At 44.6% G+C, this 144,179-nt stretch overlaps 1 protein-coding gene across 1 annotated transcript; it reads left to right on the plus strand.

Moving 5' to 3' along the window:
• Positions 1–23,440: 23,440 nt before the first annotated feature.
• Positions 23,441–62,706, plus strand: NFU1 (NFU1 iron-sulfur cluster scaffold). The gene is made up of 8 exons (XM_040414450.1): positions 23,441–23,560; positions 37,567–37,673; positions 39,894–40,029; positions 42,308–42,374; positions 42,967–43,081; positions 50,888–50,951; positions 54,660–54,834; positions 62,284–62,706. The coding sequence occupies exons 1-8, from the start codon at positions 23,508–23,510 to the stop codon at positions 62,332–62,334; spliced, it is 768 nt and encodes a 255-aa protein (XP_040270384.1). The 5' UTR covers positions 23,441–23,507; the 3' UTR covers positions 62,335–62,706.
• Positions 62,707–144,179: the final 81,473 nt, after the last annotated feature.

Genomic DNA, 144,179 nt, shown 5'->3' on the forward strand with positions numbered 1-144,179 from the left:
GAGATAGTTTTTTCGTCACATATTGTACTTCATGACACTGCTAAAATTGGGTCAAAAAAGTTAAAAAAAAATTGTAAAAAAAAATTCACCAAAAATTCTCTAATTACAAAGTTTCAGTTTCTCTACTTCTGTAATGCATAGTAATACCCCCAAAAATGATGATGACTTTACATTCCCCATATGTCTATTTCATGTTTGAATCATTTTGGGAATGATATTTTATTTTTTGGGGATGTTACATAGCTTAGAAGTTTAGAAGCAAATTTTGAAATTTTTCTGAAATTTTCCAAATCCCACTTTTTCTGGACCAGTTCAGGCCTGAAGTCACTTTGTGAGGCTTACGTAATAGAAACCATGCAAAAATGACCCCATTTTAGAAACTACACCCCTCAAGGTATTCAAAACTGATTTTACAAACTTTGTTAACCCTTTAGGTGTTCCACAAGAGTTAATGGCAGATGGAGAAACAATTTTGGAATTTCAATTATTTTTAATTTTTTTTTTTAAATTTTCCATTTTAACCCATTTTTCCCAGTAATAAAGTAAGAGATAACTGCCAAACAAAACTCAATATGGGTTGCCCTGATTCTGTAGTTTGCAAAAACACCCCATATGTGGTTGTAAACTACTGTTTGGCCAAACAGGAGGACATAGAAGGAGGGGAACACCATATGGGTTTTGCGAGGCAGATTTTGCAGGACTCGTTTTGTTTATACTAGGGATCGACCGATTATCGGTTTGGCCGATATTATCGGCCGATATTGAGGATTTTGAACGTTATCGGTATCGGCATCTATTTTGCCGATATACCGATAACGTATTGGGAACACAGAACGCGCTGCTCTCAGCGCATTCTGTGTTCCCTCCGCAGCACAGGGGAGAAGGAAGCAGTGTCTCCTCCCCCTGTGATGCTGCTGCCGCTGCCTCCAATGACAGGACGGAAGACAAGAGGAGGGGAGGGGCTGTGGCCGCTGCGCCACCAATGAAGATGAGTCTTTCATTAATTCAAATACAGGAGGCGGGAGCTGGCTGCAGAATCACATAGCCGGCTCCCGACCTCTATGAACGGCAGCTGCGGTCCGCGGTAGTTAACCTCTTAGGTGCCGCGGATCGCAGCTACCGCTCATAGAGGTCGGGAGCCGGCTATGTGATTCTGCAGCCAGCTCCCGCCTCCTGTATGTGAAAGAGAGGTATCTTCATTGGTGGCGCAGTGCGCCCCCCCCCCCCCTCAAGCCCCCTAGTATTAATCATTGGTGGCGCAGTGCGCCCCCCCCCCCCAAGCCCCCCAGCATTAAAGGGAATCTGTCACTAGCAATGTTTAAAAAAAAATTTTTCATGGATCCATGTTTAATAAAGTACCTTTTTTCCATCTGTGTTCTTCTTTTCCATGTCAGTCTTGTCCTTTCTTCTAAAAATCGATTCTTAGGATATGCAAATGACGCTGTAAGGAGCCCAGAGGGGCGTTTTTCTTTCTCCACGGTGCCCAGGAACGCCCCTCTGAAGTGCCGTGCCCGCCTAAATATGAAAACTACTAACTCCTCCATGTTTAGCTGAATCGCCTCCCAGAGGCGCGGCTAAGTCCTCAACATTCACCCCCCCTCCTCCTCCTCCCTCCCCCTCCTCAGCGCCGCGCTCTGCGAACACCCGATCCTCCTCTCGTCGGCGTCCCAAATCCTGCGCAGGCGCAGTGCCGGTGATTGCCTGCGCTCTGATAATACGGCTGAGGGCAACAGCTTCAACATCGTCACTGGGCTCGGCGCATGCCCAGTGACGATGTTGAAGCTGTTGCCCTCAGCCGTATTATCAGAGCGCAGGCAATCGCCGGCACTGCGCCTGCGCAGGATTTGGGACGCCGACGAGAGGAGGATCGGGTGTTCGCAGAGCGCGGCACTGAGGAGGGGGGGGTGTTGAGGACTTAGCCGCGCCTCTGGGAGGCGATTCAGCTAAACATGGAGGCGTTAGTAGTTTTCATATTTAGGCGGGCACGGCACTTCAGAGGGGCGTTCCTGGGCACCGTGGAGAAAGAAAAACGCCCTTCTGGGCTCCTTACAGCGTCATTTGCATATCCTAAGAATCGATTTTTAGAAGAAAGGACAAGACTGACATGGAAAAGAAGAACACAGATGGAAAAAAGGTACTTTATTAAACATGGATCCATGAAAAAAAATTTTTTAAACATTGCTAGTGACAGATTCCCTTTAATCATTGGTGGCGCAGTGCGCCCCCCACCCCAATAGTAAAAACATTGGTGGCGCAGTGCGCCCCCCCCCCCCTCAAGCCCCCTAGTATTAGTCATTGGTGGGGCAGTGCGCCCCCCACCCCCATCCCAATAGTAAAAACATTGGTGGCGCAGTGCGCCCCCCCCCCCCCCAGTTCTAATCATTGGTGGCAGTGGCCACAGGATCCCCTGCTCCTCCGATCGGAGCCCCAGCAGTGTAAGCCTGGGGCTCCGATCGGTTACCATGGCAGCCAGGACGCTATTGAAGCCCTGGCTGCCATAGTCAGCTCCATGCTGCTGTGTGCACAGGGCAGCAGGGAGAGTGCGAGATCCTATTCACTCTGATAGAGATCTATCAGGGTGAATAGGACAAGGGTTCTAGTCCCTAAGGGGGCTAAAAGTTAGTATAAAAAAAAAAAATATTAAGTATAAATGAAAAAGATTTACAAAAAAAATAAAATAATAATACACGTTAACAATAAACATTAATTTTCAGCAGATTTGTGTAGGAAATTTTTTTTTTTCCTCAAAAATAAAAATACCCAGAATATCGGTATAAATTATCGGCCTGAAAGTTGACAAATTATCGGTATCGGCCCTAAAAAATCAATATCGGTCGATCCCTAGTTTATACCATGTCCCATTTGAAGCCCCCCGTTGCACCCCTAGAATAGAAATTCCAAAAAAGTGACTCCACCTAAGAAAGTACACCCCTCAAGGTATTCAAAACTGGGTTTACAAACTTTGTTAACCCTTTAGGTGTTCCACAAGAGTTAATGGCAGATGGAGAAAAAAAATTGGAATTAAAATTTTGGGAAAATCTTTTATTTTAACCCTTACTTTATTACTGCAAAAAATGGGTTAACAGCCAAACAAAACTCAATATGAGTTGCCCTGATTCTGTAGTTTGCAGAAACACCCCATATGTGGTTGTAAACTACTATTTGGCTAAACGGCAGGACATAGAAGAAGGGGAACGCCATATGGTTTTTGGAAGGCAGATTTTGCTGGACTCGTTTACACCATGTACCCTTTCAAGCCCCCTGATGCACCCCTAGAGTAGAAACTCCATAAAAGTGACCCCATCTAGGAAACTACGGGATAAGGTGGTTGTTGTTTTGGGACTATTTTAGGGTAAATATCATTTTTGGTTACTCTATTACACTTTTTGAGGCAAGGTAACAAAAAATTTAAATTCTAAAATTGTTTCTACATTCGCTATTTAGTTTTGTGGAACACCTTAAGGGTTAAAGTTTGTAAAGTAACTTTTGAATACCTTGAGGGGTGTAGTTTCTTAGATGGGGTTCACTTTTTTGGAGTTTCTGGTCTAGGCTACATTGGGGGGGGGGGGGCTTGTAATGGGACATGGTGTAAATAAACCAGTCCATGAAAAAATGCCGCCTAGAAACCATATGGCGTTCCCTTCGTTCTATGCCCAGCCGTGTGCCTATATAGCAATTTACGACCACATATGTGGTGTTTCTGCAAACTACAGAATCAGGGCAATAAATATTTAGTTTTGTTTGGCTGTTAACCCTTGCCGGAAAAAAAGGATTCAATTGGAAATTTTGTCAAAAAATTTGTGTTTTGGTACAGTTTTTATTTTATATTTTTAACGCTGTTCACCTGAGGGGTTTGGTCAAATGTTATTTTTATAGGACAGATTCTTACGGACGCGGCGATACCTAATATGTCTACATTTTAAAATTTATTTAGATTTTACACTATATCATCATTTTAGGAACCCAAAATAATTATTTTAGTATCTCCATAGCCTGGGAGCTACAGTTTTTTTTTGTTTTGTTGGGCGACTATCTAATGTAGGGACTCATTTTTTGCGGGATGAGATGGCGGTTTTATTGGCACTAATTGGGGGGGGGGTGCATATGACATTTTGATCGATCGCTATTACACTTTTTGTGATGTTAGGTGACAAAAAATGGCTAATTTTTTTAGAGAAGATTTTTACGGACACGGCGATGCCCAATATGTATGGCTCTCAGACTTTGGAGACACTAAGCAGGGATCCTCAAACTGCGGCCCTCCAGATGTTGTAAAACTACAATTCCCACCATGCCCTGCTGATGGCTGTGTGGTTGTCTGGGCATGCTGGGAGTTATAGTTTTACAACATCTGGAGGGCCACAGTTTGAGGATGCCTGCACTAAAACTAATATTTTTTGGGGGAAAAATTGTTTCCGTGTCTCCAAAGCCTGAGAGTCATAGTTTTTTATGTTCTCTAGAGGACTGTTGGGGATTATAAAAATGTAGTACTCCATGGAAGTTTTATACTCTCTGAAGCAATCGATAACGCAGAGACCCGGATGATCGGGGCAAGTGTCACATTGAGTGGTGGTGTCCTTCTGTATCCCCCTCTTGTGACACACTCTGCATCTTTTTTGGGTTCACCCTTCTTTCCAGTATGGGGGACCACACCTGGAAAATGTTGGCCAGGGACGATCTGGGCACCTCCAATTCCCGAGGTACTCCGGCCTGCTCTTTCCCGGTCTGAAAAAATCAGGTCCTTGAGGACTGCCTCATAGAATTGGATAAATGTCCCTGTGCTGCCAGCGCTTCGGGATAGTACAAAAGCGTTATACAAGGCAACCTGCACCAAGTAGACCGCAACTTTTTTGTACCATGCCCGGATTTTGCGCATGGCATTATATGGCTTGAGGACTTGATCAGAGAGATCAACTCCTCCCATATACCAATTGTAGTCGACGATACAATCGGGCTTCAGGACCGTTGCCGCGGTACCTCGGACAGGGGTGATGCCATTATTGTGGATTGTAGACAGTACAAGGACATCCCTCTTGTCCTTATACCTGACCAGCAACAGGTTTCCACTGGTAAGGGCATGGGTCTCACCCCTGGGGATAGGTACCTGGAGGGGGTGGGCAGGGAGGCCGCGCTGATTTTTCCGCACGGTCCCACAAGCGAACGTGGATCTGGCGGCAAGGGACCTGAACAAGGGAATGCTAGTATAAAAGTTATCCACGTACAAGTGGTAACCCTTATCTAGCAGTGGGTACATAAGGTCCCACACGAGTTTCCCGCTAACACCCAGAGTGGGGGGACATTCTGGGGGTTGAATACGGGAATCTCGCCCCTCGTACACACAAAATTTGTAAGTGTACCCTGAGGTACTCTCACAAATTTTGTACAGCTTCACGCCATACCTCGCCCGCTTAGTGGGAATGTATTGGCGGAAACTGAGTCTCCCCTTGAACACAACAAGAGACTCCTCAACCGCGACCTCCCTTCCAGGTACGTAGGCCTGCGCAAATTTGGCCCCGAAGTGATCGATAACCGGCCGTATCTTATACAGACGGTCATAAGCAGCATCACCTCGTGGGTGACATGCTGCATTATCTGAATAATGCAGACATTTCCGGATGGCCTCAAACCGGCGACGTGTCATGGCCATACTGTAGAGTGGGGTCTGGTAGAGGACGTCCCCACTCCAGTATTGCCTGACACTGGGTTTTTGCACTAGACCCATGTGCAGCACGAGGCCCCAAAATGTCCTCATCTCGGCTGCACTGACCGGCATCCAGCCACCGAGTCTAGCCAAAAAAGAGCCCGGGTGCTGAGCAACGAACTGTTGGGCGTACAGGTTCGTCTGCTCCACCATCAGATTCACAAATGGGTCACTGAAAAAAAAAAAAAAGTCCATTTCAGTGAACCCCACTGTGGGAATCTGGATTCCTGGATTGCCAACAAAATCCGGAATCTCGGGCTCAAAATCCACTGGGGAACACCAGCTAAGTTCACCGGCAGGGGGCTCCGGTAGGCTTATTTGGTGGGCCGGGAAACCAGTACGAGCCCCAGGGCGGCTCGTACTAGGGTGGGCCACAGGGTTCCTAGCATGTGGGGCCCCTGGCTCCGCCTGGTGGCGCCTCCGCCGCCTTGGGGGCTCATCGTCATCAGATGATGATGCGGATGTCAAGAGGAACGTGGGGTCATCCTCACTGGGGCTCTCTGAGTCGGAGGCAAGCTGGGCGTATGCCTCCTCCACCGAGAACATCCAACGGGCCATGGGTATGTGTTTGTGTATGTGCGTGCGTGCGTGTAAAACTTTATTGTATGTGCGTGTGTGTGGGGGCACGGGTGTTCGTGTACTAAAAAGTAAAAAAAAAAAATGGACAAGTGTTAGGGAAGAAAAAAAAAAAAGTTCAAACTTGCTGATCAGCGGTACAACGCTGAGCGGCGGTGGGGCGGGCGATGCGCTAACAGTGGCCGGACGCTAAGCGTGCCGGCCAGTCAGCGCACACAAATTTTTTAAAAAAAGTGGTGCTGGGGGGCCAGTGGCGGGGGGGATCTAGGGTCTCAAAGCTAAAAAACAATAAGTTTAGATAAAGTGGTTCCCTTCTATCTCTGCCTAACGGTGCCTCTCCCTCACTGACCCTAACCTACCTGGAGGGTGATGGGTGCCGACGGGGGGATCGCAGGAGCCTGGTGAGGACGGTGCAGGTGCTGAAACAGGGAGAGGAGGGGAGAGAGGAGCGCCGGGAGTTTGAATCTCCCGCCTCTCATCAGCACACTGGACAGCAGCCATCAGCACCACGGCCAGCACCGCCTCTCCCAAATGCTCGGACTGTGATTGGTGGTGTGTAATCACACCACCGATCACAGTCTTTTTCCAGTTCATCGGGTCACCGGAGACCCGAATGGACCGGAAATGCAGCAAAACGCAGCAAACCGCAGGTCTGAATTGACCTGCGGTTTTCTGCGATCACCGATAGGGCGTTGTGACAGGATGCCCGCTGAAGGATTTCAGCGGACATCCTGTTCCAATTAACCCCCGCCGCACCGCAATCGCGTTTTAAACCCATGACATACCGGTACGTCATGGGTTCTTAAGGACTCGGGAAACATGCCGTACCGGTACGTCATGCGTTCCTAAGGGGTTAAAGGCTATGGATGCATTTGAGGGCTTATTATTATTGCATCGTACCTATTTTTAGCTAAAAAAAAAAAATCCAATGGGTCTTATTTTAAAAAAATACAGGTGAAACTCGAAACATTAGAATATTGTGCAAAGTTCATTTATTTCAGTAATGCAACTTAAAAGGTGAAACTAACATATGAGATAGACTCATTACATGCAAAGCGAGATATTTCAAGCCTTTATTGGTTATAATTTGGATGATTATGGCTTATAGCTTATGAAACCCCAAAGTCACAATCTCAGGTCCCCTTTGCTCAGGGGGTATGGATTAATTAGCTGACTAGAGTGTGACACTTTGAGCCTAGAATATTGAACCTTTTCACAAAATTTTAATTTTAAGCTGCATTAATGCAATTCCTTTTTATTTGCATTACTGAAATAACTTCTACACAATATTCTAATTTTTTGAGTTTCACCTGTATAGTGTTTGCTGCTCTGTCCCCTTCACAATGAAATCTGTCAGAGGCGTTTACACACTTTTAACCCCTCAAATGCTGCAGTCAATTACCAGAGTTGCTGTGCTCCTAGTGACTCCTAGAGAAGTTCAAGCACTGATTCTCCGATGGACTGCAATGGTAAATCAGTAAGGCCCCTTTCACACGGGCGCAATGCGTGAGGTGAACGCATTGCACCCGTACTGAATCCGGACCCATTCATTTCTATGGGGCTGTGCACATGAGCAGTGATTTTCACTCATCACTTGTGCGTTGCGTGAAAATCGAAGCATGCTCTATATTGTGCCTTTTTTTACGCAACACAGGCCCCATAGAAGTGAATGGGGCTGCGTGAAAATCGCAAGCAAGTGCGGATGCGGTGCGATTTCACACACGGTTGCTATTAGACGATCGGAATGGGGACCCGATCATTATTATTTTCCCTTATAACATGGCTATAAGGGAAAATAATAGCATTCCTAATACAGAATGTATAGTACAATAGGGCTGGAGGGGTTAAAAAAATAATAATAATTGAACTCACCTTAACCTCTTCAGGACATCAGGTACGCCCTGATATCCTGGTAATTCAGGACCTGTACGCCCTGTGTATTTCTGATCACCGGCGGGCGGTGATCGGAAGCCGGTGCCTGCTCAAATCATTGAGCAGGCACCTCGGCTAAATGCGAGGGGGGGGGGGGGGGTCCCGTGACCCCCCCATGTTGGCGATCGCCGCAAACCGCAGGTCAATTCAGACCTGCGGTTTGTGGCTTTTTATGGTGCGGGCAGCGGTGCTATCGGGACCCCATGGGGCTGTAGGGGGGACCCGATGGCATGGAAGGCAGCGCGATGCCTTCCTTTGACGTGCCTGTGAGATCCAGCCCCCTGGATCTCACTGGCCGGAATCTGTATGAGTAATACTCACTGTATTACTCATACAGCCAATGCATTCCAATACAGAAGTATTGGAATGCATTGTAAAGGATTAGACCCCCAAAAGTTCAAGTCCCAAAGTGGGACAAAAAATAAAGTGAAAAAAAAGTTGAAAAAATAAAGTTTTCCCCCCAAAAATTAAGTTTCAAGTAAAAATAAACAAAAACGTCATTTTCCCCAAATAAAGTAAAAAAAAATTGGTAAAAAATAGGGGGGGGGGGGGGAATATATTAGGTATCGCCGCGTGCGTATCGACCGGCTCTATAAACATATCACATGACATTTTGATCGCTTGGTGTTGCACTTTTTATGATGTAAGGTGACAAAAATGGCTTTTTGGCACCGTTTAAATTTTTTTTTTTACGGTGTTTATCTGACGGGGTATATTATGGGATATATTTATACAGCTGGTCGCTACAGATGTGATGATACCTAATGTGTTTTTTCTATATTATTTTTTTTTTTTATACTTGAAATTGAAATACATACTGTATTACTCATACAGCCAATGAATTCCAATACAGAAGTATTGGAATGCATTATAAAGGGGATCAGACCCCCAAAAGTTAAAGTCCCAAAGTGGGACAAAAAATAAAGTAAAAAATATTGACATATTAGGTATCGCCACGTCCATATCGACCGGCTCTGTAAACATATCACATGACCTAATCCCTCAGATGAACACCATAAAAAATTAAAACTGTGCTAAATAAACCATTTTTTTGTCACCTTACATCACAAAAAGTACAACAACAAGCGATCAAAAGGCGTACGCCCACCAAAATAGTACCAATCTAACCGTCAACTCATCCCGCAAAAAATTGTCTCAGGTAGGGGCTCATCGCCCAAAAAAAAAAAAAAACTATGGCTCAGAATATGGAGACACTAAAACATAATTTTTTTTGTTTTAAAAAAAGCTGTTATTGTGTAAAACTTACATAAATAAATAAAGTATACATATTAGGTATCGCCACGTCCGTATCGACCGGCTCTATAAAAATATCACATGACCTAACCCCTCAGATGAACACCGCAAAAAATAAAAACTGTGCTAAATAAACAATTTTTTGTCACCTTACATCACAAAAAGTGTAATAGCAAGCGATCAAAAAGTCATAAGCACCCCAAAATAATGCCAATCAAATCGTCATTTCATCCCGCAAAATCATACCCTACCCAAGATAATCGCCCAAAAACTGAAAAAACTATGGATCTCAGACTATGGAACACTAAAACATGATTATTTTTTTGTTTCAAAAATTTTATCATTGTTTAAAACTTACATAAATAAAAAAAGTATACATCTTAGGTATCGCCGCATCCGTAATAAGTTACTCTAAAAATACCACATGATCTAACCTGTCAGATGAATGTTGTAAATAACAAAAAAAAACGGTGCCAAAACAGCTATTTCTTGTTACCTTGCCTAACAAAAAGTGTAATATAGAGCATTCAAAAATCATATGTACCCTAAACTAGTACCAACAAAACTTCCACCCTATCCCATAATTTCTCAAATGGGATCACTTTTTTGGATTTTCTACTCTAGGGGTGCATCAGGGGCGCTTCAAATGGGACATGGTGTAAAAAAAAAGTCCAGCAAAATCTGCCTTCCAAAAACCGTATGGCATTCCTTTCCTGCTGCGCCCTGCCGTGTGCCCGTACAGCAGTTTACGACCACATATGGGGTGTTTCTGTAAACTACAGAATCAGGGCCATAAATATTGAGTTTTGTTTGGCTGTTAACCCTTGCTTTGTAACTGGAAAAAAAAAAATTAAAGGGAAAATCTGCCAAAAAGTGAAATTTGGAAATTGTATCTCTATTTTCCATTAATTCTTGTGGAACACCTAAAGGGTTAACAACGTTTGTAAAATCAGTTTTGAATACCTTGAGGGGTGTAGTTTCTAGAATGGGGTAATTTTTGGGTGGTTTCTATTATGTAAGCCTCACAAAGTGACTTCAGACCTGAACTGGTCCTTTTAAAAAGTTGGTTTTTGAAAATTTCTGAGAAATTTCAAGATTTACTTCTAAATTTCTAAGCCTTGTAACGTCCCCAAAAAATAAAATGTCATTCCCAAAATAATCCTAACATGAAGTAGACATATGGGGAATGTAAAGTAATAACTATTTTTGTAGGTATTACTATATATTATAGAAGTAGAGAAATTGAAACTTGGAGATTTGTAAATTTTTCCAAATTTTTGGCAAATTTGGTATTTTTTTTATAAATAAAAATGTGTTTTTTTTTTACTCCATTTTACCAGTGTCATGAAGTACAGTATGTGACGAAAAAACAATCTCAGAATGGCCTGGATAAGTCAAAGCGTTTTAAAGTTATCACCACTTAAAGTGACACTGGTCAGATTTGCAAAAAATGGCCTGGTCCTTAAGGTGAAATAAGGCTTTTTTTCTCTCTCAGGCTATGAGCTGAGCGCTGCGATTGGCCAGCGCTACAGCCTGGGAGAAGGAGACGCTGGCAGGCTCCACCCAGTTGAGCCGAACATCTGAAGATACCGGAGCCTATACCGGGAGAACAGAGCGGCGCCCAGGGATAATAGTAAGTGCAGGGAGATCCCTGGGTGCCGCTCTCCATGTCTGTATGCTTAGTTTAGATTTTTTATTCTAGAGAAAGGTCCTCTTTATGGAGTTAATCCACTTGTTCGCGCAGCCCGATTTCTCTTCTGTCTTCATCTTTGCTGTGCACAGGAAAAGGACCTGTGGTGACGTCACTGCGCTAATCACATGGTCCATCACCATGGTGATGGATCATGTGATGGAACATGTGATGAGCGCAGTGACGTTATCAAAGGTCCTATTTCAACTGCACAGCAAAGATGAAGACAGAAGAGAAGCCGGGCTACGCGAACAAGTGGATTAAGGTGAGTTAAATAATTTTTTATTAATTTTTTTAACCCCTCCAGCCCTATTGTACTATGCATTCTATATTAAGAATGCTATTATTTTCCCGTATAACCATGTTATAAGGGAAAATAATAAAATCTGCACAACACCTAATCCAAACCTGAACTTCTGTGAAGAAGTCCGGGTTCGGGTACCAAACATGCAGATTTTTCTCACACGCATGAAAAAAACGCATTACAATGTTTTGCACTCTTGCGGAAAAATCGCGCATGTTCCCACAACGCCCGTGTGAAACCAGCCTTAATATGGGAGAAGCGATCAGATGATCACATTAAAGTTCCCTAGGGGGACTAAAAGAAAATATATTTTAACATTTTTAATATATATACTATGTGTATGTGTGTGTGTATATATACACTGCTCAAAAAAATAAAGGGAACACAAAAATAACACATTCTAGATCTGAGTTAATTAAATATTCTTCTGAAATACTTTGTTCTTTACATAGTTGAATGTGCTGACAACAAAATCACACAAAAATTAAAAAATGGAAATCAAATTTTTCAACCCATGGAGGTCTGGATTTGGAGTCACACTCAAAATTAAAGTGGAAAAACACACTACAGGCTGATCCAACTTTGATGTAATGTCCTTAAAACAAGTCAAAATGAGGCTCAGTAGTGTGTGTGTCCTCCACGTGCCTGTATGACCTCCCTACAACCCCTATGCATGCTCCTGATGAGGTGGTGGACGGTCTCCATAGCATCAATGCCTTCGTCTTGCAGGAACTGCTGACACACTCCAGCCACATGAGGTCTAGCATTGTCTTGCATTAGGAGGAACCCAGGGCCAACCGCACCAGCATATGGTCTCACAAGGGGTCTGAGGATCTCATCTCGGTACCTAATGGCAGTCAGGCTACCTCTGGCGAGCACATGGAGGGCTGTGCGGCCCTCCAAAGAAATGCCACCCCACACCATTACTGACCCAATGCCAAACCGGTCATGCTGGAGGATGTTGCAGGCAGCAGAACGTTCTCCACGGCGTCTCCAGACTCTGTCACGTCTGTCACATGTGCTCAGTGTTAACCTGCTTTCATCTGTGAAGAGCACAGGGCGCCAGTGGCGAATTTGCCAATCTTGGTGTTCTCTGGCAAATGCCAAACGTCCTGCAGGTGTTGGGCTGTAAGCACAACCCCCACCTGTGGACGTCAGGCCCTCATATCACCCTCATGGAGTCTGTTTATGACCATTTGAGCAGACACATGCACACTTGTGGCCTGCTGAAGGTCATTTTGCAGGGCTCCGGCAGTGCTCCTCCTGTTCCTCCTTGCACAAAGGCAGAGGTAGCGGTCCTGCTGCTGGGTTGTTGCCCTCCTACGGCCTCCTCCACGTCTCCTGATGTACTGGCCTGTCTCCTGGTAGCGCCTCCATGCTCTGGACACTACGCTGACAGACACAGCAAACCTTCTTGCGATAGCTCGCATTGATGTACCATCCTGGATAAGCTGCACTACCACTTGTGTGGGTTGTAGACTCCGTCTCATGCTCCCACTAGAGTGAAAGCACCGCCAGCATTCAAAAGTGACCAAAACATCAGCCAGGAAGCATAGGAACTGATAAGTGATCTGTGGTCCCCACCTGCAGAACCACTCCTTTATTGGGGGTGTCTTGCTAATTGCCTATAATTTACACCTGTTGTCTATCCCATTTGCACAACAGCATGTGAAATTGATTGTCACTCAGTGTTGCTTCCTAAGTGGATAGTTTGATTTCACAGAAGTGTGATTGACTTGGAGTTACATTGTGTTGTTTAAGTGTTCCCTTTATTTTTTTGAGCAGTGTATATATATATATACATTTTTTTTTCAGGTTACTCTTTTCTCTATTTAAAAAATAAACATCGCCATGGTCTAAAGTGCCTGAACAATTAAAATATATAAGTATTTATTCCATATGGTGAACAGCTTAATAGAAACAAAATGGCCGAAAGCACCTTTTTTTTTTTTCCTTCAAACTTCAGGTGGACTTTCATGTGTCTTTTACTGAGGAAAGGCTTCTTTCTGGCCACTCTGCCATAAAGCCCAGATTGGTGAAGTGCCGCAGTGATGGTTGACCTTCTGGAAGATTCTCCCATCTGCACACAGGATCTTTAGAGCTCAGCCAGAGTGACCATTGGGCTCTTGGTCACCTCTCTCACCAAGGCCCGCCCTAGGATGAGTCCTGGTTGTTCCAAACTTCTTTAATTTAAGAATTATGGAGGATACTAGTGGCAAAAATACGCCGTAGTGGCTGGTACGGGGCCTGGACAGCAGGAGCAATAAGACGACAAGTTATTTACTTTCAGGGCCCACCACCCACAGTAGCAGGGCGCCCAGCTTGTATACCCTCCAGTGGCACTGGCACAGTAGACAGACTCTATCCTGTGTCCAGTGCTGAGCACAGGGGAGGTGCAATTTTATTTGCAAAGTAGCTCAGCAATGGAGAGAGATAAGTGGTGATGAAGGGCCTGAGTGATATGACATTCTCATATTAGCTATGTGAATGGAAAAATAAAAAAAGTTATGGCTATTAATCTCTGGGATGAAAAATCAAATATGCAAAAATGAAAATAGTAAAAAGGGATAGTCACACCTCTTACTGGAAAAGTCTAGATGCATGTAACAGTATATTCCAAAATTTAACTATGTAACTATATTAGTAGTTCATATAAGGCCCTAATTCAGTACATATAATAACTACGGTATATATTGAAATAATAATCATACAGCACTATAGCTATTCTCTGTGGCAGGATGCTGCAGACATGTGCTTAGCGATATGGCCCTATTAATAGAACACCAAAGTCATTATACACGGCAGAACGCCAGAAGCACTGGAATGCAATTCACGTGCACAGTATATGTTTACAACGTTTACTTTGATTCATCAAAAGATTAAAAATAATTAATTACATCAGGATCTTATTCCCACAACAAACTAGTATCACTAATAGCAATACCATATGAATATTCAACAGCATCAGCGGACTCCTAACGTCTTGTTTAAAGGGGTTCTGCACTTTGTTTAAACTGATGATCTATCCTCTGGATAGATCATCAGCATCTGATCAGTACATTAGGGTCACCTTAGGCTCTACAAAAAACGCAGTGTTTGCCCGATCAGGCCTGATCTTGTGCGCACACTTGCGTTCAGTCCGCCCCACCGCAGTGAGAGAATAATTTTTTCCTGATCACTGCAAAACACGGTAAAATCGCTGCGCCGCTATAAAGATCACTTTTGAGCTTTCTGGATCTTTATTAGCAATCGCAGCTTTACTTCGCAAGCACTCCTTTTTACTAGGCAGGTTTGCTCTTTTTCCCGGGTAGTCTCAGAGGAATACCCCCTAAATTTAGTGAGCCCAAAATGTCAAACAAGGGGTATTCCGCTGAAGAGGCCTACAGGATTCTGGCCGTGATGGATGAAAGCGATGGGGACGCCTCACCCGCTGAATCCAGTGGTTCAGAATATGAACCTGTAGACAGCAGTGGCACTCTAACCGCTAGCGAAGATGACGAGGTTGAGGTCCCTGCTACGGTCAGGTGTACCCGATCCCATGTCAGTGTTCTGCATACCCCGCATGATGAGCCTCATTTGCAGCAGAGTGGTGCTAGCGCTGATCTTGTTTATGGTGCGGCATACACCAGCAGCGCAGCACATCCTGGACCTTCTACCAGCACTGCCGTATTCCCTGGTGAAGTGGCGAGCACCAGAAGGGCAGTTCAAGCTGGTTCGGTGGCACATGCAGTAACTCCCCCGTCGCAGCCACCACGTTCACAGGCCCGTAGAGCCCTTAGTCTCCCAGAGGTGCTGGCAAATCCTAATTGGCACTCCCCTGCTTCCCCGCACCCGTATTGCCCCCTTTCACCACCCAGTCTGGCTTTTGCGTGGAGACAGCTCATTTAGGATCAGCCCTCGAGTTTTTTTAGCTGTTCTTCACCGCGGATCTCTATGACTTAGTTGTGGCAGAAACCAACCACTACGCCACAGACTATATAACCGCCAATCCGGAAAGATACTATGCCCAGCCTTACCGGTGGAAACCAGTCACTGTTTCCTAATTTAAATTTTTCTTGGGCCTTATCCTCAGCATGGGTCTAACAAAAAAAAATGTATTGCGGTCCTATTGGTCTGAAGACCCAATACATTACATGCCCATGTTCTCTGCTGCAATGTCCAGGGCACGTTTTGAGGTCATCATGTGCTTTTATGCATTTCGCTGACAATAGAACCTGTCATCCAAGAGGCCACCCTGCTTATGACCGGCTCCACAAAATTCGGCCCCTCATAGACCATTTGTCATCCAGATTTGCAGATGCGTATACGCCCAATCAGAACATCTGGATAGACGAGTCCCTAGTACATTTTACCGGGCGCCTTGGCATCAAACAGTACATCCCCAGCAAGCGCGCCTGGTATGGGGTCAAACTGTATAAGCTCTGTGAAAGGGCCACAGGCTATACATATCGTTTTAGGGTCTATGAGGGAAAAGACTCAAAACTGGAGCCGGTCGGATGTCCTGACTACCTGGGGAGCAGTGGCAAGATTGTCTGGGACTTGGTGTCACCCTTACTCCACAAGGGGTACCACTTATACGTGGACAATTTTTACTCAAGCGTGGCCCTCATTCGGCACTTACATCTAGTCGGAATTCAATGCTGTGGCACCGTGCGACCTAGTCACCGGGGCTTCCCCCAACGGCTCATTAATACCCAAATTGCACGGGGGGAGAGGGCTGCCTTGTGTGACCAAGAACTGCTCGCGGTGAAGTGGAGGGACAAGAGGGACGTTTACCTTCTGTCCACCATTCACGCAGACACGACTGTCCAAATTGAAAGGGCAACTGGAGTCATTGTGAAACCCCTCTCTGTCTACGACTATAACCTTCACATGGGAGGGGTGGACTTCAATGACCAGATGTTGGCTCCCTATTTAGTGTCCCGCCGCACCAGACGCTGGTATAAGAAGGTGTCTGTATATTTAATTCAATTGGCTGCCTATAATAGTTTTGTTCTCTACAGTAAGGCTGGGAGAACGGGATCCTTGCTAAAATTCCAGGAAGAGATCATTTCGGAAATCCTGTATCCAGGAGGGTCCGTGCCCCAAGTCACTGCTGTAGTGAGCCGGCTACATGGCAGACACTTCCCGAGTGTCTATCCTGGTACCCCAACTTAACGTTCCCCAAGAAAAAGATGTTGTGTCTGTAGCAGGGGTGGAATAAGGCGTGACACCACCTTTTTTTGTCCTGACTGTCCTGACCAGCCTGCCCTATGCATAGGAGAGTGTTTCCGCAAGTACCACACACAGGTACACTATTAGTGTAGGGATTACGTGACACAGGACAGGCACACAGGGCTATTAGGGCCCTTTCACACAGAGCTGCCACAAACTTCTCCTTTCACCTGAGACAAAGTGCATAATGTACTTCGCCACATCTCTGGGCGATTTGCGCTTTGCACATTGTCCCATGGGGAAGGAGAGGTTTATCCTCTAAAGGTAAAAGAAAAAAAAAATCACAGGTAAGCAAAAAAGTAAATTTTCTGTTTCAAAAGTTCAATAAAGTTTATAAAAGTTAATGTTCTGTTCAAATGTTATATAAAGTTAATGTTAATAAATTTATTGCGTTGCGGCCTGTTTTTTTTTTTAACCTTCTAGGTGGACCAAGCGATCAACCAGCTGCAGCACTGATGTGCATTGCGCTGCTGTCAGATTACACAAAAGTCGGTGTATGCGGCGCTGCAAGACGAGATTTCTCCTCTGCAGTAAAAAAGATACGTTTGCCGAGGCTTATGAGCTGAGGGGCAATGTTCATATGCTTTGGCAAACACTTTGTATAAAAATAAAAAAATAAAAAAAATTCTGGCAATGATTTATTCATCCACATCGATTGATGTGAATGGAGAAATCGGGTTTGCCAGGGCATACGAGCTGAGTGGGTTTGGATGTTGGGCGGAGCTCCTATGTCCTGGCAGACGCCTTTCCCCTCCTTTTTTTTTTTGCACATTTTTTGGAAGAGATTTTTTCATCCACATTGATCGATGCGAATGAAGAAATCTGTGCCGTTAATTTTTTCTTTCAGCCCAGAGGCTGAACGGAAAAAAAAATCTCATTACCCGTATGCTCAATATAAGGAGAATAGCAGAAACTCCTAATGCTGGCCATACATGTAATGATTGTGGAGACCCTCAAATGCCAGGGCAGTACAAACACCCCACAAATGACCCCATTTTGGAAAGAAGACACCCCAAGGTATTCGCTGAGGGGCATATTGAGTTCATGAAAGATTTAACTTTTTGTCCCAAGTTAGCGGAAAGGGAGACTTTGTGAGAAAAAAAATATATATCAATTTCCGCTAACTTGTGCCAAAAAAGTCTTCTATGAACTCGCCATGCCCCTCACGGAATACCTTGGGGTGTCTTCCTTCCAAAATGGGGTCACATGTATTTATACTGCCCTGGCATTTTAGGGCCCTAAAGCGTGAGAAGAAGTCTGGAATCCAAATGTCTAAAAATGCCCTCCTAAAAGGTACTCATTGGAATTTGGGCCCCTTTGCGCACCTAGGCTGCAAAAAAGTGTCACACATGTGGTGTACTCAGGAGAAGTAGGGCAATGTGTTTTGGGGCGTCTTTTTACATATACCCATGCTGGGTGAGAGGAATATCTCTGTAAAAGACAACTTTATATAAAAAAAATGGGGAAAGTTGTCATTTACAGAGATATTTCTCACACACAGTATGGGTATATGTAAAAATACACCTCAAAACACATTGCCCTACTTCTCCTGAGTACGGCGATACCACATGTGTGACACTTTTTTGCAGCCTAGGTGCGCAAAGGGGCCCAAATTCCAATGAGTACCTTTAGGATTTCACAGGGCATTTTTTACGCATTTGGATTCCAAACTACTTCTCACGCTTTAGGTCCCCTAAAATGCCAGGGCAGTATAAATACCCCACAAGTGACCCCATTTTGGAAAGAAGACACCCCAAGGTATTTCGTGAGGGGCATGGCGAGTTCATGTAAAATTTTATTTTTTTGTCACAAGTTAGTGGAATATGAGACTTTGTAAGAAAAAAAAAAAATATCAATTTCCGCTAACTTGTGCCAAAAAAGTCTTCTATGAACTCACCATGCCCCCCACGGAATACCTTGGGGTGTCCTCTTTCCAAAATGGGGTTATTTGTAGGGTATTTATACTGCCCTGGCATTTTAGGGGCCCTAGGCTGCAAAAAAGTGTCACACATGTGGTATCGCCGTACTCAGGAGAAGTAGGGCAATGTGTTTTGGGGTGTCTTTTTACATATACCTATGCTGGGTGAGAGAAAAATCTCTGGAAATTGACAACTTTGTATAAAAAAAATGGGAAAAGTTGTCATTTACAGAGATATTTCTCTCACCCAGCATGGGTATATGTAAAAATACACCCCAAAACACATTGCCCTACTTCTCCTAAGTACAGCGATACCACGTGTGACACTTTTTTGCAGCCTAGGTGCGCAAAGGGGCCCAAATTCCAATGAGTACTTTTAGGATTTCACAGGGCATTTTTTTTACGCATTTGGATTCCAAACTACTTCTCACGCTTTAGGGCCCCTAAAATGCCAGGGCAGTATAAATACCCCACAAGTGACCCCATTTTGGAAAGAAGACACCCCAAGGTATTTCGTGTTATATGCATCTAGACTTTTCCAGTAAGAGGTGTGCCAATCACTTTTCAGAATTATATTACCATATCAACATGGGGCTGGGTGTGCCAGTGGATAGTGCACCTTTTTTATTTTTTTTATCCATTGCAAGAGCTAGGTGAGCCACTTCACTAGTGTGCCTAAAAATGAAAATAGACCCAGTCTTTAAAGGGTTCAATTCACACCTTGTAATATACTCTCATAGCCCATAATGTCTGGTCATGCTGGGAGTTATACAGTAGTTCTCTCCTGTTATATCCCTCAATATGTGATGTCAACTGATGCCCCATAACAGTCTGGACTTGCTGGGATTTTTTAGTTCCCTCCTCTTACACCTCTGTTCTTGTAATGTCCTATAATAGCCCATAATAACCATCCTAGAATGCTGGGAGTCACCCCTTTGGCAGATGACCTGTCACTGCCGTGGCCAGTCATTGGCTGCAGCAGTTACGTCTCCAACATCAAAATGGATGTGGATGCGGGGAGACCTGGAAGCTACAGAGCCAGTGGTGCAGATCAGGTAAGAATGATCACCACAGCAGGCCTGTACGCAAGATGATCCCTCGCCATATGTGGCAGGTGCCTGCTGGGGGGCCCATTAAAAAATTTGCAATGAGCCCCAGTCATTTCTAGTTACGTCCCTGGAGGCCACTGTGCCTTTGAGAACTTTCAGCATAGCAGAAATCTTTTGTACCTTTCTCCAAATCCGAGGCTCCACACAATCCTGTCTCCTCATGGCTGGTATTTGCTCTGATATGCATTGTCAGCAGTAATACCTTATATAGACAGGGCTGTGTCTTTCCAAATCATGTCCAATCAACTGAAACTGCAATTGAGGTGTAGAAACATCGTAAAGATGATCAAGAGAAATGGGAGGCTCCCAGAACTAAATTTCAAATGTGATATCAAAGGGTTTGAATACTTATGTCTGTGTGGAATTGTAATTTTTTTTTGCATTTTTTTGTTTTTAATAAATTACCAAAAATTTCTAAAATTCTTTTTTAGGTTTGTCATTATGAGGAATGGAGGGCAGATTGATGGGGAAAACTTGATTTTTTTTTTTTTCTTTTATTTTAGCACAGGGCCGCAGCATAACATGTGACAAAAGTCAAAGAGTCTGAAGACTTTTTTTTTATTTTTTTCCAATACCACCACATTTAGGGTACTTTCACACTAGCGCTTTTCTCTTCCGGCACTGAGTTCCGTCATAGGGGCTCTATACTGGAAAAGAACTGATCAGTTTCATCCCGATGCAATCTGAATGGAAAGAAATCAGTTTCGGATGCATCAGGATGTCTTCAGTTCAGTCACTGAACTGCGTTTTGGATGGAGGAAATACCGCAGCATGCTGCGGTATTATCTCCGTCCAAAATTCCGGATCAGTTGCCGGAATGGCGATCTGGCATTAATTTTCATTGAAATGTATTCGCATTAAAAAATAGTGCAATGCCGGATCCGTCCTTCCGGTCTAGGCATGCGCAGACCCGTAAAAATTTGAAAAAAAATATAGAAACTGATCCGTTTGTCCGTATGACAAACAGAGAGACTGATCCGTTCTTGCAATGATAGACAATTGGCAGACTCCTATGGCTCTCCTGAGGGAAAAAGTAAAAATGTATCCAAGTGACCTAAAACTACATGGAAACCATAGAGAGGGAAGAAAATGAACATAGTATGTTACATATGACTCTGTGGATGAGACCTCAATATATGTTTTTCCTTTGGGTTTTTCAAGAGAAATGTCTTGCAAAAAGCCTCAGGCGAAACTTATGTTGAGGTCCCATCCACACTGCATCTCCATATTCGATCCATGTTACTGAGTGACATACACTGAAATTGGTTTGCATGTTTCAGTTTAAGTTTCTCAGTCTATATAGCGCTATCGTTCAGCTGTGAGCCAGTAGAGATATTTTAGAGGAATATGAAGTGATTTAATATTAATGTGATTAAAAGTTAAGTTTTATTCCTAGCTTTCTGTGACTCCCTTTCGTAATGATATAGTTTTATTTGCTAATAACCTGCTTAACCCAGTTTGCAATTACATAACTTTTTACTGCATAAAAAAGCCTAGAAAAGATGCGATACCTTACAACAGGCATGCTCAACCTGCGGCTGTTGCAAAACTACAACTCCCATCATTCCCAGACAGCCTACAGCTATCAACCTACAGAAGGGCACGGTGGGACTTGTAGTTTTACAACAGCTGGAGGGCCCCGCAGGTTGAGCATCCCTGCCTTACAACAATGCCTAGTTGCTTAAACAAACCCAAAAATATCAGCGGTATGCAGTGGGGCGGTGGCATGAACAACAGTTATCCTATATCCACAAGATAAACACCGATCAGTAAGGGTCTGACCACTGGGACTCCCGCTGATCCAGATAACAGGGGCCTCATTCCCCTGTCTTGATGGAGTGGCAGGTTGAACACAGGCCCTGCCGCTGCATACATTCTCTGTGGAACCGCCAGAGATAGTTGAGTATAGCGCCTAGCTACCTCTGGCACTCCCGTAGAGAATAAATGGAGCAGCAGGGAGCATGCTCTAGCTACCGCTCCATCAGGACAGGGTGAACAGGACCCTCATTTTCAGGATTGGTAGGGGATCCGGCAGTCCAACCCCCACTGATCAGCTAGGCTAGTTTCATACCTGCGGGAAAGGTGTCCGGCAGGCTGTTTCAGCAGAGGAATAGCCTGCCGGAGTTCACCGGAACGGCTTAGCTGGATACTGCTAACTATAATGGGATCCGGTGGGGATCTGGCCGGTTTCCAGCATGTGGGCCGGGTTTCGGCCAGAAAAAAAACGTTGTGTGCATCGTTTTTTTGTGCGGTGCTCATGCCAGAAACAGAGTGGATCCCATTATAGTCAATGGGGTCTGACGGTGCACAACCCTATCCAGCTATACTGGATACAGTGAACTCCGGCAGACTGTTCCTTTGCTGACACAGCCTGAAATGTGCAAGTAGCCTTCGTTATCCTGTAGGGTGTTATAGGTAGGGTTGCCACTTGGCCGGTATCTCGCCAGCAAGGCCGGTGTTTTAGTGGCCCTGCAGCTGCGGGTAACTTTTTTTTTCTACCTATTAATTGCCGGTATTTTTCTACAAGGCCTGTTACTAATGAGTACTTCCATTGTAGAGCACTCATTAGTACAGCCTTTACCTCCCCCACACACACACACACCTGTGTTCATATTATTATTTTTTTTTAACTCACCCCCTCCATTTGCTCGCGCTGCTGGGAACACTCGCTGCTGACTGGACCTGCGAGACGTCATCACGCTGGAGCCCAGGTCCTGTCCTGAGCTTCCAGTCAGCAGCGAGTGCTCCCCGCAGCGCGAGCAAATGGAGGGGGTGAGTTTTTTTTTTTTTTGCAGAAGCAGAAAAGGGGGCACTAATGGGGGGCATTGCTATTATTGGAGGGCACTAATGGGGGCATTACTTTTACTGGGGGCACTAATGAAGGCATTAATATTATTGGGAGCCACAGTATGACAGCGACTTAACAGGCTCGGACTGGCCCACTGGGGTACAGGGGAATCCCCCGGTGGGCCACTGAGGAAGGTGGGCCCCTAGCCCCCCACCCCCTGCACACTTGGCACATAACATTAGACTTGCTGCACTACATACACATATTCAGGATCCAGCTCCTCCACCAACCGATGTTCACATAAAAATCTTGTTAGATTATTTATTATATTCGAATGTATCCGTACGGTGGGCCCCAGGTACCCCAGTCCGACACTGCCTTTAATCATGGCACAGCCCCATTAACAAACGTGGTCAGGGCAACCAGTGACCAGCACCAGTGTTATAGGTGTCCATGGAGCCTCCACCTCACAACTGAAGGAGCTCAGGCTGGGGCTACACGGGATCCGCAGTGACACCCAAACATCGCTGTGCAGTCACTGAACTGAATGGCGTCAAAGCATGACTTGCAAATTACTGTGACCCCATGACCCCTTGCGATTCTGTGGTCATGGCAACCTGCCAGTCACGTAGTGACCCCATTCAGCGATCAACAGATAAACAACTTCATAAATATAATAATCCTATGCACAAGAAATGGAATGGATTTCTACTGGTCTGTCCACACTGGCATTACTGGTGTGAATCTAAAACCTTGCTTTTTAGAGACACAAAGCATATAACCAAGTGCTGTCCTGCAAAGGAATCGAGTATGGAAATACTGCAGTGCCCTGGGGTAGCCTCATTTACTAACACATGCCATTGTCTTCATATACACAGTGGGTGTTGAACTATAACTCCCAGCAGGTCTGCCAACCACACATCGAGCTGTAGTTTCAAACCAATCTGTATAACATCTCGCAGGCATTACTGCGGGCAGCCCTTCTGTGACCTGCCGGGGTCCTGACCGAGCGACAACAAAGATGGCGGCGCCCATAGGCAGGTGGATGTGTTGCGCAGCGCAGTTTGGAGGGCGGTAGGTGATTTTTTAGTAAAGGCTATGTTGTACAGGAGGTTTATATGCTCCATGTTTGGGTTAGATGTGGTCCGTCTCTGTGAGTGGCCGCAGACAGGACGGCTCTGGATGTGCTATGACTATACAGGTTGTCGTGCATCTCCCTAGCTGTGCAGCCATGAATCCCGTCCCCCTGTGACTAGGTGGAGAGGCATTGCTGGGAGACATTCTGTGGTCGGCAGCCACTTCACCTGGCCACATGCCTGTCTGCTGGAGGAAGCTGGCACAGTGGGGGAGATTTATAAAAACTGGAAAAAACTCCCAATCCGATTCCAACTTTTATTTTATAGAGCTCCTTTGGAAAACGAAAGGTTGAATCTGATTGGCTGTTGCCCATAGCAACCAGTTTCCCCTTGCACCAGTTTTGGTAAATCTCCCCCACATGGCGGTCATGGATGATGGCGCTGGCTGGGGGGACACTTCATCTTTACATTGTTTGGAAAAAGATCTGTTACACAATACACATCTTAAAGTTTTCTTGAACAGTTTTGTAATTTGTATACATACAGAAGAAAATAATATATTGTTATATCGCACATGCTTCAAATTATATAGCGATATAGATTTTAGGCCATATCGCTGAGCCCTACCTTCTACCCCCGGCCAGTTTTCGCCCTTCTGCCCAGGCCGTTTTTTTTAAATCTGATGTGTCACTTTAGGCTACTTTCACACCTGCGTTAGGTGCGGATCCGTCTGGTATCTGCACAGACGGATCCGCACCTATAATACAAACGCTGGTATCCGTTCAGAATTTTTTATTTTTATTTTTTGTTCATGATAATGCAAACGGATCTGTTTTGACTTACATTGAAAGTGAATGGGAGACGGATCCGTTTTCAATTGCACCATATTGTGTCAGTGAAAACTGATCCGTCCCCATTGACCTACATTGTAAGTCAGGACGAATCTGTTTGGCTCCACATCGTCAGACGGACATCAAAACGCTGCAAGCTGCCTCCAGAACGGAATGGAGGCTGAACGGAGGCAAACTGATCCATTCTGAGCGGATCCTTTTCCATTCAGAATGCATTGGGGCTAAACTGATCCGTTTTGGGGCCGCTTGTGAGAGCCCTGAAACGGATCTCGCAGGTGGTCCCAGAAACGCCAGTGTGAAAGTAGCCTTATGTGGTAATAACTTTGGAACACTTTCACTTATAAAAGCCATTCTGAGATTGTTTTCTCATGACACATTGTACTCATAAATTTGAGTCAATATATTTCACATTTATTTATGAAAAAATCCAAAATTTACAAAAAAATTGGAAAAATTAGCAATTTTCAAAATTTCAATTTCTCTGCTTTTAAAACAAATTGATACTTCATAAAATATTTATTACTTAGCATTCCCCATATGTATACTTTATGCTGGCATCATTTTGTAAATGTCATAAAAATTTTTAGGATGTTAGAAGTTTAGAAACAATTCTTAAAATTTTTAAGAGAATTTCCAAAAGCCACTTTTTAACGACCTGTTCAGGTCTGAAGTCACTTTGTGAGGCTTACATAATAGAAACCACTCATAAATGACCCCATTTAGAAACTACGCCCCTCAAGCTATTCAAAACTGATTTTACAAACTTTTTTTTAGGTGTTCCACGAAAATTAAAGGAAAATTTAGATAAAATTTTAAAATGTTTTTGGCAGATTTTCCATTTTAATAAATTTTTTCCTGTAACACATCAAGGGTTAACAGCCAAACAAAACTCAATAATATTTATTACCCTGATTCTGCAGTCTACAGAAACACCCCACATGTGGTGGTAAACTGATGTAAGGGCACACGGCAAGGCGCAGAAGAAAAGGAGTGCCGCATGGTTTTTGGAAATCAGATTTTGGTTGACAGTTTTTTTTTTATGCTTTTATGTTTTTCTATTACAGTAGAAACACCCAAAAAGTGACCCCATTTTGAAAACTACAGGATAAGGGATAAGGTCACAGTTTTATTGGTATTATTTTAGGGTACATATGATTTTTGATTGCTCTATATTGCGATTTATCCATACATAATGTGATTAATCATTTTGGTTCAGTAGATTCTGCTAAAAACGTACTTTTATAATATGTAAATTACCTGTCTACCAGCAAGTAGGGCGGCTACTTGCTGGTAGCAGCCGCATCCTCCTATCATAATGACGCCCCCTCCGCATGTTGATTGACAGGGCCAGCGGACGCGCTCGTTCTCTGCTGGCCCTGTCTGCATTCAAAATCTGGTGCCTGCGCCGTAACGGTATTCAATCGGCGCAGGCTCACTGAGAGGCGGAAACTCGCTCGGCCGCTCCATCCTCAATGCGCCTGCGCCGATGACGTCACATCTACACGCGGCGCAGGCGCATTGAGGAAGGAGCGAGCGTCCTCCTCTCAGTGTGCCTGCGCCGACTGAAGACAGGTACGGCGCAGGCGCCAGATTTTGAATGCAAGCAGGGCCAGCAGAGAAAGATCCCGTTCGCTGGCTCTGTCAATCAACATGCGGAGGGGGCGTCATTATGATAGGAGGATACGGCTGCTACCAGCAAGTAGCCGCCCTACTTGCTGGTAGACAGGTAATTTACATATTATAAAAGTACGTTTTTAGCAGAATCTACTGGACCAAAATGATTAATCACATTATGTATGGATAAATCGCAGTATAGGGATTATAAGTACAAAAAAAAAAAAAAAAACTGTTTAGTGGGGTGACAGAAGCCCTTTAATATGATGTCATCTATATAGCGTTTCCAGAGCACCAGACTTCTTCCCATTGGGACATGAAGATGTTGGCATAACCTCTTCAGGACACATGACGTACCGGTATGTCATGTGTTGTTCCGATCACTGCCGCCGGCGGTGATCGGAACAAGGTGGCTGCTCAAATCATTGAGCAGGCACCTCGGCTAAATGCGCGGGGGGTCACGTGCCCCCCCCCCCCCCATGTCGGCGATCGCAGCAAACCGCAGGTCAATTCAGACCTGCGGTTTGCTGTGCTTTCAGCAGTTTCTGATCCCCCGCAGTCCCTGACCGCGGGGATCAGAAACTTTAGTATGCCGAAAATATATATTTTTCACCCCCCCTGCACCCCTGAATGATTTTATGCCGGCAGGAGGTGCAGGGGGGGGTTCCAGGCGGTGCGGGAGGCGGGCGGTGCGGCAGGCGGGATCGCGATCCCCCGCCCGCCTCCTCTTGAATAATCATTGGTGGCCAGTAGCACATTGCTGAAACTCTGGTATAAACGGCTGACATCTGTGATGCGATGTCAGCCGTTTAACCCTGTCCATACCGTGGTCCTTACGGACCGTGGTATGGAAAAGGTTAACAGTCAGGGAGCTCCCTCCCTCTCCCATCGGGGGGCTGCTGTGCCTTTGCAGCTCCCAGACAGGATGGGGTCACAGAGGGAGGGAGCCCCCAGACAGCCATAAAAATAAAAAAATAAAAACTATGATGAAATTGAAATTTTGCCCACCTTACTTCCCAAAAATGGTAATAAAAGTGATCAAAAAAGTCGTATATACGCCAAAATAGTACCAATCAAACCGTCACCTCATCTCGCAAAAAATCAGACCCTACCTAAGATAATCGCCCAAAAACTGAAAAAACTATGGCTCTCAGAATATGGAGACACTAAAACTTGATTTTTTTTGTTTTTGTTTCAAAAATGAAATAATTGTGTAAAACTTACATAAATAAAAAAAAAGTATACATATTAGGCATCGCCGCGTCCGTAATAACCTGCTCTATAAAAATATCACATGACCTAATCCCTCAGATGAATACCGTAAAAAAAGCTATTTTTTGTCACCTTACTTCACAAAAAGTGTAATAGCAAGCGATCAAAAAGTCATACGCACCCCAAAATAGTGCCAATCAAACCGTCATCTCATCCCGTAAAAATGATACCTTACCCAAGATATTTGCCCAAAAACTGAAAAAACTATGGCTCTCAGACTATGGAGACACTGAAACATGATTTTTTTTTTTTAATCATTGTGTAAAACTTACATAAATAAAAAAAATTGAATACATATTAGGTATCGCCGCGTCCGTGACAACCTGCTCTATAAAAATATTACATGATCTAACCTGTCAGATGAATGTTGAAAATAACAAAAAATAAAAACGGTGCCAAAACAGCTATTTCTTGTTACCTTGCCTCACAAAAAGCGTAATATAGAGCAACCAAAAGTCATATGTACCCTAAAATAGTACCAACAATACTGCCACCCTATCCCGTAGTTTCTAAAACGGGGTAAATTTTTTGGAGTTTCTACTCTAGGGGTGCATCAGGGGGGCTTCAAATGGGACATTGTGTAAAAAAAAAACAATCCAGCAAAATCTGCCTTCCAAAACCGTATGGCATTCCTTTCCTTCTGCACCCTGCCGTGTGCCCGTACAGCGGTTTACGACCACATATGGGGTGTTTCTGTAAACTAAAGAATCAGAGCCATAAATATTGAGTTTTGTTTGGCTGTTAACCCTTGCTTTGTAACTGGAAAAAAATTATTAAAATGGAAAATCTGCCAAAAAAGTGAAATTTTGAAATTGAATCTCTATTTTCCATTAAATCTTGTGGAACACCTAAAGAGTTAACAAAGTTTGTAAAATCAGTTTTGAATACCTTGAGGGGTGTAGTTTCTTAGATGGGGTCACTTTTATGGAGTTTATACTCTAGAGTTGCATCAGGGGGGCTTCATATTGGACATGGTGTCAAAAAAACCAGTCCAGCAAAATCTGCCTTCCAAAAACCATACGGCGCACCTTTCCCTCTACGCCCTTGCTTTGTTACTGGAAAAAATGGATTAAAATGGAAAATTTGCAGAAAAGTCTAAATTCTGAAATGTTATCACCATTTGCCATTAACTCTTGTGGAACACCTAAAGAGTTAACAACGTTTGTAAAATCAGTTTTGAATACCTTGAGGGGTGTAGTTTCTAGAATGGGGTCATTTTTGGGTGGTTTCTATTATGTAAGCCTCACAAAGTGACTTCAGACCTGAACTGTTAAACTTCTAAGCCTTCCCTCAAAAGCCTTCTAAACATCCCCCAAAAATAAAATATCATTCCCAAATTGATCCTAACATGTAGTCATATGGGGAATGTAAAGTAATAACTATTTTTGTAGGTATTACTATGTATTATAGAAGTAGAGAAATTGAAACTTGGAAATTTGCAATTTTGTCACGGCTGTATGTGAGCAACAAGAGCATGCACAGAAAATAGAGCTACTGACCGGACCCAAACTAGGGAGGATAAAGGGTGACCCCTGTCAGACCCTCAAAAGCTCTCCCTATGCTGCTAAGCCCATGCCCGGATCCAAATGGTGGAAGGAGGCATGCCCGCGTACCTAAGACTGAAGACCACTGTAACCCCTACAATAGTGGAAGGGGCACGGCCACCGGTGCCCTGCTCAGTATATGGAGGGAACCGTGGTCGCCTCAGATCCAGTCAGAAAACACACAGATACACAGCAATGTCTGCACACTTAGCTGAAGGGCTGCAGCCGCAGTGAAGACGGATCCAAAGACAGGCTGGCAATATCCGGAGTACTTGCTGCAGCAGAACACAGGTCCAGTGAAAGGATAGCATACAAGGGAAGATACTCAAGCAAGAGCTACAACCCAAATGAGAAATATAATCCACACCTACAATAGGAGGAGGGGGAATATAAAGGCAGGGAAATCAAATGGAGGAGGAACAGCTGGGAGGAAGGAAACAGAAAACTCCTCCCAGCTCTAGTAGTGACATCATCACAGGGGTGGAGAAACAGAGCTGTGAGAACGTCCCAAAGCTCTGGTAGTGACAGTACCCCCCCCCTCTACGGGTGGACTCCGGACACCCAGGACCCACCTTCTCAGGATGAGCCCTATGAAATGCCCTGATGAGGCGAGTGGCTTTAATGTCCGACACCGGAACCCACATCCTCTCCTCAGGACCATAACCCTTCCAATGAACGAGGTACTGGAGAGAACTGCGGACAATGCGAGAGTCCACAATTCTGGAAACCTCAAACTCCAGATTGCCATCAACCAAAATCGGAGGAGGAGGCAAAGAGGAGGGTACCGTGGGCTGGACATATGGTTTTAAGAGAGATCTGTGAAATACATTATGTATCTTCCAAACCCGTGGAAGATCAAGACGGAAGGCAACAGGATTGATGACTAACAAGATTTTATAAGGCCCAATAAACTTGGGACCCAATTTCCAGGAGGGAACCTTCAGTTTAATATTTCTTGTAGACAACCACACCAGATCACCCACACTCAGGTCCGGACCAGGCACACGTCTCTTATCAGCCACACGCTTATACTTCTCACTCATCTTTCTAAGATTACTCTGAATCTTTTGCCAAATGGTAGACAAAGACGAGAAAAATCTCTCCTCCTCAGGCAAACCAGAAAGAGCCCCTCCCGAGAATGTCCCAAACTGCGGATGGAACCCATATGCACCAAAGAATGGCGACTTATCAGAAGATTCCTGACGGCGGTTGTTCAGAGCAAACTCAGCAAGAGGGAGAAATGAACACCAATCCTCCTGGTTTTCTGCCACGAAACAGCGCAAATATGTCTCCAGATTCTAAATGAGGCGCTCAGTCTGACCATTCGACTGCGGGTGAAAAGCAGAAGAGAAGGACAGCCGAACCCCCAGGCGAGAACAGAAAGCCTTCCAGAACCTGGACACAAACTGCGTGCCTCTATCGGAAGCAATATCAGAGGGAATGCCGTGCAATTTAACAATATGGTCGACAAAAGCTTGCGCCAACGTTTTAGCATTGGGTAAACCAGGGAAAGGTACGAAATGAGCCATCTTGCTAAAACGGTCCACCACCACCAGGATCACCGACTTCCCTGAGGAACGAGGAAGATCCGTGATAAAGTCCATGGACAGGTGTGTCCAAGGACGGGAAGGTATGGGTAACGGGAACCTGAAGGCCGTGAACGAGGGACCTTAGCGCGAGCGCACGTCTCACAAGCAGCCACAAAACCCTCCACCGACTTACGAAGAGCCGGCCACCAAAATCTCCGAGCAATGAGATCTACCGTGGCTCTACTCCCGGGGTGACCAGCAAGAACAGTATCATGATGCTCCTTGAAGAGTTTGTGACGTAGCTCAGGAGGCACAAACAACTTCCCAGAAGGACAACGGGCAGGTGCCTCAGTCTGGGCAGCCTGGACCTCGGCCTCCAAATCGGAATATAGAGCAGAAACAACTACCCCCTCCGCCAAAATGGGACCCGGGTCCTCTGAGTTTCCTCCTCCCGGAAAACAGCGAGAGAGAGCATCAGCCTTCACATTTTTGATCCCAGGGCGGAATGTGACGACAATATTGAATCTGGAGAAGAACAGAGACCATCTGGCCTGTCTCGGATTCATACGCCTGGCCGACTCCAAGTATGCCAGATTCTTATGGTCGGTAAAAACGGTGATAGGGTGCCTGGCCCCCTCCAACCAATGGCGCCATTCCTCGAAAGCCAACTCGATGGCCAACAACTCCCTATCTCCCACATCATAGTTTTTCTCTGCCGGGGAGAGTTTTTTTTAGAGAAAAAGGCACAAGGTCGCCATTTGGCAGGAGAAGGGCCCTGGGACAAAACCGCACCCACACCCACCTCGGAAGCATCCACCTCAACAATAAAAGGTAAGGAAACATCGGGATGCACCAAGACGGGAGCAGATGCAAAACTCTCTTTAATCTTAGAAAAAGCTGCAAGCGCCTCCTCCGACCAAGAGGAAAAATCCGCCCCCTTTTTTGTCATGTCAGTGAGGGGTTTGACCACAGAGGAATAATTCAAAATGAACTTTCTGTAATAGTTCGCAAAACCCAAAAAGCGCATCAATGCCTTCTGATTCTCAGGAAGCTCCCACTCAAGTACAGCACGGACCTTCTCCGGATCCATGCGAAAACCAGAAGCAGAGAGGAGAAAACCCAGAAATTTAATCTCCGATACCATAAAAACACATTTCTCCAGCTTGGCGTACAATTTATTTTCCCGCAGAATCTGCAGAACCTAAAAAAGATGATCCTGATGGGTCTGAACATCAGGGGAAAAAATCTAAATATCATCAAGATACACCAATACAAATTTCCCCATTAAATGGTAGAAAATACTATTAACAAAATGCTGAAAGACGGCCGGAGCATTCATCAGGCCGAAAGGCATAACGAGATTCTCGAAATGCCCGTTAGGGGTATTAAAGGCCGTTTTCCATTCATTCCCCTCTCTGACCCTGACCAGGTTGTACGCGCCTCTCAAATCCAATTTGGAAAAAACCTTGGCCCCAACAATTTGGTTGAAGAGGTCCGGGATCAGGGGAAGGGGATAGGGATCGCGAATCGTGATACGGTTCAGCTCCCTAAAATCTAGGCAAGGTCTCAGAGAGCCATCTTTTTTTTTAACAAAAAAAAACCCAGCGGCAACAGGTGATTTTGAGGGACGAATATGCCCCTTATCGAGACTCTCGGAGATATAGGTTTGCATTGCGATTCTTTCCGGTTGTGAGAGATTGTAGAGGCGAGCTTTTGGCAGCTTGGCGCCAGGAATGAGGTTAATGGGACAGTCAAACTCCCGGTGAGGAGGTAGCTCCTGAACACCGCTCTCGGAAAACACGTCCGAGAAATCAGAGAGAAATGATGGCACAGTTTTAGTAGACACCTCTGCAAAAGTCGCTGTAAGACAATTCTCTCTACAAAAGTCACTCATTTATTTGCCTTCCTTGCCAATCAATAGTGGGGTTATGTCTAGTGAGCCAGGGTAACCCCAAAACTAGAGGAGAAGGCAATCCGTTAAGGACAAAACAAGATATATCCTCCACATGAGTGTCACCTACAGCTAACCGGATATTGTGAACAATGCCCTTCAGAGATCTCTGTGAGAGTGGAGCAGAGTCAATAGCAAAAACAGGTATATCCTTTTCAATGTGCAAACCTGAAAACCATGCATGGCTACAAATTGAGTGTCAATAAGATTGACGGCCGCTCCACTATCAACAAAAATCTCACAAGAAATGACTTTGCTCTCTAGCGCCACCCTGGCAGACGGGAGAAAACGGGAACTGCAGGTCAGAGGAAAAGCATCAATTCCTACATCAACTTTGCCCAAAGTAGCAGATGAAGCAGAGTGTGATGATTTACCTTTTGAGATTTTTCTCTTATCGCTCTTAGTACAGTTCAAGAATCTCCTAGACGGACAAACATTTGCCAAATGAGCTATGCCCCCACAACAAAAACGCACCATACTCTGAGGACTAAATCCTCTTTATCAGGGGCAAGTCGACCTAGCTGCATGGGCTCCTCCTCAGAGGGGAGCGAGACAGGATGAGTCCCCTGCACACTGAATGAGTCCGCACCACTGCCCCTAGACTGACAATGGCTGGACAGAGAGGTCTCGTTTCTTTCTCTTAGACGCCTGTCAAGGCGTACCGCCAGTGACATGGCAGACTCTAAGGACGTTGGTCTCTCATGGAAAGCAAACGCATCTTTCAATCTCTCTGAGAGACCATGACAGAACTGACTCCGGAGTTCAGCATCATTCCAACCTGAATCAGCTGCCCATCTCCGAAATTCAGAACAATAAAGCTCCGCAGACAGTTTGCTCTGGCATAAAAAACGTAAGTTAGATTCGGCCAGAGCAACACGATCCGGGTCATCATATATCTGCCCCAGGGCCACAAAAAATCCTTCCACGGATCGAAGGGAGGGATCCCCTGATGGCAGCGAAAAAGCCCAAGTCTGAGCATTACCCCTGAGCAAGGAGATGACAATCCTCTCCCTCTGCTCCTGATTACCAGAGGAATGTGGACACAAGCAAAAATGGAGTTTGCATGCCTCTCTGAAGCGAACAAAACTCTCACTGCCCCCGGAGAACGTTTCCGGAAGTGAGACCTTTGGCTCGCAACAGACTCCATGGGCCGGAGCAGAGCCCAATGCTTGAAGCTGAGTCATAGATTGACGGAGATCCGCTACCTCCAAAGAAAGACCCTGCATGCGGTCAACCAGGCCAGAAAGCGGATCCATGTCAAAAAAAGACGGTTTTGGTGGATTATAATGTCACGGCTGTATGTGATCAACAAGAGCATGCACAGAAAATAGAGCTACTGACCGGACCCAAATTAGGGAGGATAAAGGGTGACCCCTGTCAGACCCTCAAAAGCTCTCCCTATGCTGCTAAGCCCATGCCCGGATCCAAATGGTGGAAGGAGGCATGCCCGCGTACTTAAGACTGAAGACCACTGTAACCCCTACAATAGTGGAAGGGGCACGGCCACCGGTGCCCTGCTCAGTATATGGAGGGAACCGTGGTCTCCTCGGATCCAGTCAGAAAACCCACAGATACACAGCAATGTCTGCACACTTAGCTGAAGGGCTGCAGCCGCTGTGAAGACGGATCCAAAGACAGGCTGGCAATATCCGGAGTACTTGCTGCAGCAGAACACAGGTCCAGTGACAGGATAGCATACAAGGGAAGATACTCAAGCAAGAGCTACAACCCAAATGAGAAATATAATCCACACCTACAATAGGAGGAGGGGGAATATAAAGGCAGGGAAATCAAACGGAGGAGGAACAGCTGGGAGGAAGGAAACAGAAAACTCCTCCCAGCTCTAGTAGTGACATCATCACAGGGGTGGAGAAACAGAGCTGTGAGAACGTCCCAAAGCTCTGGTAGTGACAAATTTTTAAAAAAACTTTTATAAATAAAAATTTATTTTTTTGACAATCTCAGAAAGGCCTGGATAAGTCAAAGCGTTTTAAAGTTATCAGCACTTAAAGTGACCCTGGTCAGATTTGCAAAAAATGGCCAAGTCCTTTAAAAGGGAACCTGTCATTTGGATATTTGATTATAATCTAACTAATTATATACAATCATTAACTACTAAAAAGTGCCTTAGATGTATTCACTTACTGGTGTGACAGATGGTTATCTCATAATATACACACAAAGATGCCTCATGCTAATGAACTGATTGGAGTCTGGCGTGATGTCATTGAGTCCAGCATATATATTTAGTTCAGAGCTATAGCCACTCCCCTGCCCACCTGCTGCTGATTCCTATGGAAAAAAACTGTCAATCAGCAGCAGGTGGGCGGGGAGAGTCAGGAGCTCATGAATATTCATGACTCATCATTATCAGCTGGAGCTTTTCAATACAAGAAAGAAGACACCCCAAGGTATTCCGTGAGGGGCATGGCGAGTTCCTAGAATTTTTTGTCACAAGTTAGTGGAAAATGATGATTTTTTTTCTTTTTTTTTTTCTTACAAAGTCTCATATTCCACTAACTTGTGACAAAAAATAAAAAATTCTAGGAACTCGCCATGCCCCTCACGGAATACCTTGGGGTGTCTTCTTTCCAAAATGGGGTCACTTGTGGGGTAGTTATACTGCCCTGGCATTTTCCAGGGGCCCTAATGTGTGGTAAGTAGGTAAATGACCTGTGAAATCCTAAAGGTGCTCTTTGGAATATGGGCCCCTTTGCCCACCTAGGCTGCAAAAAAGTGTCACACATGTGGTATCTCCGTATTCAGGAGAAGTTGGGGAATGTGTTTTGGGGTGTCATTTTACATATACCCATGCTGGGTGAGAGAAATATCTTGGCAAAAGACAACTTTTCCCATTTTTTTTATACAAAGTTGGCATTTGACCAAGATATTTCTCTCACCCAGCATGGGTATATGTAAAATGACACCCCAAAACACATTCCCCAACTTCTCCTGAGTACGGCGATACCAGATGTGTGACACTTTTTTGCAGCCTAGATGCGCAAAGGTGCCCAAATTCCTTTTAGGGGGGCATTTTTAGACATTTGGATACCAGACTTCTTCTCACGCTTTGGGGCCCCTAGAATGCCAGGGCAGTATAAATACCCCACATGTGACCCCATTTTGGAAAGAAGACACCCCAAGGTATTCAATGAGGGGCATGGCGAGTTCATAGAAATTTTTTTTTTTTGGCACAAGTTAGCGGAAATTGATATTTTTATTTTTTTCTCACAAAGTCTCCCTTTCCGCTAACTTGGGACAAAAATTTCAATCTTTCATGGACTCAATATGCCCCTCACGGAATACCTGGGGGTGTCTTCTTTCCGAAATGGGGTCACATGTGGGGTATTTATACTGCCCTGGCATTCTAGGGGCCCTAAAGCGTGAGAAGAAGTCTGGAATATAAATGTCTAAAAAATTTTACGCATTTGGATTCCGTGAGGGGTATGGTGAGTTGATGTGAGATTTAATTTTTTGACACAAGTTAGTGGAATATGAGACTTTGTAAGAAAAAAAAATAATAATTCCGCTAACTTGGGCCAAAAAAATGTCTGAATGGAGCCTTACAGAGGGGTGATCAATGACAGGGGGGGTGATCAATGACAGGGGGGGTGATCAATGACAGGGGGGGTGATCAATGACAGGGGGGTGATCAGGGAGTCTATATGGGGTGATCACCCCCCTGTCATTGATCACCCCCCTGTAAGGCTCCATTCAGATGTCCGTATGTGTTTTGCGGATCCGATCCATGTATCCGTGGATCCGTAAAAATCATACGGACATCTGAATGCAGCCTGACAGGGGGGTGATCAATGACAGGGGGGTAATCAATGACAGGGGGGTGATCAGGGAGTCTATATGGGGTGATCACCCCCCCTGGAAGGCTCCAGGGAGACGCCTGTATGTGTTTTGCGGATCCGATCCATCTATCAGTGGATCCGTAAAAATCATGCGGACGTCTGAATGGAGCTTTACAGGGGTGTGATCAATGACAGGGGGGTGATGAGGGAGTCTATATGGGGTGATCACCACAGTCATTGATCACGCCCCTGTAAGGCTCCATTGAGACGTCGGTATGCGTTTTGCGGATCCGATCCATCTATCAGTGGATCCGTAAAATTCATACGGACCTCCTGAATGCAGCCTTACAGGGGGTTATCAATGACAGGGGGGTGATCAGGGAGTCTATATGGGGTGATCAGGGGTGATCAAGGGTGAATAAGGGGTTAATAAGTGACAGGGGGGGGTTGTAGTGTAGTGGTGCTTGGTGCAACATATTACTGAGCTACCTGTGTCCTCTGGTGGTCGATCCAAACAAAGGGGACCACCAGAGGACCAGGTAGCAGGTATATTAGACGCTGTTATCAAAACAGCGTCTAATATACCTGTTAGGGGTTAAAAAAAACACATCTCCAGCCTGCCAGCGAACGATCGCCGCTGGCAGGCTGGTGATCAACTCTCTTACTATCCGTTCCTGTGAGCGCGCGCGTTCACAGGAAATCTCGCGTCTCGCGAGATGACGCGTATATGCGTGATTGTGCGCAGCGCTGCCACCTCCGGAACGCGAATCTGCGTTAGGCGGTCCGGAGGTGGTTAAAGGGTTCCTGTCACCCCAATTTTCGCTATTAAATAGGCTGACATTATAGATGTGAAAATGTCACCTGAATTTAACTCTGCATTCCTTTTATTTAAGTATGCCCCCGTTTTGGTGTAATTTTAACTTTTATTATATGCAAATGAGCCTCTAGGAGCAGAGGGGGCGTTGCAGCTGCTCCTAGAGGCTCAGTTCGCCCACCTCATTTCCATGCCCTTCTGTCTTGATTGACAGGGCCAAGCCAGCGTTGGTTCTCTTGCTGGCCCCGTCTGCCGTGTAAATCTCGCGCCTGCGCCGTCCCGTTCAATATTCCGCGCAGGCTACCGGCTTTCTCACTGCGCCTGCGCCGAATACTGTGCCAGTAGAGGGCATACATCACATATAGAAAAGTAAATATAGTTTATGTAGTAAATTCCATAGGTCATGACAGGGGACCATTCTTTTCTCAAGAATGAAATGACATGAACGTTGCTCCAGTGTAAATGGGAGTGGAGTGTTTACGCACTTTACCATGGCCTTTTACACTATTTTAGGTGTACTGGCCCTTTAAATGACATTGAGTCATAGATCTATATCTTGTGTCTGGCTTTATATCTTGAATATCTGTACAAAGGTCTTTCATTGAAAACCTGTTTTTCTTGTATTTCAGCTTTTACCGCCATACAAGGACTTCATTTTATTCCACGACAGCCCCGACACTTTATCAGTTTGCTGCAAGGAAACCTCAGCTGTCTCTCAAGGTTATTCAGAATCCAGGTATTTTATACGTGTCAAGTATGTTTTGTGCTAACTGTAAATCTGGGTCTGCGGTCTAAAGCCTGGACTACTTGATGACGTCTGCCCCGTGTCTGTTCCCATGTCCGGTGCTGGGATCCTGCTCTTGGGGCCCTGTAAGAATCTATTCATATCACATTAGTTGTCCAGTTTAAGAAGTAACCTGACAAAACATTTGTCCGCCTGCAATAAAGAACTGATTGTTACTTACCTGATGGATCCCATGCTGCTCCAGTTTACTTGGCTGCAGCAGTGACATCACGTGACCGCTGCAGTCAATCACTGCCCTCTATAGTGATTGGCCACATGTTGTCACCACTGCAGCCAGTTAAACAGAGCCTTGCCAGGTCATTTCTCAAGGCCTATTTAAAGGGTCAAACATTGACTTACAGGACGGCTGGCTTACATGTGGTGGCATTAGAGGCAGAGCTCATTTGCATCCCTTTCTTCCCAGAATTCCAGAGGAGCTTGTATGGCCTATAAGTCTGACGCCGATTAAGGTGCTCTCTCCCCAAGGAGAGAGAGTACCTCCTAAATATATGTAAGACCTATAACTTTTTTTTTTCTTTTGATAGAGCTATGTGAGGGTTTGATTTTTGAGCGACGACCTTTTAGTTTTCATTGATACTATTTTGGGGTGCATAAGACATTTTAATCACTTTAAATCCATTGTTTGAGCAGAGGATAAGCAAAAATAGGGACTGTGGCATCTAAGTGGTTTCCGAGGGAGCTCCTGCTGTTGCCCATCGCACCCTTATGAATGCGATCAGGGTGCTGATGTCTTTACATGGCAGCCGAGGTCTATTGAAGGCCAGAGCACTGCCTAGTAGATAGCCTGTCAGTTACGTAAGCAAAACCTACACAAATAAAACATTAAAAGAACGGCGGCTCTACCTAAATCCCAGATAATGGACTGGTGCACACCTCATGGTACCCCCAATACCGTATAAAAGCCGTAAATAGTCAAATAGAAAACCGAGGGGCACTCTGTAACTAGAAATTCATGGACCTTTGTAGAAATTGACAATATAAAACCCTTTATTTTAGGAATAATAGCAGAAAATAAAATAGGAGTATCAATATCAGAACATTATACCATATCGAACAATAATAAAAACCATACTAAAGACGTGGTTCTGTAGACTATATTTTCTCAGATTTTTGCAGATATTCTATTACTACATAGTATAATTAAACCCCTATTTAATGGAATAGTTTTCCCTTAGTTCACATAAATTTCCAGGATATTGTGCTATGCGGTCTTTGCTGGGAATATATAGTCTCAATTGTATCAATGTCCCTATTATTTGTGGGGTATAATACTCCAATGAGGTTATTCAATATGTCACGATTTGTAGCAATATATCACAGAAACCCTTCTATATAGAAGTATATAATATGCAGACTTTTGTTCCTTTAAGACTTTAAGTCCATACTTGTTTTTTAGAAGGTCCCAGAGGCTGTAGTTACATAAAGTTTAGGCAGTACGCTGTTTTCACACAAAGTTAAATTATATAAACGCTGCAGGTTCGGTACTTTACCGCTCCACAATTGTTGCAGCCGTCCGCGCTGTATGCTGTTCCTGTGCGCTTCCAGGACCTACGCGGTGTCCCACGTGGTCCGCAAGCCTCCACTTGACAGAGGTAGTGGAATTATTCTGGGTCCTAGCGTCCGGACCGAAGATGCAGCAGCTTTTATGCGTTATTCCTGGCCAAGAAAAGAACTTCAAATATCCACAAGATACTGGCCCCCATGGGTCTCTCACTGTTCTGTACCAGATGCGTTTTGGGACTAAACGTGCCCCTTCCTCAGTGGTTGGGAAAACTATTCCATTAAATAGGGGTTTAATTATACTATGTAGTAATAGAATATCTGCAAATAGGGGGACATCTGTCTGAGAAAATATAGTCTACTGACCCACGTCTTTAGTATGGTTTTTATTATTGTTCGATATGGTATAATGTTCTGATATTGATACTCCTATTTTATTTTCTGCTATTATTCCTAAAATAAGGGGTTTTATATTGTCCATTTCTGCAAAGGTCCATGTATTTCTAGTTACAGAGTGCCCCTCGGTTTTCTATTTTACGATTTAAACCCTACACAAAATTGTCTGTTTCAGCAGAACTGACTGCCGGTGTCTCTATGGGAGAAAAGTGCCATTGAATGTCATGTTTACAGCTCTTCTTTTCCTTCCAGCAGCACGATGTATGTTCGTCCAGACACAGGACACCCCAAATCCCAACAGCGTCAAGTTCATCCCAGGAAGAGCCGTTTTGGATGCAAGGACCATGGATTTCCCAAACCCTGCTGCTGCATTCTGCTCCCCTTTGGCCAGGTAATGGAGAATGGGGGGAGTGCCGCCTTCCATCCTTCATAAAGTCAAAGCAGTGGGTGCCCATAATCGCGTCTCTCTCTTTGTTAAAGTCTATCGGAAAAGGGGGGAAAAAAAACAAAAACGTACCTGTTCTATCCCCTGCTGCTCCAGCGCAAACACTTTATGGTCCCTGTTGATTTTAATTTACTTTCCTGCAGCGGTGATTGTACGTGTATCCACGTGAGAACCTCAGCTAGCCATTGGTCTCAATAGTCTTGTGCTGCACTTGACATCATCTCCAGTGATTGGCTGCACGTGTCTAGCGGTGATTAATCTAGATTATCAAGACTTCACGCATCGCCCAATTTCACCCATTTTTGTGTGGCTTTACTCCGGTTTCCATCAACACTCCAAAGACCTACCGATAGTGAATTTAGATTGTGGGCCCCATTGTGGACAGTGAGTGATGACCGTGTCTGCAAAGCGCTGCGGAATGTGTTGGCGCTATATAAGCAAGTAAAATCAATGAGTAAATAAAATGATACTGCCATTTAGAGCTTCTCCTGTTAGGATGCATTCACACAACCGTATATATTTTGCTGTCTGCAAAACGCGGATCCACAAACAATACGGGTGACTTCCATGCTACATCTGTTTTTTTTGAAGACCTATTGTAATGATGCATATTCTTGTCCGCGTAACGACATGCTCTTTTTTTGCGGAACGGACATATGGATCCTGACGGCACACAGTGTGCTGTCCGCATTTTTTTGCGGTCCCATTGAAATGTATGGGTCCGTATGCAATCCGCAAAAAATGTGGACTGGATGCAGATGAAAAATAGTCATGTGAATGGGGCTTTAAGCTGTGACGATCTGACACAGTCTTAGGTGGCAGCTCTCTATCAGCCATGACAGAGGAGGGGGCTGGTTTAGCTAAAGAAGTGAACCAGACACAGCCAGCCCCATCATACATGTTACCAATGCAAATGGAGAAAGAGGAAGCCCCCTGCCACTTGGCGCTGTGTCCAAGCATGAAAGATTACAGCAGATGCTCCAAATTTCCGAGACCACACAACACTGAGTGAAATCAGATGATCTGGGAAGTTTTACAAATGAGAGTTTATTTTAATTACCGTATGTTTCTTTATTTTACATCACACCTAATGATTGTGCCCATCACAGACCATGATATTTTGGTGTTGGACATCCCCTTTTAGTTCATTGTATAACCATTTGCAGTAAATCTCCCGAGATCTGTCTCTATCACATTGTCCACTGGTCGTTTCCATGGTTACGACCACCCTGCAATCCATCAGCGTGGCTGTGCTTGCACACTATAGGAAAAAGCACCAGCCTATGTGCGCTCCCACAGTTCCAGTCACCAGAGGGGCCCGGCATTTTTTCTTAGTGTGTAAGCATGCGCACCACTGCTGGATTGCAGGGTGGTCGTAACCATGGAAACGAGCAGTGTATAATGTGATGGAAAAATGAATCCAGCCAGCAAAGGAGGCGATATGGATAATAACAATACATTAGTAAGTACAAACCGTGTATTAACTTTCTCCACATGATAAATGCCACTTACTAAAGTGAGACAACCCTTTAAGGCTAGTTTCAGACGAGCGAGTTCCACACATTGGACTTGCAGCTTAAGTATGCGGCAGCTCCTGTCCTGACCTCCCAGGACTGATGGGGTCGTATAGCATTATATTGATTCATGATGCTATGTAACCCCTACGTTTCTGGAATGTATTGCATAAGAGTGACAGCATTATGTCAGTATTATACAATACATTCCAGACCTCTAAGGGTTACATAGCATCATAAATCAATATAATGCTATGCGACCCCGTCAGTGCTGGGAGGTCAGGGCGGGAGCTGCTGCATAGTCACGCTGTGAGTCCAATGCGTTGGACTCTCTCGTCTGAAAAGTGGCTGGGAGGTGGCGGGCCGTGAGCAGGAGTTCTGTGGCCCAACTCCTTTATCAGCATCCAGCTCCTGGCTGGAGTAGATTTCATTTCTTGCACATGGACAGCGGAAGATGAGAGAAATTTATTAAGAGGCTTGCATCTTCCACTAGAGCAGACACAACGCGAGTCTCAATAACTCTCCTAAAATGTTTTCTTTTACCTTTTGGCTATGCAGGGGATTTGGAGCTGAGCAATATAAATAAGAAATGAATCAAATTTAAATAAATTAAGTTTGAACCCATTTATTTGAAAAAGTATATCATGGTGGATATCCACTTTTAGGTTCTATCACAGCCTAACAGTTTGGTATTTTTCCTTTCATTGCAGACATCTCTTTAGAGTTAATGGCGTTAAAAGCGTTTTCCTTGGGCCCGATTTCATTACAGTTACAAAGGTAATGTCAGTGATAAGTTTGTGAGGGGGGAGAGGGGAAGCATATAAAGAGATCTAAGGGTACTTTCACACTAGCGTTTTTCTTTTCCGGTATAGAGTTCCATCCTAGGGGCTCAATACCGGAAAAAAAGTGATCAGTTTTATCCTAATGCATTCTGAATGGAGAGCAATCCGTTCAGGATGCATCAGTTCATTCCCTCTTACGTCTTTTCGCCAGAGAAAATGCCGCAGTTTTCTCTCCAGCCAAAAATCCTGAACACTTGCCAGAATGCCTGATCCGGCATTCATTTACATTGAAATGTATTCAGTGCTGGATCCGGCATTACAATTTCTGCATTGACGGGTCCGTTCTTCCGGTCCGCGCATGCGCAGACCTTTTAAGTCTGTGAAAAAAATTAAATACTGGATCCGTTTTTCCGGATGACAACCAGAAAGACGTATCGGGTATTGCAATGCATTTGTCAGACGGATACGCGTCCGTCTGACAAATGCATCCGTTTGCGTCCGGATTAGTTCCAGCGATGGAACTGACTGCTGGAATCCTCTGCTGCAAGTGTGAAAGTACCCTAAGATTGAACTGGTTTTATTAATAGGAGAGTGAAGAGATAGACTGGAACTTGATCAAGCCCGATATCTACGCCACCATCATGGACTTCTTTTCTTCAGGCTTGCCCATAATAACAGATGATGCGCCTCGCAGTGAGACTGGTAGGAATGATTGTATTACATATTTATTCATCCATGTTTGTTTTAGTGTTCAAATTTAAACCAAATGTGGGATAATACATTGGAGAGGCCTCTATTTTTGTGCCCTTCTTGGTCATGTTGTTCTAGGCCACAGACAGGACAGGGAGAATCTTCCAGTAATTGCTATGTTCTGCCCATCCCCCAAACTAGTATTTGGGGTGTCGCATCATATTAGTGATGCTCCCAATTTATATTGGGCTATTCTGTGGAGGGAGCAGGTAGCTTCACTGTAGCTCTGTACAATATGAACCCTCGGAAACATTATTAAAGGGGTTGTCTGCTCTCAGGCATTGGGGACATATCGCGGGTACTGCTGGGACCCGCACCTATATCTGGAACAGAGCTCCGTAAAGTGGTGGGGCTCTGTTCTCGATATGCCCCCATTGAGATGAGACAACCCTTTTAAGTATATTCTCATATTTGGTCTCTGCAGTGTGTATTGTGTCCTAGCTGCCGCAGAACATTATAAAAAGCTGCTGCAGACTTTCTTTAAGGAAAGGATTAGGATATCATTGATATCATCAGTTAATACATAGTAATCTTCTTTTACTATTGAAAAAGTAGTTCTTGAGCAGTGGAAACTTGTACTATGTAATAGGAGAATATACCCCTACTATAAATGATAAAGCATAAAAGAAGTCTCTATGGAGTTACACGACCTGTAGACAGGCACTGGGCTGCCTTGTGCCTATAGCCACAAAGCTCTGGTGACCTCTAGTGTGCTTATAATTTATTGTAGAGAGTATGTAGTTCCATATATAAATGACATAAAAGGTTTGTATATGCTTCATTACATATCTTACGTCTTAGTTTCTGCTGGTTGTCACTGGAAGCTTTATTTCCTTAAAGGGGTTATCCCATGACTAATGTAAAAACTGATAATCAGAAATCATATAGTACATGACAATACCTTTCTAATAAAGCTAGAACCAGCCCTGTACCACACATGGACCCAGAGATCTCCCCATTCATTGCTCTGCTAGATTTATATCAAGCTGAAAGCTGAAGGGGAGTGTCTGTTCTGCTGCAGCTCAGGGGGCGTGTCTGAGCTCTCCCCATCACAGCTCAGGGGGCGTGTCTGAGCTCTCCCTATCTCAGCTCAGGGGGCGTGTCTGAGCTCTCCCCATCACAGCTCAGGGGGCGTGTCTGAGCTCTCCCTATCTCGGCTCAGGGGGCGTGTCTGAGCTCTCCCTATCTCGGCTCAGGGGGCGTGTCTGAGCTCTCCCTATCTCGGCTCAGGGGGCGTGTCTGAGCTCTCCCTATCTCGGCTCAGGGGGCGTGTCTGAGCTCTCCCTATCTCGGCTCAGGGGGCATGTCTGAGCTCTCCCTATCTCGGCTCAGGGGGCGTGTCTGAGCTCTCCCCATCACAGCTCAGGGGGCGTGTCTGAGCTCTACCCATCACAGCTCAGGGGGCGTGTCTGAGCTCTCCCTATCTCGGCTCAGGGGGCGGTTGAAGGAGAGCGTCACAGCCAGGGAGAAGGAGATGCCCCTTGAGAGACCTGGCTGTCTCCTCCTCCCTGAACCAATGCTGCTGGGAAAAGTGAACGGGTGGAACGGAGCAGCCGAGCTGAAAAAGAAAAAGCTCCCTGACATCTCCTAATAAAGCCCTACACTGCCAGGTAATAACATTGGAATGTTAGGACCAGTGAAAGAAAGGTTCTCTTTAATTCTGGCTCTAGGGCCAGCATAGAGTAGCTGGACCCAGTCAGTGAAGGATGGCCTAAACCCTATTTTCTTCAGGACAGCCCATTCTACACTATCGAACGCCTTAGGGTACTTTCACACTTGCGTTGTTGGATTCTTGCAGGCAGTTCCGTCGCCGGAACTGCCTGACAGATCTGGAAATCTGTATGCAAAAGCATTTGTTTGCGGATCCGGCTGACAAATGCATTGAAACACCGGATACGTCTCTCCGGTGTCATCCGGAACACGGATCCGGTATTTATTTTTTTCACATTTTTAAAGGTCTGCGCATGCACAGATCGGGAAACCGGGTCCAGTTTTCCGGAACACTTGGTACCGGATACGGCATTAATACATTTCAATAGAAATTAATGCCAGATCCGGAATTCCGGCAAGTGTTCCGGAATTTTGGCATTTGGCATGCTGCAGTATTTTCTATGGCCAAATACCGTAAGAGTGACTGAACTGAAGACATCCTGATGCATACTGAACGGCATGCTCTCTATTCAGAATGCATTAGGATAAAACTGAATTGTTCTTTCCAGGTATTGAGCCCCTAGGACGGAACTCAATACCGGAAAACTTTAACGCAAGTGTGAAGATTGGCCAATACGACTCGGGTAACGTTTGATCCTTCTCCGGCTTAGGTAGGACCACCACCTTGGCTTCATATATAGACGGAAGCAACCTGCCTATGAAATGGGTATGATGGTAAACCTCTAATAGTTTAGAAAACAGATCTTCCCCAAACTCCTTATACGTTTGCATAGGTATCCCATCAGGTCCAGGAGCTTTCTCTATGGACATTGTACTCACCGCCATTGTACTAGCCTCCAGGTAATCTCTCTTCTCTTCAGAAAGGGTCGGAAATCTCACCGAATCCAAATACTCTCCCAATTCCTGTTCCACATATGAGACCTTAGTTTAGTATAGGGCAGTGATGGCTAACCTCCGGCACTCCAGCTGTGGTGAAACTACGACTCCCAGTATGCTCCATTCATTTCTATGGAGTTCTGAGAACAGCCAAGAAAGTGTATCTCTTGGGAGTTGTAGTTTGACCACAGCTGGAGTGCCGGAGGTTAGCCTTCAGAGGTATAGGGTATCGTAAAACTGCCTGAAAACACCTAGAATACCAGGCTGCACATACGTAGATCCTTGTTGGGCCTTTGCTACTGTCGCTAATAAGTGCCTGGCTCTCTCTCTCCCGCCTCGAAATATTGCTGTTAAAAATAAATAATAATAATCTCTTATTAGAAGCCTGTTCCAAAGTATAGAAATTTAGTGCCACCTGAGCTGCTTTCCACGCTCTCAGCATGTCCCCTGATGGATCAGCAATATATGCTGCCTCCTTGGTAGTTAATAGAGTCTGCAGTTTTTCTCCCATGGCTCGACTACAAGTTTAAACAGCGTTAATATTCTTACTCTCGCAAATGCCTTCATTGAGTCCCAAACCATTCCTACAGAGGCTGAACCCTCATTGAAATGATAAAACTGCCTTATTTGCCTCCTGACCTCATTTAAATCTATTATCTTCAGCCAGAATGGATTCATGCGCCACAGGCTCCTACAATTGGCACTTCTCATTTGTAAGGTGACATGCAATAGGGAGTGATCTGACAGCATCCTAGGAGCGAAGCTAGAGCCGGAGCCCTGGGGCCATAGACTGTCATTACCAAGTGCGAGATCTATCCTGGACAAGGAAGTATATGTGGTGAACGCACAAGAGTACTCCCGAGCGCCATATATCCGTAAGACCCAATTCCCCTATCCTCCTACCAAATGGCGTGACTGTAGATAAAGGGAGTGGGGATCTGATAGGGAATTTATCTAGTGCTTTATCGAAGTAGCTATTGAAATCTCCCACAATAAATAAAGTTAGGAATGGGCAGCCCACCGCTGAGTTCAGTGTAGAGCTAGAGAAAGGTGGCGGTATATACACCTCTATAATAATACACTCCACATTGAATAATAAGCACTATACCGCCACATAGCATCCCTCCTTAGCTATCTTAATTCTTACTGGAGAAAAAGGCTCATTTTTATGTATAAGCAGAATATACAGAGTGATACTCCTAGCCCATCCACGACTTATGACAGTATCAGGTGTCATATGAGTTTCTTGCAGGCCAATGAGCGACGGTGGAAGCTTCCTAAAGTAGTCAAAAACAGCAAAGCGTTTAGTGACATTGCGCACCCCTCGGACATTTCAAGAAAATAACTCTACGGTCCCCATAATAGTTTTTAAAAAAAAATAGTTAGCTCCCCCATACTTGGTAACACAGAGTAGATCCTATCCACCGAGTTCTCCCCAAGACTAATTGAGGACACTGCACAGAGGTAACCCTCCCCCTACTATACAACACCTTGTATATCCTTCAGTTCTCCAAAGAGAGCTGGGGCTGTTAAAAGGCCCCCAGCCCGACAATGCAGCAAACATGAACAGAAACTGAAAACCGTTTAGTGCCATAATGACACCTAAGTAAACACGACTCTGGCAAGTAATGGAAAACAGGCGACAAAGAAGTAACCCTTGGACCTGAGATATTCACAGACTTTACAGCATCCATCCCACTCTCCACCCAAACTTTTCTTGTATAGACAAAAATAAAGCTAAATACAACAACCCCCCACCACCATGATAATTCTAGATAACATTCGTGCAGCGTCCCGGAGTAAGGCTAAGCTCACACTTCACTTATATGGTCAGTTATTTCCATCAGTTATTGTGAGCCAAAACCAGTAGTGAAGCCTTCACAGAGATCCGGTACAATGGAAAGATTTATGGCTGACAATAACTGATGGAAATAACCTGAAGTGTGAACTTAGCCTTACTAGTACAACTCTAAACTGCAGACCCAGTCCCTCTAGTATACTTCTCACTAGGGGTAATGGCACATAAGGCAACTTGAATAGTCCCAGGTATCTTCGCGCTTTCATGGGTCTCTTCCAGAAGAGGTCGCAGTATCTGACGTCGGATGCGCTGTCTCCAACCAGTGCACAGCCGCAGCAGGTGTATCAAACGTATGGACCTCGCCTTCCGCCACCACCCTCAGCCTAAATGGGTATAGCACAGAATACGGCAGCTGACACTCCCTCAAATGACATTTCACTTTCACAAACTTTGCTCTTTTCCTCTGCGGAAAAATCTGGGAAAATAGGCACTTTCCTGTCGTTTAATAAGCAAATCAGTGTGATCCCTTGCGTTTCGTAGAAACTGGTCTTGGAGAGTGGAGAATGGAAGGGCACCCTATAGGCTCTCTCAATAGCAAACAGACCTTTCTAAACTCAGCCATTACTCAAAAAAGTCCACTGCGTTACAGCCTTCGGCTTTCTCTGGTATGCCCACCAGTCGTAGGTTGTTTCTGTGCAGCCTGTTCCCCAAATCGTCAGCTTTGCTAAGTAAATAGGATACATCATGAGCCACCTTGCCGAGATCTTTCCTTAAAGGAGGTACTTGATCTTCCAAGCAGCTAACTCTCCTCCTCTTTAATTCTCTAAGAGACCTTCCTTGGGTCTTGTCTAATAAAAGGCATATTCTCTTCCCCATTTGAGTATTGAGGGACAGCAACGCACTGCTGCAGTTGGTAACCGCTGCATAAACCTCATTAATAGTAGGCTCACCCTGTGGCTGTATTTGATCGGAGCTCCCTTCACTGCACGTGGCCTCCATGATGAGATCAGCTTCTCCTGCAGCACCCTGACCTTCTCTGATTGGGCGATCCATACATTGTTCAGTGTCCCCACTGAAGGTGAAGCAGTCAGAGGGGCCACACGCGTCAGAGATCCGGCACCATGTTGTTTTAACTGCACCGCAGGCCCGACCTCCTTCCCCTCCCTCTCCTTATTCTGGCGCGTCATAGCGGCTTTTTCCATTGTGCCTTGGACCCGGACCGCAATATCTCCCTCCAGGGGACAAAAGTTAGCCGCTGTATGGCAGTGCAGGATGAACAGGAGGGTGAGATTCAACATCTTCTCACATTCCCAGCCAGGCCACGCCCCCTGGAATACCTTTTTAAGTAACCTTTTTACCCCTCTGTTCTAGCAGTCATAACTTTTTTATTTTTTCATAAATTTAGGTGTGAGAGGCATTTTTCTAATATGCTTTATTTTATTTTTTTACTTTTTACCAGTTAAATAGGAACCTGCACTTCAGACACCTATAGTGCTTTATACTGCCATATAGCGCTGTGTTTGGGTATACGGACTCACTGAGCGCTGTACTGGCCAAAGCATGGCTGCTCCTGCCTACACCAGTGTTGCTTCGCTAAAGCCTGGCATAGATTGGCTATGTCAGGGCGGGCACAGGCAGAGGAGAGATGTCTTATGTGAGCTATTAGCAGAGAGAGCGGGCACAGGCAGGAGCTCACATAAGACATTGCTCTTCTGCCTGTGCCTGCCCTGCTAAAGACTGACAGCCAATCTATGGCAGGCTTTAGCAAATCAATGCTGTTACAGGCAGAAGAAGCCATACTCTGGCCTGTACATAGTCTGTATTTCAATACATTACACTATATTGGAGTATGGAGCCTAAAGCACTATAGGCTCCTGCAACTTCAGGTGCCTATTTCACTGATAAAACCTTAAAAAAAAATAAAGAATATTACAAAAATGTATTTAATCGCATTTACAACACTTTTTTTAATAAAGTGTGTGTATATATAAAGTATTAGGTATACTTTAAATAACTTACTTTTAGGGGGAAAGATAAAAAAAAAACAATTTTAATTAAATTATTTTGTGGGCTTTATTTTTACAACATTCACTGTGTGGTATAAATAACATGATATTTTTCTTCTGTGGGTCACTGGGATTATGATGTTGCCAAATGTATTATTTTTTTTTTCTTTCCTCCTTTCTCTCCTTGCAGGCTGTTAGTTCCCCCACTGCCCCTTCCCCCCTTCCTCCAGGCTGGCTGAGATCACAGCCAGCTGAAGTGGGAGGTCTGCTTTAACTCTTCATATCTCAGGCTGGGTTAGAGATATGAGCATGGTCTTGTTTGAAAAAATATATGCTTTAAAACAAGACCAGAATCATAGCATTATCCCCACTACATAGGAAGATATATATGTTAGAAATCGGGTCGGGGGTGAAAGCATCTGAAACCTGCTTTCACTTTCAGCTGCTATCACTACCAACCCGATTTTTAACAGCTATATCTCCTGAAGTAGAGTAGATAATGCTGTGATTCTGGTCTTCTTTTCACGCTTAGATTGTCAGCCCTCACCCTGCTGTCTGATCTCTGCTCGGGCTGAACTGTTAAGTCCTTTTCTTAAAGCAGAGCTGGGACAAAAGTGTTAAGTGGTTAAATGGGGTCTCCAGGATTTAACAATTGATGAACTGTTACTAAAATCATATCAGTGGGGTCTGGCATCCTGTACATAGGTCATCACTTGTTAAATCCTGGAGAACCCCTTAAAGAGAACCTGTCTAAAGGATCAAGCATATTGAACCAGTCATGCTGTCTGGTAGGGTTTATCCAGCTGATTCAAATGATACATGGGTGGCAATAATCTGTTTCGCCATTCCAGTAAATACTGTTTTCTGTTGTATGTAAATTAGGGCTTCAGTGCACCTAAGGGTTGGTCCTAGCACCTCAGCTCCTCCATTTTCCACACCCCTTCACTTACAAGTCCAAGCATCAGGGTCCTCTCATCTAGCCATGAAGTAATGCGTTGGAGCCATGCGCCTCGGTTTCGGCACGTGTGCAGTGCATCAACTGCTGCTGAACAATTGCTTACCGCGCTTGCACCTATTTGTTTCTACATGGCCCGGTGAGAAGATGCAGTCGCCTGGCAGTGTCAGTCCTTGGGAGGGATGCATGGGAAACAGAGGGCCTGAACTGCACCGAACCGCCACCAAGTATAGCGAACGTCGCAAAGTATATGGTCTCCAGGAAGCAAGGTCCCAGCTCTTCCTGACGATCATTTCTCTAGATTATTTAAACATTTGTTAATAAAAGGGAAATGAGAACAAGGAATACTCCCTGAATTACATACATCCTCCGCTCCTTGAGTCATGTCCTTGTATAAGCACGAGGAATCCCAAGTATGTTTGGCTAACTCTCACCTGTGTTTCCTGTAAAAGCTGCTTCTGAAGATGACGACGAAGTTGTGGCCATGATCAAAGAACTTCTGGATACCAGAATCAGGTAAGTAGGTCAGCAGCCATGATATTTCTGCAGTCTGCTCTGCTGTATGTAGTAATGCTAGCCATAGGCATGGAGAGAACCTGGCCGTAGGCTCACTCTGATGAATAATCTGTGGGTCACTCAGAATTGATACAAAACATTTCTCTGTAGAAGATTGATATGTTGGTCATTTAAACTAGAGGTTCTATTTTGGGGTCCATAGAACCTAGTTGGGACTTCTATGGAGAAATTCAGTCTGGGCAGGAGAGTCATCTCCAAGCGTCCTGGCCATTCCACAGATCTGTCTGCGTCCCTGCACCAAATGTCTGTTGGAAATGTCAGCCATCCAATGGATCCTTCGCTATGGTATCCTATAATGGACACTGTGTTTACAGCTCTTGGCTGTTTCTGTATTTCCCATAGAATTCCGTGTAGAGCAGGACACCCCTATTGTAAGATTCTCAGCATCTGTGGGGGTCCTAGTTATCAGACTCCCACCATTAAAAGGATATTCCCATCTTGACATTTATGGCATATCCTTGGGATATACTGTAAATGTATGATAGGTGCAGGCCCCACCTCTGGGACTCGCTCCTATCTTGAGAACGGGGACATGTCTCCTGCTGCTGGGAATTTATTGGTGGCGTTCATTTCTATGGGACTGCTGGAAATGGCTGATCGCACTTTCTTTTGTTTTCGGAAATCCCATAGAATGGAGGGTGTCTTGCATGCATCGCCATCTCTGCTTTCCTAATAGTGTGAGACCTGGGCCCCGCTCTCAAGGTTGGGAACGCTCGTGTTAGTTTCCGTATTGGTGCCATCATATATAGCAGGCAGGTAGGGATGAGCAAACTTGTGTTTTCAAGTTCGACGTACATTGTTCGCGTTATCTAAGAATTTCGTTATGGATTCCGCTACCACGATAACCCGAACCTTGTACGCCGAACTTGAAAACACAAGTTCGCTCATCCCTAGAGGCAAGGAAGGCTAGGTTCACATCTGCCGCAAAATTCTGTTTTTCTAACCCAGTATAGGAACAGTAGCTGCATGTGCAGGACCCCAGTGGCCCCCTACTGATCCCATTGACTGTAACATCGTCGACTGGGTTTCCTTCATAAATTCAGGTGGTCTGCCCTGCATGCATTTTTTGTGATGATAATCTGCAGTGGAGTTGTGAACCTAGCCGACACCTCTGCACCTCTCGCTTGTCAGGCATGTACCGCGTGTTTGTTTAGATGTCATTCCCCCCATCCTGTCACATGGTTGTTTCAGTCACCTGTGATGACGCATTTGGTCGACTTGAGCATTGGAAGTCATAACGCTGCACCCAGAGGCACGGATTCGGTATAATAGCAGAGGACACGGTATTAGGTCGGGTTCATGACACACTAAGCAGGGAGCTCTCCCAGTAATAGGCGCGGCAGTTCATCAGTGGGAAATGCATCTGGAGTAAAAATAAATGACATCTCTGCTGCACCTTTTTATCACTAATTGTGTAAAACCCCGGACTGGTCGGACGGCATGCCATTCTGTTTAATCTCACGGAGCTTGGAGTGGGAAAGGAAAGCTGCAAACTCCCTGCAAGTGTTCCCCGAGACAGCAGTCCTAGTAATGTGTCTCTGCAGAGCTCTACACAGTGAGTTTAATGAGCTTAAAGGGGCGTCCCTGTTATATTATTATTCCCTATCCACAGGATAGAGGATAGCTATTATAATGCAGGGACCCCCACCAATCACAGGAATGGGAACCCTGTACCCTGTGGAGCCCCCTGAAATGAACACCGTGGCCGCACACATGCCCAACTTCTATCCAAGTTCCTGAGATAGAATATAACCGGAATTCCCCTTTAAATGGACAGCAGCACCCCGTCCATTGGTTTTGTCTGGTATTACCCAACATTGTTCACTTGAACAGTGATGTTTATAGAAAAAAAAAGAAGCAGACCCCCTTCCATAATCCTGGACAACACCTTAAGGGTCCATTCACACGTCCGCAACTGTTTTGCGGTCCGCAAATTGCGGATCCGCAAAACATGGACACCGGCCATGTGCGTTCCGCATTTTGCGGACCGCACATGGCCGGCACAATAATAGAAATGCCTTTTCTTGTCCGTGGATGCAGACAAGACATGTTCTATTTTTTTTTTTTTGCGGGGCTACGGAACGGAAGTGAGGATGCGGACAGCACACGGTGTGCTGCCCCATTGAAAATGAAGCGCTGGAACTCCACTGCTCCATCAGTTGTGCAGTGGGCGGAGGTTGTAGCTGCAGCGCTGCTCCCATTTACCTCAGTGGGAACAGCTCTGCAGTCATCAGCTCTACACAATGGACGGAGCAGTGTAGTTTCAGCATCTGAGCTATTATGAAACAGCTGATTGGCTATTGATGGGTAGATTCAAATGCAGGGTTTTGCATTTTTTTTTTTTTTTTTTTTGCGGATCCATGTTTTGCGGACAGCAAAATACATACGGTTGTGTGCATGAGCCCTAAGGGAGAGAGTATTATGCATGACATTTTTTTACAGGTGTTTTTTCTATAGACCTTGAATAGGGCAGAATATTTAAAATGTCTCAAAATAAAAACCGTTGCCAAAAACCCAGAAAATGCTAAAAAAAAATATTGTGACTTGTGAGGTCAGAGATCATTAAAGAGGGCCTGACATGTCTGGTTACTAAATAAATGTATTCCCCATAATATAACATTTCTTGAGCATCTTTTCTTTTCAGACTCTGTGTTGTGCTGTTCCTCTGTGTACTTCACCTGGAAATGTATGAATCTGTGACCTGTTACCAGTTGAGGGTGTCTGATATTGTCCAATCAGGGCAGACCTGGTAGGGATATACACCTTTCACAAGGGGAACTGTAACACCACATTGTCAACTTATGTAAAAATATCTAGGAGGAACAACAGAGGAACACCAACATACAGAGTTATAAGCTGCTGTGATGTTAATTCATGGGTAATGCAAGTATTTGCAATCAAGAGACCCAACCGATCCTCTTTAAAGGGGTTGCCATTGGCAGCATATTGCAAGGATGTGCCACCAATGTCCGATGGAGGCTGGTCCGACCTCTGTAACCTCCAGTCGCTTGAACAAAGTGGTAGCGATGCTAGGTAAGCACTGTGTCCCCTGGTGGCTTCTCCGCTTTTTCTGGGTGGTACGGGTGGCTGTGCATAAGATCCCATTCCAAGGTTGGGTGGCTTTTCAGTAGGTGCAGATAGTTGGCAGATTCACCCACAAGCTTTAGGCCTCTTTCACATGTCTGTGCCTGTGACGACATCCGTGACCAGATGGTTCAGTGGTTCATCTGTGACGATGTCTGTGAAGAATCCATGTTTGGTCTTCATGTGTCATCCGAATCCCACAGTGTCTGCTAGGCTGAAAATTAATTTCCAGAGCAATTCTAACAACGATCCGTGAAAACCATGGACCAAACATGGATGCCATCTGTCCCGTGTCCGTGGCTTTCTCAAACCCATAGACTATAATGTGCGTGAGGGATCCATAATCGCAGACAAAAATAGCGCACGCTTCCGCGGCCCATGGAAAACTACTGATGTGCGAGTACACACATTAAAGCCAATGGGTACGTGATCGGTCCATGGAGACCACTGACATGTGGAAGAGGCTTTTGTGTGAAGGGCCTGTCAGATGGCTGTGCATGGATTAGGTTTTAGATTTTACAGGTGAAATTATGATCAGTTCTCCTAATCTCGCCTTCTCTATAGGCCAACGGTACAAGAAGACGGTGGTGACGTACTCTACCGAGGCTTTCAGGATGGTATTGTTCAGCTGAAGCTCCAGGGATCCTGCACCAGTTGTCCAAGCTCCATTATCACACTAAAGAGTGGCATTCAGAATATGCTGCAGTTCTATATCCCGGAGGTGGAAGGCGTGGAGCAGGTACATTAGCTATTGGTCTTTCTGTGTAATCATACGTACAATCGCTGGGGCTGATATCAGGGAAGGGGTTGAGCTGATCCTTCTGTTGTCTTTTTTGCCGAACTAGGCCATTTTCATTTTATAAATTTTTTTACTCTCTGCCTTCCTAGAGCCATGACTTTTTTTTTTATTTTTCCAGTCCCATAGCCGTTTGAGGGCTTAATTCTTGTGGGACAAGTTGTACTTGTCTAAAGGCTCCATTTACTGTTGCATACAACTTTGGGGAAATTTTTTTTTTTCATTGCATCACCATATTATAGCCCCCATAACTTTTTTATTTTTGTGTCTACAGAGCTGTGTGAGGGCTTTTTTTTTTTTTTTTGCGGGATGATCTGTATCTCTGTTGATACAATTTTGGAGTGTGCATGACATTTTGTTCAATTTTTGGAGGGAGGTGAAGTGACAAAAAATTTTGAATCTGCCATTTTGATGTTTTCTCCCATTACGCCATTCACCGTATGGGATAACTATTTTAATAGTATGCATTTTCGCACATGACAATGCCGATGATGTTTTTTATTTTTTTTATATTGTTTATTTAAATTTTGGGGAAAGGGGGTAATTGGAATATATATATATATATATATATATATATAAAAAAAGAAAAAAAGGGATGGCAGCACCGTCACAATGAAATATAGAAGAAAGGGTGCACAGGCCCAATGTGGATAAAAGCCAATCCAACGAATTGTATAAGATGAAAAAGGGCAGCACTCCACTGGATAAAAATAAAACAAACTTTATTTACCCATAAGGCTGTAGCGACGTTTCGGCTCTTACACAGGAGCCTTCCTCAAGCAAAAAGGCCTTTTTGCTTGAGGAAGGCTCCTGTGTAAGAGCCGAAACGTCGCTACAGCCTTATGGGTAAATAAAGTTTGTTTTATTTTTATCCAGTGGAGTGCTGCCCTTTTTCATCATAATATATATATATATATATATATATATATATATATATATATATATATATATATATATATATATATATATATATATATATATATATAATATACATATACACATATACATACATATACATTTTTCTCATTTTTTTTTTTTACACTGTTTCAAAGTTCCCCTGAAGATGTAGTCATTTGGTTGCTTCTCTCATTCTCATTAGCATTGGAGTCTATGAGCATTTCACTGGCAACAATGCTGTGGCAGCCTCAGATCCTTCAGGGTGATCGAGACCGCTGCAGGGAATGATCAGCTACCCTGATGGCCACTAGGGGTTGTCGGGTATATAAAGCAAATGCTTTATATATAAATATAAAAAATATATATTAACGGATCATAAGAAAAATTATGCAAATGATATTGATCCGCAAGATGGACATAAACATCTCAGAAAGAGTTCAATCGAGAACCTGATTATTTTGTGCTATCAGTAAAACAGGGTACAAGCGTCTATGCAAAAATATAAATGGTTTATTATACAATAGTTTAAAATACAATCAAGAATTAATCAACGTAAATTTCAATAATATGCAATGATATGCAGTACCCAGAATTCGCCACTATATGGTGCCAACAAAACCCTACTCAACCAACACAAGAATTATATGCAATGCGGCTTTAAAATTGTGAGAGATATAAAATCAATGGATTATGCTGAAAAACTCAATCAAGAAAATGACAGATACAAGCCCTTTCTCTGCCCAAAATGATGACTAATCTCAGATACGGATGTAGTAGAGTTAACACTCCTGTTTTCTGAGATTTCTGAGTTGGTTTTATCTAATCTAAGCATACACCTTCAACTGTTTTTCAATGGCTTTTGTCTCAAGATAACGCGATGAGTTAAGAAATTTGAGTTAAGAGTTGGATGCTAACCCTGCTACATCTGTATGGGGTAGTATTGCAACAAAACTTATAAATTATTGGCTTTATCAAACTAGGCAATATAAAGATTCTTAACAGAGAGTTTGTCCAATATTATCTCCTTTATTCAGTTATCTGCATCGTAACTGAAATCTGAGAAAATATTGATGTAGCAACTAATGTTTCACGTCCGCAAATGAGCAGGTATCTGGCTAAGTATTGAGCCAATTGATTTATATCAATACTACATAAAACAAAAATATACATTACTCAAGGGTCAAGATATGTGCAGAGTCTTGGGGCAGTCAGCTCTCAAGAGTTTTTCTGATAATCCAAATCTTTCTCCAGAGATCTCTCTTTTTTTTTTCTTTTTTTTTTTTTTCTTTCTGTCTTTTTTTCTCTTTTTGGTATCTGGTTTCTTAACCCAAAACTTATCAGATGAACACACCTTCCTAGTTTGGAACTTTCCAATCATTGTTGGATAGTCGTGTGCATTGATAAGAAACATGACGTCATAATACTACCCAGAATGCACTTTTGCTACTGGTGTAGTATTAACTGCTCATATCTAGGTGGCACTGTTGTATGAGCATCATACCATTAAGGGTTAACTCATACATGCCTGATATTTTTAATACTACACACCTCTGACATCTGGAGGCCTTGTCTTGGAGCCGAGGGACAAACTTTGATACATGAATGTATACTTTGAGGAACATCTAGACAATTCTCAGACTGTGGAATTCATGTTCATATAAGAAATACAATGAGGCCTCTAAATCTGCAGGTGCCGTGTATCTTCTAACTGTCTAAATGTATAATAGATTGTTACAATTACACTAGCTCTTTGAATGGCACAGTAATCTTCCCATGGACTTACTTCGCCCTACATGAAAATCCATACAAAATAGTGAATATAAATCAACATTGCTCTAAGGCCTCATGCACACGGCTGTGTTCCGCGGCCGAGAGCGGTCCGTGGTAACCCGGCCGGGATTCCTTCTGACAGCAGGAGCGCACGGCGTCATTGGTTGCTATGACGCCGTGCGCTTCATGCCGCCGCTGCTGCTGTACAGTTATACACTGGTATAGATCATAGCATGAGGCCTTAAAGGCAATGGATACCCATTATAATTAAAATAAGTACGGTAGATATAACTGTTTACACTCATGAAAAGGCACAACAGGGTAGCCATTCCTGGTTGTTGGCTTTCAGATGCCGTGGTCACATTTAAACAGCAGACATTAGTCCCAGGAGGTCTCCAGTCTGACGTTACTACAGATGAGCACCACAGAGCTCTCCTTCCAGTCTCCTGTGAGTATGATGTAGTAGGAATAGAATGTTAAAGGGGTTCTCTCAGATTTTTATTTTATTTGGCAGTGTCCCTGTGCACTTGCACCATCACTGCAATGCCTTTTAGGCCTGTAGTGACGCAATGTCTAGTGCAGCGGTCACAGAAACTATGAATGGCATGTGACTGCTGCAGGCTATGTGGGGATTGGAGCGGGAGTGATGGGACATTTTAAAGTCCTCCTTGCCAAATTATAAAGAATCTTTGAGAATCCCTTTAAACAGGACCTGTCTCTTCTCCTGACATGTCTTTTCTAGTAATTATTTCCATTCCCCAAGTAATAGCAGTTCTGGAGCTTCTTTTCATATTCTTGCTACACGATGGACCATGATGCCAGTGTGTACAGAGACTAAGGCGCCACACCTCAGGTTGCAGTTCAGTACATGTGGATCGGATGGAGTTTTGAAAACCCCTTCTACATGTCATGGAGAAAGAGCACGCTGCAGATCCCCAAATCTGTCAGTTATGTCATGAATTAGGGAAGATGTGTACTGGTAACATCCACACAAAATCCACATTTAACACATGCTTATCTTGCTGCGGACTTGTGGTGAGATCTGCAGCTGGAAGACTCCACCACATGTGGACGGGCCTAACATGTCCTTAGTGATGCTGCATCCCACATTCACGAGACGACTGTAAACCGCTAGAGCCACTGGGTACTGCGCCCAGGCGACACCAATACGGACAGCGCTCGCAGCAGAAGTGTTTACCAGCACTGTGTGTTTAGGTGAGGTTGGAGTTAGTCTATTAAAATCTTAAAAATAGATGATTTTTCATAACCTATCAACACATAGACTTCTGTATATCTAACATGGGTAGACACCGTTATATCGCCAATTATTTATTGCATTGGTCTACAGTTCAGGGCAATAGTTCAGAATGCTGGAAAGGTTGCTGATTTTTATTTCTATTTGTTCTTGTTTCACGTGATTTTCATGTTCTGTACAGATGACAGGTTCTTGACCGCGCAGGTCACATAGTGGCCTCTAGATGTCAGCGTTACAGCTACAACTTGCTGGATTAGTTGCGGTCTCAGTGTACAATATAGAATCTTGCAATTGCGGTTCTTAATCCCATTAGTTCTGGTGAAACAGATTACTCGTGTTACCAAAGAATATTTATCTGCAATTATTTCTGTCCCTTCTGCATTCATCGAGTCACAAGTGATCAGTATGTAGCTATAAATAACCAGTTCTATATGTTGTTGGGCCATATATTAAATGTTTTATTATTTTATGCACTTATATAGCAGCGACATATTCCGCAGCGCTTTACAGACATTACCATCATGATGTCCCCAATGGGGCTCACAATCTAACTAAGTTCCCCATCAATATGGCTTTGGAATGTGGGAGGAAACCCACACAAACACAGGGGGAACATACAAACTCCATGCAGATGTTGTCCTTGGTGGGATTCAAACCTAGGACCCCAGTGCTGACCACTGAGCCACCGTGCTGCCAACTTATAACAGCATTCCAATGAGTATTCATGATTTGATTTAGGCTACTTTCACACTTGCGGTAGCCTTTACCGGCAGGCTGTTCCGGGAACAGCCTGCCGAATCAGTGCTAATGCAAGTCCACCATGCCTCCGGAAATCCATTCCGGCCGTCTCTGCATGTTTGCCGTGCTGCGGCCGGACCTCCGGCCCGCCCCCATTATAGGGAATAGGGCCGAAACGGACTTCTGGAAGCACAGTAGACTTGCAGTAGCACGGTTACAGCAGGCTGTCTCCCCCCCCCCCCCCCCCACTGGAACAGCCTGCCGGATAAGGCTACCGCAAGTGTGAACGTAGCTTTAGTGTTGACTTGTAAAAAGCTGTATAAATGCTGTTGGGACTAGTAGAGAAAGCCTGTGAGTCCTGCTAACCCCACCCACATACAGTGATTGACAGCAGGACTCACAGGCTTTCTCTGAGTCCAAAATCATAATCAAATTCACACTGCAATATCCTCATATTTAGTAACGCAACCACTCCTTGAATTATTCCTATGCAAAAAAAAGAGACTTGGAGTCCTTATAGTTCCCCATTAAATACATGATTTTATTAAATCCATTTAAAAATAGCAATCCAATTCTAAACGGAATCCAGCAAAATGCCAGCCAGAAGCACTATTAGGGTGAACCATCAATAAATACATATGTATATTGCACAATATCCCTAGTTAAATAGATGGGAGCTGATCACTGTTAATGAGACTATTCGGCTGCGGTATGCCATATCGATACCCCCCACTTTCTGTAAATCTGTGCATGCAATGTAGTATAATGGGCCATGTAACTGCTATATCTCTATGTGCAGCTGTAAACTACAACCCGTACAAGAACACTCTCTTATGGCTCATTCAGATGGCCGTAGGAATGGGTCCGCGGCGGAACGGTTGCGGACCCATTAATTTCAATGGGGCTGCAAAAGATGCGGACAACACACCGTCTGCTGTCCACATCTGTGGTTCCGTTCCGCGGCCCAGCAAAAAAAGATAGAGCATGTCCTATTCTTGTCCGCAGCCACAGACAAGAATAGGCATTTTCTATTATAGTTGCGGCCGGAATCCAGTATAGTTCCGCAAAACACCATGGTCGTGTGAATGCACCCTTAAACTGGATGAAAGCCACATTACTGTGCACTCATGATTCTTACCATGTGTAAATGGTAATGGCGGCCGCCTCGACGGCTTCTTCAATAGGACTGCGGCTATGGAGACTTCACTGTCTATTCATGGATGAGCAATCCATACGTTGTCCTGAATGGAAACAAACCAAATTTGTGATTTTTGCAATCAGTGTGTGAGGCTGGGATTAGCAGGACTCAGGCTTTCTATGAGTCCCATCAGCATTTATACAAATAGCATTTTAAATCATAAAAACGATATAATATTCCAAACTTTAGTGTCCCCCTTTATCCTATGCTGCCCTCGGTATAGAGGAACATTGAAGACCTGACAAATCCTAATTTGACCAGTCCACCTACAAAATAGAATATCTGAACTGAAGTATATGGACCCAGCCTGGAACAAATTTGCTTTGAAAAAAGGAATAAAAATTAAGTTTTGTATCAAATGTTCACCGCTGAAATAAATTCTCCCAACATATTTCGTCTTTTTTTTTTCTCTCCTTTTTAGAGATGATTATTAGTTTTATCTAATTTCTCTGTAATATTTTCTCTTCTGCTCTGCCAGGAGGCAATCTATGTAGACCTGTACCAAGGTCATGTTTCTTGTATAGAGTCACACTTAAAGGGGTTGTCTCACTTCAGGAAATGGCATTTAGCATGTAGAGAAAGTTAAATCAAGGCACTTACTAATGTATTGTGATCGTCCATATTGCTTCCTTTGCTGGCTGGATTCATTTTTCCATCACATTATACACTGCTCGTTTCCATGGTTACGACCACCCTGCAATCCAGCAGCGGTGGCCGTGTTTGCACACTATAGGAAAAAATGCTGGACTATGAGCACTTCTCTGGTCCCAGCCACCAGAGGCCGTCGCTTTTTCCTATAATGTGCAAGCACGACCACCACTGCTAGATCGCAGAGTGGTTGTAACCCTGGAAACGAGCAGTGTATAATGTGATGGAAAAATAAATCAAGCCAGCAAAGGAGGCAATATAGACAATCACAATACATTAGTAAGTGCCTTATATTAACTTTCATCCGCATGATAAATGCCATTTCCTGAAGTGAGACAATGCCTTTAAAGGCACGCTTAGGTTACATGCACACGTTCAGGATTCATGTGCGGAGAATCCGCACTAAAATCCGCACTGAAATGCGCAGGTGTTCGCAGGCAAATCTGTGCGGTCAATCCCCATTAATTGGTGCGGATTTTCCACATGTGGATTTTACTAAGTGAAGAAATCCGGTCAGGAAAAACCAAAATAAATTTACATGCTGCGAATTTTAAAATCCGCAGCGCAGGTCAAAATCCACGCAGAAAAAATTTGCATCATGTGCTTTGAGAATTTCAAATTCTCATAGAATACAATGTACATGACCTACGGTGCGGATTTCCCGCACGCAAATCCGCATGCAATCCTGATCGTATGCATTTAGCCTAAATCTAAAGCCTCTCATTCCTGTGTGGTTTGCACGCTGTTGTTCCCTGGTATCGGCCATTTCAAGTTGTGGACAGGTGGCCTTGTCTCCCCATGAAGATTACAGTATCTGGGAACCATTAGTACCTTTTTTTTTATTTGTAATAATTTGAAGTTCTTCATTTTCCATTTATTTCTTTAGGTGACTGATGACGACGATGAAGCTGTTGGACAAGAACCTGCATCTTCTTGATCTTCCTAATAACATGGGCCAAGACATGTGACACCGCTGATACATGTTGTCCTTATTTCCATTATGGGCCTCTGGTATACAAAGCAACTCTGGCCAGTCAGTCCATGTTTTATTTGCGCTGTGCAGTTTAGGAAAAGTAAGCTGGACTCTGGTTGATATGGGAAGCCAGTACCCCGTGAGGTGTTGGATCCATGAGTCCCATAGTCACGTTGCCTGTGTGATTTTATTATTTTTTCTTTTCTTTGTTTTAATGTGAAAACAGCTGAATAGATGCTGGAGCGAAGCACACATTAATGTTGTACTGACTCCACTGTAGTATATGCTGAATTATTTATCGGTGTAAGAGTAAAATAAAGTATACCGTCATCCACACAGGAACGTTATCTGTGTTACCTTCCAGACTGTAGTGTGTCTTCACGTCTGTGTCATGATCATTGGATTAGTATAGGACACATCAGTCACTAATGGGCACTGCAGGGGCAGAAGTAGAATGAAACTATAGCCATGGAGAAGCCGCATTCTGGTTACCTTTGATAGCGCAGCTTCCCTTTTGAAGCCGAAGTGGTTTTGTAGGTGTTTAGTGTGAACATCGATTACAAATGGCACCAAAGAGAGAGGTGCGTGATGTTAGTATAGTTTGATTTGAGATTAAGACAGAAAATTAGTGTCTGATATACATTAGATATGCTTCTGGGGACCTCACCTGTTCCTGGCCAACACATTCTCCTCACTTCTGTAGACGTCAGTGGAGAAGTATGGAAAATAGGGTGTCCTGCAATCTGCTAACAGGGCGTTTATAGCATATTTTGTGGATATGTGATTATGCTTTAAAGGGAGTCTGTCAGCAGTTTTGACACTTCAAACCCCTATATAGGTGACCGAGGGGAGCAGTGTAAGCATACCTGGGGTGCTGGTCATGCAGGTTGCAAGACTAAAGCCCCTTTCAGACGAGCGAGTTCCACCTATCCGACTCGCAGTGTGAGTATGTGGCAGCTCCCGTCCTAACCTCCCAGCATTTCCAGGGTTGCACAGCAGTATAATGATTTATGGTGTTATGTAACCCTTACAGTTGTGGACTGTATTGGATAACACTGACCTAATGCTGTGAGTGTTATCCAATACATTCCAGGCCTCTAAGGGTTACTTAGCATCATAAATCAATATAATGCTATGTGACCCAAGCAGTCCTGGGAGGTCAGGACGGGAGCTGCTGCATATTCGCACTGCAAGCCCGATGTGTGGTATTAGCTCGTCTGAAAAGGACCTAAGAAATCCAAATTTTAACCCTGTCATGCATCTGGATGTAACTGTATGTCTGAGGTGTGTATGGAGCGGGCTTGCGAGCGTAGTCCACTCCATACCTGGTAAGTGCTGGCTGTATAATACAGCAGACCCCCACCAGGTCATTTTACATCAAGTGACCGTGACATCTGAGAATAGGGTTAAGCAAATTGAGCCTCCGATCATAGGTCAAAAGTGGATTTGTGAAAAAACCTTGATTGTAATGCGGTTTCCATGTACAGCATTAAAATGTATGTGCTCCATGTAGGAAAACACTGTCTCAGCCGAGGTTGCACGAGACTTCAGTAAATGAGTTCCGTATTCCTATCTGTGCATTTAAAAACATTTTAAAATAGGAATACAAAGTCAGCTTTGCTACCAAGGTACCCGGCATTAAAATTTTTCAAATACGCAGATAGGAATACTGAAGTCATTCACCGAAGTCTCGCGCAACTTCGACCAAGACGACGTTTTCCTACACGGAGCACATACATTTTAATGCTGTATGGAAACGGCATTACAAATGAGGTTTTAACGAATCGACCTCAGATCTATGATCCAAAGCTCGATTTGCCCAACCACATCTGAGAGGTTAGTCACAAAAAGAGGACTCGTTCTGATCTTTGATTTCCCTAACTCATGTGGTTTCCAATTGATTACCAAGACAGCCAGGGGCCTTGTGAAAGCTCCCTAGCCTGCCATCATAAGCTGCCTGTTAAAGGGATTTCCCAGGCTCCTGACATTGACCTGTCCTCAGAATAGGTCATTAATATCTGACACTCCGTACCCCACTGATCTGCTGTTTCCTCCAATCTCTGGCACTGGAAATAGCACTGTGAAAGGAACAGGAAGTACAGCTCCATTCAAAGAGTAGTGGCCGTGCTGGGGTACTGCAACTCAGCTTCTATTGAGGTGAAGAAAAAGCAGGAATTAAAATGAAAAATTAGCTACGCTGAAACTTTCCCCATAAAACTATATTGATGTGCTCAGTTGCTTTTGCTCTAGAGAGCCTTCTGATTAGACTGCAACATAATAGGTTCCCTTTAAAGGGGATATTCTATGATTAAAGGGTCACTAACTTTTCAAAATAGAGACATATCAGAAGTTTAGATTGGTGGGGGTGTAAGCGCTGAGACCCACACCGATCCCTGGAACGAGGGGAAAGAAGCACAAGGATATTGTGTTCTTTGTCATAATCAAGATAGGCCCATAGACTTGTATAGCGCCTTGTCTCGTGCAATGCGTGCTTCTCTCCTCTTGTTCTAGGCATCAGTGGGGGTATTAGTGCTCAGATCCACATCAATCTAAACTTTTGATATGTCTCTACTACACATGAAACGTTTTTTTTATAGTTAGTGACGCTTTAATGTAAAAAAAAAAAAATATATGAAATGGGACACTATATTATATAGTAGTGTATATCATGGTGACAGACTGTTGACTGCTAGTCATGTCTCTACAACCCAGTTAAAGACACTTTACCAGTTCACAGACTTTGAGAAGGGACCCATCTTTGGACCGAAAGACACCGTATGGTCAACAAACTGCTTTTCTGCTGTTAGGAAATGTTGGGGGAAGTGGTTACATGAGAGCACGCACACAAGGCGACCAGGCTCAGGGCCAAACAGACCAGCAGTAGAGAAGATCATTTTATCTGCTGATAAGCATAACCAGCTCCCACAGTTTTGTTGTCCACCTTCCAGGCTCTTTGCAGAAGGAAATTTGGTGTCACTGTGCCCATTATCTTCGCTGCCATTGACAAACAGCCACTGTCTCCTTTGCAGCGGTGTTGTAAACCTGCACTACTATGGACTGGAACCGTATCATCTTTAGTGATGAATCCAGATCCTGTTTGAGATCCGATGAGAATCGGGTATGTATGAAAGCCTTGTGGTGAACACTCAAATCCTAGCTTTTCTGTTGAGCGACACTGCTCCAACTGCTGGTGTGATCATCTGGGGCACAAACGACAGCCAGTCACCCCTAGTAGTAATATATGCAGGCATCCTGAGCCCACATACGTCACCTCTCATGGCAGGGCTTCCATTTTTCAGCAGGATAATGCTCGCCCGCACACAGCAAGGGTATCTCCACCAGATTGCAACACTTCCTTTGCCTGTCCAGTCACCAGATTTATAACCAATCGAACATTTATAGGACCAGTTGGGACACCAGCTTTGGCAACCTATGAGTGAGCAGGATCTACAGGCCCAGCTGTAACATCTGTGGGTAAATGTGCTGCAGGATACCATACAGAACCTGTATGCCTCCATGCCCAACCGTATCTCATCTTGCATCCAGGCTAGAGAGTGTATCTCATCTTGCATCCAGGCTAGAGGCCGTATCTCATCTTGTATCCAGGCTAGAGGCCGTATCTCATTCTTGCATCCAGGCTAGAGGCCGTATCTCATTCTTGCATCCAGGCTAGAGGCCGTATCTCATTCTTGCATCCAGGCTAGAGGCCGTATCTCATTCTTGCATCCAGGCTAGAGGCCGTATCTCATGTGGACATGCACACTACTACATTCCAAACCGATACCAACATCACTATGGATGCTACCAAAGAGAACAAGAAGGGGAAAGGGAAAGAGGAAGAAGGAGGAACAATTACAGAGAACAATAACACATACAGAGACGAATTTGATTATCAATCTAAGTCAGGTAGTACTCACTCCAACACAAACGAGTTTACTAAATAAGGGACAAAAATTTGCGCCCACAGCACAACCGAACAAATTTGATATTTACATCGGAATAGAAAAATTTGTCAGAAAACTGTGCCTCAAGAAACACTGAGGAATCCCATAGTTGAAAACTCTACAGATAAAAATACATACCGTATATACTCGAGTATAAGCCGACCCGAGTATAAGCCGAGTCGGCGCAGGCGCGTGACGTCAGTGAGTGAGCGCCGCCCCCCGCGCTGCCTGTATTACCGGAGCTAAGACCTAGACTCGAGTATAAGACGAGGAGGCTTTTTGAGCACAAAAATATGTGCCAAAAAACTTGTCTTATACTCGAGTATATACGGTATATTCATACAAGTTTAAAACCAAAGAGTAAAATGGATCCGAGACAACAAATAGGACAGGAATTGCAGCTTTTAAGAAGTCCGTAGAAAACGATTTAAGAAAGTTAAAAATAAACTCAAGAAATGCGAATATTGTAACATCACAAGTAATACAAGCTTTGAAACAACTACAAAAACAAGAGAACGTTACCATTAGACCGGCACAAAAATATGAAGTAGAATGTCTAAGACAATTATCAGACATCACTACATATTCCAGATTAATGAAGGACCCCACAAAAGAATATAACATCGAACTTGGGGACTATGCCAGAGATAGTTGGGAACGAGGAATCTTAAATGAGCAAGAATATACACTCACCTAAAGAATTATTAGGAACACCATACTAATACGGTGTTGGACCCCCTTTTGCCTTCAGAACTGCCTTAATTCTACGTGGCATTGATTCAACAAGGTGCTGATAGCATTCTTTAGAAATGTTGGCCCATATTGATGGGATAGCATCTTGCAGTTGATGGAGATTTGAGGGATGAACATCCAGGGTACGAAGCTCCCATTCCACCACATCCCAAAGATGCTCTATTGGGTTGAGATCTGGTGACTGTGGGGGCCATTTTAGTACAGTGAACTCATTGTCATGTTCAAGAAACCAATTTGAAATTATTCGAGCTTTGTGACATGGTGCATTATCCTGCTGGAAGTAGCCATCAGAGGATGGATACATGTTCTCATTCTGTTTACGCCAAATTCGGACTCTACCATTTGAATGTCTCAACAGAAATCGAGACTCGTCAGACCAGGCAACATTTTTCTAGTCTTCAACAGTCCAATTTTGGTGAGCTCGTGCAAATTGTAGCCTCTTTTTCCTATTTGTAGTGGAGATGAGTGGTACCCGGTGGGGTCTTCTGCTGTTGTAGCCCATCCGCCTCAAGGTTGTGCGTGTTGTGGCTTCACAAATGCTTTGCTGCATACCTCGGTTGTAACGAGTGGTTATTTCAGTCAACGTTGCTCTTCTATCAGCTTGAATCAGTCGGCCCATTCTTCTCTGACCTCTAGCATCCACAAGACATTTTTGCCCACAGGACTGCCGCATACTGGATGTTTTTCCCTTTTCACACCATTTTTTGTAAACCCTAGAAATGGTTGTGCGTGAAAATCCCAGTAACTGAGCAGATTGTGAAATACTCAGACCGGCCCGTCTGGCACCAACAACCATGGCACGCTCAAAATTGCTTAAATCGCCTTTCTTTCCCATTCTGACATTCAGTTTGGAGTTCAGGAGATTGTCTTGACCAGGATCACACCCCTAAATGCATTGAAGCAACTGCTATGTGATTGGTTGACTAGATAATTGCATTAATGAGAAATAGAACAGGTGTTCCTAATAATTCTTTAGGTGAGTGTAAATACATCACTGTTACCCAACAACGGTTACCAGTATTCTACTGCGTCTCTAAAGTTCATAAAGATCAATCTAATCCTCCAGGGAGGCCAATCATCTCTGGCATAGGTTCTCTTACATCTAATCTGTCAGAATATATTGACAAACACCTTCAACCCAGCGTAAAAAAGAACTTTTCCTATATTAGGGACAGTACGCAGGTGATAAAAATAGTGGAAGAACTTAAATATGAGTTTGACTGGATATTGGGAACACTAGACTTGAATTCTCTCTATACAGTTATAAATCACAACCAAGGGATACAAGCACTAAAAACCCAGTTAAAAATGCATAGCAATTTCCCAGAGGAACAGATAGAATTCATAGCAGAAGGGGTAAATTTCATTCTGACTCATAACTACTTTGCTTATAATCTCGACTACTACCTCCAGGTCAGAGGGACTGCCATGGGTACCAGGTTTGCCCCCAGCTATGCTAATTTATTCATGGCACAATGGGAATGTGAGTATTCTACCCATTCTGGGGGCAAGCCTGGTACTCTGGCATAGATTCATTGATGACATCCTGTTCATCTGGAGGAGTACTAGAGAAGAACTAGATATATTCCTAGAGGGAACTAACTCCAACATATATAATCTCAAATTCTCAGTGAATATAAGCACAGAACAGATAGAATTTTTAGATTTACAGATTAAAGTACAGAATGAGCATTTAACCTGCAGCACGTATCAAAAATCTGTTTCCCGGAACAGCTACATCCTTTTTTCAAGCTGCCACTTACCAAGATGGCTGTTAGAAGTCCCGACAGGACAATTTAGGAGGATAAAAAGAAATTGTACAGAGCAAAAAGATTTTGAGAGGGAATCCATATCTATGAAAGAACAATTTCTAGATAAAGAATACCCCACTAATATATTAGAGAAATCATTAATGAAGGTAAAAACCATGCAGAGAGAGACATTTTTTGAGGAAAAAATTAAACAAAATACAGGGGAGAGGAAAGAAGATAAATTACGAATGGTACTGCCATTCAACAAACAATATAAGAAAATAGAAGGAATTGTGGAGAAACATTGGCACCACTTACTTAAGGATAAGTTAATATGGTGAGTGAAGGCCCCCTTATAACTTATACAAAGGCGCAAAACCTATCCCTAAAGGTGGCCCCAACAATCGAAAAGAAAAAATCCAGCTATACACAATTGGCTGAACTTGAGTGGCTTCTATAGATGCGGGAAATGCGGTATTTGCAAAATCACGACATTTCCCCAAAAAACTATAGAAATCCATTCACGTGTGAACTCCTTTGTATGGAAAATACAAGATTTCTTGACCTGCAGTTCAAAAAACATCCTATACATAGAATGCCAATGTAAAAAACAATATATTGGAAGAACAAAACGCTCTCTTAAAGAGGACCTTTCATTACAATAAAAAATCTAAACTAAGTATACAGACATGGAGAGCGGCGCCCAGGGATCTCCCTGCACTTACTATTATCCCTGGGCGCCGCTCTGTTCTCCCGGTATAGGCTTGGGTATCTTCAGATTTTCGGCTCAACTGGGAGGAGCCTGCTCTTATTTTTACATTACTATACAGATTGAACACTGGGGCGCCATTATAATGAAGTAAGATAATATCTCACCGTTACAAAAGTACCGTATTTTTTGCCCTATAAAACGCACTTTTTTCCCCCCAAAAGTGGGGGTAAAATAGCAGTGCATCTTATGGGGCGAATGCTGCATTTTGCTGAATTTTCAATGATACACCAGCCGCGATGCCGCACGGCGGGTGTATCAGCTGTGAGGGAGGAGGGGCTGGGGGCCGGCATCTGCTTTTATAATGACAGCGGGGCCCGTGCAGTGACTGTATTCTACTACACGGGCCCCGCTCACTGTATAATCGTATCTGTAATAGTTAATTGTTATGTATATAATTGGGTAATCAGCGCCTGTATACTTACAACTACAAGCGCTCGGTAGCAGAGAGGATGGAGGAGGCAGGCCGGGAGGACGGGCGCTGTCAGCGTGAGTCACTACGTCACGCGCCTGCGCTGCCCACTTTATGAATGAAGCAGGCGGCGTGGGCGCATGACGTAGTGACTCACGCTGCCAGCGCCCGTCCTCCCGGCCTGCCTCCTCTCTCCTCTCTGCTACCGAGCGCTTGTAGTTGTAAGTAATACAGGTGCTGATTACCCGATTATATACATACCGTAACAATTAACTATTACAGATACAATTATATACAGTGAGAGGGGCCCGTGTAGTAGAATACAGTCACTGCACGGGCCCCGCTGTCATTATAAAAGCAGATGCGACCCCCACCCCCTGTATTGAGGGTCATTCACTACAGGGACACTGTTATGGAGGGGATCTGTGGATGACACATAGCATAAGATGTTATATATGTGTCATCCACAGATCCCCCCCATAACTGTCATACACAGATCCCCATAACAGTGCCATCCAGAGACCCCAATAAGAGCCACCCACAGATCCCCCATAAGTGTCACCCACAGATCCCCCATAAGTGTCACCCACAGATCCCCCTACAACAGTGCGTCACCCACAGATCCCCCTATAACAGTGCGTCACCCACAGATCCCCCTATAACAGTGCGTCACCCACAGATCCCCCTATAACAGTGCGTCACCCACAGATCCCCCATAACAGTGCATCACCCACAGATCCCCCATAACAGTGCATCACCCACAGATCCCCCATAACAGTGCGCCATCCACAGACCACAATTAGTTCAAAACCCACCAAAAGCACACCTTTTGGTTCAAAATATTTTTTTTCTTATTTTCCTCCTCAAAAACCTAGGTGCGTCTTATGGGCCGGTGCGTCTTATAGGGCGAAAAATACGGTAATTAGTTTTGCATGCTAACGTGTATTAAAATGATATGTTGGAACAACCCACTTAAACGCTTTTTTTTTACACACTGCCCGTGGTGTGGATTATAAAGAGGACTTGCCCCCTCTCCTGACATGTTTTTTCATGTATTCCAAAGAAATAACCATTCTGGATCATATTTTTCTAGAACTCTGTATTGCGCTGTTGCTTTGCTATTCCTCTAGAATATTTATGAATAAAATGACAACTGGGTGTTACCATTTCTATTGTCTAATAGGTGTGTCCCTGCACAATTTGGACTGGCTACCCTGACTGGACAATGCAAGCCGGTGCAGAGAGACTCCCCATCTGGTAAAACCCAGTTGAGAATTCATTCATAAACTTCAGTTGGAGTAATGGAGGAATGACACAACAGAAGTATAAGAATAGAGCAGCAATCAGCAAAGTTCGGCACTCCAGCTGTGGTGAAACTACGACTCCCAGCATGCATAAGTGCTTGGCTTTTCTCAGAAGTCCCATAGAAGCAAATGGAGCATTTTGGGAGTTGTAGTTTCACAACAGCTGGAGGGCCGGAGGTTGCTGATCCCTGGAATCGAGGCTCCAGAATGGCCATTTAATGTGGAATATAATTAAAATCTGTGGTATGGCAATTTATGCTGCAGATTTCACACTTTGCAGTGCTATAGACTTTAGGGTCATCTGTGTTTTACAAAAAAATATATAAATTGTTAAAAAATGGCAACATAAAAAGGCTGCCATATGTCAAGTGTTAATTTCATTTTTTTTCTGCTGTATCACAAAAGCTGAAAAACAATGGTGTGCTGGATCTGTCCTATATCAGACCCCACTGACTCAATGGGTCGGTTAGAGTTCTATCATGGCGTCCATCTTTTTGACGGACAGATTAACCCAGCACGCTACTCTATTTTCTATATTAATAAGGGGCCTCTAACAGATTGGTCCAGATTTACTGTGTCTGCGCCAGAAACCTGTCTAATAAAGTAGTGCACTTTGCCGAATTTTGGGTTTCTACAGTTATTTCCGACATGCTGGCCAAGGGCGGTTCTTCATGGGAAAGGGGATGGGCCTAAGATTCACTATTTTGCGACTATTTCAGCGCAATTTTGGCACAACAATCTGTCTTAAAGTAAGCCTACCAATAGTTGGTATGGAGACAGAGAAAAGTGTCCCCCCTCCCAGTGCCCCTGTGATAAATCTGGTGCAGGTCTACATACCCTGTCTAACCTTGCTCTATCTATAGCAGGGGTGACCAACCTGCGTCCCTCCAGCTGTTGAAAAACTACAATTCCCTGCCAGGGGAATTTTATAAGAAACATCAGGAAATTTTACTCCCACACCTCCCTTAATGTCTTTAACGATGCTCTGCAGGCTGGTACTCTTCCCAGCTCAATGAGAGAGGCGATAGTGGTAGTAATCCCAAAACCGGGCAAGGACCCCACACAAGTAGATTCCTATCGGCCCATCTCTTTGTTGACAGTGGATATAAAAATCCTAGCCAAAGTCCTTGCTAACAGACTGTTAAAGGTAATTCATACTGTTATTCATGAAGATTAGTCTGGCTTTATGCCTGTCAAATCCATGTCTCTAAATCTCAGGCGCCTATTTCTTAACCTTCAGTTGGGAGGGGGTGAGGAACATGGGTGCGGTGCTGTCTCTCGCTCGACGCTGCCAAAGTTTTTGACCGCGTCGAGTGGGAATACTTGTGGGCGGTCATGTCTAAGATAGGGTTTGGCCCAGGATTCTTGGGAGGGGTGAAATTGCTGTATAATGGACCTAGGGCTAAAATTCGGGTTATGGAGGACTGTCCCCGGCAATAGCCTTGGAGAGAAGGACGAGGCAAGGGTGCCCTCTGTCTCCTCTCCTGTTTGCCCTGGCTATAGAGCCCCTGGCCTGCTTGTTAAGAACCACCCCGCTTATGCAAGGGTTCAAAAGAGGTGAGGTGGAGGAATGAATCTCATTGTACGCAGATGATATGTTGTTGTATGTGGGGGATCTAGCCTCATCAATTGACCCTATTATATCCATAATCTCTGAATTTGGTAGGAAATCTGGGTTATTTATCAACTGGAACAAATCGGTGTTACTTTCGCTGTCCCCGTTTCCCCAGAGTCTCTGTCTAAGGCATACTAATCTAAAGGTTGTATCTTCCTTTAAGTACTTGGGTGTTGTGGTGTCCACTGACTTATACAAGTACATACAAGTACATACAAGTACATACAAGATAATCTAGTACCATTGCTAGCTAGGTTCAAGCTTAAAGGGAACCTGTCACCTCTACTATGCTACCCCTCACTGAGCGTTTCTAAATGTTCATTGTGTTACCCTAAACATATAAATTACACTTTTAATTTCATTTGCAGACAAATTCAATAAGTATTAAGCATTTTTGTACTTCCCGCCTTTTTTGCAAATTAACATAAAAGAGTCATATCTTACTTGTGTGACCAGAGAAGTCATATTTTCAAGCTCTGACGTGGTATGTTTTTCTGCCAGAGCAGCCGCTATGTCAAATGCAGCAAGGTGTGCTATTTGGCTTAGATCATGGAAAGGGGATTCAGGTTCCAAGTCTAGACTTTGCTCTCTCCCTTGTGAAGGTTCTAGATTGTTTGGTTCCTCTCTGGATGACACAATTTTTTCTATGTAATTACTGTATACTGTATATGCCATATGGAAAAACAAAACAGAAACAAAAAACGGAACAATGGATCCGTGAAAAACGGACCGCAAAACACTGAAAAATCCATACGGTTGTGTGCAGGAGGCCTTAGAGAGAGCCTCTGACAAAAAGAAGGGGTTTCCGGTTCCCCAGAAAACTTCTTTTTTTCGTACACCCCAGGCCAGTTTTAAAAGACAAAGTCGGGAAGGAATTTTTTATTCCCCTAAAGTGAGGAAAATTGGCTTCTACCTCACAGGGTTTTTTTTGCCTTCCTCTGGATCAAATTGCAGGATGACAGGCCGAACTGGATGGACAAATGTCTTTTTTCGGCCTTATGTACTATGTTACTATGTAAAGGGGTAGGCAAAATAATAGAAGTGAGAGAGAAAAATTTCCTAAAAGATCTGTATTTTTTTTGTTTAAAACCCAGGAAAACAGATCAAAAGACAAATCCCAATGATGCCAGAAGTCAGGTGGGAGGAAGATTGTCTCAGTTCTTACCAGCCTGGGGGTCCATTTCTCAGAACAAATGGATCCTAAGTGTAATAGAAAACGGATTCCGGCTGGAGTTCCTTTCTCGCCCCAAAAATCTGGAAAAAAGGAAAGCTTTGGAAGCAGAGATTTTTTTCCCTCTTAGACAAGGGAGTAGTTTGTTCAGTTCCCAAGACAGAGAGGGGCAAGAGGTTCTATTCCCCTTTATTTTTGGTGAAGAAACCAAATGGTGAAGAAACTGAACAAATTTCTGGTCTACAAGAAACTTCGAATGGAGACGATAAAAACAACTGTGAGCTTCCTCTTTCGGGATTGCTGGATGGCAAGCCTGGATCTGGAGGACACGTATTACCACGTGCCAATCCATTCCTCCTCCCAAAAGTTTTTAAGAACAGCAGTTTGGGTTCAGGGGAAGTTACTGCATCTCCAGTACAGGGCGATTCCCTTTGGTGTAGCACAGGCTCCAAGAGTCTTCACCAAAGTGGTAGCAGAATTAGCGGCCTTTTTTAAGACAGTCAGAAATTACTCTGGTGCCCTATCTGGATGATTTTTTGATAATCTCTCAGTCAAAAGAGGGACTAGAAAAATATATGAATTTCCTCTGCTCCACTTGAGAAAACCTAGGATGGATAATCAATTGGAAAAAATCTAATCTGATTCCTTCTCAAGTTTGCGTTTTTTTGGGGAATTCAGTTGGACTCTTGTTTACAAAAGAGTTTTCTTCCACTTCATGGAGCAAATATGGTCAGTCTTCCTGTCCTACCACTGTACTTTCAGGGAAGCAATGTCGGTGCTAGGGCATATGATATCCGCAATCCCAGCAGTATCTTATGCACAGATCCACTCCAGAGATCTTCAAGCGGATATCCTAAGATCCTGGGACGGCTCCCCGTATTGTTTGGATCAAAAATTCCACCTTTCCTCAAAGGCAAGATACTCCCTGTTGTGGTGGATGATACCAAAAAATCTATCAGCAGGAGTGCCATGGACATTTCCAGACCAGACCATAATTACCACAGACGCCAGCCCTTAGGGTTGAGGAGCCCACTCCCAAAACAGATACTGGCAAGGGAGGTGGGATCTGAATACAAGGAAAGCATCCTCCAATTTCAAGGAGTTAAAAGCAGTAGAGAGGGCACTGATGGCGCTTCCGGAAATAATAAACAGAACAATTGTGTTCTATTCTGACAATTCAACAGTGGTGGCCTACATAAACCATCAAGGAGGAACGAGAGTCTCTTCCCTCCTGCATCTATGCCAGGATATCTTTTGTATAGTAGAGAGAAGAATGCTTTTCCTTGCAGCGGTACATCTGAAGGGGAAGGAGAATATTATAGCGGATTTCCTCAGTCGAGTTTCCATAAGACAGGGCGAATGGTGTCTAAGCAAAGAAGTTTTTTTGCAGATAGTCCAGAGGTACGGTCTTCCTACAGTGGACCTTTTCGCCTCAAGAGCCAACAGGAAGTTAGAGAAATGTTTCTCCCACAATCATTTGGATAGCCTATCAGCAGTAGATGGGTTAGCTCAGGATTGGAGCCAAGAATTAGGGTACACCTTCCCTCCAATTTGCCTCATCCCACAAGTATTGAAGAAAATAGAGAGAGAGAATGCCTCGGTTATCCTGATTGCTCCCAAGAGGTCCTGTTATTCAAATCTTCTGAGGTTGGCAGTACAGCCTCCGTGGACCTTACAATTGAGAGAGGACCTTCTTTACCAGGGTCCGCTAGTTCATCCCAGCCTAGAAGTTCTTCAGCTTTCGGCATGGATTTTGAAAGGGAGGTCTGGTCAGGAAGGGGATTGTCGGACAAGGTGGTTTCTGCCTTGCTAAAAAGTAGAAAGACAGTTATCTATAAAAGATATATTTAAAATTTTGGAATATTTTTTCTACATTCCTAGGTCACAGCCCAGATCCCACCCCCACAAATACTAAGAATCCTAGATTTGTTTGCAAACAGGGCTAGATAGGAATCTTAAAGCTTCCACACTAAAAGTTCAGGTAGCTGCCCTAAGTTATTTTTTTGATTATAGGTTAGCTGATCATCCGTGGATTAAAAGATTCTTGTCAGCAGCCTCTAGGTTTCATCCTTCCTTAAGACCATTGTCTCCTCCCTGAGATTTGAATACGGTTCTTTCGGCCCTATCCCAAATCCAGCTAATCTGTCAGAAGAAAAATTTCTTTGCCTAGATGTTAGGAGGTGTCTTCTTTTTTATCTAGATTCTGCTTCTCCTTGGAGGACAGATGAAAATCTCCTAATTCAGTTTCAGGGAAAGTGTAGGGGCCGCAAGGTTTCCACTAGCGTTATTGCTACAGTAGATGGGTAAAGAATGCTATTTCTCTTGCCTATTCTTCTCATGGTCTGCCCCCTCCAAGGGGGTTTGGGCCTCATTCTACCATGGCCATTGCGACCTCTTGGGCAGAGTTTAGTCTCGCATGGGTGCCGTCATGGGTGAGGGGAAAACAGTAATTGCTCTTACCGGTAATTGTTTTTCTTGAAACCCATGATGGCACCCCAAAAATTTCCCTCCCTAATAATAAAAATAAATAAATAATGAATACGCATATTTAGATAGAGCCTCTTTTCCTTGGAAATTTGGAGGAACTACCGGATGGATTCTCCTCTTTCCACTATTCATGTTGTATTCTGTCCTTTAATCCTTTTTGCTTGGTGGTTGGCACGCCTCCGGAGTTTGATTTATTATAACCACTTAGGTGTGGTGGGGATGTGAACCATTTTATCTCTTCAGGTTTCCTGTCCCGGATGGGAGGTCCTAGTCGCATGGGTGTCGTCATGGGTTTCAAGAAAAACAATTACCGGTAAGAGCAATTATTGTTTTCCACTTTTTATTATGGAAGAATAACAGGAGTAGAATTAGGTATGAGACACTGCAAAGAGACAAGGACTTAGGAGGCCTAGCACTGCCTAACCCCTCTATATTATATTTTATATCGGCTCAGCGCCAACATTTTAAGGGATGGAGTGTGGCTGAAGGGGAGGGACAGGAAGAAGTGGCAGTCTGGTGGAGTGGGCGTTGCAAGGCTCCCCGCCTTTGGCAGCAATGGAGCCCTAACTTTGGAACTAATGAGTAAAGTATTGAATAAAGCCAAAACACTTCTAGGAGTCTCAGGACTTTTAGATATATCTCCCATATTGCGCAATCCTGCTTTACCAGAACTGGAAGGAATCTGGAGCATTGGATAATTTTATTCTCAGGGTGTCCTCAAACAATTTCAACAATTGTGTTCTGAATTTAGCTTACCCTCTACTCACTTTTATCAGTACTTGCAAATAAGACATGCCTTGGAGGCCCAGTCTAAAATATCACCGTTGCAATATGTTTCCGACCGGACTCTTGTAACTGCTGTGGCGGCTGGGTCTGCAAAGGGAGCTACCATGAATATATATTGATCGCTACATGGGGAATTTTTGAAGGCCTCACCCCTTAAAATTAAGACGCAATGGGAAAGGGACGTTGGGACCATTACTGATACACAATGGGAGGAAACGTTGGCGCTTACCCCAAATCTATCCCTTAGTGAAGCTGCCAAGCTATCCCAATTGTTTTTACTCCACAGGGTGTACAAAACTCTGATATTCCTATTTAAAATTGGTTATAGGGAAAATTCCAACTGTCCGAAATGTAATGAGCCAGAAGCTGGACTGTAAGTCATTGGCGACATACTGGAGGGAAATAATGCAACTCATTAATAAGGTGTATTGTGCAAATTTCTCTCCTGACCCGAAGATGTGCTTACTAGGTATCGATGACTCTGAGCATATACAGACACCTATAAATACTGGAATCAATAGGATGCTATATCAAGCACGTAAAACTTTGGCAGTGAAATGGATTCAACCTTCACCTCCTATTATTACTGAGTATGTAGCTAGACTGAATACAATTGTTGATTATAGGGGGTGAAAGAAAGATCAGTGTCAAAAGTCACGTGCTGCCTAGGAGTGATGACTGTGTTGCACACCGAGAGGCAGACATCAGGTTTAGGTAGGTTAGTAGATGGAGAGAACACAAGAAGTTCAGTTTTTGAAAGATTTAAATTCAGATAGAGAGAGGACATAATGTTAGAGACGGCAGCGAGACAGTCACTGGTGTTCTGTAATACAGCAGGTGTGATGTCAGGGGATGAAGTGTATAGTTGGGTGTCATCAGCATAGAGATGGTACTGGAAACCAAATCTGCTGATGGTCTGTCCAATTGGTGCTGTGTACAGGGAGAAGAGGGCCTAGGACTGAACCCTGAGGAACTCCAACAGTGAGGGGGAAAGGTGGAGCCATCGAATGATGCACTAAAAGAGCGACCAGAGAGATAGGAAAAACACCAGGAGAGGGCTGTGTCCTTTAGGCCGATAGATTGGAGCATGGCGAGTAGGAGATGGTGGTCTACAGTGTCAAAAGCTGCAGAGAGGTCAAGGAGAATGAACAGAGAGTAGTTACCCTTGCATTTTGCTGTCAGGAGGTCATTTGTCACTTTGGTGACGGCAGTTTCTGTCGAATGGGGGGGCGGAAACCATATTGTAATGGATCGAGGAAAGATGTAACTCAGAATGTGGCTTGGGGGCTGGGGTGTGCCGCTGTCCAGGGGGAATAGCAGCTGTCCGATTGTAGTTCTTCTTGCTCAGGGAGTCACGTGTGGGATTTTATTTCTATCCTTTTTGCAAGGATATTTTTTACAATTTAACTGTCATTGTGATGGTCTCGTGGGGGGGGAAGGGAATCAGTAGTTGGGGTGTTATAGTCGACTATTGTTTGATGGTCACTCCAGTTTGTTACGTTAAAACAAAAAGGACAAAAATAAATAAAAGACAGTGATACTTGATTATGCTTGTAACTGTGAACATAATGTATATTTTATTTGCTTGCCTGAAAGAAAATTAATAAAAAGATATCTGATCAAAAAAAAAAACTACAATTCCCAGCATGCCTGCACAACATACAGCTATTAGGGCATGCTTGGAGTTGTAGTTTTGCAACAGCTGGAGGGCCGCAGGTTGGGCATCCCTGGTCTATAGTATTAGTAAATCTGGGCCATTTACTTTAAAAAAGAAAGAAAGAAACACCTCCAAAACTTTAGCAATGTGTGTTGAGCTCACCAATTCACGAACTGGCCTATGATTCTCCAGCCACTGGGCAAATGGATTTGTGATGTTTGAGATTTGCATTTAGGTAATTTCCGAATATTCCAAGGAAATGGATAAATGGATATTGTCTGGTGGTTGGTGGCAATTCTATAGGTGCCAGAGTATTTAATTGTGTATTGTCTTGTTTTTCCTGTGCGTTGCCCCTTTTTTGGAGCACGTGCATGTACACACTCTTTGTTTGTGTATTGCAATCTGTGCTACTTTCACACTTGCAATGTTTGATTCCGGCAGGCAGTTCCATTGCCTGAACTGCCTGCCTGATCAGGCAAACTGTATGCAAACGCGTGTCATTTTTTCTGACTGATCAGGATCTTTATCAGTCTGAAAAATGCCTGATCAGTCAGAAAAGTGCATTGCAATACCGGATCCGTTTTTCCGGTGTCATCCGGAAAAACAGGTTCGGTATTTATTTTTTTCACATTTTTAAAGGTCTGCGCATGAGCAGAGCGGAATACCACATTCGTCAATGCGGCAATTTGAATGCCGGATCCGGCACTAATACATTCCTATGGAAAGTGTCAGGCAAGTGTTCAGTTTTTTTGGCCAGAGATAAAACCGTAGCATGCTGCGGTATTATCTCCGTCCTGAAAAGTAAAAAAGACTGAACTGAAGACATCCTGATACATCCTGATACATCCTGAACGGATTGCTCTCCATTCAGAATGCATTAGGATAAGGCCTCATGCACACGACCGTTGTTTGTTTTACGGTCCGCAAATTGCGGATCCACAAAACACGGATGGCGTCCGTGTGCGTTCCATAATTTGCGGAACGGTACGGACAGCCATTAATATAACTGCCTATTCTTGTCCGCAAAACGCAGACAAGAATAGGACAGGTCATATATTTTTTGCGGACCACAGAACGGAGCAATGGATGCGGACAGCACACGGAGTGCTGTCCGCATCTTTTACGCGGCCCCATTGAAGTGAATAGTTCCGCATCTGCGGCTCGGATGCGGATCAAAACAACGGCCTAAAACTGATCTGTTCTTTTCCGGTATAGAGCCCTTAGGATGGAACTCTATGCCGGAAAAGAAAAACGCTAGTGTGAAAGTAGCCTAAAAAGTAGGTTTTGCCATTATCCTTATTTATTTTTTCCTTAATGAAATGTGTGCATACATTAAATATATAGATTATACGCACAATATCATTCATTCCCACTGTTATATTTGAACTTTTTTTTCCTAGCATTTACAGTACAGTTTATACGACAGAAGGAACTGGGTGCCCTGTGCATGTTCAGAACCTTATCATATCCTGTCTAGACGCCCTCCTCCATCTTCTGCAGTGTATCACAACTCCTATCATCACTGCTAACACTACAACCCTCTGTAATGTTTACAAAAATGGATTAATTGGGGGGAAAAAAGTCTGTAGCTGGCTATACACATCTAATGGCCATTCCTGCGGGATGAATCCCAAAAATGTCATATGTGCTTTTGGGAAAGTTGTAACAAATTCAATTTGTGTAGAATCGACTCGCTGTACTACTGATCGGTCTATTTTAGAAAATACTATTAGGGTACTTTCACACTTGCGGCAGGACGGATCCGACATGCTGTTCACCATGTCGGATCCGTCCTGCGGCTATTTCGCCGTGCCGCCGAACCGCAGCTCCGTCCCCATTAACTATAATGGGGGCGGAGCTCCGGCGCAGCACGGCTGTGCACGGCGAAAGGCCGCCGGACTAAAATTACTGCATGTCAGGCTTTTTAGTCCGGCGGCTTTCGCCGTGCACCGCCGTGCTACGCCGGATCCGACATGGTGAACAGCATGTCGGATCCGTCCTGCCGCAAGTGTGAAAGTAGCCTTAGGCCTCCTGCACACGGCCGTTTTTTTTCCCCCGTTTACTGGCCGTTTTTTTGCGTTCCTTATACGGTCCGTATACGGAACCATTCATTTCAATGGTTCCACAAAAAAAACGGAACGTACTCCGTATGCATTCCGTTTCCGTATTTCCGTTTTTCCGTTCCGTTTTAACATAGAACATGTCCTATTATTGCTCGCAAATCACGGTCCGTGGCTCCATTCAAGTCAATGGGTCCGCAAAAAAAACGGAACACATACGGAAATGCATCCGTATGTCTTCCGTTTCCGTTCCGTTTTTTGCTGACCATCTATTGAAAATGTTATGCCCAGCCCAATTTTATCTATGTAATTACTGTATACTGTATATGCCGAACGGAAAAACGGAACAGAAACGGAAACAAAAAACGGAACAACGGATCCGTGAAAAACGGACCGCAAAACACTGAAAAAGCCATACGGTCGTGTGCAATAGGCCTTACTCTCTTATTCCTCCTAGAAATGTATTAATAAACTGACAACTGGATGTTCCCAATTGGGGGCGTATTGATACATGCTGTCCAATCAATGCTGGAAGTTTCAGTCTATGTGGGAACACGTTGCTTTGACAAGAGGATTGGTAACACAAAGTTGTCAATTTATTCATACATTATTGTTATTGCATGGGGGAAACAAGTTTAAAAAAAAAAAATAGTGTGTGTGTGGGGGGGGGGGGGGTGTCCTCTGTAAAGGTGTCCCCTTTGAATAAGGCCTTTTTACTTGTAGTCTTCTGAGGCCTCATGCACACGGTTGTATGTATTTTGCGGTTCACAAAAAATACGGATGACGTCCGTGTGTATTCAGTATTTTGTGGAACGGAACAGCTGGCCCCTAATAGAACAGTACTATCCTTGTCCGTACTGTGGACAATAATAGGACATGTTCTATTTTTTTGCGGAATGGAAATACGGACATATAGAAACGGAATGCACACAGAGTAACTTCCGTTTTTTTGCGGACCGCAAAAAGAACGGACACGGAAAGAAAATACGTTCGTGTGCATGAGGCCTTACAATGATAAGCTGATGACAGTGTCTTCTCCTGCTGCAGCCCCAGTGATCAGCTCTTGTGGAAGAACTCAGCAGCAACTGTTAAGCGCTGCTACAGCGCCACCAAAGGGGCTGCAAAAGATGGGGACAGCACACCATGTGCTGTCCACATCCATCTGTCTGTTCTGCGGCTCCACAAAGATAGAACATGTCTAGTGTTGAGGGGAACTTGTGTTTTAAGTTCGGCATCTAAAGTTCGGCTTCGGGTTATCGAAGAATCCCGATATGGATTCCGAATTCCGTTGTGGTAGCGGAATCCATAACGCGATTCTTCGATAACCCGAACCCAAACTTTAGACGCCGAACTTAAAACACAAGTTCGCTCAACACTAAACATCTCCCATTCCTGTCCGTATTGGAGATAAAATAGGCATTTCTACAATAGCGCACATGGCTCGTATCCTGCGGTCGTGTGCATGAGGCCTAAATCCGTATGCATCCTGCATAGCGAGATATGCAATTTCTAGCGGCTCTGCGTAGCAGATGAAGGTCCCGAGCGGTGGACCCCTCTAAGGCTAATTTCACACTTGCGCTGTTGTTTTTCGGTATTGAGATCCGCCAGAGGATCTCAATACGGGAAAAAACGTTTCCGTTTGGTCCTCATGCATTCTGAATGGAAAGAGATCCGTTCAGGATGTCTTCCGTTCCGGCAGCATTCCGTTTTGTGACCAGACACAAAACCACAGCAAGCTGAAAAAGACGAATCCGTCACTGAAAACAATGTAAGGGCTCTTTCACACCTGCGTTATTGTCTTCCGGCATAGAGTTCCGTCGTCGGGGCTCTATGCCGGAAGAATCCTGATCAGGATTATCCTAATGCATTCTGAATGGAGAGTAATCCGTTCAGGATGCATCAGGATGTCTTCAGTTCCGGTACGGAACGTTTGTTGGCCGGAGAAAATACCGCAGCATGCTGCGCTTTTTGCTCCGGCCAAAAATCCGGAACACTTGCCGCAAGGCCGGATCCGGAATTAATGCCCATTGGAAGGCATTGATCCGGATCCGGCCTTAAGCTAAACGTCGTTTCGGCGCATTGCCGGAGCCGACATTTAGCTTTTTCAGAGTGGTTACCATGGCTGCCGGGACGCTAAAGTCCTGACAGCCATGGTAAGTGTAGCGGGGAGCGGGGGAGCAGTGTACTTACCGTCCGTGCGGCTCCCCGGGCGCTCCAGAGTGACGTCAGGGCGCCCCAAGCGCATGGATCACGTGATTGCATGGATCACGTCATCCATGCGCATGGGGCGCTCTGACGTCATTCTGGAGCGCCGCGGGAGCCGCACGGACTGTAAGTATACCGCTCCCCCGCTCCCCGCTCCTACTATGGCAACCAGGACTTTAATAGCGTCCTGGGTGCCATAGTAACACTGAAAGCATTTGGAAGACGGTTCCGTCTTCAAATGCTTTCAGTACACTTGCGTTTTTCCGGATCCGGAGTGTAATTCCGGCAAGTGGAGTACACGCCGGATCCGGACAACGCAAGTGTGAAAGAGGCCTTAAGTCAATGGTGACAGATCTGTTTTTTTAAAAGCCTAAAAAACTGGATCCGTCACCCATTGACTTTCAATGTATTTAGTGATGGATCCGTTTTTTTTTGTTTTTTTTTTCATTTCAATTTCACACTGCATCCTGATGTGCAAAATGAAAACGGATCAGTTTAATTCCGGTATTGAGATCTTCTGCCGGATTTCTATACCAAAAAATTTAAACGCAAGTGTGAAAGTAGCCTAATTGACTGAGAACAACCAATAGGGTATATGAAAATACACTGCTCAAAAAAATAAAGGGAACACAAAAATAACACATCCTAGATCTGAGTTAATTAAACATTCTTCTGAAATACTTTGTTCTTTACATAGTTGAATGTGCTGACAACAAAATCACACAAAAATAAAAAATGGAAATCAAATTTTTTAACCCATGGAGGTCTGGATTTGGAGTCACACTTAAAGTCACACTAAAAGTGGAAAAACACACTACAGGCTGTTCCAACTTTGTAATGTCCTTAAAACAAGTCAAAATGAGGCTCAGTAGTGTGTGTGGCCTCCACGTGCCTGTATGACCTCCCTACAACGCCTATACATGCTCCTGATGAGGTGGCGGACGGTCTCCTGAGGGATCTCCTCCCAGACTTGGACTAAAGCATCTGCCAACTCCTGGACAGTCTGTGGTGCATAGAGCGGACATGATGTCCCAGATGTGCTCAATTGGATTCGGTCTGGGGAACGGGCGGGCCAGTCCATAGCATCAATGCCTTCGTCTTGCAGGAACTGCTGTCACACTCCAGCCACATGAGGTCTAGCATTGTCTTGCATTAGGAGTAACCCAGGGCCAACCACACCAGCATATGGTCTCACAAGGGGTCTGAGGATCTCATCTCGGTACCTAATGGCAGTCAGGCTACCACTGGCGAGCACATGGAGGGCTGTGCGGCCCTCCAAAGAAATGCCACCCCACACCATTACTGACCCAATGCCAAACCGGTCATGCTGGAGGATGTTGCAGGCAGCAGAACGTTCTCCACAGCGTCTCCAGACTCTGTCACGTCTGTCACATGTGCTCAGTGTGAACCTGCTTTCATCTGTGAAGAGCACAGGGCGCCAGTGGCGAATTTGCCAATCTTGGTGTTCTCTGGCAAATGCCAAACATCCTGCATGGTGTTGGGCTGTAAGCACAACCCCCACCTGTGGACGTCGGGCCCTCATATCACCCTCATGGAGTCTGTTTCTGACCGTTTGAGCAGACACATGCACATTTGTGGCCTGCTGGAGGTCATTTTTCAGGGCTCTGGCAGTGCTCCTCCTGTTCCTCCTTGCACAAAGGCGGAGGTAGCGGTCCTGCTGCTGGGTTGTTGCCCTCCTACGGCCTCCTCCACGTCTCCTGATGTACTGGCCTGTCTCCTGGTAGCGCCTCCATGCTCTGGACACTACGCTGACAGACACAGCAAACCTTCTTGCCACAGCTCGCATTGATGTGCCATCCTGGATAAGCTGCACTACCTGAGCCACTTGTGTGGGTTGTAGACTCCGTCTCATGCTACCACTAGAGTGAAAGCACTGCCAGCATTCAAAAGTGACCAAAACATCAGCCAGGAAGCATAGGAACTGAGAAGTGGTCTGTGGTCACCACCTGCAGAACCACTCCTTTATTGGGGGTGTCTTGCTAATTGCCTATAATTTCCACCTTTTGTCTATCCCATTTGCACAACAGCATGTGAAATTGATTGTCACTCAGTGTTGCTTCCTAAGTGGACAGTTTGATTTCACAGAAGTGTAATTGACTTGGAGTTACATTGTGTTGTTTAAGTGTTCCCTTTATTTTTTTGAGCAGTGTATATAGTGACCATTGTTATATCTACTTCATAACATTTTTATTTGTCCTTTACATACCACAGCCAGTTTGACATTTCTCCTTCTGGGAGAAACCTACCGTAGTCTTCATCTTGAGGGTACAGCTTCATGAATAGAATGCCAGTAGTGCAGTGAAGACTGACACATATAGCACACTGTCGAACCGCTCCTGAGCCGAATACAGAAGCGCACGGTGCAGGCGCGGGAATTCGAGCTGGAGCAAGGTTGGCTGTCAATCAAGAGGAGCAGGGCGGGCTGGAGGGACGCGGTGGGCGGCAGAAATAGTGAGTAGACCGAGCCTCTAGGTGCTGAAAAGACAACCCCATAGCACCTAGAGGCTCATTTGCATATCAATAAAAGTATGTTTTTAAGCTTAAAAGGCTTCTGTCACCCCACTAAACATTATTTTTATTATTATTATTTTTTGGTTAGTTATAATCCCTATACTGCGATTTTTTTCATACATACTGTAATTAATCATTTTGGTTCAGTAGATTATGTTAAAATCGTATTTTTAAAATATGCAAATTACCTTGCTACCAGCAAGTAGGGCGGCTACTTGCTGGTAGAAGCCGCATCCTCCTATCCTAAAGACGCCCCCTCCGCATGTTGATTGACAGGGCCAGCGGACAGGATCGTTCTCTGGCTGGTCCTGTCTGCTATCAAGATCTCGCGCCTGCGCCGTAACGGTATTCAGTCGGCGCAGGCGCACTGAGAGGAGGACGCTCGCTCGGCCGCTCCATCCTCAATGCGCCTGCGCCGATGACGTCATCAAGTACACCCGGAAGAGAAGACGCCGGCATCGCTGGAAGGAGGCGGAGAGTCTGGTGACATCGCTGGATGCTCGAATCAGGTAAGTATGTACGTAATAAGCATGCTGCCACAAAAACCACCAACGAAATGGGAATAAATAATTTTATAAAAATGACCGTTATTAACACTATACCACCAACTATTATTAATAATAAATCTCTTCCGGGTGTACTTGATGACGTCATCGGCGCAGGCGCATTGAGGATGGAGCGGCCGAGCGAGCGTCCTCCTCTCAGTGCGCCTGCGCCGACTGAATACCGTTACGGCGCAGGCGCGAGATCTGTCAATCAACATGCGGAGGGGGCGTCTTTAGGATAGCAGGATGCGGCTGCTACCAGCAAGTAGCCGCCCTACTTGCTGGTAGAAAGGTAATTAGCATATTTTAAAAATACGTTTTTAACATAATCTACTGAACCGAAATGATTAATTACAGTTTGTATGAAAAAATCGCAGTATAGGGATTATAACTAACCAAAAAAAACTAAAACTGTTTAGTGGGGTGACAGAAGCCCTTTAACGGCAGCAGACAAAGGTGATACATGAGCCCTGTTAGGTACAGCAGACACTAGCAGATTGCTAGTGTCAGTCAGCGAAACCCTTTAACCACTGCCATTCACATAACAGAACAGAATGCGGACTTTGTTTTACTTTTTTTTAGGAGAAAACGCTGTAATATTTTTTGACATTAAGCATCGCTATAATTTTGAGGATGAAGACATTTCCTAATCTGATCACAGAGCTCCGTCTAGTCCTACTTATGAGTCAGTCTGAGCGTAGTGTGCTTGTAAATCGTGTTTTTGAACCCTGTTCTCAGTAAGGGTGGGGTCTACTAAAATCTGCCAGTTTAGCTTGTAGTCATCGCTCCAAAAATTTGACATTAGTAAAGGGAGGGAAGTTGTGCACAGTCACAATGTGGCCAGGTCAACAGTCGATGATGCGAACGCTTGCACAGATATGAAGATGTAAACCTCCCCACTGAGCTGGCTATGAGCGCTCACCTCTGACATCTAGACTATGCTGCCTGGCAACTTTTCCATTATTCTAATTGTCTCCACTACATCTGTCTGTACATGATCTGATATCTGAGCTAAGAGATCTCCAGTGATCAGAATCATTTCCAATGTTGTCGATACCAGTCATAGTTAGGCTACTTTCACACTTGCGTCAGAGGATTCAGGCAGGCAGTTCCGTTGCCGGAACTGCCTGCCGGATCCGGCAATCCGGACGCAAACGGATGCGGATCCGTCTGACAAATGCATTGAAATACCGGATCCGTCTCTCCGGTGTCATCCGGAAAAACGGATCCGGTATTTTTAATTTTATTTAAAGGCATGCGCTGATCGGAAGAACGGATCCGTCAATGCGGTAATTTTAATGCCGGATTCGGCACTAATACATTTCACTGGAAATTAATGCCGGATCCGGCATTCCGGCAAGCGTTCAGGATTTTTGGCCGGCGAGAAAAATGCAGCATGCTGCGGTATTTTCTCCGGCCAAAAAACGTAAGGGGGACTGAACTGATGCATCCTGAACGGAATGCTCTCCATTCAGAATGCATTAGGATAAAACTGTTCAGTTTTTTTTTTCTGGTATTGACCCCTAGGATGGAACTCAATACCGGAAAAGAAAAACACTAGTGTGAAAGTACCCTTAGGGCTCATGCACACGACCGTGCCGTTTTTTTGCGGCCCACAAATTGCGGATCCGCAAAAAACTGATGCCGCCCGTGTGCCTTCTGCAATTTGCGGAACGGAACAGGAGGCCCATTATAGAAATGCCTATTCTTGTCTGCAAAACGGACAAGAATAGGACTTGCCTCATAATTTTTGCGGGGCCACGGAACGGAGCAGTGGATGCAGACTGCACAAAGAGTGCTGTCCGCATCTTTTGCAGACCCATTGAAATGAATGGTTCCGTATACGGAATCAAAATACGGCCCGTATATGGAACGCATAAAACATTCGTGTGCATGAGCTCTTAGTTCAACTGAATGGGGCTGAGCTGCAATACCAAGCACAGCCACTATTGAGTGGACGGCACAGTGCTTGGTAAGCTGCATGGAGGCCACGGCCCATGCCTCAAACAGCTGATCGGTGGGCTTACCGTGAGTGTGAAAGTACCCTTAGGCATTCTTTTTTTTTTTTCAAAATCCATAAATTGTATCCCTTCCATCCGATAAGGCATTCTTCAGATACATAAATGAAAAAAGGAAACTAAAACAAGGAATTACCAAATTAAAAACTAAAGAAGGAAGGTATATGGAAGAAGATAAAGAACTAGCTGACTGCCTCAATGAATACTTCTGTTCAGTTTTTACAAAGGAAAATGAAGGAGAAGGACCTCAGTTGGGAAAGAAGACTAATGAATCTTTTGACGCATGTGTCTTTGCAGAGGAAGAGATTCTAAGTCAACTGTCTAAAATTAATACAAATAAGTCACAGGGGCCTGATGGGATACACCCAAAGCTATTAAAAGAGCTCAGCTGTGAACTAGCAAAACCATTAACAGATTTATTTAACCAATCACTGGCAACAGGAGTCATCCCAGAAGATTGGAAATTAGCAAATGTTGTGCCCATTCACAAGAAAGGTAGTAGGGAGGAATCGGGCAACTATAGACCAGTAAGCCTGACATCAATAGTGGGGAAATTAATGGAAACCATACTTAAGGAGAGGATTGTGGACCATCTAAAATCCCATGGATTGAAAGATGAAAAACAGCATGGGTTTACTTCAGGGAGATCATGTCAAACTAATCTTATAGATTTTTTTGATTGGGTGACTAAAATAATAGATGGAGGAGGTGCAGTAGTCATCGCTTATCTAGACTTTAGTAAGGCTTTTGATACTGTCCCACATAGAAGGCTTATCAATAAAGTGCAGTCATTGGGCTTGGACTCCCATATTGTTGAATGGATTAGGCAGTGGCTGAGGGACAGGCAACAGAGGGTTGTAGTCAATGGAGTATATTCAGACCAAGGTCTTGTTACCAGTGGGGTACCTCAGGGATCTGTTCTGGGACCCATATTGTTTAATATCTTTGTCAGCGAAATTGCAGAAGGCCTCAATGGTAAGGTGTGTCTTTTTGCTGATGACACAAAGATTTGTAACAGGGTTGATGTTCCTGGAGGAATACACCAAATGGAAAAGGACTTAGGAAAACTAGAGGAATGGTCAAAAATCTGGCAACTAAAATTTTATGTTGATAAGTGCAAGATAATGCACCTGGGATGTAAAAACCCAAGAGCAGAATATAAAATCAGTGATACAGTCCTAACCTCAGTATCTGAGGAAAGGGATTTAGGGATCATTATTTCAGAAGACTTAAAGGTAGGCAGACAATGTCACAGAGCAGCAGGAACTGCTAGCAGAATGCTTGGGTGTATAGCAAGAGGAATTACCAGTAGAAAGAGGGAGGTGCTCATGCCGCTCTACAGAGCACTAGTGAAACCTCATTTGGAGTATTGTGCTCAGTACTGGAGACCATATCTCCAGAAGGATATTGATACTTTGGAGAGAGTTCAGAGAAGAGCTACTAAACTGGTACATGGATTGCAGGATAAAACTTACCAGGAAAGATTAAAGGACCTTAACATGTATAGCTTGGAAGAAAGACGAGACAGAGGGGATATGATAGAAACTTTTAAATACATAAAGGGAATCAACAAGGTAAAAGAGGAAAGAATATTTAAAAGAAGAAAAACTGCTACAAGAGGACATAGTTTTAAATTAGAGGGGCAAAGGTTTAAAAGTAATATCAGGAAGTATTACTTTACTGAGAGAGTAGTGGATGCATGGAATAGCCTTCCTGCAGAAGTGGCAGCTGCAAATACAGTGGAGGAGTTTAAGCATGCATGGGATAGGCATAAGGCCATCCTTCATATAAGATAAAGCCAGGGGCTATCCATAGTATTTAGTATATTGGGCAGACTAGATGGGCCAAATGGTTCTTATCTGCCGACACATTTTATTCCCCAATGTAACACCCTAGGCAGCTGCCTACTGTTCCTGCCCCTCATCCAGGCTCTCTTATTATACAAATATTAACGTGGCCTTCGAATCAACACTAGTACACGTTTTTTGCAGCTAATGGAATGATTGTCATTAGGATTGTTGCAAATATCATTTACAGTTGCAAGAAAAAGTATGTGAACCCTTTGGAATGATATGGATTTCTGCACAAATTTGTCATAAAATGTGATCTGATCTTCATCTAAGTCACAACAATAGACAATCACAGTCTGCTTAAACTAATAACACACAAAGAATTAAATGTTACCATGTTTTTATTGAACACACCATGTAAACATTCACAGTGCAGGTGGAAAAGGTATGTGAACCCTTGGATTTAATAACCTCCTTTGGCAGCAATAATTCAACCAAACGTTTCCTGTAGTTGCAGATCAGACGTGCACAACAGTCAGGAGTAATTCTTGACCATTCCTCTTTACAGAACTGTTTCAGTTCAGCAATATTCTTGGGATGTCTGGTGTGAATCGCTTTTTTGAAGTCATGCCACAGCATCTCAATCGGGTTGAGGTCAGGACTCTGACTGGGCCACTCCAGAAGACGTATTTTCTTCTGTTTAAGCCATTCTGTTGTTGATTTACTTCTATGCTTTGGGTCGTTGTCCTGTTGCAACACCCATCTTCTGTTGAGCTTCAGCTGGTGGACAGATGGCCTTAAGTTCTCCTGCAAAATGTCTTGATAAACTTGGGAATTAATTTTTCCTTCGATGATAGCAATCCGTCCAGGCCCTGACGCAGCAAAGCAGCCCCAAACCATGATGCCCCCACCACCATACTTCACAGTTGGGATGAGGTTTTGATGTTGGTGTGCTATGCCTCTCTTTCTCCACACATAGTGTTGTGTGTTTCTTCCAAACAACTCAACTTTGGTTTCATCTGTCCACAGAATATTTTGCTAGTACTGCTGTGGAACATCCAGGTGCTCTTGTGCAAACTGTAAACGTGCAGCAATGTTTTTTTTGGAAAGCAGTGGCTTCCTCTGTGGTATCCTCCCATGAAATCCTTTATTGTTTAGTGTTTTACGTATCGTAGATTCGCTAACAGGGATGTTAGCATATGCCAGAGACTTTTGTAAGTCTTTAGCTGACACTCTAGGACAGGGCTCGACAAATCCCGGGCGCCAGGTCGCCATGGTGACCAGGAATTTGGTCCTGGCGCTTGGGTAGTTGTCAGCCCGTTTTCAAAGATGCGCTCTCGGCGCGCACCATGGTTTCCTGAGCCGGCACAGTGGAGAAGGAGAGGAGTCCCTCCCCACTGTGCGCGGCTGCCGCTGGCCACTAAGAGCAGAGTAGGAGGAGGAGGGGAGGGACTGTGGCCACTTCGCCACCAATGAATGTGCCGGCCATATCCCGGCCCCTATGACTGCACGCTGTGATCCGCGCGATTAACCCCTCAGTTGAGGGGTTATTCGCGCGGATCACAGTGTCCTGTCAGAGGTCGGGTGCCGGGAATGTTCTTCAATCTCGACTCTCTGCATTGGTGGCAGTGGGCAGTTCCGATCGGAGTCCCAGCAGTGTAATGCTGGGGCTCCGATCGGTTACCATGGCAGCCAGGAGTCACGCTACTGAAGTCCTGGCTGCGATGGTATGTTAGTGAGCAGCATTATACTCACGTGCGCCGTGGCCGCCGGGCGCTCTTTCTTCTGTCTGTGCCGCTCATTGCTAATGCTTATAGCATTAGCAATGCGCCGCACAGACCTATGAGAAGAAGGAGCTCCCAGCGATCACGGCGCAAGTGAGTATAATGCTGCTTACTAACATAGCGTCCTGGCTGCCATGGTAACTGATCGGAGCCCCAGCATTACACTGCTGGGACTCCGATCGGAACTGCCCACTGCCACCAATGATGGGAGGAGGAGGGGGACCCTGTGGCCACTGCCACCAATGATTAATACTGGGGAGGGAGGGGGGGTGGGTTTGTTACCAGAGGGGGCTGATCAGAGGCTGGAGGGGCTGATCAGAGGCTGGAGGGGCTGATCAGAGGCTGGAGGGGCTGATCAGAGGCTGGAGGGGCTGATCAGAGGCTGGAGGGGCTGATCAGAGGCTGGGGGGGCTGATCAGAGGCTGGCTGCCATGGTCATCTCCCTGCTGTTGTGTGCACAAAGCACAGGGCAGCAGGGAGAATGTAAAGTCCTATTCACCCTAATAGAGCTCTATTAGGGTGAATATGACAAGGGTTCTAGCCCTTAAGGAGGCTAATAGTTATTAAATAAAGTAAAAAAAAAAAAAGTTTAAACACCCCCCCAAATATAGAAAACAATATATTGCGATATACATGCTTAAAATTATATCGCAATATAGATTTTATGACGCGGCTCCGCCTGGCTCCTAACTTTTTTAGCTGGCTCCTAGATTCCAAGGAAATTTGTCAAGCCCTGCTCTAGGATTCTTCTTCACCTCATTGAGCAGTCTGCGCTGTGCTCTTGCAGTCATCTTTACAGGACGGCCACTCCTAGGGAGAGTAGCAGCAGTGCTGAACTTTCTCCATTTATAGACAATTTGTCTTACCGTGGACTGATGAACAGCAAGGCTTTTGGAGATACTTTTATAACCCTTTCCAGCTTTATGCAAGTCAACAATTCTTAATCGTAGGTCTTCTGAGAGCTCTTTTGTGCGAGGCATCATTCACATCAGGCAATGCTTCTTGTGAAAAGCAAACCCAGAACTGGTGTGTGTTTTTTATAGGGCAGGGCAGCTGTAACCAACACCTCCAATGTCATCTCATTGATTGGACTCCAGTTGGCTGACACCTCACTCCAATTAGCTCTTGGAGATGTCATTAGTCTAGGGGTTCACATACTTTTTCCACCTGCACTGTGAATGTTTATATGGTGTGTTCAATAAAAACATAACATTTAATTCTTTGTGTGTTATTAGTTTAAGCAGACTGTGATTGTCTATTGTTGTGGGTTCACATACTTTTTCTTGCAACTGTATGTGTCTATACATATTTAATGTGCATTTACAGGGGTTGTCAGCTGCCAGGCATGGGCTGAAAAAACATACTGCTGCTTAACTTGTAGCTGACTCCTGGTTCCTGGGGGGGGGTCTAGGGTCACACAGCTAACTGCTGTGGACCCCAGACAACCGATCAGGGGGCTCAGACCCCAAAATTTTTTTTTATTTTTTTTTTACCTAATCTAACCCTAAACTTGCCCTAACTACCCCTGCCTACACCTCCCACTACCTGCCTGCCCCTGCCTCCTAAGGTGCCTGATGGCACCAAAAACTCACAAGATGGTGGGCAGCGTGATCTCCTGCTGCTCTCCCCGCTCCACGGACCGGAATGAGGGAGGAGAGCAGCGGCTGAGATTCAAACTTGCCGCGCTCCGCCCACATGCCGCATGGGGACCAATCGCAGGCGATCCTAAGAGGTGACGTGATCGCCACTTCACAGGATCACAGGACGGTGATTGGTGGTGTATAATCACACCACCGATCACCGTCCTTTCCGGGTTATCGGGTCATCAAAGACCCGAATAACCCGGAAACGCAGAAAACCGCAGGTCTGAATTGACCTGCGGTTTTCTGCAATCGCCGACATCGGGGGAGGGGGGGGGGGTTCACAAGACCCCCCTGGGCATTGGTACAGAGTGCCTGCCGAATGATTTCGGCAGGCATTTGGTTCCGATCACCGCAGGCGGCGCTGCAGTGAACGAAAATTCTCCGGACGTACCGGTACGCCCTGTGTCCTTAAGTACCAGGACATCAGGGCGTACCAGTACGCCCTATGTCCTGAAGAGTTTAAGATGCACTTTTTTTCCCCCCAAAGTGGGGCAAAAATGACAGTGCGTCTTACGGGATGAATACTAATGAGTGCTTCCATTATGGAAATGCTCATTAGTACAGGGAGAGGTGAATGCAGCACTCCTTGTGCTGGTTGTACTTACCGTTTCCTGGTCTTCTGCAGGCGCCGCAGACTGTGAGTCTATGATCTCACGCTGCGTGATGTCAGGTCACATCACAGCAGAGCAGGAAGAGCACTGGATCTCAGGACCGGCTGTAGCAGCCGGACTAGGAGAGAGAAGTTTTTTTTTATTTTGTTTTTTTTGGCCTAATCTGAGGTATGGATTAACATTATGAGTCTGATCTGGGGTCTATTTAACATTGGGGTATGATTAACATTGGGGGTCAGAACTGAGGTAATTTTGGGGGGTATGAGCTGCAGTGTAACATTGGGGGTCTGATCTGAGGTCTGATTGGGTTCTGATTAACATTAGAGGTCTGAGCTGAGGTGTTATTAACATTGGGGGTCTGATTTGGGGTTTGATCTGAGGTCTGATTAACATTGGTGGTATGATCTGAGGACTGATTAACATTGGGAGTCTGAGCTGGGGTCTGATAAAAAATAACAGCAATAACTGAGGAATGGCACATCATAGAGTCATAAGAATAAACTGCAGAATTGTTATTACATGGGGATTACAAGTATTTACTAAAACAGATGCAACGAGTCCAAGAGGAGCTGGGACAGAAGATGGGAGTGGTAGTAGTCAACCACAGTGGCTTTCCTCACACCGTTGCTCCCTAGAACCGTGCAGTGAAAGGAGGGCACACTTTTTTTCCCCCTTGGGCACAACCTGACTCTGGGGCTCCTGTATAATGGTAGTTAGGGTGCCTGTGATGTCTGAATGGGCGCAAGGCTGAGCCTGCAGAGTGCAATTGTCAGCGAATGGTGTACAACTGATAAAACCAGGCCAGTTTGGATCCTTACCTAACCTACTGCAAATGGCTGAACCAAAGAGGAATTGCCCAAAGCAGACAAACTCTTTAAAGGCAATGTGTCATTGGAAAATGAGCTATTGTTTACATCACATTTTTATAACAAACATATTTTTAAAGAATTTTTTGATGATGCTATTTTTAATTTTACAAAAACCATAAAATCCTGCAGTTTTAACACTGGCCACTAAGGGTACTTTCACACTAGCGTTAGTGTGATCCGGCAGGCAGTTCCGTCATCGGAGTGCGGATGCGTCTACAAATGCATTGCAAGAACGGATCCGTCTCTCCGCTTGTCATGAGGATGGACGGATCCGTCTTGCAGTCTTTTTCACAGTTTTCCCGGTCTGCGCAAGTGCAGACCGGAAGGACGGATCCGTTCTTCGGTTGTTTTGCAATGCCGGATCCGGCACTAATGCAAGTCAATGGGAATTAATGCCGGATCCGGCATTCCGGCGACTGATGCGGTATTATGTCCGGCCAAAACGCCTGACAGTGACTGAACGGAAGGTATACTGATGCAAACTGAACGGATTTCTATCCATTCAGAATGCATTGGGATATGCCTGATCAGTTATTTTCCGGCATAGAGCCCTTTTGACAGAACTCTAAGCCTGATAATAGGCGCCACTTCATGGTCTTTACAGATCACTTTACTGCAATTACCTGCTTATCTTTCTTTCTAATCCTGCCTGTAATGATATCTCCTCTGTGTATAGAGAAGACAAGCTCCTCTATTCACAATAGGTGGTTGTCAAATCTTATCTATTCATTCCTTGTACAATGACCTCTGCACAGGTCACAGAGCATGCCTAGAAGACTCTCCCATAGAAGTCTATGAGGTCCCCTCCTGTTCATTTTGTCTATGGCCCATGTGGCTGCTAAGAACAACTCAGGCAAGATGGCCGCCTCTATAATCATGTCCAGGAAATAGAATAAATATCTGCAATCAGAAAATAAAAAGATTAGAAAAAAGGACACGTGTTACTATTTAGTTTTAACCGGCAGATGCAATTTTTGGTGACACATTTCCTTTAAATGGATTTCTAATCACTGGACTTGAAGATTTATTTTACTGTTAGGCCTCATACACACGACCGTTGTTGTTTTGCGGTCCATTTTTCACAGATCCATTGTTCCGTATCTGAGGTTTTTTTTCCCTCTGATTTAAGTCCTCTTCCGTTCCGTTATTCCACAAAACATATCCGTATGCGATCCGTTTTTTGTGGATTGGAAACGGAAACAGTAACTTATTAATCACCAAACACATGAGCAATATGGGCTGGGCATAGCATTTCTACAGTATGGATCTGCAAAATACAGATGAAATACGGATGTGTTCCGTGTGCGTTCTGTATTTTTTGTGGACCCATTGACTTGAATGGGGCCTCGGACCGTGATTTGCAGACAATATTAGGACATGCACTACTTTTTTGCCGAATTTTACCCCTGCATTGTTATTGTATGTATATTTTTATCTTTTATCTGACACTTTACTTTTTGTATTGCACTGCACTATTGTGTATTAAATTTAAACATTAATAAGTCCCTTCCTTGTGGTCTTATAGAACTTGCTCTTTCGGAGGGAATAACGTTACCAGTAGTGTTTCAGAGGATTTTAGGTCCCATATAGATAACTTGTGTTACTGTGTTAAATTTGGGTTGAGAGAATATCTGAGTATAGGCCCCTATTGCCTTATAGTATAGGTGGTGGCAGCAATTGTGATAGAAAATATTGGGGTGTTAGAATCTAGGGGAGTAAGTTAGCATCATTCCGTCATCTAGAATAGGTGGGTGGGAATTTCTGTGGTAACTTGATGAGCTCACTAGTATAATTCACCCCAGTAAGGGCTCTTTCACACTTGCGTTCTTGTCTTCCGGCATAGAGTTCCGTCGTCGGGGCTCTATGCCGGAAGAATCCTGATCAGGATTATCCCCATGCATTCTGAATGGAGAGAAATCCGTTCAGGATGCATCAGGATGTCTTCAGTTCCGGAACGGAACGTTTTTTGGCCGGAGAAAATACCGCAGCATGCTGCGCTTTTTGCTCCGGCCAAAAATCCTGAAGACTTGCCGCAAGGCCGGATCCGGAATTAATGCCCATTGAAAGGCATTGATCCGGATCCGGTCTTAAGCTAAACGTCGTTTCGGCGCATTGCCGGAGCCGACATTTAGCTTTTTCTGAATGGTTACCATGGCTGCCGGGACGCTAAAGTCCTGGCAGCCATGGTAAAGTGTAGCGGGGAGCGGGGGAGCAGCATACTTACCGTCCGTGCGGCTCCCGGGGCGCTCCAGAGTGACGTCAGGGCGCCCCAAGTGCATGGATCACGTGATCGCATTGGACACGTCATCCATGCGCATGGGGCGCCCTGACGTCATTCTGGAGCGCCTGGGGAGCCGCACGGACTATAAGTATACCGCTCCCCCGCTCCCCGCTCCTACTATGGCAACCAGGACTTTAATAGCGTCCTGGGTGCCATAGTAACACTGAACGCATTTGGAAGACTGTTCCGTCTTCAAATGCTTTCAGTACACTTGCGTTTTTCCGGATCCGGAGTGTAATTCCGGCAAGTGGAGTGCACGCAGGATCCGGACAACGCAAGTGTGAAAGAGGCCTAAGGCTACTTTCACACTTGCGTTGTTCTTTTCCGGCATAGAGTTCCGTCACAGGGGCTCTATACCGGAAAAGAACTGATCAGGTATGTCCCCATGCATTCTGAAAGGAGAGTAATCCGTTCAGGATGCATCAGGATGTCTTCAGTTCAGTCGTTTTGACTGATCAGGCAAAAGAGAAAACCGTAGCATGCTACGGTTTTATCTCCGGCTAAAAAAACTGAAGACTTGCCTGAATGCCGGATCAGGCATTTTTTCCCATGGGAATGTATTAGTGCCGGATCCGTCCTTCCGGTATGCGCATGCGCAGACTGAAAAAAAGGTGAAAAAATAAATGCCGGATCCGTTTTTGCCGGATGACACCGGAAAGACGGATCCGGCATTTCAATGCATTTTTTCGACTGATCAGGCATTTTTAAGACTGATCAGGATCCTGATCAGTCTTACTAATGCCATCAGTTAGCATACATTTTGCCTGATCCGGCAGGCAGTTCCGGCGACGGAACTGCTTGCCGGATCTCTCTGCCGCAAGTGTGAAAGTAGCCTGACGTTACCTGAGAGTAGGGATCGTGACAATGTTACATTGCAATGTTCTGCTGAAGAGTTTTGTAATAGATGTCATAGTAAATGATCTGCCAGCTGCTTCCCTTGTACATGACTTAGAGGGAAGGTTTAGATACTTCCTATATTCTCTGGGTGTTGTTGGCTTAATCATCTGCTGCAGTGATAACACTAATGCTTGTAACCACTACACAAATAAAGTCTGAATTTACAGACGTTCTCCACCAAAAGCTCTTTTGAACACCCGTGTGACTAATGTAACGATATGTAAGTGCCCCTTCTCTGCCCTCATTTCAAAGAAGAACCAACTTTTTCTAAGTTTATAAGTAAACTGAGCCAAACTGGTTGCTGTGGAATCTGGATGTGCTGTAGCAAAAATCACATCATGATCATTCTCATTCAGAAGAACTGAGATTCCTGGGGTCACCCAGAGGAAAGTATTCTTGAGGACCAACCCCTATATCATCAATAAAGTTAAACAAGTTTTGAATCAAATAAATCGACACTACATAGAAACATAGAAACATAGAAACATAGAATGTGTCGGCAGATAAGAACCATTTGGCCCATCTAGTCTGCCCAATATACTGAATACTATGGATAGCCCCCGGCCCTATCTTATATGAAGGATGGCCTTATGCCTATCCCATGCATGCTTAAACCCCTTCACTGTATTTGCAGCTACCACTTCTGCAGGAAGGCTATTCCATGCATCCACTACTCTCTCAGTAAAGTAATACTTCCTTATATTACTTTTAAACCTTTGCCCCTCTAATTTAAAACTGTGTCCTCTTGTGGTAGTTTTTCTTCTTTTAAATATGCTCTCTTCCTTTACCGAGTTGATTCCCTTTATGTATTTAAAAGTTTCTATCATATCCCCTCTGTCTCTTCTTTCTTCCAAGCTATACATATTAAGGTCCTTTAACCTTTCCTGGTAAGTTTTATCCTGCAATCCATGTACTAGTTTAGTAGCTCTTCTCTGAACTCTCTCTAGAGTATCTATATCCTTCTGGAGATATGGCCTCCAGTACTGCGCACAATACTCCAAGTGAGGTCTCACCAGTGTTCTGTACAGCGGCATAAGCACTTCACTCTTTCTACTGCTTATACCTCTCCCTATACATCCAAGCATTCTGCTGGCATTTCGTGCTGCTCTATTACATTGTCTTCCCACCTTTAAGTCTTCTGAAATAATTACTCCTAAATCCCTTTCCTCAGATACTGAGGTCAGGACTGTGTCAAATATTCTATATTCTGCCCTTGGGTTTTTACGCCCCAGGTGCATTATCTTGCACTTATCCACATTAAATTTCAGTTGCCAAAGTTCTGACCATTCTTCTAGTTTTCCTAAATCCTTTTCCATTTGGCGTTTCCCTCCAGGAACATCAACCCTGTTACCTATCTTTGTGTCATCAGCAAAAAGACAAACCTTACCAGCGAGGCCTTTTGCAATATCACTTATGAAGATATTAAACAAAATCGGTCCCAGTACAGATCCCTGTGGAACCCCACTGGTAACATGACCTTGTTTTGAATGTTCTCCATTGACTACCACCCTCTGTTGTCTGTCACTCAGCCACTGCCTAATCCACTCAACAATATGGGAGTCCATGCTCAATGACTGCAGTTTATTGATAAGTCTTCTATGTGGGACAGTTGAAAGTGATTGGCTCCAAAAGAAACCAAATGTTTTTTTCTCCTGTTCAGAAACGGGTCAGGTGGCTTGTCTGTTCTGCTCTTGCCAAAATATGCTGCAACAGTATTCCAATCTACAAAAACACCTTTTCAGGTCACGCCTTTGGTTGCGCACCATTGGCCCACATACAAGCGCCCTCATCTGCTGATATGTATGGTTGCACACCTGACCAATGAATGAAGAGGTAAATAGCTGGGACCCTTTGATGTGTCATCGTCCCTGGATCCTTTGCCCCATTGGGACACATGCAGTGTTCCATCTATGCAAATTTTTATGGGGGATACCAGACTGATTTTCTAGAGGCTGCAACTTTGATTTGCAGTTGGACAGACCTGTGAATCCAAAGAATTAGCACTGATGTGAATGGGATGGATTGCAACAGTGGAAGCCAGCAAGGAAGCATTCTAGTGTCCCTTCACAATTGCTTGAAGCTGCACCAGAGTGCTAGACTTGATCCTGTTTTTGGAAACCTGGACCAGGTAGGGCGGTTGCAGCGGTCCCAGGGAAGTGTGTTACCAGCACAGCACCTAGATCATACAGTCAGGCTCATTCCCCATCTCCCTAGCTCAAAAATCCACAGAACGAATAGTATCCCATAGAAGGAAGTGCAGCGCAAACACTAAACTGATGTGAACCTGCAACACTGGGGCCAAGAAGCAACAAACAGGAATGGTTCCCTACAGGTGGTGGCCTCTTTACCTCTTCCCTTGAAGCTACGAGGGGTGCCTCAATGCACTCTCCAAGTTCACAGGGCCATCAGAAACAGATGAGGTGATTTGCATGTTCTGTGCTTGCCAAAATACGCTGCAGTAGTATTCTAGTCTGCACAAAAGCACCTTTGTGGATCACTCCCCTATGGACATGCACCCTTGGCTGACACACAAGCACCTGTTTGGTTGCACACCTGAGCAATGAATGAAGCCATTATGACTGCCACCAGGGAGGTAGACAGCTGGGGCCTTTGTTATGGCATCATTCCTGAATGCTGAGGGACAAGCATAGTGAAGGAGCTGGTAGCACGCGTGCTGCCCAATGTGTGAGGGACTAAAATGTACTGTCAGTTCTGAGGTGACGTACGTACGAGCAAATAGTGTTTTGAGTTACGCGCATGCCCAGTCGCAACACATAGATGCTGCGCGCTTTCTCCACAACTCCTTCTAAGCACCTCCATCAGCATAAACTATAGGTATGCGCCTTCCGCTTTCGCCTTTGTTTCTTTGATGTCACAATGTGAATTATAATGTTATATGACACATATTATGAACTAGCTGAAGGACCCGGCTTCGCTCGGGTTTATTTCATCTATTTCATTTAATGTTTGTCTGTGTCGTTAAAAGATATCGACAATATCCCCCCATAACAGTGACCTCTACAGTACCCTGCCGCCTTATCAGTGACCTCCACAGCCCCCCACCCCTTAACACTAACCCCCCCCCCAGCAGTGCCCCGTCTCCTTAAAATGGAACCTCCACAGCAGCCCACCCCCTTCACTTTGACCTTCACAGCAGCCTGCCCCTTTTAACAGTGAGTTTCACAGCACACCACCCCCTTGACAATGACCTTCAAAGGGGCCCGCCCCCTTAGAAGTGTCCTTTAGAGCAATCTGCCCCTTAACACTGACCTCCATAGCGGACCATCCCCTTAACTGTGACTTCCACAGCAGCCTGCCCCTAGGGTGGCCAGAGGTCCGGTTTTAGGCCGGACAGTCCGGCTTTCAGACTCTTTGTCCTCTGTCTGGTGCAGGGCCCGGGCAGACACAGGGATGTCCTTTTGAACAGCTCACTCTCAGACAGCAGCAATGTGGGAGGGGCGTGGCCTACCCAGATCGGGGGCTAGGCTTAGCGGGACCTAGAAGTTGATTTTTAACTTCATTATTCAATCCCTTTCGGCTGAGGAGTGGGAGGGGGCGTGGCCTATCTGGATCGGGAGGCGTGTCTTTTTGAACAGCCTACTCTAAGACAGCAGCACTATGCTGTCTGAGTGTGATCTGCAGGGAGAAAGTCACCGTACCTCCCACCTCTGCAGCTGACAGAAGTTGATTTTTAACTTCATTTTTTCAATCCCTGTCGGCTGAGAAGTGGCAGGGGCGTGGCCTAACTGTATCGGAGGCATGGCTTCGTGGGACCTGGGGGAAGGGTTTTAAGTCCGTCTTTTCAGGGTGGCCTGAATGGCCACCCTACCTTCCCCCTGAACTGTGACCTCCACAGCACTCCTCTCCCTTAACCCCTTTAGGACACAGCCTTATTTCACCTTAAGGACCAGGCCATTTTTTGCAAATCTGACCAGTGTCACTTTAAGTGGTGATAACTTTAAAACGCTTTGACTTATCCAGGCCATTCTGAGATAGTTTTTTCGTCACATATTGTACTTCAAGACACTGGTAAAAATGAAGTAAAAAAAATTCTTTTTTATTTCTAAAAAAAAATACCAAATTTACCAAAATTTTTTAAAAAAAATTTCTCTACTTCTATAATACATAGTAATACCTCCAAAAATAGTTATTACTTTACATTCCCCATATGTCTACTTCACTTTTGGATCATTTTGGGAATGATATTTCTATATTTTGGGGATGTTACAAGGCTTAGAAGTTTAGAAGCAAATCTTGAAATTTTTCAGAAATTTTCAAAAACCCAATTTTTAGGGACCAGTTCAGGTCTGAAGTCACTTTGTGAGGCTTACATAATAGAAACCACCACAAAATGACCCCAATCTAGAAACTACACCCCTCAAGCTATTCAAAACTGATTTTACAAACGTCGTTAACCCTTTAGGTGTTCCACAAGAGTTAATGGCAAATGGAGATACATTTTCCATTTTAATCCATTTTTTCCAGTAATAAAGCAACGGTTAACAGCCAAACAAAATGCTATATGTATTGCCCCAATTCTATAGTTTTCAGAAACACCCTATATGTGGCCGTAAACTACTGTACGGGCACACAGTAGGGCGTAGAGGGAAAGGTGCGCCATGTGGTTTTTGGAAGGCAGATTTTGGTGGACTGGTTTATTTACACCATGTCCCATTTGAAGCCCCCCTGATGCACCCCTAGACAGGGCCGGTGCAAGGATTTTTGCCGCCCCGCTCCCCCCTTCTCAGATGATCTGCCCATATCATGACATCACATATGTTCCACCCCTTTCTTAGCATATAAATTAAAAGAACTGCTATTTTTCTCATAGGGTTAATCAAGCTTCTTGTAGCTGTCTCCCTGACAGCCGCTAGAGGTACTTCCGCGATTCTCACTGTGAAAATTACAGTGGGAAGACGCGGAACATAGTTTTGAATGCGTGCACATGTGCATTCGCAGCTGAGAGGAGGATCGGGGAGAAGAGTTCCCAGTGCCGGCGCTAGAGAAATGTAAGTGGCTGAAGGGGTTTTAACCCCTTCAGCCCAGTGAGAGGGGGACACGAGGGTGCCCCACTCCTAACAAATACAGTTGCAAGAAAAAGGATGTGAACCCTTTGGAATGATATGGATTTCTGCACAAATTGGTCATAAAATGTGATCTGATCTTCATCTAAGTCACAACAATAGACAATCACAGTCTTGTTAAACTAATAACACACAAATAATTAAATGTTACCATGTTTTTATTGAACACACCATGTAAACATTCACAGTGCAGGTGGAAAAAGTATGTGAACCCCTAGACTAATGACTAGAGTTGAGCGAACACCTGGATGTTCGGGTTCGAGAAGTTCGGCCGAACTTCCCGGAAATGTTCGGGTTCGGGATCCGAACCCGACCCGAACTTCGTCCCGAACCCGAACCCCATTGAAGTCAATGGGGACCCGAACTTTTGGGCACTAAAAAGGCTGTAAAACAGCACAGGAAAGAGCTAGAGGGCTGCAAAAGGCAGCAACATGTAGGTAAATCCCCTGCAAACAAATGTGGATAGGGAAATGAATTAAAATAAAAATTAAAAAAATAAAAATGACCCAATATCAATTGGACAGAGGTCCCATAGCAGAGAATCTGGCTTCACGTCAGCAGAGAATCAGTCTCTTCATGCCATAGCAAAGAATCTGGCTTCAGGTCAGCAGAGAATCAGTCTCTTCATGCCATAGCAGAGAATCTGGCTTCATGTCACCCACCACTGGAAGAGGCCACTGTCACACATTTAGGCCCCGGCACCCAGACAGAGGAGAGCGGTCCTGTAACAGAGAATCTGGCCTTATGTCAGCGCAGAATCTGTCTTCATGTCATAGCAGAGAATCAGGCTTCACGTCACCCACCACTGGAACAGGCCACTGTCACACATTTAGGCCCAGGCACCCAGGCAGAGGAGAGAGGTCCCGTAACAGAGAATCTGGCCTTATGTCAGCACAGAATCTGTCTTCATGTCATAGCAGAGAATCAGGCTTCACGTCACCCACCACTGGAACAGGCCACTGTCACACATTTAGGCCCAGGCACCCAGGCAGAGGAGAGAGGTCCCGTAACAGAGAATCTGGCCTTATGTCAGCGCAGAATCTGTCTTCATGTCATAGCAGAGAATCAGGCTTCACGTCACCCACCACTGGAACAGGCCACTGTCACACATTAAGGCCCAGGCACCCAGGCAGAGGAGAGAGGTCCCGTAACAGAGAATCTGGCCTTATGTCAGCGCAGAATCTGTCTTCATGTCATAGCAGAGAATCAGGCTTCACGTCACCCACCACTGGAACAGGCCACTGTCACACATTTAGGCCCAGGCACCCAGGCAGAGGAGAGAGGTCCCGTAACAGAGAATCTGGCCTTATGTCAGTGCAGAATCTGTCTTCATGTCATAGCAGAGAATCAGGCTTCACGTCACCCACCACTGGAACAGGCCACTGTCACACATTTAGGCCCAGGCACCAAGGCAGAGGAGAGAGGTCCCGTAACAGAGAATCTGGCCTTGTGTCAGCGCAGAATCTGTCTTCATGTCATAGCAGAGAATCAGGCTTCACGTCACCCACCACTGGAACAGGCCACTGTCGCACATTTAGGCCCCGGCACCCAGACAGAGGAGAGGTTCATTCAACTTTGGGTTGCCCCGCAATATAATGGTAAAATGAAATTAAAAATAGTATTGAATGAGGAAGTGCCCTGGAGTAGAATAATATATTGTTAAGGGGAGGTAGTTAATATCTAATCTGCACAAGGGATGGACAGGTCCTGTGGGATCCATGCCTGGTTCATTTTTATGAACGTCAGCTTGTCCACATTGACTGTAGACAGGCGGCTGCGTTTGTCTGTAATGACGCCCCCTGCCGGGCTGAATACACGTTCAGACAAAACGCTGGCCGCCGGGCAGGCCAACACCTCCAAGGCATAAAAGGCTAGCTCTGGCCACGTGGACAATTTGGAGACCCAGAAGTTGAATGGGGCCGAACCATCAGTCAGTACGTGGAGGGGTGTGCACAGGTACTGTTCCACCATGTTAGTGAAATGTTGCCTCCTGCTAACACGTTCCGTATCAGGTGGTGGTGCAGTTAGCTGTGGCGTGTTGACAAAACTTTTCCACATCTCTGCCATGCTAACCCTGCCCTCAGAGGAGCTGGCCGCGACACAGCTGCGTTGGCGACCTCTTGCTCCTCCTCTGCCTTCGCCTTGGGCTTCCACTGGTTCCCCTGTGACATTTGGGAATGCTCTCAGTAGCGCGTCTACCAACGTGCGCTTGTACTCGCGCATCTTCCTATCACGCTCCAGTGTAGGAAGTAAGGTGGGCACATTGTCTTTGTACCGGGGATCCAGCAGGGTGGCAACCCAGTAGTCCGCACACGTTAAAATGTGGGCAACTCTGCTGTCGTTGCGCAGGCACTGCAGCATGTAGTCACTAATGTCTGCCATGCTGCCCAGAGGTAAGGACAAGCTGTCCTCTGTGGGAGGCGTATCGTCATCGTCCTGAGTTTCCCCCCAGCCACGCACCAGTGATGGGCCCGAGCTGCTTTGGGTGCCACCCCGCTGTGAACATGCTTCATCCTCATCCTCCTCCACCTCCTCCTCATCCGCGTCCTCCTCGTCCTCCAGTAGTGGGCCCTGTCTGGCCACATTTGTACCTGGCCTCTGGTGATGCAAAAAACCTCCCTCTGAGTCACTTTGAAGAGACTGGCCTGAAAGTGCTAAAAATGACCCCTCTTCCTCCTGGGCCACCTCCTCTTCCATCATCGCCCTAAGTGTTTTCTCAAGGAGACATAGAAGTGGTATTGTGACGCTGATAACGGTGTCATCGCCACTGGCCATGTTGGTGGAGTACTCGAAACAACGCAACAGGGCACACAGGTCTCGCATGGAGGTCCAGTCATTGGTGGTGAAGTGTGTCTGATCCGCAGTGCAACTGACCCGTGCGTGCTGCAGCTGAAACTCCACTATGGCCTGCTGCTGCTCGCACAGTCTGTCTAGCATATGCAAGGTGGAGTTCCACCCGGAGGGCACGTCGCATATGAGGCGGTGAGCGGGAAGGCCGAAGTTACGCTGTAGCGCAGACAGGCGAGCAGCGGCAGGGTGTGAACGCCGGAAGCGCGAACAGACGGCCCGCACTTTATGCAGCAGCTCTGACATGTCGGGGTAGTTGCGAATGAACTTCTGCACCACCAAATTCAGCACATTGGCCAGGCAAGGGATGTGCGTCAAACCGGCTAGTCCCAGAGCTGCAACGAGATTTCGCCCATTATCGCATACCACCAGGCCGGGCTTGAGGCTCACCGGCAGCAACCACTCGTCGGTCTGTTGTTCTATACCCCGCCACAACTCCTGTGCGGTGTGGGGCCTGTCCCCCAAACATATGAGTTTCAGAATGGCCTGCTGACGTTTACCCCGGGCTGTGCTGAAGTTGGTGGTGAAGGTGTGTGGCTGACTGGATGAGCAGGTGGAAGAAGAGGAGGAGGAAGCTGAGTAGGAGGAGGAGGAGACAGGAGGCAAAGAATGTTGCCCTGCGATCCTTGGCGGCGGAAGGACGTGCGCCAAACAGCTCTCCGCCTGGGGCCCAGACGCCGCTACATTTACCCAGTGTGCAGTTAGGGAGATATAGCGTCCCTGGCCGTGCTTACTGGTCCACGTATCTGTGGTTAGGTGGACCTTGCCACAGATGGCGTTGCGCAGTGCACACTTGATTTTATCGGACACTTGTTTGTGCAGGGAAGGCACGGCTCTCTTGGAGAAGTAGTGGCGGCTGGGAACAACATACTGTGGGACAGCAAGTGACATGAGCTGTTTGAAGCTGTGTGTGTCCACCAGCCTAAATGACAGCATTTCATAGGCCAGTAGTTTAGAAATGCTGGCATTCAGGGCCAGGGATCGAGCGTGGCTAGGTGGGAATTTACGCTTTCTCTCAAATGTTTGTGAGATGGAGAGCTGAACGCTGCCGTGTGACATGGTTGAGATGCTTGGTGACGCAGGTGGTGGTGTTGGTGGTACATCCCATGTTTGCTGGGCGGCAGGTGCCAACGTTCCTCCAGTGGCAGAGGAAGAGGCCGAGGCGGCGGCAGCAGCAGCAGAAGAGCCCGAGGCGGCGGCAGCAGCAGAAGAGGCCGAGGCGGCAGCAGCAGAAGAGGTAGCAGGGGGAGCCTGAGTGACTTCCTTGTTTTTAAGGTGTTTACTCCACTGCAGTTCATGCTTTGCATGCAGGTGCCTGGTCATGCAGGTTGTGCTAAGGTTCAGAACGTTAATGCCTCGCTTCAGGCTCTGATGGCACAGCGTGCAAACCACTCGGGTCTTGTCGTCAGCACATTGTTTGAAGAAGTGCCATGCCAGGGAACTCCTTGAAGCTGCCTTTGGGGTGCTCGGTCCCAGATGGCGGCGGTCAGTAGCAGGCGGAGTCTCTTGGCGGCGGGTGTTCTGATTTTGCCCACTGCTCCCTCTTTTGCTACGCTGTTGGCTCGGTCTCACCACTGCCTCTTCCTCCGAACTCTGAAAGTCAGTGGCACGACCTTCATTCCATGTGGGGTCTAGGACCTCATCGTCCCCTGCATCGTCTTCCACCCAGTCTTGATCCCTGACCTCCTGTTCAGTCTGCACACTGCAGAAAGACGCAGCAGTTGGCACCTGTGTTTCGTCATCATCAGAGACGTGCTGAGGTGGTATTCCCATGTCCTCATCATCAGGAAAAATAAGTGGTTGTGCGTTAGTGCATTCTATCTCTTCCACCCCTGGGGAAGGGCTAGGTGGATGCCCTTGGGAAACCCTGGCAGCAGAGTCTTCAAACAGCATAAGAGACTGCTGCATAACTTGAGGCTCAGACAGTTTCCCTGATATGCATGGGGGTGATGTGACAGACCGATGGGCTTGGTTTTCATGCGCCATCTGTGCGCTTTCTGCAGAAGACTGGGTGGGAGATAATGTGAACGTGCTGGATCCACCGTCGGCCACCCAATTGACTAATGCCTGTACCTGCTCAGGCCTTACCATCCTTAGAACGGCATTGGGCCCCACCAAATATCACTGTAAATTCTGCTGGCTACTGGGACCTGAGGTAGTTGGTTCACTAGGACGTGTGGCTGTGGCAGAACTGCCACGTCCTCTCCCAGCACCAGAGGGTCCACTAACACCACCACGACCATGTCCACGTCCGCGTCCGCGTCCCTTATTACATGTTTTCCTCATTGTTCCCGTTCACCACAATTTTGAGAATGGCAAATTTGGGAATAGTTTTTCAACCCAGAACAAAAAGTGTTCTTTTACGGTCACTACAAATAACTTGACCAGCTAAAACAGTACAGATTTGGTTGAATAGAAATGTGAGGCCTGTTTTTTTTTTTGCGCTGTTTGACAGGTATAGGTTTAATCACAGAATCAGACTTCTATCTGCACGGTAGCGTGTGTCTTAGGTTTTTCTGAATGACACTATCAGCACCTTCAATGTAAGATATCCTTTTTGGGATAGATTTCAAGTAGGCCTCATATACCAGAAACTAGTTATTTTGAGAATGGCAAATTTGGGAATAGTTTTTCAACCCAGAACAAAAAGTCTGCTTTTACGGTCACTACAAATAACTTGACCAGCTAAAACAGTACAGATTTGGTTGAATAGAAATGTGAGGCCTGTTTTTTTTTGCGCTGTGTGACAGGTATAGGTTTAATCACAGAATCAGACTTCTATCTGCACGGTAGCGTGTGTCTTAGGTTTTTCTGAATGACACTATCAGCACCTTCAATGTAAGATATCCTTTTTGGGATAGATTTCAAGTAGGCCTCATATACCAGAAACTAGTTATTTTGAGAATGGCAAATTTGGGAATAGTTTTTCAACCCAGAACAAAAAGTCTGCTTTTACGGTCACTACAAATAACTTGACCAGCTAAAACACTACAGATTTGGTTGAATAGAAATGTCAGGCCTGTTTTTTTTTTTGCGCTATGTGACAGGTATAGGTTTAATCACAGAATTAGACTTCTATCTGCACGGTAGCGTGTGTCTTAGGTTTTTCTGAATGACACTATCAGCACCTTCAATGTAAGATATCCTTTTTGGGATAGATTTCAAGTAGGCCTCATATACCAGAAACTAGTTATTTTGAGAATGGCAAATTTGGGAATAGTTTTTCAACCCAGAACAAAAAGTCTGCTTTTACGGTCACTACAAATAACTTGACCAGCTAAAACAGTACAGATTTGGTTGAATAGAAATGTCAGGCCTGTTTTTTTTTTTGCGCTGTGTGACAGGTATAGGTTTAATCACAGAATCAGACTTCTATCTGCACGGTAGCGTGTGTCTTAGGTTTTTCTGAATGACACTATCAGCACCTTCAATGTAAGATATCCTTTTTGGGATAGATTTCAAGTAGGCCTCATATACCAGAAACTAGTTATTTTGAGAATGGCAAATTTGGGAATAGTTTTTCAACCCAGAACAAAAAGTGTGCTTTTACGGTCACTACAAATAACTTGACCAGCTAAAACAGTACAGATTTGGTTGAATAGAAATGTCAGGTCTATTTTTTAGGCGCTGGGTGACAGGCTCAACTTGCCCCTGATGTAGTATATGGCCAAAAAATAACCACACTGTTGATGGTTAAATGCACTTGGGTGACACAGGCTCAGCCTGCACCAGATGTAGTATATGGCCAAAAAATAACCAGACTGTTGATGGTTAAATGCACTTCGGTGACACAGGCTCAGCCTGCAGCTGATGTAGTATATGGCCAAAAAATAACCAGACTGTTGATGGTTAAATGCACTTCGGTGACACAGGCTCAGCCTGCAGCTGATGTAGGATATAGCACAAAATAACCACACTATTGATGGTTAAATACACTTGGTGATAGCTTGTGCTGGCGCACCACAAGTCACAAAATGGCCGCCGATCACCCCAGAAAAAAAGTGATCTAAAAACGCTCTGGGCAGCCTCAAAAAAGTGAGCAAGTCAATATTAGCACTTCAATGATCCACAGCTGCAGATCGATCACAGAATGAAGTCTTTTGGAGGAGTTAATCTGCCTAATCTCGCCCTAACGTCGCACCTGCAACCTCTCCCTATGCTTGAATCAGCAGAGTGACGTGCATCGCAACGTGACCCAAGCTTATATAGAGGCTGGGTCACATGCTGCACTGGCCAATCACAGCCATGCCAATAGTAGGCAAGGCTGTGATGGCCTCTTGGGGCAAGTAGTATGACGCTTGTTGATTGGCTGCTTTGCAGCCTTTCAAAAAAGCGACAAGAAAGCGCCGAACACCGAACCCGAACCCAGACTTTTACGAAAATTATACAGTTCGGGTTCGCTCATCCCTACTAATGACATCTCCAAGAGCTAATTGGAGTGAGGTGTCAGCCAACTGGAGTCCAATCAATGAGATGAGATTGGAGGTGTTGGTTACAGCTGTCCTGCCCTATAAAAAACACACACCAGTTCTGGGTTTGCTTTTCACAAAAAGCATTGCCTGATGTGAATGATGCCTCGCACAAAAGAGCTCTCAGAAGACCTACGATTAAGAATTGTTGACTTGCATAAAGCTGGAAAGGGTTATAAAAGTATCTCCAAAAGCCTTGCTGTTCATCAGTCCACGGTAGGACAAATTGTCTATAAATGGAGAAAGTTCAGCACTGCTGCTACTCTCCCTAGGAGTGACCGTCCTGTAAATATGACTGCAAGAGCACAGCGCAGACTTCTCAATGAGGTGAAGAAGAATCCTAGAGTGTCAGCTAAAGACCTACAAACGTCTCTGGCATATGCTAGCATCCCTGTTAACGAATCTACGATATGTAAAACACTAAACAAGAATGGATTTCATGGGAGGATACCACAGAGAAGCCACTGCTGTCCAAAAAAAACATTGCTGCACGTTTACACAAGAGCACCTGGATGTTCCACAGCAGTACTAGCAAAATATTCTGTGGACAGATAAAACCAAAGTTGAGTTGTTTGGAAGAAACATACAATGCTATGTGTGGAGAAAAAGAGGCACAGCACACCAACATCAAAACCTCATCCCAACTGTGAAGTATGGTGGTGGGAGCATCATGCTTTGGGGCTGCTTTGCTGTGTCACGGCATGGACGGATTGCTATCATTGAAGGAAAAATGAATTTCTAAGTTTATCAAGACGTTTTGCAGGAGAACTTAAGGCCATCTGTCCACCAACTGAAGCTCAACAGAAGATGGGTGTTGCAACAGGACAACGACCCAAAGCATAGAAATAAATCAACAACAGAATGGCTTAAACAGAAGAAAATACGCCTTCTGGAGTGGCCCAGTCAGAGTCCTGACCTCAACCGGATTGAGATGCTGTGGCATGACCTCAAGAAAGCGATTCACACCAGACATCCTAAGAATATTGCTGAACTGAAACAGTTCTGTAAAGAGGAATGGTCAAGAATTACTCCTGACCGTTGTGCACGTCTGATCTGCAACTACAGGAAACGTTTGTTTGAAGTTATTGCTGCCAAAGGAGGTTCAACCAGTTATTAAATCCAAGGGTTCACATACTTTTTCCACCTGCACTGTGAATGTTTACATGGTGTGTTCAATAAAAACATGGTAACATTTAATTCTTTGTGTTTTATTAGTTTAAGCACTGTGATTGTCTATTGTTGTGACTTTGATGTTAATCAGATCACATTTTATGACCAATTTGTGCAGAAATCCATATCATTCCAAAGGGTTCACATACTTTTTCTTGCAACTGTATATAGTGCCAGGAAAATAAGTTTGTTTTCCTGGCACTATAGTGCTCCTTTACCACCAGTACTGCACAGTGTCTTTTCTCTGCAGGAACAGGATAGAGACACCAGTACCACTACATTAACTGTAGTGGTTCTGGGACTATAGTGTCCTTTTAATGTGAGGTAAATTAGTTTCCAAAGTAGTATTAATAACTAAACAATTAAATAATAAACATATTGCATTGTCTACTTACCACCAGGACAATAAGATGATCTGGTCTCTGGCTGCAGTCTGGCTCTGGGGACTCCCTTGTCACTCTCTTCTCCCCCCTCCTCCCTTGTCACTCTCTTCTCCCCCCCCCCTCCCTCCCTTATCACTCTCTTCTCCCCCCCCCTCCCTTGTCACTCTCTTCTCCCCCCCTCCCTCCCCTGTCACTCTCTTCTCCCCCCTCCCTCCCTTGTCACTCTCTTCTCCCCCCTCCCTCCCTTGTCACTCTCTTCTCCCCCCTCCCTCCCTTGTCACTCTCTTCTCCCCCCTCCCTCCCTTGTCACTCTCTTCTCCCCCTCCCTCCCTTGTCACTCTCTTCTCCCCCCTCCCTCCCTTGTCACTCTCTTCTCCCCCCCTCCCTTGTCACTCTCTTCTCCCCCCCTCCCTTGTCACTCTCTTCAGATCAGGTGAACAAGGAGGCCATGTCATTAGATTTTCTTCTTTTATACCCTTTCTTGCCAGCCACGCTGTGGAGTAATTGGACGCGTGTGATGGAGCATTGTCCTGCATGAAAATCATGTTTTTCTTGAAGGATGCAGACTTCTTCCTGTACCACTGCTTGAAGAAGGTGTCTTCCAGAAACTGGCAGTAGGACTGGGAGTTGAGCTTGACTCCATCCTCAACCTTAAAAGGCCCCACAAGCTCATCTTTGATGATACCAGCCCAAACCAGTACTCCACCTCCACCTTGCTGGCGTCTGAGTCGGACTGGAGCTCTCTGCCCTTTACCAATCCAGCCACGGGCCCATCCATCTGGCCCATCAAGACTCACTCTCATTTCATCAGTCCATAAAACCTTTGAAAAATCAGTCTTGAGATGTTTCTTGGCCCAGTCTTGACGTTTCAGCTTGTGTGTCTTGTTCAGTGGTGGTCGTCTTTCAGCCTTTCTTACCTTGGCCATGTCTCTGAGTATTGCACACCTTGTGCTTTTGGGCACTCCAGTGATGTTGCAGCTCTGAAATATGGCCAAACTGGTGGCAAGTGGCATCTTGGCAGCTGCACGCTTGACTTTTCTCAGTTCATGGGCAGTTATTTTGCGCCTTGGTTTTTCCACACGCTTCTTGCGACCCTGTTGACTTTTTTGAATGAAATGCTTGATTGTTCGATGATCACGCTTCAGAAGCTTTGCAATTTTAAGAGTGCTGCATCCCTCTGCAAGATATCTCACTATTTTTGACTTTTCTGAGCCTGTCAAGTCCTTCTTTTGACCCATTTTGCCTAATATAGGGTGTTGATGTCATTAGACCACACCCCTTCTCATTACAGAGATGCACATCACCTAATATGCTTAATTGGTAGTAGGCTTTCGAGCCTATACAGCTTGGAGTAAGACAACATGCATAAAGGCCTTTTCTAGTATCAAAGAGAGTTTTGCTTCCGCTCCCATCTTGGTTCAACCTGATGTCTCTCTGCCTTTCATTGTTGAGGTGGACGCTTCTGAGGTGGGTGTGGGTGCGGTCTTGTCTCAGGGTCCCTCTCCTGCCAAATGGCGACCGTGTGCCTTTTTCTGAAGGAAACTCTCCTCCGCAGAGAGAAATTACGATGTGGGAGATAGGGAGTTGTTGGCCATCAAATTAGCTTTTGAGGAATGGCGCCATTGGCTAGAGGGAGCCAGACCCCCTATTACCGTGTTTACCGACCATAAGAATCTGGCCTACTTGGAATCAGCCAAGCGTCTGAACCCGAGACAGGCCAGATGGTCTTTATTCTTTTCTAGGTTTAATTTTTTTGTCACGTTCCGCCCTGGGGTTGAAAATGTGAAGGCTGATGCCATGTCACGTTGTTTTCCGGGAGGGGGGAACTTTGAAGACCCGGGTCCCATTTTGGCTGAAGGGGTGGTCGTCTCTGCTCTTTATCCTGATTTGGTGGCAGAGGTTCAGGCAGCCCAGGCAGAGGCTCCTGATCTTTGTCCTCCTGGGAGGTTGTTTGTGCCTCTCGCTTTACGACACAAGGTTTTTAAGGAGCACCACGATACTGTCCTTGCTGGGCACCCGGGGAGTAGAGCCACAGTGGATCTCATTGCTCAGATATTCTGGTGGCCGGCTCTTCGTAAGACGGTTGAGGGTTTTGTGGCAGCCTGCGAGACCTGCGCTCGTGCCAAGGTCCCTCATTCACGGCCATCGGGTTCTCTCCTCCCGTTACCCATTCCTTCCTGTCCTTGGACGCATCTGTCCATGGACTTCATTACGGACCTGCCTCGTTTCTCGGGGAAGACTGTGATTCTGGTAGTAGTGGACCATTTTAGCAAAATGGCGCATTTCATTCCCTTCCCAGGGTTACCCAATGCTAAAACGCTGGCGCAAGCATTTGTTGATCACATTGTCAAATTGCATGGCATTCCTTCAGACATAGTCTCTGATAGGGGCACACAGTTTGTTTCCAGATTCTGGAAGGCTTTCTGTTCTCGCTTGGGGGTTCGGTTGTCGTTCTCTTCTGCTTTTCACCCGCAGTCGAATGGCCAGACCGAACGCGTCAATCAGAATCTGGAGACATATCTGTGCTGTTTTGTGGCAGAGAATCAGGATGATTGGTGTTCTTTTTTGTCCCTTGCTGAGTTTGCTTTAAATTACCGTCGCCAGGAGTCCTCGGATAAGTCGCCATGTTTTGGTGCATATGGGTTTCATCCGCAGTTTGGGACATTCTCTGGAGAGGGGTCTTCTGGTTTACCTGATGAGGAGAGATTTTCCTCATCTTTGTCATTTATTTGGCAAAAGATTCAGGGTAATCTGAAGAGGATGAGTGAGCAATATAAGCGTGTGGCGGATAAGAGACGTGTGCCTGGTCCGGACCTGAATGTGGGTGATCTGGTGTGGCTGTCTACAAAGAATATCAAACTGAATGTTCCCTCCTGGAAGTTGGGTCCTAAGTTTATTGGGCCTTACAAGATCTTGTCCGTCATAAATCCCGTTGCCTTCCGTCTTGATCTTCCTCAGACTTGGAAGATTCATAATGTTTTTCACAGGTCCCTGTTAAAACCGTATGTCCAACCCACTGTACCCTCCTCTTTGCCTCCTCCTCCGATTGTTGTTGATGGTAATCTTGAATTTCAGGTCTCTAGGATTGTGGATTCTCGCATTATCCGTGGTTCTCTCCAGTATCTCGTTCATTGGGAGGGTTATGGTCCTGAGGAGAGGATGTGGGTCCCAGTGGCGGACATTAAGGGCACTCGTCTTATCAGGGCTTTCCATAGGTCCCATCCTGAGAAGGTGGGCTCTGAGTGTCCGGAGTCCACTCATAGAGGGAGGGGTACTGTCACCGCCAGCTCTCTGAGAAGCTCTGGCAGACGTTCTTCTGTACCTCTTGCATGATGTTCTTTGTTTTGGTTTCATTTTGTCATCTCTTTTCTTTCTCCCAGCTGTCATCTATTTACACTGATTGCCTCCCTTTATATTCCCTCCCATACTGCCTCACTTTGCGGTTTATACTACTTCCTGGATTGTGTTCACTGCTACATGCTGCAACTACTGGTTCCTCAGATAAGTCTTTTCCTTTATTTGTGTTTCCGTGCTGGCTTGATTCTAGGTGACCCTGACTCCCTCCGTATTAAGTGCAGGGAGCCGGTGGTCGTGTCCCCTCACTATTATAGGGTTTTCAGGTGTCACACAGTCTAGGTACGAGGGCATGCAATTATCTATCATAAAGATCTTTGCATGGGCAGAGCAGTCAGGGAGAGCTCTAGGGGTTTTATAGAGCTCACCCATATGTTCCTTAGTTTGGGATCAAGTCAGTCGGATGTTTATTTATAACTTCCAGTTTTCTGCAACACCATCCGTGACATACAGACATTTTCTCACAGTCCAAGCATTCTCATTTTATATGCTAACTTTTTATGCGGTACAGTGTCAAATGCTTTGGAGAAGTCCATATATACGACATCCATTGATTCGCCGCTGTCAAGTCTAGAACTTGTCTCCTCATTGAAACTGATTAAATTAGTTTGACATGACCGATCCCTTATGAAGCCATGCTGATATGGCGTTATTTGCTTATTTTCATTGATGTACTCCAAGATAGCATCTCTTAGAAAACCTTTAAACAGTTTACTCACGACAGATGTTAAACTTACCTGCCTATAGTTTCCGGGCTCTGTTTTTAGACCCTTTTTGAATATTAGCACTACATTTGCTATGCACCAATCCTGTGGAACACTCCGTCATTATAGAGTCCTTAAATATCAGAAATAAGGGTCTGGATATGACATTCCTTAATTCTCTTATGATACCCAGGTGTATGCCATCTGGTCCTGGCGATTTGTCTATTTTAATCTTTTTAAGACGCATACTGTCCGTAAAATAAATAAATCAACTTCCCTCTCCTGCTCCAGATGGTTTACTCTTCCTGCACTCACTGATCCCTGGTTGTTGCTGGCGCCACGCTGTGACCTTCCACAGCGTTAGCTCATAGTGTATGCCTACGCGCACTACGTCCTGCTGCTATACACAGTCAGGGCACAGCACCTGGAAGATGACCAGGGAGCGGTGAATACAGTCAGCGGGCATACTAATGAGCACTTCCATAAAGTAAGTTCTCAATAGTATTCACTTTATAAGATGCACTGCCATTTTCAACCACTTTTGGGGAAAAAGGTGTGTCCTTTGAAGTGAAAAATACGCTATATGATAAAATATGACTAAATGTTGACTTATAACGTTCCTGCAGATGGTGCCTCTTTTTATATCTGGCATTAATAATGTTTTTTTGGTATATTTCACAATTCAGAATGTATGAGCTGTCCATGATGTCAGTGAAGGTGGTACGAACATTATGTGCGTATCTCTGTGAGTTCCAGTCACCCCCTAAGTAATTAGAATCATTACTTTGCTGACTGCACGGCTCTGGACCTCATTCCTTGTATTTCTTAAATGACTTCATGTTTCCTGTAACTCTATATCCATTTAACCCCCTGTGTATTTCTTTGGGATCTTCTGCAAACTGCTTTGTGTATTGAGCGGTACTCTAATAAGTGAAAACATATGTGCATACATTATCCGCAGCCCCAGGGCAGTGGGACAGATGGGGAGTATGGGGAGTATGTGGTTCATGGGGTGGCTGTCATACAGTATCAACTGTATTATTTATAGACGTTCTCAGTTTTTTCTACAAGGATTAATGGAAAGATTTTAACTGTGATGGTTAACATGTAAGAAAAAAAGGGAAAACTTCTACAAATGTCTGGCCCTCTTATGTAATAGTGATGATATTTCTGGTTGCTTGGTCACCAGTACTGCATTGTGCAACCATCATCACCAGTACTGCAGTTTTCACCCACCCTCTTGGGGTTCAAGGCTAAGAATGATTAAGACCTGACTGTGCTAAGGATACAGCTATTCAAGTCACAAAATGTTTAAGATACTTTACTGACAGCATACATGCTGTATGTTATGAAGTTTCTTGCCTGACTTTCTGGATTTTTAGCATGAATTCATAGACAAAATACATCTAAAGTATGTCCTGAAAACACCTCTGCTAGTCACAAGATGTTCAAGGTACTTCAATTAAAACATGCATGATGTATGTTACGTTTCATGTTGGACTTTCTGGATTTTTGGCATGAATTCATAGTGGAAATATACTTGATGTATGTCCTGAAAATAGAAGCCCTTGTAAAGGTTATGGGAAACCTGGGTGCCAACCAAAATGGCCAGCTTTTAAGCTCAACCCAATTGTCCCGAACTTCTCATTCACAAATCTGCTTAGGCTACTTTCACACTTGCGGCAGAGAGATCCGGCAAGCAGTTCCGTCGCCGGAACTGCCTGCCGGATCAGGCAAAATGTATGCTAACTGATGGCATTAGTAAGACTGATCAGGATCCTGATCAGTCTTAAAAATGCCTGATCAGTCGAAAAAATGCATTGAAATGCCGGATCCGTCTTTCCGGTGTCATCCGGCAAAAACGGATCCGGCATTTATTTTTTCACCTTTTTTTCAGTCTGCGCATGCGCATACCGGAAGGACGGATCCGGCATTCCGGTATTCTGAATGCCGGATCCGGCACTAATACATTCCTATGGGGAAAAAATGCCTGATCAGGCATTCAGGCAAGTCTTCAGTTTTTTTAGCCGGAGATAAAACCGTAGCATGCTACGGTTTTCTCTTTTGCCTGATCAGTCAAAACGACTGAACTGAAGACATCCTGATGCAAACTGAACGGATTACTCTCCATTCAGAATGCATGGGGACATACCTGATCAGTTCTTTTCCGGTATAGAGCCCCTGTGACGGAACTCTATGCCGGAAAAGAACAACGCAAGTGTGAAAGTAGCCTTAGTTATACAGTCGTGGCCAAAAGTTTTGAGAATGACACAAATATTAGTTTTCACAAAGTTTGCTGCTAAACTGCATTTGGATCTTTGTTTCAGTTGTTTCTGTGATGTAGTGAAATATAATTACAGGCACTTCATACGTTTCAAAGGCTTTTATCGACAATTACATGACATTTATGCAAAGAGTCAGTTTTTGCAGTGTTGGCCCTTCTTTTTCAGGACCTCTGCAATTCGACTGGGCATGCTCTCAATCAACTTCTAGGCCAATTCCTGACTGATAGCACCCCATTCTTTCATAATCACTTCTTGGAGTTTGTCAGAATTAGTGGGTTTTTGTTTGTCCACCCGCCTTTTGAGGATTGACCACAAGTTCTCAATGGGATTAAGATCTGGGGAGTTTCCAGGCCATGGACCCAAAATGTCAACGTTTTGGTCCCCGAGCCACTTAGTTATCACTTTTGCCTTATGGCACGGTGCTCCATCGTGCTGGAAAATGCATTGTTCTTCACCAAACTGTTGTTGGATTGTTGGAAGAAGTTGCTGTTGGAGGGTGTTTTGGTACCATTCTTTATTCATGGCTGTGTTTTTGGGCAAAATTGTGAGTTAGCCCATTCCCTTGGATGAGAAGCAACCCCACACATGAATGGTCTCAGGATGCTTTACTGTTGGCATGACACAGGACTGATGGTAGCGCTCACCTTTTCTTCTCCGGAACAAGCTTTTTCCAGATGCCCCAAACAATCGGAAAGAGGCTTCATCGGAGAATATGATTTTGCCCCAGTCCTCAGCAGTCCATTCACCATACTTTCTGCAGAAGATCAATCTGTCCCTGGTGGGTTTTTTTGGAGAGAAGTGGCTTCTTTGCTGCCCTTCTTGATACGAGGCCATCTTCCAAAAGTCTTCGCCTCACTGTGCGTGCAGATGCGCTCACACCTGCCTGCTGCCATTCCTGAGCAAGATCTGCACTGGTGGCACTCCAATCCCCTAGCTGAATCCTCTTTAGGAGACGATCCTGTTGCTTGCTGGACTTTCTTGGACGCCCTGAAGCCTTCTTAACAAGAATTGAACCTCTTTCCTTGAAGTTCTTGATGATCCTATAAATTGTTGATTGAGGTGCAATCTTAGTAGCCACAATATCCTTGCCTGTGAAGCCATTTTTATGCAACGCAATGATGGCTGCACGCGTTTCTTTGGTTAACAATGGAAGAACAATGATTTCAAGCATCACCCTCCTTTTAACATGTCAAGTCTGCCATTTTAACCCAATCAGCCTGACATAATGATCTCCAGCCTTGTGCTCGTCAACATTCTCACCTGAGTTAACAAGACGATTACTGAAATGATCTCAGCAGGTCCTTTAATGACAGCAATGAAATGCAGTGGAAAGGTTTTTTTGGGATTAAGTTAATTTTCATGGCAAAGAAGGACTATGCAATTCATCTGATTACTCTTCATAACATTCTGGAGTATATGCCAATTGCTATTATAAAAACTTAAGCAGCAACTTTTCCAATTTCCAATATTTATGTAATTCTCAAAACTTTTGGCCACGACTGTACATTTAATCACCTCTTTAACTAGAAACAAGCTCTTGATTTGTTTGGAAAGGTAGATGACACCACTATGAATTGTAGTCACAGTGGTAGAAAAAAATCTTGCTAAAAAGTTATAGTGTGTAGATATGGGAGAATTGCAGCACCAAAACACTGACCACTTCCTTAAAGATTTGGCAGAGTATTCATAAAGCGCTCTGCCTGATCAAAGAGAGAACTTTGCTGCTGTTAATAGCTGCACAGTTCTCTCTCTTTTTGGGTATGCCACTGAGGAAGGGGACAGCGTCTCCCCAAAACACGTCTGGTGTAGGACCTTGGACAAATACCCCTTTTTTTTCTATGAATTCAAGTGCACTTTGAAGAAATAAGAAGCTTCTCTATTCCATTAAAGATCTGAAGACGTCATTCACCTGGTCCTGGAAGGTACGTGATTCTCACACCAAACCGGACTTTGAAATCAGCGGTGAGAGACACGTGGGACGTGATCAACTCCACAAGCCGGGACGCCGGTATATAGTGTGGAGTACAGATCTATTTACAAGTCCCCGCAAGTTTACAGGCAAAGGTAAGCCCACATAGTGGGTAAAGATTCTGATGCGTTATCAAAAGTAATGTGAAAAAACGACCTGCATTACAAATATATACTAAGGACTTCCGTCACAGCGATTCAACCTGGATGTCAATATAACAGTTTCTTATTGATACAAAAAGACTGGTTATATTTGCAACATTTCTTTGCTGATACATAAAAAGACTGGTTACACTTTATAAACATAGAAGAAACCCTTTATGTGTAACATCATTCCTAGATATACAGTGGGGGAAATAATTATTTGACCCCTCACTGATTTTGTAAGTTTGTCCAATGACAAAGAAATGAAAAGTCTCAGAACAGTATCATTTCAATGGTAAGGTTTATTGTAACAGTGGCAGATAGCACATCAAAAGGAAAATCGAAAAAATAACTTTAAATAAAAGATAGCAACTGATTTGCATTTCATTGAGTGAAATAAGTATTTGAACCCTCTAACAAAAAAAGACTTAATACTTGGTGGAAAAACCCTTGTTTGCAAGCACAGAGGTCAAACGTTTCTTGTAATTGATGACCAAGTTTGCGCACATTTTAGGAGGAATGTTGGTCCACTCCTCTTTGCAGATCATCTCTAAATCCCTAAGGTTTCGAGGCTGTCTCTGTGCAACTCTGAGCTTGAGCTCCCTCCATAGGTTTTCGATTGGATTAAGGTCCGGAGACTGACTAGGCCACTCCATGACCTTAATGTGCTTCTTCTTGAGCCACTCCTTTGTTGCCTTTGCTGTATGTTTTGGGTCATTGTCGTGCTGGAACACCCATCCACGACCCATTTTCAGTTTCCTGGCAGAGGGAAGGAGGTTGTCGCTCAGGATTTCACGATACATGGCTCCGTCCATTTTCCCGTTTATGCGAATAAGTTGTCCTGTGCCCTTAGCAGAAAAACACCCCCAAAGCAAAATGTTTCCACCCCCATGCTTGACGGTGGGGACGGTGTTTTGCGGGTCATAGGCAGCATTTTTCTTCCTCCAAACACAGCGAGTTGAGTTAATGCCAAAGAGCTCTATTTTGGTCTCATCAGACCACAGCACCTTCTCCCAGTCACTCTCTGAATCATTCAGGTGTTCATTGGCAAACTTCAGACGGGCCTGCACATGTGCCTTCCTGAGCAGGGGGACCTTGCGAGCCCTGCAGGATTTTAATCCATTGCGGTGTAATGTGTTTCCAATGGTTTTCTTGGTGACTGTGGTCCCTGCTAATTTGAGGTCATTAACTAACTCCTCCCGTGTAGTTCTAGGATGCTTTTTCACCTTTCTCAGAACCATTGACACCCCACGAGGTGAGATTTTGCGTGGAGCCCCAGAGCGAGGTCGATTGATGGTCATTTTGTGCTCCTTCCATTTTCGAACAATCGCGCCAACAGTTGTCGCCTTCTCTCCCAGCTTCTTGCTAATGGTTTTGTAGCCCATTCCAGCCTTGTGCAGGTCTACAATTTTGTCTCTGACATCCTTGGACAGCTCTTTGGTCTTTCCCATGTTGGAGAGTTTGGAGTCTGCTTGATTGATTGATTCTGTGGACAGGTGTCTTTTATACAGGTGACTAGTTAAGACAGGTGTCCTTAATGAGGGTGACTAATTGAGTAGAAGTGTCTAACCACTCTGTGGGAGCCAGAACTCTTAATGGTTGGTAGGGGTTCAAATACTTATTTCACTCAATGAAATGCAAATCAGTTGCTATCTTTTATTTAAAGTTATTTTTTCGATTTTCCTTTTGATGTGCTATCTGCCACTGTTACAATAAACCTACCATTGAAATGATACTGTTCTGAGACTTTTCATTTCTTTGTCATTGGACAAACTTACAAAATCAGTGAGGGGTCAAATAATTATTTCCCCCACTGTATGGACAATCGAAATAGGATATATTGAGCGGCAATACTTTTTAGGACCAACCACATCACCATAGGTGAAAAATGGTTTTTATAGATGTGTGAATATATATTATGAAATTATAGCGAAATATTATTGATCTGAGTAGGGATTGAATACCCCATTTATCCCACCTGTACTATATCATCCAGATTCCCAGGACCTCATATCCCTGTGAATACAAGTGGGAATTATTTTTGGGATATCAGCCCCAGCTCTAACAATTAATACTCATTGTACCACTCATCCTTTTTATATATTGTTTATTTCATATTGTGAATGTATTTTTAATGTAAGTCTTAATAATAAATTGTGTCCTACGTATCTCCATATACGAGTGCCCATCCATACTTATTCCACAGTTCTCTCTCTGCCTGGCATTGATCTGTATGATCAATGCAGGGCAGGAAGGAAAGCTGACCATGATGTGCATATGGCTTTTAGGAAACCTGAGGGTGTAGGTAAACCAGCTATACAGTGTTACAGTGCTGGTTATGGTGGTGAATTATCTAAGCCATAATCCCACTAACGCAGGCTAAACCAGAATCGTGCAGAGGATGGCAACAGGAAAAACATCAGAGGCAAATCTGGGTCAGCAGTAGAAATGAAGTCAGTGTCTACCTAAATTAGAAGTAACTAAGGCTGAAGAGAGACATATATTCTGGCCAGGTTTAAAAGCCAGGATAAGGACAGGAGGGCCGCTATCAGTTGTTTAGCAACTGCCAGCTTTGAGGAATGGACAACCACATAGAGCGGTGCTTGGGAATTTGTGAACCTTTCAGAATTTTCTATATCTCTTGTAAGGGATCGTCTCTTATTCGGGGGTCATTCTCACAATGATCTTCATCGATCACAGGGTTAGGGGCCAAACATTGCTTTTATTTGGCACCTCAGCAAAACCAAAACAAACAATACAAATAAAACACCTGCCTGGCTGGGCTCTAACTAAACATGAGAACTCCCTACCTCACTGAAAGCCCCGTTCACACACAGGAAGAACATACGGATTTTCCCAGCCTAACAATCCAGCACTTCCAGGCTGTAACAAAGTCCAGTACCTTTTGGGGGATTGTGGCCCAGAAGTCCTCCTGACTCTGGCCTAGTTGATTCCAAGACCTCGCGGAGTCTGCCAAAGTTCAGGATAACAACCAGCCCGTGGCCCCTCAGCCAGCTCGGCTGAGCCCACTTGTACAGAGCCTTCCCAAGCCTCTGCGCACACAGACTCTTCCTCCTCCTGGACAGTCTGGACTGGGCTCTTATCCCAGACTGATTGTTCCATCTGGTGCGGCCTCTGACCTGCTGATTGACAGCGAAGAAATGGAAACTCCTGCCATATCTCTCCTATAGCAGCCGTGAGGCTTGTCACTGCCTCACATATCCCCCCCCCCTTTGTTCAAGCCCGTAGGGGTGAACACTAGCACCAAACCCAGATGCTTGTGAGAGGGCATCTACCTAGCCTACAGTCTTCCCTTTATTCTGCCAGACCCAGGACAACAGTGCTTGGTTTGTCACGAACATGAGTTTATTATGGAGTAGATGATATCTATGGGACTTTCTTCCCCATCTCATGAGCAGGTACTCTCTTTCACGAGCGAGGATGTTATGCCTTCGCACCCGTGGCCTCTCTCTTTTCTTTCTTTTTCTCTCCACATTTGGCCTTCGGCCTCTGGAACTTCTCTCAGAAGATGTTTTTATATGATCGGCAAGCTCTCTTTTTTGATTCTCGGGCTTCTGTACATGCTCCTCATGTCCTTTCTTGGACTGCTGCAACTCTTGACTGAACGGTTCCAGTTCATGGTTGTGTCTTGACCCTTTCTCCTTCAGCAGAGCAGGCTTGTCCCCGCACGCTTTTTTAAAGTACCTCCGGTGCACATCTTCCATCTTTCCAGCTGTGGTTTCCCCCACTTTGGCAGCAGTTTCAGAGACCTCTGCTTCTTTAGTGGCTTTTTTGCCACTCCTTCGGTCTCTGCAGCACCTGAGGACTTCACGTCCCCCAACACCTCGGCCTTAACTTCTTTAGCCTTTGTTTTCTTGTACCCGACATCCTATACTTGCCCTTTTAAGTCCTTCTCTTTCTCCAGAGGCTCACCCAGGACACTGTTCTCCTTTTGGGAGGAATTCGGGAGAGCCAGCCCACAGTAGTAGACGGGATCTGCATACTGGTCGTCCATCTCCTCATATTTCTTCCCCAGCAGTCTGCTGGCTACTTGGAAGGCCTTGTGGGCGGAGGGGACTTTTGCGACCTGGTCCTGGTTACACACTGTCATGAGACTCATGAGACTCTTGGCCTCTGCATCCACATCAGCCTCATCAGCGGGTTCAGCAGAAAGACATTCCATCTTCTCTACCTCGGGCGGTACTACAGCGCCACCATCTCCAGACCGCCTCCTAACAGGCTCTGGCTTAGACCTCTTGACATCCTTCAGAGGACTCTTCAGGTTTCTCATTTTCCACCTGCTGCTCAAGAGCACGCTTAGACTTCTCCAACTCATAGACGTTCTTCCCGACGTCATCTTTTGAGCTCATGAGATCTTCCATCTCTGCTCTGAGTTGCCTGTTCAGCCTCTCAAATTCATCTCACTCCTCAAGTACTTATTCAAGAGCTCTGGCCAAGGAGAGGGCCTTGGTCGCCTTCTCTCGAGCATCAGTCTCCGCTTGGTCACGTTCTTCGGCATATCTGGCCTAGGTGGTTTTCTCTTCAGCCAGGAGCTTGTCTAACATCTTCTGTTTCTTCTCCAATTTAGACACAATTTGTTTCCGGTGGTCCAGGTCTACCATCCGATCACGCAACTCTTGATCAAGTTGAGACATCCTGGCTTCCAAATGTCTTTTCTCCTCCGAGAGAGCAGATTTTTCTGAGACGCTGTTTAGAACCTCATCAGCCAGCACATCTCTTTCCTGCTCTGCATGAAGTCTGGATCGCTCAGAAGCTGCAAGTTCCTCTCGAAGTTGGAGAATTTCCGCTTCTATTAGTGACTCTAGTTCCTTCAGTTCATTCATCTCTTTCTGTGACTCCTCTGGAGATTCCTGCAGTTGCTCTGCGAGAACCGCTAGCCCCATCTCTAGTGTATCTAGGGACTGTGCAGAGCGAGCGAAAACATCTTCAAGTTTGTAGCTGTACTGTCCTGTCAGGTCATCTACAACTGTCTGGATATGAGCTTCAGACACTAGGCTGTCACCCGACTGAACTCTCGTCTCGTCAGATATAACTGTCATCTGGTCGCTATTAGTAACCACTTTAGTTTTGCTGGGTCTTGACATGGTAGCCTCACTCTCGGAGTTGCTAACTGTCACGGCACATACGCCACTTATACTGCTCGTGTCATTATTAACCCTGACCTCCAGGGGCACCCATGAGTCAATCACCACCTGGGACATTTTATTAATCATAGAAACCTGTGGAGACTGCACATCCACCTATGGTACGTGTGGTACACCCCTCAGCATTGCCACAGTTTCCTGCACATTCACTACAGTGGGTTTACTCAGCTGTGAGCTCTCAACATTAATCAGCATTTTTATACCGCATACATTTCTACCAAGATGGGGAGCCTTTACCATGATGTCACACATTTGTTTAGCAGTCTCTATTCCCGGTGTCTCAACACCTCCCGCCTCGGCAGGTAGCAACTGCTGCCGGCTCACACCCCAGTTCACGGCTTCTGAGGTACCAGAGCACGGGTCATTAACATGCCCACCCTCCAGAGCTGAGCTCACTGTCACTTTGTCAGCTATACAAGTAATTGCTGGAACGATCTTAGCCCTTGTAATCAACCATTCCGGTAAAGCAGTGACATTCTCTCCCGCGGACTCATCAAGGTTGTGGTTGCTCCTAGCAACAGCTTTACTGCACCTCCGCACTCCCTCTCCAGGACTCCGGACACAGTCGCAGGGAAGATATGCACTCCTGAGAACCGCACCGCTCTCCACCTCTTTGTCTTCCCGACGGTTCCCCTTGGCAACGGCACATATCTGCAGTTCATCGGTTTCTCCAGGTACACAATTTGTAGCATTTTCTCCGCTCCACAGCTGCCAAAATAATGGGAAGTCTTTGCCAAGCACAAACTCCACTTCCAGGGTCTCACATTTTAAGAGCTCCCATTGCACAGGGCCATAGTCTGTTATAAAGGTAAGTGAAACCTTAGTTGTCGTCTCTGGCCCTCTTGTCACAAAGTCCAGAATTTCGGGCAGGACCTGAGACACTTGTTGGCGGGAGTCTAGTATAACCCCCAGCGGGATCCCCCCGATCACCATCTCACAGGACTTTTCCCACGCGCTCCACCATTTGGCAGCCATTTTGACAGGTCCGTTTCTTTTACTGTGCCCTTTAAATCCCTGCACAGCTTGCACCTCAGAAAATAAAGTCCAGATTAACCAGCAGTTTTCCAGCAGCACCTGCTCCAGCGAACAAGCAGGCTTCTGGCCCTTTAAATCACTGCACAGCAACACAGCAATTCCTTGACAACATTCAGCAGCACCTGCTCTTTTCCATCAGGTCGTTGCCCATAGCAACCTGTTGTTGTTATTGCCCGCATCCTCCACCATATGTAAGGGATCGTCTCTTATTCGGGGGTCATTCTCACAAGGATCTTCATCGACCACAGGGTTAGGGGCCAAACATTGCTTTTATTTGGCACCTCAGCAAAACCAAAACAAACAATACAAATAAAACACCTGCCCGGCTGGGCTCTAACTAAACATAAGGACTCCCTACCTCACTGAAAGCCCCGTTCACACACGGGAAGAACATGCGGCTTTTCCCAGCCTAACAATCCAGCACTTCCAGGCTGTAACAAAGTCCAGTACCTTTTGGGGGATTGTGGCCCAGAAGTCCTCCTGACTCTGGCCTAGCGACCGTCTATTCCAAGACCTCGCGGAGTCCCCCAAAGTTCAGGCTAACACCCAGCCCCGTGGCCCCTCAGCCAGCTCGGCTGAGCCCACTTGTACAGAGCCTTCCCAGGCCTCTGCGCACACAGACTCTTCCTCCTCCTAACAGTTTGGACTGGGCTCTTATCCCAGACTGATTGTTCCACCTGGTGCGGCCTCTGACCTGCTGATTGCGGGCGAAGAAATGGAAACTCCTGCCATATCTCTCTCCTAGCAGCCGTGAGGCCTGTCACTGCCTCACACTCTGCATAAATTTGACCTACTGTACATCAGATTATACCACAAGTACTAAAGTAGATAAACATAACCCAGTCAAATATGAGTCAAAATATTAGATTTGGTCATTTATTTTTTGAGGAAAATGATCCATTATCACATGTGAGTGATAAGAGTGTGAACCTTTAGGATTAGCAGATAATTTAATGGCAAAATTAGAGTCAGCTGTTTTTAGTCAATGGGATGACAATCTGACATGAGTGAGTGACCTGTTTTATTTAAAGGTTCACTGCGCATTCAGAATACCTTTTTATAAGTGCTAGCGAGTTTGTTCTAGAGATTGGTAGCAGTCTCAGCACTCAGACCTCCACCGATCGAAACTTTTGAAATGTCCCATAATATATTTAAAGTTTTCTGAAAGCACAGTGACCCTTTAAAAAACAGGGATCTATCAAGGTCTGATCTTTACAAAGCATGCTTGTGGAACTGTGTCATGGCACAAACAAAGGAAATTTCTGAGGACATCAGAAGAAAACTTGTTGACTCTCATCAGGCTGGAAAAGGTTACAAAACCCATCTCTAAAGAGTTTGGAATCCATCAATCCACAGTCAGACAGATTGTGTAGAAATGGAGGAAATTCAAGACCATTATTACCCTCTGTGACGAATACCGTAGCCCGACTGACGTCAGATGTCAACTACGTAGAGCCAGCGAGATACGGTATGGTCACTGGTGACCAAGGCATGACGTTACGCCCTCCTGGAGGAGCAGGTAAGGTCAGTCTTGGTACAGTTTACACACATACCTCCTGTCCACAAGGGCACAGAGGGGCAACAAGCTGAGAGAGCCTTTTCACTGCCCCAGTAAAACAGCGCGTTCTCAGCCCGGAAAGACTGCCACCAGTTCCAGTGCCGGTCTTTTCTGCAATATTACATTGGGGACGCCATCCCACAGACTCGTGCACAGCGACTTCAAACAGCAGTGCCGACCTGCGACTATTATATCAGTTCCTTGTTTGATATAAGCCCGGTCCGCTAACGGAGTTATATAGGGTAAGAAACCAACCTGCGGTAGTGTATTACTAGGCCGAAACACGGACGTGGGGATTCGTGATCGAGATACCAGACAGCACAAGATTAAATTATATATTTAATTGCCTTAAGGGCTCACTAGACAATACACTATACACACAAGGATATATACAGTGGTCTGAGGTTACAAATACAGGTGGTATGGTACAAACCGGATTAAACAGAGCAAAAGTCAGTTTACCAGGTCGATGAGTCCTTTTGGTTTGTGATGAGTCCTTTGCTGTAGTCACATGCAGGGCAGTGATGTCAGCAGGTTGCAGGTCCCTCTAAACATGATGTGACCCTCCTTTAGAGAAAAGACACGCCCGCTTGCTGGCACAAGCCTTTTAAACTGTAGCCAGCCCCTCCTCTTCCCACCTCTGGGAAGGGTCCCCCCCTCCCTGCTGATCCTGGCAGCCCAATGACCCACAAAACCCTTTAGGGCTTATAGCTCCAGACCAGAAGGTCACAGGGAGATGGTTCTGGGACCAACAGACCCGCCTAGTTTACGGCTACAAGTAGAGTCCAAGCATGGTACCGTTATTTGGTTTCTGTGGGGAGATATGTATATCTCCACTCCCTGGCATCCCACCGCCAGATTACGACCACGGGCCTGTTCATTGTGGCCACAGGGACACAAATATGTATCCGGTTTGCGCAAGTGATGGCCGGACGATTTATAATTCCTTATGAACCGCCGACTCCAATATGTCTGATAATGGTGACTGAACTGAGGACTGGCCTAGACCCTCTGCAGAGAGGTCTTTCCTGTTCCATTATCTGGGTTCCTGGATGGCTGAATGGATGTGTGAAATTGTAAACAAAGGTAGCCTGCAAGAATTTCTCTGCCGGTGGCTGGGCTATGAAGCAGGGCCCCCTCTGTGAAGCTCACTACCTCTGCTACCTTTCAGCAGATGGTTGGTGTGGGAACATGGCTGACAGTAAATAATAATCCATATCCCTCACACCCTCCCAAGCTCGAGCACCAAGGATCAGGCTAAAAGCAAGGCGTTTAATGGTTCGCAAGGTCACAAAGGAACTCAAGGTAACCTCTAAGCCACTAAGGCCTTTCTCACATTACCTAATGTTAATGTTCATGAGTCTACCATCAAGAGGAAACAACAACAATGGTGTGCATGGCAGGATTGCAAGAAGAATGGAAAGCAACTGCTCTCCAAAACAAACTTTACTGCCCATCTGTAGTTTGCCAAAGATTACCTGGACAAGCGAGAAGGTTATTGAAACAACGGCACAGGCCTCTTCCTAACTTCGCCGGATCTCCGCCAATTCTAAATGTAAGACAGCTTCCGAGCTGTCTTACATGTAGACCTTTTTCTATGCCTGAAACAGGCGTAGAAAATGGTAAATGAGACAGTTATTAAAAAAACACCCTTTTTGAGCAAAATACTTAATTTACGGCCTTGTCTGCATCTGTTAGTTTGAGATATACGCTTTAGATACCGCTGTCATATTCTGTTATTAAAAAACACCCTTTTTGGGCAAAATACTTAATTTTCGGCCTTGTCTGCATCTGTTAGTGTGAGATACACGCTTTAGATACTGCTGTGCTATCCCGTTATTAAAAAAACACCCTTTTTGGGCTCCTTAAACCCTTGGAAGGCAGCCTCGCCACATTAGCAACTCTGTGGTCTGTGTCCATTGACCGTACACCACTGGCTGTGTCTGACACCCTCCAGTTGTTCCTGGGACATGGTAGGAGTTGTACACTTCTCAGAAAATTGTCTACATTTGTCAAAATGAATAGGCTATAACATAAAAATACTGTAGGGACATAATTATTTCTATAGTATGAAAATAAAAATAAAAAATGCTATCACTACATCAAAGTTTAATTTAATGCCCGCTGCTGGCAGACGTAGGTGCCAGACAGAATACCAACTCCTGTGATTTGCAGCATTGTTTGAGGGCACTAGGGGTGGCGACTGTGCTACATAATGCTAGTTTCCTTAGTGAATAAAATATTTCCGGCAATCCCCATTTTCTACCCTAGAACAGAGGCCCTAAACCAACATTAGTAACATTAACCCTTCCACTTCCTTGAGGTACCAGGGAAATAATTAGTATGAAATATTTTTTTCTATTTTCTGTTGTGTAATACTGGGTGCATTTTATAGTTAGGAGCATGTTATCAATAAAAAGATACATCATCGCCATCATTATGGATACTGCTCCCTGCCTGCCGGACCCCATTGACTATAATGGGATCCAGATGTTCCCCTGCAAATATGCCGGGATCGACTGGACAAAACCACTGCACAGAACGTTTTTTGTCCGATCAATTCCTGGCATTCTCTGTCGGGACAGCCTGCTGGAGAGATGAGCTTTACATGTGAAAGTAGTCCTTCCTTTAACTGAAAATGATGCCTAAAATATTCATTAGTCATCATACCTCGAATAGCAACATAGTCATAAAAAAATAATTATAGTTGTCAGAACGTGTCAAAGCGAAAATGAAAAAATCTGTTGTCTTTGTAAGGCAAAAAATGCCCGTGTCCTTAAGGAGTTAGTTAAATATATTTTTTTCCTCTTCTAAATGTTATTTCTACAAAATTAGATCAGATCCTGTTCAGCAATTTTAGTTCTTGTAATTATATAACTGAAGCTATTGACATAATTTGTCACACAGTTCATATTATTCTGTTATATCATTGTTTTCCCTGAAGCTAAAAAGAGGCAGGAGAAAGGCTTTCATTATCTACAAAGACCATTTCAATGTGCCTCAATGATTTCCAAATGGGCCATCTAATTACACTTGGGAGTACACCCATCAGACAGGATGTGACAACTGATGTCCTCATCTTCTACATACACATTATCTCACTATGCGCCAGGTCACCTGTCTACATTTCCACTAAGGAATAGCCTATTGGCTACAAAATTCTTAAACTCTTCATAAAAAGGTGTAGCCTGGGTGGACCATCGTTTAAACTAATTAGCTTAGAACCCTGACCTTTGGCAGGAAGCCTAGATTATTTCTCCACATTAAAAATTAGGTCATATATGTCCTTCAGATCCAGACATCCACCCCCTTTCAACTGCTTCAGATGACATCCTTCCCCTAAAAAGCTCATGCCAGAACTTTTCTTGCCTTTCATGGTTGGACTATGTGTATACAAGAAAGTTGTGGATATTTTCAATATATCTGGCATCTCTTTGAATGATACCTGGTACACCAAAAATTTATCTGAATATTAATATTATTTATATAGATTAACTCAACAAGACTTTCTTGTCGGAGGATCCACCATCCCAAGTTTAGGATATACAGATTCTTTCACTGTAGATTCTTTCACTTCTGAGAAAAGCCTCTTCTGTATTCAGGTAGACAGCTTTTCTTGTGCATAGGCAGGGCCGCATATAACACCAATTTTAGGCCAGGTACATTCATTATTCTTACTACTGTGGCCATTGGTTTTCTCCACTCCCAAAAATAGTGATGTTTGATTTACTTAGGTTCAAGAGTGACTGCATCATAGAACTATGAAAATGGTTGAAGATAAATAATAGGTCACAGTCCCACTTGAACATAAAGAGCATTTGTCAGTAGGAGTAACAATATAATAGGTTTTTTTTGGAAGTAGAATATCGATGACCTATCCTAGTTCATCAATATCTCATTAGTGGGGGTCCAACTCCAGGTATACTGGCCAATCAGCGGTTTGAAGAGGCCACGACGCTTCAATGAGCACTATGGCTTCTTCCTAGGCCAGTGACATCATCAGGATGAGGAGGATATCATTTTACTCAGGTGAGACAGCCCTGCCAGGCATTGTGCTTATTTAACCCTTTCATGACCAGGCCCAAAAAAGGCAAGAATGTCCAGTAAACTTTTTGTGATTTTGTGCAAGTGGTGGTTTAGTTTTTTACTTGACACTTAGGGCATTTTATTAGAATGGTTTTTTTAGAGATTTTTTTTCCCTTTTTTTAGGTTTAATTTGGAGGAAAACTGCTAATTATTATTAAAAAGTACCGTATTTTTCTCTTTATAAAATGCACCCCCCCAAAAGTGGGTGTGCGTCTTATAAAGCGAAAAGAGAAGTATTACATGGCCAGCACATGTAAACAGGGGCGCTATCAGGGTAGTAACGGGGCCTGGCGCAGTCACTGAACTTTATTAAGCCGGGCCCCAGTCAGAGCAGCCACCACATATAAAGTGTATGCAGCAGCCCCTAGCAGAGCTGCTTTGCTAAACTAGCTGTAATTGCTTCTCTGCAATACTCATTATGCACACAGCGGGCAGGCCAGCAGCGCACGCCACTCACTCAGTCATGCTCTGGCCTCGCCCACTTCAAGGCTGCTATAACTGAAGCCCAATGTAATGGGGTTAGATCCCCCTGTTACAGAGTCACCCACAGATCCCCCAATAAGTGTCCTCCACAGATCCCCAATAACACTGTCCTCCACAGATCCCCATAACAGTGTCCTCCGCAGATTCCCCAATAAGTGTCCTCTACAGATCCCCCAATAATCACATTGTGTTTCAGCCAAGGTAGCGTGCACCTGCGTTCTCAAATTTACTTATTATGGAGGTGCTGGTTTGTTTGTTTTTCTTTCCCCCAATAACACTGTCCTCCACAGATCCCCCAATAAGTGTCCTCCACAGATCCCCCAATAAGTGTCCTCCACAGATCCCCATAACAGTGTCCTCCACAGATCCCTTAGTGTCCTCTACAGAACCCCCTATAAGTGTCATCCACAGATCCCCATAACAGTGTCATCCACAGATCCCCCATAACAGTGCACCATCCACAGACCTCCCATTAGTTCAAAACCCACCAGAAGCAAACCATTTGGTTCAAAATATTTAATTTTCTTAATTTCCTCCACAAAAACCTAGGTGCATCTTATCATCAGGTGCATCTTATAAAGTGAAAAATACGGTAATTTTTTTAAAATATAGTTTTTTATTTCTTAAATATTAAAACTGACACAAAAATTAATTATTGCAATGGGTTTCCTATTTTGTGATGTTCGTTTTGTGACTGCATTTTTTTTTTCAATTTACATTTTTTTATTAGTATTTTTTATTTTTATTTTTTTTACTTATATTTTATTTTATTTTTGGCACATAATATGTCCCCCAGGAGGTCATTAAAAGACCTCTGGAGGACACTGACTTTTATTTTTTTTTTACTGTTTCCACTGTAACTGGGGCATCCACAGGAGCCCCAGTTATAGGGGAAAACAGCCCCCTGTGGGGGCATGACACACAGGCAGAGCTGATCAGGGTCTCCTTAGACCCTGCAGCTCTGCTCCTGCCACGAGACACTAACAGATGCTCTGCCGCTTTCTGCTCTCCCCCATGCGCTCATGCAGCGCTGTCCTCCTGTGACAGGAGAAGGCAGAAGTGGTAATAAACCGCTCCTGTCTTCTCCTCAGGGTCCCTGGTGTGTCTCACAACCGGCATCTGATCTGCTTCTGCTAGATTGCAGGAGCAGAAGCTTTAATCCCAGCACTGATCAGCGATGGGATTAAAGCACTGCCTGAACGTTTATATATGTGCTATCTGCATGGGGCATGTGCAGATAGGACATATATACCCAGTGGGCAGTCTGAAAGGGGTTAATCATTTTGTAGACAGGGTAACTAAGCATAACAGGAACCTGCACAAGGCCTTCTAAGATAGATGTGTCATTGTGAGCTCCAATGCTTTAGCAGGCTTTAGCTTTCATATCCTGGACCCTTCTCTTACTCTTTTGGTATCTTTGGACTATCGTTCCTTCTGTTACTTGTTGGAATTGTGAAAGGCAGCTCAACAAAGCAAAAAAAGGGTTACAAGGACTAGAAACTGTGTTGATTTTGCTGCAGATTCATTGTGGAATTTGCAGTGGATTTTCAATTTTTACATCCTGTGTAAATAGTCCCTAAACTCCGGTGATCTGCACATGAAACGTGAAGTAAATCCACTTTGATACAGATTTCAGCATGGAATATATTTCAAAATCTGCATGAAAAAAAAAAAAAAAAAAACATATCCCGAGTCTCCCTCTACTTCATACAATTGTGAAACTCACATATTCAAAATGAAAGAAGGAGCCATGTAACTCGCCAGGAACGTACCAGATATGTATGATCCGCTCTCCAACCACTGCTGCCAGATAACATTTGTTATCAGTTGGAATTTCCACACATTTTTGGAAACACTGATAGTCATCCTAACATATCCACGTTAGTTAAATTATTCCACTAACAGTTTCTTTGATCCTTATAGACAGTCTCATAATGACCTTATGGGGTATATAACTACGTTATTCCAAAGGTCAGCTAAAAGGTTCTTTCTGGTTCTGCACAAAGTCTTACCCTAGACCACTGTAGATGGGCTTTCTGGATTGGAATGCTAATTTTCTTTCTTGTATTTCAACTTATGTGACATCTCCTTGTTAGAAATTTATTGTATTGTGCCTGGCTTGTTTCTCACTGAACCTGCTTGGGGATGCATATTTACCGTAGTTCTATCTATGCTATTTAAAGACAATTTCTGTGACGATTTGAAGACAAGTGAAATTCAGGGACAAGTCTAAAGTCTTCCTGAAACCAAGGCTACCATGTAGCCCTAATAGAGTATTAGGTAGACTCATCCTCTGTTACTATATTTTCCACTACTCTGACTTTACTTATTGCTTATGAACCAAGCTCTACTGACCTAGAGTTTGGTTTAATTGACATACAATATTGATTATTTTGACCATTTAAAGACTTCCCCTACTCTTGTTATCCCACTGCCCCTTTATGGGTTTTATATAGGATTTGTTTTTATACTCTGCTTTGTATGTTAACGTATTGGCATTCCTTGTAGCCACTGCTCTCTACAGGTTTTTTCCTTTTCTCCTACCCTGAATATTCCTCTTTTATTGACTATTTCATGTTGTTGAATTTAGTATTCTCTCCACAGAATCACCCACTGATGATCACTGATTATAAGCATTTGTCTCGACAAATTTTATTTTTAAACTCGATTTTATTGAGAAATTTCAGTACAATTAAACCAAAACACTGCAAATAGGTTGTCAAAAAGGAATCCAAGACAGAGTTTTACAATCCAAAGTTACAGTTATTAGGTATGTAGGAGTGCACACATACAGTATAGTCATATCCATTAGATCAACAGCCTCTACATCTGGTTCATGCTCCAGTAGATATTGATATAGTAAATTATTATCGAGATTCATACATTGAAGATAGTTATGAACTGTCCTCTATGTATGCGTAGGAAGTATGGATTCCAAGTGATGTGAAGTGCTACTAAGATTGTACACGGGTAACAGACAAGGTATAAGATCGACTTATCCTAAGAAGTGCCTGTCGAATTGTTGGTGGAGAATACTGTGTAAGAGTCGAATTACCCCAAAGCCCTCAAGATGTTATTTAATTTGCTGAGTGTTTTGTGGTGTTTAAATACCAGGTCAGTAAAATGTAAAAATTGATTAATTTGTAATGTCCACATGCTCAAAGTAGGAGTACTAGGACCATGTCAGAGCAATGCATCTACAAGCCATGAATAAAGACTCTCTAAGGAAAATCGACATATGGTGATTCCATACCTCATCATCCAGGAGACCTAACAAACAAACATCGGGAGTACAGGGGACTGGAAAAAGCAATATTATGGTCTGGAAATTAGTAACCAGTATCCAAAACTGGGCTGTCCAGTAGTACAAGTCTGCATTGAGCTCTTGACATCTGGGACAGTAGACGGTGCTCTGCCCAGCCCATCTTGTACAGATGAACTGGAGTGAGATACAATCTCGACAACTTTTACTGGTAACAATGGACAGTTTAAGGGTCTTACCCCTTTTTCCATCATTACTCCATATGCTTTACTTCTAGCTAGAGTTGTCCAAAGTGTCAGTTATGAACCTTAGACATAGAGGGATATCACACTCTTAACCTAATTAAACTTTGGACAAGTTCACAGATTCTGGCATATGTCCTAAACACTCTTCCAATCAAACTTTGGTTTTAATCTCTCCTCCACTGGCACAGAATTAATAATTATGGAGCACCAAAACGGAAATCTACACCAGCAAGGGAGCTAGTATAATGTGCAAGGCAGGTGTAGAAAAATGCTGCAAAGTAAGAAGGCTTTTAAAAATAGAAGTAATTAAGTAATCAATTAACAAAATACAAAGTAAATTAAGAAAAGAGAAATCTATATCAAATCAATATTTGGTGTGACCACCCTTTGCCTTCACAACACCATCAATTCTAGTACACTTACACAGTGTTTGAAGGAACTTGGCAGGAGAATTATTCCAAACACCTTGGAGAACTAACAACAGATTTTCTGTGGATGTAGGCTTGCCAAATCTTTCTGTCTCTTCATGTAATCCCAGAGAGCCTCGATGATGTTGAGATCAGGGCTCTGTGGGGCAATATTATCACTTCCAGAACTTATTTTTTTTTCTTTACGCTAACGGTAGTTCTTAAAGGTTATTGTCTTATTGGTGTGGGTCCCACCGCAGCATGACCGGCCACCGCTCCCATTCACTTCTATGGGTCTGAAGGAAACAGCCGAGGCAGCACTCAGCTAGTTGCGGCGGCCCCATAGAAAATGAATGGAGGGCGGCTGCACATGCACTCTCTACCACTTTCGGGGGTCCATTCAAAAGTGATATGCCCCCATTGTCTGAGATTAGACAACCCCTTTAATGACATTGACTGTAGGTATGGGGTTGTTGTTGTCCTGCTGCAGAATAAATTTGGAGCCAATCAGATGCCTCACTGATGGTATTGCACAACAGAAGAGTATATGCCTGTATTTCTCAGTATTGAGGACACCATTAATTCTGACAAAATCTCCATCTCCATGTGCTGAAATACAGCCCCAAACTTGCAAGGAACCTCCACCATTCTTCACTGTTGCCTGTAGACACTCAATATTGTACTGCTCTACAGCCTTCTGCTTCTGTTACCACCAAATAGTCCTGTGCATCTGCTGCTATTTTTTTGCATCCCTGTTCTCATGTTTTGTGCATAATTGAGTGGAAACAAGGCCAAGCAACCCATACATTTATAAAGGGTTGGACATTACACTTTAAATTTGTGCATTTTTCTAATCTCCTTCCTCTTTTCATTAACAACACAATCTGATTATTATATTTTTGTATATATGGGTTCATTCATGCTTTGAAGGTTAGGACTCTTATGTGTCCAGATACCTCACACAAATACCATACAGTTTAGATATTTCTGCATAGACCTTCACCTTGGGTTTAGTTTATACTTTGCTGTATACTATAATTGGCTAATGTTTGTCAACTATACACTTCCTTGCATCAGTCAGGTTTTGTGTACATCATGTTGACTGCTTTGTAATTATATGGTCTATTTGCGCATCCTATTTCAATATAAATAATTTTTTTTAATATGACCATTTTTATTTGCACACATATGCACAACCTACACTACTCACAAAAAGTTAGGGATATTTGGCTTTAGGGTGAAAGTGTAAAAAGTTCACGCTACATTGATATTATTGCATGAAAATAGGGCATTTAAGTAGAAGCAGCAATGGTGATTTCATCTTTTTTAATATGTGACAGAATCTAAATCGCACATCCTCAATACTATGCTTTTGATATAACAACTGTTTTAATTTCCAGCATGATAAAACATGGCTTTACAGCACTATTATCAATAAATATAACCTTACAAATCGCTAGTCAGACCACACATGGAGTACTGTGTACAGTACTGGGCTCCTGTAAACAAGGCAGACATAGCAGAGCTGGAGAGGGTTCAGAGGAGGGCAACTAAAGTAATAACTGGAATGGGGCAACTACAGTACCCTGAAAGATTATCAAAATTAGGGTTATTCACTTTAGAAAAAAGACGACTGAGGGGAGATCTAATTAATATGTATAAATATATCAGGGGTCAGTACAGAGATCTATCCCATCAGCTATTTATCCCCAGGACTGTGACTGTGACGAGGGGACATCCTCTGCGTCTGGAGGAAAGAAGGTTTGTACACAAACATAGAAGAGGATTCTTTACGGTAAGAGCAGTGAGACTATGGAACTCTCTGCCTGAGGAGGTGGTGATGGTGAGTACAATAAAGGAATTCAAGAGGGGCCTGAATGTATTTCTGGAGTGTAATAATATTACAGGCTATAGCTACTAGAGAGGGGTCGTTGATTCAGGGAGTTATTCTGATTGCCTGATTGGAGTCGGGAAGGAATTTTTTATTCCCCTAAAGTGGAGAAAATTGGCTTCTACCTCACAGGGTTTTTGGCCTTCCACTGGATCAACTTGCAGGATAACAGGCCGAACTGGATGGACAAATGTCTTTTTTCGGCCTTATGTACTATGTTACTATGTTATGCTATGCACTATTGCGGCAAAGCCACCTAGGCCCCGGGCCCCATTACTCCACCAGCACAAAAGCAGCAACGGCCACCGCCCAGCACCGCATAATGTGAACAGGTGCAAAGAGCTCACCTGTTCACAGCCTCTCAGGAACACCAACTGAAAGGTGGTAGGAATTTATAAACCCTTTGCAGACTTCTGCTAATTTAAAAGCACCTGAGCCGAATGGGGAGGAGTGCTGATCCAGAAGGGGGGGAAAAGAAAAGTCTATACAATGTATTCAATATGTGAGAGAAAATCTAAATCGCACATCCTCAATACTATGCTTTTGATATAACAACTGTTTTAATTAGGAGGCATTAGTATACAGTTTGATCAAAGAGCAAGAGTGTGGAAAGGGTTTATAAATTCCTACCACCTTCCAGTTGGTGTTCCTGAGAGGCTGTGAACAGGTGAGCTCTTTGCACCTGTTCACATTATGCGGTGCTGGGCGGTGGCCGTTGCTGGTTTTGTGCTGGTGGAGTGATGGGGCCCAGGGCCTAGGTGGCTTTGCCACACAGTGAGGGCGCTGTGTGGCTGCTGGGTCCCGTTGCCTGCTGGTGCGGTGTGGGGGCGCGATGGTCGCTGCACAGTGCCGCACCAAAGTTAGAGTAGGTCCCCACTTGAAGAGGCAACCTTGTGGTGGTAAGTGGGCCTATGCTCTTTGATCAAACTGTATACTAATGCCTCCTAATAGTGCATAGCATAAGGTTATATTTATTGATAATAGTGCTGTAAAGCCATGTTATCATGCTGGAAATTAAAACAGTTGTTATATCAAAAGCATAGTATTGAGGATGTGCGATTTAGATTCTCTCTCACATATTGAATAAATGGTGATTTCATCATCTCAAACAATTTATTGAAAAAAAGCCAACAACAGTGGTGGTTATACCCCACAAAAACGTCAAAGCCTCAATAACTTGTCATGTGTCTTTCAGCATCAATTACAGCTTGACAACGACGTCTCGTGCTGTTCACAAGTTGAATTATTGTCTGTTGAGGCATGAGATCCCACTCTTTTTGAAGGGCGGCCCTCAGGTCATTGAGGTTCTGTAGTACAGAGTTACGAGCCTCTACACGGTGACTCAGCTGATTCCATAAGTCTGGAGAAAATGCAGGCCACTCCATTTGAAGTACCCCAGTATCCAGCCGCTGTTCCCTAATGATGCGACCTCGATGCACTGGCGCATTGTCGTCCATGAAGATGAAATTAGGCCTGTGTTGTTCATGCAGAGGCACAATGACTGGATTAATGATGTTATTCATGTAGTATAGGCATATATGTAGTATAGGCTTGTCACTGTACCACTCACAAAGTATGGGGAAGTTCTGTATTGACTAGACACAACAGCCCACCACCAAAGGCTCGTCTGGTGACAACAGTGGCTGATGCATAGCGATCTCCTTGACGTCTCCAACCTCATTGGAGACGCCATCATTGAACATGACTGAGGCCCACTGGTCTCTCGTCCAATGTAGATGCTCCCTGGCCCATGCAAGACTATGACACCTGTGCCAGATGGTGTGGTCTGGTACCCTTGCAGATCATCTAGCACGCAGACCACGCTGATGTAAACGTTTTTAAATAGTTTGACGCGACACTTGGGTGCCTCTCACCTCCCTTAAATGTGCCTGGAGTTTTGTGGCATTCATCATCCAGTTACACAGGACATTGTTCACAATAAAGTGGTCATCATTGTTGGATGTGGCCAAGAAATTCCACTTCTATACCTTTCTGTGACTCTTCAAGTCTCTCTGTATCTCTGTTGTAACCTGCTGATGACACTATGTGACGCACTAAGCTCAGTGACCACTTCCATCTGAGAATATCCTGCTTGAAGCCTCGCAATGGCGAGGTACTGTTGATCAATTGTTAGGTGTTGTCTTGGTCTCAAGATATCAAAATGTGAACAGCATGATGAGGAGGACTGTTTAAATAACAATTCTAATTAAACAAGGAAATGCATTGAGCAATTCATGGATCGAACACCTGTTGTGAATTTTGCAGTTAAGCTACTTGTTAGAGAACAGTAAGTTGTGGAAAAAGTGCTGAAACACAGAACAGTTGGACATCTGCTTTTTAAAAGTTTAGAGAAGGTCAAATTAAGTTCACCTGTAAATGTTATAGTGCATTTTAGGTTCATCCTGAAATTTCACCCACAAGCCAAATATTCTTAACTTTTTGTGAGTAGTGTATATGCTGTGTGACTATCACTGTCAGGAGTCGTTGGATAATCCCCTGCCTTAAAGTGATTATCCAATGATTTATGTAAAAAATGAAAATCAGACATCATATAGTACATGACAACCTCTTTCTACAAAAATCTAGAACCAGCCCTGTACCTCACATGGATCCAGAGATCTCCTCATTCATTTCTCTGCTAGTTTTATATCAAGCCAACAGCTCAAAGGGAGTGTCTATTCAGCTGAAGCTGAGGGGGCATGTGCATTCTTCTGGAGCTCTCGCCCTATTACAGCTCAGGAGGCAGATGAAGGATGAAACTGAGCATGTGCGGCCTTCTCAGTGAGCAGGACAAAGAAATAAGAAAACAAACAAAGAATAGGGGAACTATACAGATACATTTTATTGAATAACTCAGTGGCAATACAAAAGTTTTATTTACATGCAATTACTAAAGTATTCATATCCGAGTGCTGGTTTGAAAACTGTAGAATATTTTTCATGTAACAAAAGATGTTCAGTGCTCATCTACCATTTAGAAATACTAGTTCTTCATGCACAAATCATATATAAAAGGAATATGTTGGGAAAATTCTATGTCGAGCATACTTAGTTTTTTTCTGAACTGATATATATTTCTCTTTTCTCCATAAAGCTTTGAGTGCTTGCATATGTTTCCCAGAGAGCATACAAAAATATGCAGAGTGTTTAGATTTTGCAGTAAACTGTGATAGGTGACCCTTTTCTCGTTTGCTTGATTCCACGGAAAGGCCTCGTCTTTCTACTAAATTTACTGGTCAATAAATGAGCTTGTTTTTAGTTCTCTGACATATTGAAGTAAAAGACCTACACTAACACAAGGGAATCTCACAAAGTTCCAAAAAAATAAAAAAAACATATTAAATCAGTTTGTACTACCCATTTTAAGACAAGAGGGTGAAACGTTTATCACTGGGATCCTGCTGCTGGTATCACCAAGGTCAGCCGTAAATAAGCCACAATCAGAACCCTCAAATCCAGTGTCAAACATTATACTTTGGCTATGCCACATTGGTCAGTATCTACAATTACAAATGACATGGTTAATGGAGCAGGTAAACCGAGTTTGAAAAGGAGTTGTCTGATCCCCCCCTCCCAAAAAAAAAAAAACGAAAGTGGTGAGTAACAGGTAACTGTAGAAAAGAAAAACCGACTAACCATTATACAGCAGCTCTGTTCCAGTACAAGGCAGATCCGGGACAGTTGGGAGATATGCCAATACACTCTTTCACATTTCTACACAGTTTTGGCCCAATGTATCTTATGCCGTACCCCATAGCCTGGGAATTAGAAGCAAGTTAATAAGAACCTTACTACCAGCCTTAAATTCTGCAGAAAGGGAGAGTGAGATTTTGGAAAAATAAAAGGAAAGAGTACAACAACCCCTATCATACTGTTGCAATCAGGGAGGAATTGCACTGTGATTGGTTTGGAACTATGCTGTGTCACTTGCCGGGGACCATGGGTAATATATAGCGAAAATTGAGTCACTCAGATTTAAATTGTTGCAATCAAACTTTTTTTTATTTATTTCAAGTTTTGCAGTAGTTTCATCCAAAAGCCCAATATTAATCCTTGGTACAAACAGTGTATTTACACCAGACGTTTCGGTCATTTCAGACCTTCATCAGTGGTCACATTTTTTTATCTGTTCTGGCAGGGAGGTTTGGACATCAGGGCAAAACTTGAAATAAATAAAAAAAAGTTTGATTGCAACAATTTAAATCTGAGTGCCTCAATTTTTGCTATATGTACATTGGCTGTTCCCAGCCCTTGATTGGCACCAGAGACTACTGAATTGAGTGCGGTTCTCCATTCTATTATTCATGGGGACCCTGGGTAAGGCTCCGGGATAGCTGGAAAACAGAAACAGGTGAAACAGACCAAGGTACAACAGGACTTTATTACACAAGTAATAAAAGCAAATAACAGAACCAGGAAACCAAAATGTACTGCAAGGATCAGCAGATGTGAACCCACTGTGCCACTGACTGGCAATACTCTGGAGGGGGGTAATTAAGCAACACCAGGTCTTCACTAGCGACTATGGTGGGGGCTACTCCAGAGCGTAAACAGAGTCAGTGGCAGCAGGAACAGGCGGGCACGGAGATATCTACGAAGGTAACTATCAGGAATACATGGGTAACCAGGAACAACAGATGCTGGAACCTAGGACAGAACAACCAGAAGCAGATGCCTGCACCCCAAGCACAGTAGAAGTTAGGCGGCCCCAGGCAGAGCTGCACACGGATGGCGAATCCCCCTCCGGGGATCACAGGACCCTCTTCCAAAGGCAATCATGGACAGAAACTGACATGGACAGAAACAGACGCAGATAAGCTCTGATAAGTTAACGGACACAGGGCATAGCAACATCAAGGCATAACATAATCACAGAACATGTACGGATCAGACTTGGACGTAAATGCAGAACTAGGCGATACCACACCAAAGTGTAGCTAGAAAGCCCCTTGGGTCAGCGACAAGGGACTACACCCAGCAAGCCGGACTGCGACAGACATACTCACAGCCAGAATGGAACAGAGTAAACAGACTAACTAAACCAGAACTGACCACAGGAACAGGACACACTGGGAGAAATAGGTGCTAAACGAGGGCACCTGCAGGAACAGGCTCACCCACAATTCAGGAGGATTAACCCTATCAGGCCAGGACCAGAACACAAGCAGAAGCACCGGATGTTGCCCTCTGGCAACCGGCATACATGGAACACCTCTGCCAGAACGAGAGGGCATACAACAATCCAGGAACCGGAACAGAGCCACAGAACATAATCATGGAGGGAAAACATACACTGGCGGTTCAACACGGATACCGCAGCCAGCACGCAGCCCCAAGTAACCAGCCTACACAGGAGGGCAGCCTGCAGCCAGTACACAAGAGGAC

The sequence above is a fragment of the Bufo bufo genome, chromosome 1, assembly GCF_905171765.1.
Source record: "Bufo bufo chromosome 1, aBufBuf1.1, whole genome shotgun sequence".
Classification (NCBI taxonomy): domain Eukaryota; kingdom Metazoa; phylum Chordata; class Amphibia; order Anura; family Bufonidae; genus Bufo; species Bufo bufo.

Coding starts and splice junctions, on each gene's coding strand:
- NFU1 (XM_040414450.1), top strand. CDS start 23,508: ATGGCGGCGCCCATAGGCAGGTGGATGTGTTGCGCAGCGCAGTTTGGA. Junction 23,561..37,566: donor GCAGCGCAGTTTGGAGGGCG/GTAGGTGATTTT, acceptor CTTGTATTTCAG/CTTTTACCGCCATACAAGGA. Junction 54,835..62,283: donor AGGTGGAAGGCGTGGAGCAG/GTACATTAGCTA, acceptor TTATTTCTTTAG/GTGACTGATGACGACGATGA.